Genomic DNA, 121,896 nt, shown 5'->3' with positions numbered 1-121,896 from the left:
TTTTAAGCCAATTTAGGGGTACCGCAATATAACCTGTCCTGTGGGGGTCGGTCAATCTCCTGGCACCGGGAAACCGTGGGACTCTCCCCCTAGGGGCCCTTCGGATTAAAACCCGAGGTGCCAGGCAACCCCCCGCCAGGACGCTACTACGTGGGTGCGCTGCGTGCGGGTTGTGTGTTCAGTGCGGGGGCCAGGAGGGGATCGCTGGCGTTTGCGGAGTTGCTCCGTGGTAGTGGCACCACTGACTGCGAGTCGGGTGGACGTTCCGTTGTGATGTGCACCCATGCCGACTTCATTGAGGGTGATATTGGCACACAGAGATTGAGTCGGGGTGTACGACACAGGTGCTACTTATGACCCGTACACACAATGAGGAATTTGGAGGCAAAGCTCTGGACCGGTTATGACACAGTGTCTCATCAGCAGTCAGTCATCAGCAGTCAGGCTCGCAATAATCGATACCAATACACATAATACAAGGTTTTTTTTTGCCAATTAGTAAGGTCTGTCACGCAAAGATAACAACCTCGACTCTGGATGGCATCGCTCGCGAAAGCCCCGAGCCACGTGCTCACCCTCCACTCACTCCACTTACCCAAGATGCCCGCCGCGTCTCCACACACACACACACCGACTGTGACGCAACTTCCGCCACGTGGTCTCGAGGGTCCGCCCCCCCCCCCTCCCACGTTGTTGCGTTGGGGGAGGGGTAGAGGGAGGGGAGGTCACAGGTCGCGGGGTCACAGGTCGCGGGCCCGCTGGCTGGCGAGGCGTTCCCTCCCGCTCCGTCTCCCCCCGCCCTCATCGTCGTCGTCTTCTCCTCCGCCGCCGCCGTCTCCTCTCTTCGGGCTTCGGTCGCGACCACCAAGCAACGCGCCGAGGAGGGATAAGCGATGCTGATTCACGCCGAGGTGGGTGGCAGGCGAATGAGGCAGGCGGCTGGGTTTGCGGCGTTGCCTGGGGCTCTTGTTGTTGTTGTTGTAGTAGCGGGGGAGAAGGTTGAGGTGGCGGAGTGGGAGGTTGCGGCCTAGTCGTCTCGGCCGCCTCCCCATGCCTCCTCCTCGGCCGAGGCCGCTAGTCGAGGGCGCCTCGGGCGTGCGGGGTGCCACGCCGCTTCCTGTTTTGCAATCCCTAGCGGGGATAGGCGCCGCGCGATTTGTTGGCGCTCCCCATTGGTCCGCGGCGCTCACGTGGTCGCGCGCGCGGCCAATGGGAAGGCGCGATAGGGTGCGCGTTGCCTATCCGCGCTAGGGTTTCCGAACGGCGTCTCGACAACGAGGCCCAAGCCGCTCGGCGCAACGAGGCCGCCGCCTTCGCCCCTCCACGATTCGTTTGTGAATTCAATTTGAACAAACATCGATAAAAACGTAACTTTGTAAACGGCCGCAGCTGGAGAGGGGTATCGTCGTCCGAGTGGGACGTCTACGCGGCGGCGGAAAGGTTGGTCGGGTGTGGAATGCGCCGTTTTATTCGAAGTGCGTGCCGAGGTGTGGGGGAGTGAACCGTGATGGTGGTGGTGGCGAGTTGGTGGTGGTGGGGAGAGTGACGAGCTGTGATGGAGGGTCTCTGCGGCGGCCTCCTCTCTCTCACGCCGCCCGTGTCTTTCGGGAAGGTTCTGGCCCGCGTCCTCGTGTGTCACCCAAGCCCCGGGCCAGGCCCCCTTCTCGGCGGGTCCCGCCCTCACTCAGGCCTCGCTCGCCTCCTCGCAGCTGTACAGAGTCACAGTGTCTATGTGTGTGTATGTGTGTGTGTGTCTATGTGTGTGCGCACTTTCGGCTGTAGTCTATCGACTTCGCCAGTTACAGTGTCGCCATTGTTGATGTGTTTTTATTAATCAATAACCGCGTTATTGTTCCCGGAATCGCGCCCTCTCGCAAACTCATCGTCGTCGACTTCATGTCCTTGATCGTCACGGGCTGCGTCGCATTCCGTCGTGGTGCCGTCTCGCACCGTGTTCGGTGTCGACTCTCGCATCTCTCCCCCCCCCTCCCCTCGTCGTCTTCGCCATCCTCGTCACCTCCTCCATCATCACCATCGTCGTCGTCTAACGCGGATCTGTGTCATTGTCGCAGCCGCCCGCTACCCACGGCGCCTCCATGGCCGTCGCGTGCAGCCGCCCCTTGGCGATTAGCCTCATCGCCATCTTCATTCACCGACAATCATTGCCGCCGTTCGCCGTCCACGCTGCCCGCGTTGAAGGCGAACTCTCTCAAGAAGGGGGGCCGCCTTCGGGTGGAGACTAATCGGTTTCAAAGGCAACTACACTGCGCGTATGATGGGACCGTGTGTTTGTGTGCGTGGTTCTTTTTGCCACAAGTATGTGTGGCTGGTGCAGACTTTTGATACCTTGCAATAGGTACTGTAGATTTGGCGTTTAAACATCTTAACACAGCTCGTGTTTTATTGCCACAAACGGTAAAGTCTCTTAGCCCCCTTCCCCTCCCCATAATTTTGATCGTGGCAAAGAAGGTCCCACAGATACAAACTCTTAAGTTGCACTTCACTTGAGCGTGGCGGCGGTGTTTCTGCTGGTGATTCGCGGATACGTGAGCGCGCATGTTGCAACGCGTGTGTTGCAAGCTCGGAGGTGTGGGGGAGGAGAAGACTTTTAAAGGTGGACGAGAGAAAAGATTCCGAACCCCCCGCTGGCTATCCTGCCCGCACTGCGCGCCCATCCCCCGCCCGCCCTTGCTTAAATAACAGCAACAACAATAGCACCACCAATAGCGGCACAAAAACACGTTACACGAAAGCTGAATCTGAATGTTTATTCATACTGGAGGAGGAATCCCATGAGCTCTAATGCTCTTTCGCCACAGATATCCAGTATCAGAATCTGTATTTATACTGCAGGAGGAATCCGATGAGCTATAAAGCTTTTTAACAGATGTCCAGGAGGGGCGGGTCAGAAAGTTACACAAACAAACAGTACACAAACACGATAGCAGTGCAAAGTATAGGAAAGGTAAGCAAATCACGAATATATATGTATCTGTTTATTTGACCAGGTGAAGCCCACTGAGATATTAGCTTTTTTTCATAAGCGACCTGGCCAGAAATGACAGCTGAGCAAAGTGGCTCGCCACGTGGAAATGTATAGCGGCCAAATCATTTTAACTGCATGCTTCTAAATGTGGAGGGAAAAACCGGGAGGACCCGGAGGAAAAAAAAAACCCCACGCGACCACGGGGAGAGAGAGACGCAAACTCAATATACAGCAGGCGTCACGGGTCGGGATCGAACCCACGAGCTCCCGTAGACCAGGCGAGGTAGTTAACATCTCCTAGCTACCGTAGTGATGAGAGAGTGACACGCAAACTCCAAATATACAGCGGCAGGCGTCACGGGTCGGGATCCAACGCTGTGGTGTGGGGTTCGCGGGTCGTCCAGTATTGGTGAGGACTTTAAATGCCTCGCCTGCCAGCACAGCCTGCGCCCCGCAGTCTGGTTTTGAGTGGGGGGTGGGTTGAAAGAAATAATAAAGGAGGCCAACCAAAGCCATCTTATTTTCCCTTCCACAGAGTCAACATTTCACTGGGAGCTTTTGGGGTTTAGCGTGGCCAGAGCACAGCATCAGCGTGCATGGCCGAGCCAATTCCGTGCGGCATTTTGATTCAACTTGCATTGCCCACCATACACAGACCCACATCACACGCACGCGTGTGCATATCCACACGCACACACATGCCTACATCCATAACCCACACAACGCTGCACATACCCCACCACACACACATACGTACAGTATAACAAGCCTTTACAGACGTTTTTGGCCAAGTTCTGTTAGTGAGTAGCACCTATGAAGGAGTGGGTGAAAGTGCTCGCTAACACTGGCACACAACACACACAGAGCGTGCAAACCACCACACCCCCGCTCCACACACTTGACACACAACAAAGACAAAGATCCCCCGTATAGCCTTTAACAGACTGTTGGAGCAAGTTCTGTTAGCGAGTACCGATGAAGGCTGGCACGCCCGGTCGCCTTTGTCTCCCTAGTAGCAATGTTTACACAACGCACCAGGTACGAATTTTAGGCTGAGTCGACTTAAGGTACTCCCAGGACCGGTTCAAATATTCGCGACTTATTGATCAGGAATCGATCTTTATTCCCATATAACATGCATAACCCATACAAATAAACACCCGACACGAAACGCAACCGCACCACAAGAAGAACATACTCGCCCCCCCCCTTACATCCACACATGTCACCACACCCTCCAACATACGTGTACCTTCACATACACCTCCACGTGCAACACGCCTACTCCACCACACACCACCCCCGTGCACACATCGCGCACCCCTTTCTCGTGTACACACCCCCGCACGCCCACACAGACGCCCCTCCACGCACTCCCAACACACAACCACACATACACCACACCTACACAGACGTCCCACCACAAACACAAATATCCACCGTATAGCCTTAATATACTTTTGGGGCAAGTGCTGTTAGCGAGCACCTATGAAGGCCAGCACTGCACACGAGGGGGTGGGTGGTTAGCACCACGCCCGACCGCCTCTGTCTCCCTCGTTCCCTCGTGGCTGATGTTTACACACCACACCAGGCCCTCATTTGAGGCTGAGTCGACCTAGGGGAGGCCCAGGACCAGTTCAGATAATTGTCACTGGTGTTGGCCGTGAGCGGGAATCGAACTTGGGTCGTTGAGTTTCATAGCGCAGCGTCGCGCTCACCGCTGCACCACCACTCTCCGCGCTGCAGCACACGCACACAACCCCCTCTCACGCATGAACTCCACCGCCACGACACACACACACTCTCCCCACTCCCGTCCCCGTCTGGCACACCATGCATCGCCTCTTTCTGGTGTCCCATGCCAAGCAGTCTGACAAGGCTCAAGTTGGCTGCGCTTGTGTACCCATCTTGGCATTCAACTGCAATGTTATCCCCTCTCAGTAGGATGCCACAGCAGGATTTTAGCAAACTGCTAAAAGTGGACGAATTTGACTGTTGTGCCGCAGGACAAATTGGGATTCTTTCAGAGGGTATCCCGGATTTAGGGAGGTGGAGGGGGGAGGAATTTTTTTCAATGTAGAAAGAGCGCAAGAAAGTTTGACTTTGTATAATCGACGATCTCGGGTTTTCTCGGATGTGCTCTACATCTCCGCTGCGTTTTCTGGTTCTACCCCGTGTCGCTTGGCATGATACAACAGCTTAACTTTAACTGGACGGTATTCACTTCTTGAATAAGCTACCAGCACGCGCACCGAAACGTCGGGCATCATGCCGAGCAACACCGCAGTGCAAACCCACACACAACCCATCGGAGAGATAATTAACCTGTAGAGCTATACGGCGGATAAACGTCGGTCGGAAAGCCCATCGTCTGATGGACCAAATACGTTTTCTCCTTCCGGTATTCGGAAGCTACTGGAGCTTTGCACTTCTTTAGAACAGAATTTTGTGTTTGTCGTCCGTCCCCTGCACCTCCGATTATCACGGTAGGTTACGTACGGTGCGAAAGATGTTCGACATATATAAGTTCGCTTTTGTGGAGCGAACTACCGTAGTCTATATTTTAAACATAAGCAATAATGAATGGGCATTTAAATTTCGATTTAAAGCTTTCGTGACTGCAGGGATTCATCTTCTTGGTTCTTTCTTTCCCTTCTACGTGACTTTACCGAATGGGCGTTTGTCAAAGCATTTCGAGATGATGGCCTCCCCAAGTAGGTTATTTCACCATACTTCACCATCGCTATGCTGATCAGTGCAGGTTCATGAAGTGGTTTGGGGGGGAGTGGCGGCGGGTGGGGGTCATAGGCCAGAACAGATTTAGAATTCACTCCCCACTGATGTTAACCGTGGTTGTCAATTAAACTCGGTTTGCCGGGTTCACAGCGCTGTGCCTCCGCTTCCTCCTAAGCGTGTATCGTAGCAGAGGGATTGTTGCAAGAAACTTTGTAGGAGTCTTTTTTGGTTCCTTTTCATGCATTTGTTGTGTTTCATGCTTTTGCACCACTGCCAGGGCAGTAGGACACAATTCTCATAAACGTCGATATTTTTAGTAGATTTCTGTCTGCCGTTTTTCTTTTTGTTTAAGGACGGGTCATGACTAAGAACCTGAGTCTGCATTCTTCATTTGTAAAGTGGTGTCAATGTCAATGCTTGTGAGGTTTTGTTTAATTTAAGCATTTGTGCGTCACCACCAACGCGGTCTGTTAATTGTGTTCTTTTTATTATTTTAATTTGAGCTGTTGTTGGTCGAGCTTACAAACCGTAACCCCTAACCCCTTGTACCAAATGCACATCAAAGAGAGATGAAGAATCTAGGTCAAGTGATATGTGAAATTTGCTAAACGCTTCAAGGGAGTTGATCCGTGCCGCTTTTCTGCCGATTACTGGATCCACACGTGACAAGCTCTCAATAGGGTCGGTCCCAACAGGTTGTTCCCTTTCAACCACAATTTGTGCTTTACAGAAGCTTACTGCTTGGAGAAAGGTGTGTTCTGTATGTCGATCTTTTTCTCCGGGTGCTCCGGTTTTTCCCTCCACGTTTAGAATCGACGTGCGTTTAAGAGTATTTGGCTGCGATACATTTCCGCTTCATGAACCACTTGGTTGAGTTATCGTTTGTGGCCAGGTTGCTTCTGAAAAATAGCTACAGAGCTCAGTGGGCCTTAGCTGGTAAAATAAAACTTATTTATTTTTGAACTCTTGTAACTTTCTGACCCGCCCGTCACTGGACGTGTGTGAAAAAGAGTTTCACAGCTCGTCGGATGTCTCCAGGTTAAACAAATATTCTGATGTTACCATTACGATGCTGATGTTTCCATCAGCATAATTATCCACGATCTGTCCACTGCGAGACAGAGGCCTCACCAATCTGTCGCCATCTCTCTCCGTCTTTTTAAAACCCTTTATATTAAGTTCGCTTGCTTGCTTGCGTGCTTGCTTGCTTACGACCGTGCAAATCTTTCGGTCGTTTTTTAACCCACTTCCCGTGATCCAATCGAGCTGACATTTTGCACACAGACTCGTTGTGCGAGACAATGAATGTTCGTGAAATTTTTTTTCCTAAATTTTACACTGTTTAGGGAAAACAAATTAAATATTTAATTACCAATTGCTTAATACTGGCAGACAATCATCTGACCCATGGGTGGCAGCCATCTCAAGCCAGAGGACGAGAGGACTCTAGCCGCCACGCATATAAAGGATTTATAGTGAAAAACTTTGTTTTTACGGGTTATACTTATATGCAACGATCCATCGAGAAGCCCCTTTGGTGACGAGCTGCTTTCATCATTCCGGGCATCCTCGTAGCAGCGGCTTTTAGTTAACCATCGGACAAAGACGGTCACCGCATTGAGCGCTTTCAGGTGCGCTTCTGCAGCCATCTGGAATGCTCTTCCTTCCGATATTAGGAAGCCACTGGAGCTATGCACATTTAAATCTATAATTGAAAGCTCATGTTTTTTTATCTTTTTGTGTTTGGTTTGTTGTCCTTCCCTCGTACCTCCGATTAGAATGGTTGGCAACTTACAGTGCGAAATAAGTTCTACATACATCCATACGGCATCGCATTGGATGATTCCTCTTGGGCGAGTTTGCTCTTTGGGGCTGCCGCTCCATCGTTGGGTTCGACAACTGCCGCCAACTCTCCCAGCGACGCCGTCCTCTGCCAGCCCACTCAGTGGTTGACGTGATGCCCCCAGTGTATGCTGTATGCGTGGCTCTAAGTGTGCGTTTGTTATGCAGCTCGTTGACAAAAGCATGCGTTCAGTGCAGTCCCGGTGAGTGTGCGTGATCTGCTTTGCGATGCTCTGTGAACCAGCTGTGAACCTCCCCTAGGTCTACTCAGCCTAAAATCAATCGTACCAAATGTGATACTAATTGACTCAGTTTTATAAAGCGCATTTCAAATGCCTGTAATCCAGCAGTTTGGGAGGCAAGGTTTGATAGATCGTACAAATGTTTTAATTCCACTGGGATGTGAGGTAGTCAAGATATTAAAGTACAGCAAGTGGATTCAATCAATCTTTGTGGACTTTGAATGTTATCCTCTCGTATGTGGGGGTGCTTTGAGTTCCTCCCACACAAAGCCAAGTGAAATTGGCCGAACATTCCAATTCAAAACGCGCCTGAAAATAAATCTCAATGCGCTGCGAGTCTTTCGTAGATTAAACAGATTCCATAATTACTCCCGTGAGCAGTTGGGACACGGACAGCCACCACCACCGCACCCAGTGTGCCCTGCCGCCCTTAATAGCCACTCGCTAACAGCCCTTGCCCCAAAGGTATAGCCCACGCTAAATCTGGAAAACGTCCCATGCGCGCGGTTCGTGCGCTGCTCTTCGAGTAATGTTTAGATGCCGTGCTTTGAACCCGGCGGCCGCTGCCGGGGTCACGCACCGCGACTTGTCGCAAAGGTCGCGGCGCATGCCGTACAGCTCGTGGGGGGTTGAGACTCGACCCCTGGCTGCCGCTGCCTGCCGGTGCCTGCCGGTGCCTGCCGGTGCCGTGTTACCTGCTGCCCGATAGGTGGCTCGCTGCGTTCCAGCGTCGAGTTCCGTCGTGTGGCCCCAGCGATTCAGGCACGCCGTGCCGGCGGTCATCCTAGCCGTCGCTGGCACACCTGCCGCGGTCAAGCTGTTTGACCACGACGCTCGTGTCACGCGACAGTCCGTTCTGGAGAATGACATCATCACCGGGTGTTTGGGAAGGTTGACCACGCTTTGCCGGGAATCCAACTGGCTTGCCCGGCCTTTGTAATGAACCATAGGCTGTCCAGTCGGCTGTTGTATGTGTTATTGTGCATCTATTACAGTGTTCTTCACTCATTTTCAGAGGGGAGGTCACTTTCGTCGATAAGACATCATCAGTGAGAGGGCCGCCACATGTTTGAAACCATTGTTGGGTTTGATAGCAGCACGATGATGGGGAGTGTTTTCACTTTTCTGTGTTGTCAGGGGCCGCACGTCAGGGGCCGCCAGTGGCCTTGCAATGAAAACACTGATCTGTTAGGTTTGGAGGTGGTAGAGGTTGTGCAGTGGTTAACACACTGCCATCAAACCCCGATCATCTGAAGTTTTATTCCCAACCAACGGAAACATCAGGAGTGACATGTGAATTGGATTAACCCTCCCCACGCCCCTTCACAAAACTGCACTAACCAATTTTGTGAAGTATGGTCAATGAACAGGACCGCTTAAAAATATGACTTGCTACTGATAACCAACATTGCATGGGGGGATTCTTTATCCAGCAGTGGATTGGCAAGGGGCTGTAGATAAAAAATGTTGGCTCCGTGATGTGGCAGAGAGAGACTACTCGTCATGAAGTTTGTGAGTTCAACTCCCAGTCAGGCTGTCGAATCGGCCCATCAACCCTCCCTGGTCGGTAAAATGAATACCACTTTCTGGGAAGTCAGAAACCCTTGTACAGTATACTCTTTGGTTCTTTCGGTAAAGTCACCTAGTAGGTCTACTTACGTGACTTTACCAAAAGAACCACAGAGTATGGATTCTTGCAGTCACGAAAGCTTCAAACCTTGTACAGTATTTTGGAATGACGTCTATCCATCGTCAGAATGTGGAATTTCCATCATTTGCAGCTCAGGGCAACAGCTACGGATGCGTGCACTGCCCCATGTGGGCGTGAGGCAGGACACGCTTTGTCTTCTTTTTGGATATCGCATGGCCCTTCTATTCGTGGAGTCTCTTTTGGGGCCACGCCTGATGGAAATTGTGCACACGCATGTAACCCGCAGAGACGACGGGACACTCTCCCATCGCACTGCCACTGCGGCTCTGGCGGCGGTGGGAGGGAGCCAGTTACTTCGCTTCTCGTTAGAGGCAGGCTTTCGTGATCGGGACTGATGTATGCTGGGCAAACAGACCTCTGCCGCACCATGGGCATGTTGCTGCTGCTGCTGCGCTAACATTAGAATGGAGGAGGCAAGTAGCAGGGGCGTGGGTGGACTGTTACCGCTGCTGCTACTGCTGCTTTGGGTGGTGGTTGTGGGCTGTCCGGCTGGCTGGGTGAGCATTGAGGCTCGGAGCAAAACTCCAGAGTCCCCGGGAGACAGATTGCAAGGTGGGGCGTGATGGGCTAATGCAAACGTTGCACTGTACCACGCTGGCAGGTGTTACGTTTTCTCTGAAGGAGAAACGATTTGTCACAGACGTTGCTAGTGTCTGCACGAGTGAGTGTGTGTGTGTGTTTGATTTGTGGGCAATGGTGGTAATAGCGGTTTACGCGTTATGCTATGAATCCAGTTGCTTTGATTTAGATTCGCACTCATGTGGTATCAGAAACCTGTGCTGGACCTCCCCTAAATCAGCTCAGCCTTAAATGAACACAGTTTCCTTCGGATTGTTAGATGCAAACCTGTGCCCGGTCTCAATTAAGGCGTACAAATCTGGTTAAACACAAAGATCCTCAGGAGAGCCTTCACAGACTTTTGGTAAGTGCTGTTCGCAGCTATGGAAGCTGGCACAACACATGAGGGGGGGGGGGGGGGGGGCTAGCTCCACCCCTGGCTGCCATTGTCTCCCTTGTGGTGCTGTTTACACATTACACAAGGTATTCATTTGAGGCTGAATTGACCTAGGGGAGGCCCATGACCAGTTTAGATAATCGTCACTGGTGTTGGCCACGAGTGGGAATCGAACTGGGGTCGCCGGCTAACCGCTGCACTCCCGCTCCCCCACACACGTACACACTGGATAATCAGATGCATCCCTCCAACTTTTGCTTTAATACACGGGGGCGGGGGGGGTCTTTTGATCTGGAGAATACGGTACTTGGTGTGGAGTGTTAAAACCAGCACTGGGGGAGAGCCAAGGCAGCAGGGCACAGTGCTGGCCCCATCACCCATTCGTGTGCCGCGCCGGCCTGCACGGTTGCTCATTAATGGGACTCGCGTCAACAGTCGCTTTGTCCTTAGTGACGGCGGAGCGGTGTTGAAGTGTTTTTATGTTCCGCGTTGCTACAATTACGTTCAAGCAGATTTCCTTTCCCCAATGTTGCATTGGAAATATGAACCAATCCTTAATGCTGCCCCAAGTCATCTCAGATTGACGCTGACAGACAGCTACTACTGCTGTGCATTGTCCCTGCCAGTTTGTGGTATAACGAAGTGCCTTAAGATTGGGAAGAGAAGGTTGCCATGGGTGGGATGTGCACAGCATGCAGATGCATCGGGTAAGCAACTTAGAAGTTGGGTACAGAATGTGGCAGGAGGGTTGTAGATGTGAGCAGAATGCAAAAGTTGTGATGATAGGATAATTATGATGGGGGGGGGGGGGAGATAGGGAAACAACTTGGAGTTTGGGACTAAAATATGGCAGAGAGCATTGTAGATGTAAGGAGGATTAAGGAGGAGGCTGTGATGGGGCACGTGTGCTGGTTGGAGAAGGGCAGGTGACCAAGGGGAAAACTTAAAGCCAGATGGTGGTGAAAAGTCTCTGTTAATAAGTTTGGCAGATGGAATTTCTAAATGCGACGGTATCGACGGCGTTATCCACGAATGACCTCTTGACCATGACTTCTCTCGGTTTCCCCGTTGTGTTGTCGTCATTGTGCCAACAGTGACGCTCGGTAACGGCGTTTGCGAGACGGTTTCCAGGATCGCGGTGCCACGTCCCGTTCGGCAAGTGCCTCTTTCTCCCCCCCCTGCTTGCCACTACCACGTGTCGCCTGGCCCAGCTGACATTTTCTTTCCCATGGGCGGGGCGAGTCCCCTGGAACCCCAGCCAGCCTGGCCCCAGCACCTCAATCCATCTGGCTCGTGTCCCATGGCAGGGGTCCACATGGGGACAGTCGTGAGGGTGTGGTGGTGGTGGCATGTGGCGTCCAGCGGTTGAGTGTTGGTGGTCATTAACTTAGCTTTATTTCTTCCTTTGCATGATCGATAATCGCGCGAAAGAAAGGATTATAAATATTCAACATATTCTTTGGTTCTTTCGGTAAAGTCACGTAGATATAAAATAATAAAATAATAGAATAACATTTTTATAAAACCCTAATTTTTATTTTACTTTTCTATCTATGTGACTTACCGAAAGAACAAAAGAATTTGAATTCCCGCAGTCACGAAAGCTTTAAATCAAAATATTCAAAATGTTACAGAAGCGCTGCAAATGAACTGTTAAAATGATACACAAATCAACAGGGCATTGAATGCCAAAACTAAATCAAATAACACGAGCATTGAAACTGCCCAAGTAATGAAAACGATCAATACCGTACATTGCAAAAGTAACTGATAAACTAGCCAGATGTTTGGAGAAACATAAAATACAGAAATTAATATCTGGTACAAAAGATGTATTACCGAAGCTATCAACAGAAGGTGTGTACTGGATTAACTGCACGTGTGGTAAATGTTATGTTGGCCAAACAGGACGAATGATCAGCACGAGACTAAAAGAACATCAGTGAAATATTAAATTCTCCCAAATACAATTGTCAGCAGTAGCAGAACATGCAGTGCCAACAAGGACACTCAATTGATTTTGATGTTGAAGTTCTGTGCAAAACTAGCTACTACTGGCCAAGACTAATTGAAAGAAATAAAAATAACTTTAACCGTTCGGATAGCTACCGCCTTAGTGCTGCTTGGAAGCGAATCCTCAATTAAAACATTATTTAAATGCGTGCCTAAAAAGGGCAGCTTACTTCAATAGGGATTACCGTTGGTAGGCTATTTTAAAACACACAATCGACAGGAAGGACAAGTTCAAAGGGCTCGCATAATGCTCATGCATAATGTACTTGACTCATTAATCCCCCCCCCCCCATGTGAAGCAAGGTCACAGAAGCGTGGTCACCACATCTACACCTCTATATAAGGAACGAAACAGTTAAGACTTCATAAATCTGGCTGTCGTCTGATGAAGCTAGTTGTAATTACTGGTGAAACGTCAGTAAACAGATTGTAAATGTTGTGGCTTGGCTCTCCAACACACCGGTTAGTGCTGTACTAGTGACGAATTGGCCACGTTCTGTTTACGTGACAACCCTTACTAGTTGGCTGTGTCGGGTGGTGGCTGGTTTTAACGACATATTTATATATTTACACGATCTCACCCAAAAATCCTCGATTATGGATGATATTGGTCGCGAAAGACTACGTGTTAAACAGGCTTGGACATTTTCAGGCTTTTGATGATGATTGTCGTCTACTCTGTCATTATTGACAAAAAATAAGCCCCCACTTTGTTTGTTTCTTCGTCCGCTTGTCCTGGTGAGGGTCGCGGTGGCAACATGTTGAGTACGGTGGTCCAGACCTCCCTTTCGCTGGCCACAGACTCTTAGTTGACAAATATTTTCACGCTGCCCAGCTCCTGCCTCGGCTGTCCCCGCTCTGTCTCAAGTCGGCTATATAGCTATGTTAATTAACTAACTGCCGTTACTCATGGCCGGGGATCGAACTCTTGTTGCCAGGCTCGTAGCGCGTTGTTCTGTTAGCCGGGCAGTGGTGGCGTACGCCTGTAATCTATCACCGGAGGCGAAGGTCGGTGGGTCATCGCACCAACATTGTGAAACTCCCTTTGGGCAGCCGTGAGAAGGCGGTACCGCACGTGCGTGTGTATGTTTAACTTCTTTCGCACCGTACGTAGCCAACCGTGCTAATCAGAAGTGCGGGATAATATGAACTTCACCTGCTCTGTCTGAATGAGATCGAGTGTTTCCCGCCTCACACCCCCCGCGGGTTTTCTCCGGTCGCTCCGGTAACACCTTGATATATACAGGACCGCAGAGCTTTGGAAATTGTTGGTGCCAGCTCTCTGCCTGGTTGCTGCCTACCCACTGGTTTGTAGTTGCTTTCTCGCGCCTATGAGTCAGTCTCTCTCTTTGGGAGTGAGCGAATACGTTATGGCGCATTACAACTTAAAATTATTATTATAATAATGAGATGCCGGTGCTTCCGCTCAGGACAGCAGTGGTCGTGCTATAGATGAACTGGCTCCTGCCATGGGATTGTGGATTTTCCACACACTGGCTCGGGCTCCTCAAAAAAGATGAAGACAGCGCCGGAGTTCACTTGGCAGCAAATTAATGATTCGGGCCCTATACGGATTTCCGTGAAACTTCACGATTACATTATAGTACCACCTAGTGGTTGCCACAGTCATTTGAATCAATTAACCCTTTCCCATTCCGATGACGTACGTGTACGTTGTCCGTTTTTCTTCCGATTCCGTTCCGATGGTAACTTTATAGCCTTGTGGAGGCTCCCACAAGGCCATGCGGCAGGACGGCGTGTGGCACATTTTGGCGCCATGTATGATAGAGTGTGGTTGTGTCGCTACAGTACTCTGCGATGAGTAAAATGTCTCTAAAAACAAGGGTACTATTATGCCTCTAAATAAAATTAACGCTCACCGCTCGCGCGTTCCGAGATTCGGCGGTGAACGAGACACCCACCCTGCAACTTGCAGACGTCTTGGAACGGGAACGGGTTAATCACAGCACATAGGAGTCGTCCTCCAGCCGTGGATTGCGCCGCTCCTGGTCTTTGCGGATGATGGGGGTGGGGGCGTGGTGCAGGCTGCGGCATGGATACAGTGCAGGACAAATGTCGAATGAGCACGGAGAATGTTGGCGCCACGTTGCGGTGACAAAACTAAATACACAACCCGAAGCGGACGCCTTGCAAAACACTGCAGTGACTCGGGGCGTTGATGGACATATGATCTCTCTGTGTATTGTAGCCTTGGTGACCTGGGAAGGGAAGGAGTGGGGGGGGACACTTGGACCAAATAGGTCGAGAACTCCTGGTGTATTCGAAACGAGAATAATCGAATCTGGTTCGCGGTGTACGGTACGCCGATCGACATTGGAGGGGAACAGAAACTCCGCGGAAATTCGAACTTGGCGCGATGGGACCGCCGTACGGAGAGGGGTGGTGGGTGCGGTTTGTAAGCATACATGTTAACTGGGGGAGAAACACATACACTTGAGTTTTAACAAAAGTTACGTTTGTCCAACAGTCGCAAAGAGAAGTGCCCCTGCGGTGTTGTCAAAATATTTTTGTGAACTGGAATTTGTTTTTTGTCGATTACCCTGTGGGGGGGGGGGCGGGGTCTGACTGCTGGAGCCAGTTCCATTTGTTAGTGGGCGCGAAAGAGAGTTAAGAAAAACCACGCTTGTGCGTGGATTACGTAACGCTTTCCAGTTGTCTTCCAGAGTATTTATTTAGGAAACCGACAGGCAGATGTACGTACGTTGAACTTCTTTTGAACCGTATGCAGCCGACCGTGCTAATCGGAGGTGCGAGATGTGGTGCAAATTGAATTTGCAAAGGAGCACATTTACTCCTTTTCTGCTATTTTATTTCCAACTTTTGGTCAGTTTGGCCAGCTTTCAACAGGACCCCTGTCTTAACAGACAGGTGGTCTGTGCCTTTAAACGCCTGGTAGGTCATTCAAATTGGGGTTCAAGAAGGCCTGACTGCTGATGTGACCCCGACTCTCCAATTCGGTCCATAGATTTGTTTGTGTTGAACCAACGCTTCTGAGACTATGCACTCCAGAAGGCTGTGCTGCTGATGGAATGTGTAATTTTTAAAACTTTTCTACGTGTGTATTTTTTGTGGAGGAACAGATACATATGAAGGAGGAGGTTTATAGCCTGCATAGTGACTGTCATTAACTTTTATTCATTTCAATTAGGGACAGATATGTAAAGGTGGGAAACTGTCCACTTCTTTTATGTTATAACATATATTCTCAGTAACGGTTCACTTCGTCTGCATTTTTAGGTGCATATTTTTTTTCCTGTATTAATAAAACCCAATGTGATGGCTGTAATGCGGAGAATGCAGCGGTGGCTCGCAGAAGACGTACCCCCATCTAGTTGCTCCAGAATCGCAGGCACGCCACCAGCCGCTAGAAACATCTTCCAGAATACGTCCTCTCTCCCCCGTTGTAAAGCGGCGCGTTCGTGGTCATTCCGTGGAATATGGTTGTCCGTGGCGATAACCGTATCCACGCCTCCAATCAGCACGGTTGGTTACTTACGCTGCAAAACAAGTTTGGCATGCATACATGCATTCTCTCCCGATTACAAAGCGCACTTTAAAGAAAATAAAAGCTTTGGGAGTTACGTCTTACTTTCTGGAGCTTCTTATAATCCGGTATCATTACGAGATTTACGGTGCCCGCTCCCTTCCTTCCCCCCCACCGATATAGCTAATGCATTGCCGTTTTCAACATTGGTGGGCAGTGGTTAATCTGCAACGTTGGAGGATGGCAGCACGCACGTCATGCTGTCGAGCGTTGTTTATCAGCTTCGTAGACCAAATCCCAAATTTGTAGCAAATAAATTCCTGGACTGTCGCAGTCAAAAAAATGTCATTCAGGTGAATTGTGGCAGGGGGGGGGGGGGACCCGTGGAGCTGTGGGTTCACACGCTTGGAACCCGGCAACCTGAGTTTGATTCCTGGCCACGGCTAACGTCGCTGGCGAATGATATCTGAACTGGTTCTCTTCACTGGCCCTCCTTCACTCACCCGTACTGATGAGCTTGGTGAGGTATGGTCAAACGATGAGTGGATGATAATCACGGGGAGGCCTTCATTCAGCAGTGGATTGACAAGAGCTGTGAATTATTCTAAATTTGTTGTGCTCATCTTGAAGTCTTGCTTAAACAAGTATTTCACAAAGGAAGTTACGTTTTAGAAAATGATTGAAACTAACGTATGTTTTTTTATTAGGCGAGTAAAGATTTACACTCGGGGTTGAAGTGCTGAAATTGTCGCTTTTCAGGATGCGTTTCTATTCGACAATCTTTTTAACATTGTGATTGATGGTAGCACCGCCAGTGGCTGTAGGGGATCACGTGAACCCATGACATGCGACACATGTGGATTTTACAACCCTTTTGGAAATCCCCTGCTGGATGACATGCAACAAAAACATGCCCACACAACGTAGCTGGAATTGTCTCAACATCCCGATGCTGAAAAATTACTCTGCAAAATTAACTCGATCGGGATAACACACAGCAACATCGCCCCCGACTGAAAAAACTTAACAGGACCATTCTGAGAGAGTTTTGCGATTCGGTAAGGCTTTCCTGGGTAAGCATACAGAATAATCAGATGTAATTCTATTGACACTGGAGCGTTGATTGGCTGAGTTGACGCTGCTACCCTCCCCCATAACTGGATTTGATCTCAACAATCTTTCGTTTGGAATTTGTTGTCAATCGAAGCGGTGGCAGTAGAGCAAGTGGATGCATGAATCCATCTGTGCTGCTCTTTGAGTATTGTCTGCGCGTACTCTCCCTGGGTAAAGAAGTATAATATTAATAATGAAAGGATTATGCCAAATATGGTTAAAATGCCTTCTCGGCCAATCCGATGACGTCCCATGGCACGTGCGTCCACGATGATGTCATCGTACAGGACATCCCGCAGCTTCTCACGTTGTGCGTGCACCTCTGCTGCCAATGACTTCATTGCTTGCGACTGTTACGGTCGCTAATTAAATACCTTCGAAGCCAAACGCACATTGTAAGCCATTTCAGAATTTCAGATTTTTCCTCGCTTTTGAGCGTGCGTGCGTACGTTGCTACTACAAGGTGCGTCGACGTAGCGGTTCGTTCGCACGCTGCACGACAAACCCGGTGACCTGAGTTTGATTTCCGCTCGCGATCAAATCACAGTGGCGAATATCTGAACCTGTCTTGGGTCTCCCCTCGGGCCGACTCGGCTTTAAATAGGTACCTGGTGCGGTGTGTCAACATCAGCACCGGAAAGACAAAGGCGGCCGGGCGTGACGCCGGCCACCCACTCCCTCGTCTGCTGTGCCGACCTTGTTTGGGTGCTCGCTAACAGCACTTGTCTCAACGGTCTGTTAAAGCAACACGGGGATCGATCTTTGTCTTTTCTTGCCACCTCAAGGTTCCCTCAAACGGAGCGGGCATGAACCCTGGTTCCGAGCCGTGGCAGAACCTCGCGCACAACGACGGCGCCTCCTCGCCCGGCACCTCCGTGGACGACTCCGCCTCCTGCAAGGACCCCAACATGGCCCCCACCTCCACTTCCGAAGGTGAGAGGTTTGGCGGCGAACCGACGCGCTGGGCCGCGGATTTTCGTGGTGGCGGCGGCGACGCGCGTCGATGGTCGTGGCGCCGGAGGACGGCAATGATAATTACGTTTGGGGGACTCGGCTGCTCGCCCGTGTACCCCCTGCAGCCAATTGATGCCTGGCGCCGGTGGGGCAAATAAATGTCCTGGCTGCGGGCGTGTGGCCGGCGCTTCACATAGAGTTGCAATGTGCGTTGTGCTGGTTGTGCCCCCACCCCTCACTGCAGCCGCATGCCGACACATCAATGGGGAGGCTGAGATGAGGCAGCCCTCACCGCCGGCGCTTGGCGATGCCACCACCCACGCCGCTCACACAGCCCACACCGGTACCCATCCCACACACGCACCTATACCCACACACTGCACTGCACGCACACACTGAACAAAAACAGCCGCCATTCGCCACTAAGTGGCGGTGACGTCACAACGACGCTTGTACCAGGCTAGGTGCATGTTGAGACCACGTGAAGTGTTGAACGCCTTCTGACAGGAGGTCACGGGGCAAACCCAGGTGCCACGGCTGATGCACCACCTGTGCCCCCTACTGTGCCAACTCGCTGTGGTTTAGCCTACCCGGCGCTCCGCTCATTGTTGTGAACGTCGCTCCTCCCCCCTCCGTTGCTGCTGGAGAGCGATTGCCTCCAACTGCCCAGTAGCGTCCTTCACGAGCCTCCTCCACAGAGGCCGATCTTGACACTGCTGGTACCAGTAATCGGCAAGTCCACTCAGCTCCACATCCTCCTGTACCACATCACTCCATCTCTTCTCCAGCCCGTGCCGCGCCCGTTTCGCCCCCTCTATTCGGCCGAACAAAAGTTGTTTAGGCATGCGGTGACTGGGCATGCGGGCTACATGACCCAGCCAACGCAGCCTTGCCTGCCGGAGGAGCTCACCGATGGGACTTTGCCCAGATCTTTCAAGGATTTGTGAACTCCTCACACAATCCAGCCTGGTTATACCCAGGATGGATCGTAGGCAGGCCAGCCTAAATGTTTCCAATCGGCGAAGATGCTCCATTAGGGGGGTCCACGTTTCGCAAGCGTAGAGAAGGGAGGGAATAACTGGCCGAGAAGACCCGAAGCTTCGTGCGGAGCGACAGACCAGGAAGCTTCCACACAGCGTTACGCAACCGATGAAAAGATAATGACGCTCGACTGATTCGGAGTGAGACCTCTGCTGTCAAACCAGAGCCGGTCATGAGCACACTGCCCAGGTATGGGGAAACTCTCCACTCTCTCCACAACTGCCCCAATTGGGAGTTGTGGGGGTGGAGTGCCCGATGGTACAAAATACCCAGGTAGATGCTTAGTTTTGGTGGGGCTGATGGTAAGGCCCCACCTCATAGTGGCAAGCTCCAGGTTCAGCAGCAGCGCCTCAAACGCCTCCTCTCAGTGAGCAGCAATTACCAGATCATCGTCATACATTACGTGGTTAACCTCCTGAACACCACAGAGATCCACTGCATGCACGCACACACACACGCACGCACTACAAGCACGTACACACTAGACACATGCAGTGCACGCACACACTGCACCCACACACTGCACAAACGCACGGACTGCACACACTGCACGCACGCACTACACGCATGCACTGCACACTTACGACGTACACATACCGCATACACCGGTACCCATCCCACATGCCACACTCGTACACTACACATATACTGCACACTTACACCACACATACACCACATACACTGGCACCCCAATAAACAATTTGGTTTCCATGACACTACGCACATCGCGCACATTGGCACCCATGCAATACACACAAATAATTTGGCGTTAGGCCAGGAGTTGAACCCATCATCTCGTCTGGAACGGTTAATTTTCTCTGACACAGCTATCACTCCCCCGTGCCATTTGGCCACCGCCACCTCTGTGTTTTGAGCCGTTGTTGATTGGCCTTCATCACTGGCAAGGGGTCTTAGTCGGTCACAGTGACCTGGTGGGAGCCTCGTGCCCCTCACGGCGGTGATGGCTCATGGGGGAACAATCAACAGGCCTGGTTTTAGCTCGACATCCAGCGTGTATGTATGTTGAACTTTTTTCGCACCGCACGTAGCCAACCGTGATTATTAGAGGCACTGCCCACGTCCAGGGTTAATTCGGGCGATAAAATGTATTATGTCAACAAAGCACATTATTTATTTAATTGATTAAATCATCGAGCCTGTGACTTATTACGGCCGCCCCACTGCAGACCAGAGCGAGACCAACTCGGACCTGACGAGGCTAATTAGCCTGAAAGTAGACGCAAATTTTAGATGATTAAAAAATATATGTGAGTAATTTCAACTCGTAATGTGGCGCGGCACAGTACTCGCGCTCACTCGCGCTCACTCGTGCTCACTCTTGGGAGCGAGCGAGGGAGAGAGAGCGAGAGAGTTACTCGGGAGGTGCGATGAGGAGGAGCCACACACGTGCGACAAAGGCAGCAACGGTAGCCATGCTGCGGCGAGGAGCCGGCGCTACCAACGATTATCCCAGCTCAATTTAGTGAGGTTATTGACCCTCTCCCGTTCCGAGACGACTTCAAATTGCAGGGTGGGTTGTCACGTTCACTGCTGAATCTCGGAACGCGCAAGCGGTTCGGCGTTAATTTTTTTTGAAGAGGCGTAACGCCGTCGTGTTTAAAGAGATTCTTACTATAGAGAACTAGCGGCACGACTGCACTCTACGATGGCTGATGCCAAACTGTGCCACGCCCTCCCGCCTGGCCTTGTGGGAGCCTCGGTACAGAAAAAAAAATATTTTTTTTTTTTACGGTTGCGTTCTGATGGCGTACATCTCTGGTTCCGGGTCATCGGAAGGAACGGGAAAGGGTTAGAAGACTGAGAGCCCTGAGAAAGAACATGCGTGGTAGTAATTGTACTGCTGCGTTTGTCTATGAACAGACTACCAAGTTCACTAATTGGCTGACAGTGATACTCAGGGCGGGGAATTTTCTTGCTGCCCACACCAACAATCACTGGGAAGCGTGACCGCGGGTCGTTTTCATGTCGGATATCCTGAAGCTTGATATCATGATGTGTGCACGAGTTGACGCGTGTAAGAGTCTGTGGTTTGTTTTGTTTCCTTGGGGGGGTGTTTGGGGGGGGGCAGCCAAGCCGTGGCTCACGTGCCACGCGTGGTTCTCGGGCGATAGAGAGAGGGAGAATAAATAATAATAATAAACTGCAGCTAAAACAGTGAAATCAAATCATCGTGATTACTATTCTATCATATTTAGTTGTCGTGTTAATCTGTTATGTCATACATAATCAGTGATAATCTATTCTATGATATCTAAGCATATTGATATATTCTAGCCTATTAGTCTCTCATGTCCAATTGTATCATGAATATTTGTCTGAAAATCAGAATCTTTGGTATCCAATTATTCGTTATATCCAATAATAGCGGTTAAAATCGTGGTGTCCAATCATAGTAATAATACATTGCATGATATCCAATCATAGTGTTAATATGGAGTGTAATATCCAATCGGTGATAATCTAGGCTATAATATCCAATCGTAGTGATGATCTGTTCTTTACTAATAGTCTGTGATGTCCAATCAGAGCAGTGATATATAATGGATTTTTATAATGACTTTACGTGACCCATTACAGTCGCTGGAGGAGCTACCATTCGAAGCGGCATTATTGATTGAAACTGCCACCCTGAGTCTATCGCGACGACATGCTGCACCCCTGGGGCAGTCGCTTCGCCGTGGCAAAGTTTGCCCGCTGCGTTTGGGAAAAGTTTAGCCGCGAGCGTGCCGCGCGGGTAAAGTTTCTTGGTCCGTGTGACCTCTCTGTTGTGCTCGCTGTTACTGGTCGGGGGGGGCATGGGGTCGGGGGGGGGCATGAGGGTGTTGGGGGTGCTAAAAATTGAGTGCTTGCTCTGCGGGATGGTCCGTGTTTGATCTGCGTTTACAGTGTGTACTGGCGTAATGGAATGCTAAGGGGCCCCGTTGCCCAGTCAGCAATTCCTCTACCTAACCGCAAACAATGTTCTGTTTTTTTATGTTTGTTTCGCAACACTGATGACAACTGGGGAAGAGGGGGAGGGCATGGGTGGGGAAGGGGCGTGGTGTGGGGTTGATAGGCAACTCAAAGCAGAACTGTTCAAACAATAAAATATATTTAAAAAATCTTAAAAAAAAACGCTTTTATGAAATTTACTAAATAAGCCCAGCTTGTGCCTGGCTCATGTCGTTTACACCACCGTGCCCAATGATTGCATCTCTCCCTGTTGTTTTTAGTTGTAGTAAAGTGTTTTGTGGGGATGAAACTATCTTCCATTTGGGAGATCCACTGAACTGATTTTTGTGTCGAGTGTAAGTTCTTCCCCCGCACCTCCGATTAGCACTTTTGTCTACGTACGGCACGTAAGAAGTTCAATGTACTTGCGTCCAGTGGCTGGGACACGCCGTTGCTGCCGGCATCCTTTAGAGCATCGGCGCTTCTCCATTCCACGGAGCACCAGCGAGCTCTCGCGATCTGTGCGGCACGCCTCGGAAACAAACAAAAGAAGTCAAGCGCTGTGGGCCCGGGTGTGAGTTTAGTGGGCCGGGGTTGGCGGCTGACGGCTGTACTGCGGAACTGCGCCACGACCAATGGAGAAGGGGAAGGGCGGGTGCCACGGTGGCGAGGTTGTCAACTGCCTCGCCTGGTATACATGAGGTCGTGGGTTCAATCCCAACCCTGGCACCTTTCGTACATTTGGAGTTTGCATGTCTCTCCCCGTGGTCGCGTGGATATTTCTGCGAGTCTTCCGGTTTTCTCTCCACATTTAGAAACGTGCGTTTAAAGTATTTGACTGCGATAAATTTCCACGTGGCAAGCCACCTCGTTGAGCTATCATTTGTGGCCAGGTCGCTTCTGAAAAAAGAGCTCTATAGCTCAATGGGCCCTTGGTAAAATAAAAATAGCTTAGTATTGTAGTGCGGATGAAGAGGCCACTCGACAGCATCAGCTCCGTTGATATTCCGTTTATCCTGTCGAAGCGCTTATATTCTAGAATCACTTAGCCCTCGCAATTACGTCTAAACTCAATCCGGAACCAAAGCTGCGATTAAATAAACATCGACGACTTGGCTTCACTGGAAACCTTTGTAGATGCTTTTGTTTAGGCCCTGTTTGTTCGAATGTATCTCAGTGGCTGACTGTTGTGGTGTGTGATGACCATCGCTTGGGAGACAGAGGGCATCCTGGTCTAGCCACACCACCACCCCATCGTGCCTCGCGAGGTGCTCGATAACGGCACTTGGCCCCAGCGGTCCGTATAACCACGGGGGGTTGGTGCGTCTTTGTGTCTGCAGCTGAGGCCGCGGACTCGGAGGGCCTCCCTGAGGGCGGCTCCGCGCTGAGAGAGGCGCTGAAGAAACAACTCGAGTACTACTTCTCCAGGTACTGCCGCTCGCAACGCCACTGAAGGCTGCCCTCTGTCGCCGGCGATCGCGGCAGTCCGACGCCGCCCCGGCTGCCATGGTGTTTGCATGACGCCGGGGGGCAGCAGTGTTGGTGATGAGCGGTCCGGGTCAGTTGAGCGTGGGGAGCGGTGGTGCAGCGGGTTAGCGCTACGCTGCACAGTGAACCGAGTTGCTATCCCAGCTTCCCACTCGGCAGCAGCAATCACATTTGCCTCCGTGGTACAGCAACTATTGTCACTGATTGCCGTAAAATTGTCTTGGCGGTGGTGAATGTGGTGATGTTAATTAGGGTGACGATGTGGATGAGGATGATGGCGAAGGTGGTGTTAATTTTGGCAATAAAGAATGATGTGGAGGGGATGTTAACTGCGTTGACGGTGGTGGTGGTCGTTGCGGTGTTAACGACGGCGGTGATGAATCGTAAAAGCACGTCGATGGTAAGCGGCCGTTGTTGTTGTTGTGTCTGGGAACCCAGAGAGAACCTGGCTGGAGACGCTTACCTGCTCTCCCAGATGGACAGCGAGCAGTTTGTTGCCGTGGAGACCATCGCCAACTTCAACCTCGTCAAGAGGCTGACATCCGACATCAACCTCGTCACGGACGTGCTGCGATGTGAGCTCAGCCCCGTACATCGGTCGCACTAGCGTCGTTTCTTGTGCGCACACAAAGACTAAGATCCCTCCGCGTGTTCTTTCACAAACTGTTTGGGCAAGTGCTGTTGGTGCAGCCTACGTGGTGCAGCCTACGTGGTGCAGAAAAGAAGAGAGGGGGGGGGCATGACGGGTAGGCGACAAGGTGGAAGGGACGTGAGGCGTGCGTTACGCCTCGCACCCAAAGGCGCTCTTTGCATCCTATCGGGCCCCTTGAGAATACTTTAATACCAGAGTCCAGTGGGCGGCAACACCGACCATCAAAAAACTGTTTAAAACAGGTACAAAACCTGCTGTTGAGGTCGTACGCAAATTTTAAATGTCGTGGATTCACTCTTCAAACACACCGGTGGGCTGAAGAAGTAACTAATTGGTGTTTTGTTATTGTGAGACATTTTTTACTGATTGGTCATGTCGGGTGGTGGAGGATTGCGACACATAATAGCGCGATCTAACCCAAAAAGCTTTATTATGAGTTATACTTGTCGCGGAAGCCTTAAACTTACCGCTCATTGTATGCTAACGTCGCTCTTTAAGTGCTCGTTCTCTATCTATGTACTGTTTGTTGTGGAGATGGTGGTGTGTTAGACGGGAGGCGGTATGTATGTATGTTGACATTTTTTCGCACTATACGTAGCCAAACGTGCTAATCGGAGGTGCGGGGGAAGGAAACAAGCTAAACACAAAAAGCAGTTATGAAGAACTGAGTTTTCAATCTAGACGATGATTTAAAAGTGCATAACTCGAGTTCCTTCCTAATATTGGAAGGAAGATCGTTCCAGACAGCCGCAGAAGCGCATCTGAAAGCGCGCGATGCGGTGACCACCGCCTTTGCTCGACGGTCAGCCGAAAGCCGCCACTGCTGCGAGGATGACCGTAGTTTGCGTGACGGTGGATCATGCTGCTCGACGAGATCATCGGCGAAGGTGTCGTGTTTCTATGTCGCTCTGTTCAAGCGTTTGCGCCGTGACGCTAAACTCTCACGTCGCCCGCCGTGCCCTGCAGCATCGGCGCTGGTGCAGGTGGACGAGGCCGGCAGGAGGGTGCGACCCGTGCTGCCCAAGCGCTGCATCGTGATCCTCCGCGAGGTTCCCCAGAGCACACCACCCGAGGTGGGCACCGAGGCTGTCCCCGCTGCCACCGCACCACCGCACCTTCAAACCGCCACGCTGCACTACCGCGCCACCACACCGCACCACCGTGGCGCGGTACCGCACCTCCACACCGCACTACCGCACCGCATTCTACACAAACACAGGCCCCTTGACGTCGTGCCGAAACAATGCGTTTGTCATAAAACCTGTCGGCGTTTCTGGAGAGTTACAGAAACCTCTTTTAACTGACGATGCGTGACACGGAAGTGTGTCGGGCTCGTGCGAGCGGTGGTGCCCTGGGTATGAGCTTTAGGGCCAGCGCCGGTGTGCCGGAACTCTAGGAAAAGAAAGCGCCTCGCTTTGTTCGCAAGCTCGGACAGGCGACCTCCTCCGTGCCGTTCAGTGGCCGATGCGGCACCGCCCCCCCACCCACCCGCAAGCCCGCCTCTCGCGGAGCGGCACGGCAGCAGGACAGCCTTCAGCCCCCACCTCCGGCCTTCTCAGTTCCCACAGCGATATTTGGTCGCGCATGCGCGAGTTGAGCGAACGGCGTGCCGCAAAGATGAAGCAAGCTGGAATGTAGCGTGCCGTGGAATGGACAAAAGGTAGAGAACACTGCCCGAGACCCCCTCCGCTGGGCCCCCCGGGGGTTTCGTTTTCTTATCCAGTTGTTTGTCGCCCGGCAGGAGATCGAGGCGCTGTTCAACGGCGAGCACTGCCCAGGCTACGTGGGCTACGAGTTCGCGCACAACGACAGCTGGTACATCACCTTCGACTCGGAGGCGGACGCTCAGCGGGTCAGTTTCACGAGCCCCCCCTCCCACCCCGCTCGTCCTCTTATCTTCCAATGGGCCTCTCGTTCCCCCCTACCCCCCCCGCATGTCTCCCCATGACCCAAACTCGTCCTTTCACGGCCTATAGCCGCGTCACGGTCGGATCTACACAGTATAAAGTATTGCTTGATATGGAATCTCTGGCACGTGTAGAACTAGTTCCTGATGCAACGGAAAATAATAGCACGACTGATCACCGCACAACGGTAGCACAAGATGATTTTCAAATCAGCAAAATGTGTTCAAGATGACCGGTAGCATTCCTGTATTCCTGAGGTGGGCGTGGAACATGCGGCCCCGCTAATTAATTTAATTCCACTTTTGGCAACATCGGGCCTACCTACGACTTGAATATGGCCTATAAAGAGCAGACTGTATGTTTGTGTGTGTCGGCTAGGCCTACAAGTACCTGCGGGAGGAGGTGAAGGTGTTCCTCGGAAAACCAATCATGGTGGGTCGACATGCATTACCCACAATGCACTGCACCTGTGTAATTAATACACTGAAGTCGTCAGCGGGGATTCTTGTCTATAATGATTTGCCCCGCCCTCAGAATCTGATGAATTGCCACAATCCAGGGGTTGTAATTTGATTGAAGAGTAAATTAGGGTTGTTAAAATTTTCGATTTTTACATTACCTCTAGCCGCATGAAAAACAACAGGTTTGCCGCAAACATGGAGTTGTCTGGAGCATTAAACAATCACGGTTTTACCTTTCCTCCTGAGAAACTAACGGAACTGCCACAGTGCTGTAATGGCTAATCACACCTCTGGCCGGATTGATTCCATCTCCCGACAACGGCAGTTGAAAGAACGGCGTGTTACTAAACTATGCACATTTTTATTTTACCCGGGTAAGGCCTACCGAGCCATGTAGCTCTTTATCAGAAGTAACAAATGGTCGCTCAACGCAGTGGCAGTTCTGCGTCGGTTTCCTCCAGGTTCTCTGTTTTCCTCCCATAGTTAAACTAAGACAAATATCCTCTATATAATCTTTACATACTTTTAAGGCAAGTGCTGTTAGCGAGCACAAATGACGGCCAGCACGACACCGACCACCTTTCCCGGTGTCCCCGGTGCTGATGATGTTCACACATCGCAGCCAGGTACTCATTTGAGGCTGAGTCGACTTAGGGGAAGCCCAGGACTGGTTTAGATAATCGCCATTTGGTGTTGGCCATGAGCAAGAATTGAACTCGGGTCGCGAGGAGCGTAACCCAGTGCGCTAATCGTTATGCCACAGCTCTCAAAACACAAACGCAACATTTCCGGTATTGGTCAAACATCGCAATGCTGTGGCGGGAAAAATTGGAGGACCCGGAGAAAAATCCACGCGACCACGGGGAGAGAGAGAGACACGCAAACCCCAAATATACAGCAGCAGGCGTCCGGGTAGGGATCAAACCCACGACCTGCTGTAGACCAGGCGAGAGAGTTAACATCTCCTAGCCACCGGCCGCGCGTCTCGTAACCGCTGCTGTGCCTCCCCTGGCGTTCGCCGTCACGCGCGCAGGCGCGCATCAAGACCAAGCCGTTGGCCGTCAACCCCTTCATGGCGAAGCCTCTGCCGGCGCTGCCCGAGGCCGGGCTGGTGCCCGCCCAGGCGGCGCCGCCGCCGCCTCCCCCGCCCTGCCCCTGCCAGCGTGACGCCGCTGTTCGCGCAGCAGATGTACGGCTCGGCGCCGCACCACCAGTACCCCGTGTACGGCACCGCCGTCGGCCCGCCGCCGCCGCCGCACCCACACATCTGGCCGCCCTCCGCGCACTTCCAGCCGCCCGTGGTGAGTGGTGGCGCCCCACCTGGAACCACCTCTTCCCCCTGCCCCCCCCTCCACCACGATCTCCCCCCCCCCCCCGCACCCCCCCTGGTCCCATGTGGCAGGAGATGAGAATCAGAATCGGCAGAATCTTTGTTTTATTTAGACTGGAGGAATCCGATGAGCTTCACGAAGCTCTTTTTTCACGCCTATCCAGTGTGTCCAGGCATCGTATTCAGCTGTGAAGGAAGCGTGGATTCCGTAGAGAAATTTTTACTAAAACCAAACAGAATAGAAAATGAATGTTTTCAGTGGGGTCTTGAAAAGCAAATAATTTGTTTATGGCCGGGTGGACTTCAGTTGGCCGACTGTTCCAGCCCACCGGTGCTGCAGATGAAGAGCTCCATTCTGCTGTCCAGAGCTGCGTGGATGTCGCACACAGCGCACAGTGTTCCACAGAGTGACGCGCACAGTTACGCACACAGTGTTATGCACAGTGTTACGCACAGTGACACACACAGTGACACGCACAGTGACACGCACAGTGACACGCACAGTGACACGCACAGTGACACACACAGTGTTACGCACAGTGACACACACAGTGACACACACAGTGTTACGCACAGTGACACACACAGTGACACGCACAGTGTTACGCACAGTGACACACAGTGACACACACAGTGTTACGCACAGTGACACACACAGTGACACGCACAGTGTTACGCACAGTGACACACACAGTGACACGCACAGTGACACGCACAGTGACACGCACAGTGACACGCACAGTGACACGCACAGTGTTACGGTCCACCAGGTGTTTTCAGCTAACACACCGGTAACAATGGCCTGCGGCGGGTTATCCTAAAACTTCTCTCGTGTGTTACGGCTTGAAGAAGGCTGAATGGGGGATCTGTGCTTGTTTGTGTTTTTAGTGTAGTGGTTTGCACGCTGCGTTACTAACCCAGGCATCTGAGATCGGTCGCCACTCACACCAACCTGGACCGGTCCTAGGCCTCCCCTCGGTCGACTTGGCCTCAAATAAGCAGCTGTGCCATATGTAAACATAACTACTGGGGAAACAAGGTGGCCTGGCACGGTGCTGCTCACCCACCCCCTTGTGTGCGAATATCGCGTCGGTGCTTACTAACAGCACTTGTCCCAACAGTCTACTAAAGGCCACACGGGGGATCTTTGTGTGTGTGTGTGTGCGTGCAGGCTTCCTTCGCCAGCTCGGGGTTCCTCAACGGCTTCACCGGTCCCATCCTCATCAAGCCGCGTGGCGGCATGAACCAGCCAAACGTGCGCAACTATGCGCCGAGACAGAGGTGGGCGGTCGCACGCACGAGCACCCACTTACGCACGCACCTCCTGTTAGCGCGGTTGGCTACTACGTACGTATTTACGTTGAACTTCTTACTTCCCGTACGTAGCCCACCGCGCTAATCGCAGATGCGGGAGCGCCAACGTAAGGCTGCCCGCCCTACGTTGGCGCTGCCATCTCTGGCCATCCTCCTACATACATGGGGTTAACCGCTGTGAAGTGGTGCTGGTTTTATCATCCCCAAGGAAATGATGGGCTTGGCCGGCTTAATCGTCGATTGCCATCCCCACGGTGTGCCACTGGACCCGGCTTAAGATGCCGCCCCTCCGATTAGCATGGTTGGTTACGTACAGTGCGAAAGAAGTTCAACTTACATACAATGCCCCACAAACTCACTCGATGCTTGTGTTGACCCTTGCTCATTGCCCTCTGTGTCACAGCGGGACGTTAAGAGATCCCGTAGAATTGTTTGCTAATGAGTTGGCTCCGTGTGTCTGCCGCTGGCGTCACGGTCCCATATTTTCCAAATTCGAAAATATACTCCAGGCAGTCCTTAACTTACGGATGGCCCGTACTTACGTACCAGCTTCCATGAAATATAGAAAAATAACATGGACTTAAAACGCGAACTCGCACTTGAAAACGGAACAGTGGAACGATTTCCTTCAGAGGAGAAAACCTCCGCGAGATTTAACCAGTTTAACTATGCTTCCCTTTTTGAACCGTCACACATTTCACATCACTGACCGTATGGGCATTTAAATGCACTGCATCGTTGTGTTCCGACTTTCAAACCGTTCGACTTACGAACGGGAACGAATTAGCCTCAGAAGCCAAGGACTGCTTAATTGGATAGGAGGAAGTAAGTCGCGTGGCGACGCCGCTGCCCGCTGTGACGCTGTGCGGGGCTGTCGTCTGTGAAACACGGCATCGGCGGCACCTCCTTCGTGACAGCCCTTCGCTGTTAGAATTGCCGCAATACCAAAATGTGTGCTCGTGTACAAAATGTGCCGGCGGAGGCTCAGCCCTGCAATTGCGCGTCGTTGCCACTGCTAGTGGGAAGGGCCCTCCACGTGAGGCAGCTCTAGAAGCTCCCGCGCACGTGACGTACTAATCGTCGCCGCCCACGACGCAATCCCACAGGAGCCACAACAACCACAACAAACCGCCGAGCCGCCCTTACGTGAAAGCCGACGGCGGCACGGTGGTGCCGCTGTCGCTCGTGCAGACCGCGCCCCCGGACCGCCGCCCGCCCTACGTCGGCGCTTCCATCGCCGGCCCCCCGCCTCCTCCTCCGCCTCCTCCTCCTCCCTCCGCCGCCGTCTCCGGGCCGATGGGCGCCCCCCGCATCGCTTCGCTGCCGCAGCCGCAGCCACCGCCGCAGTCCGTCTCGGCGTCGGCCGCGCCGTCGCTGCACCGCCCCGCGATGGCCCGGGACGCCGCGGACGGCGAGAGGCGACCGCCGGCGGAGGCGCCGTTCGAACGGCCGCTGCTGGGCCGGCGCGCCGAGCCCTGGGACGCCACAGCCTACGCCAGGCCTGGGTGAGGCCGCGTGGGCTGGGGGGACGACGGAAAAAACCGGCGCCGAGGTCGTCGTTCCGCAGCGGTGACACTTGAGGCTCACAGGGCGCAAAGATCCTGGGTTCCATTCCTGACTCGGGCGCCTTTATTGTGCGCCACTTTTTTTTATTTTGTTGCTGAGGTTTTTACACCTGATGTTGATTGCTTGTGTTGCAATCGAAACGTTGTGATAATTTAATAGTTTATTTATTATTTTATTAATTCCCTTCTACGTGACTTTACCGAAAGAGCCAAGAATATAAGACAAAGATCCTCCATATAATCTTCACATACTTGTGGGGCAAGTGCTTTTAGCGAGCACCAATGAGGGAGCGGGTGGCCAGCACCACACCAACCGCCTTTGCTGATGTCCGCAGTACTCATTTGAGGCTGAGTTGAATTAGGGAAGGCCAAGGACTGATTTAGGTGATCGTCATTGTTGGCCATGAGCATCAATTGAACTCTCGTAGCGGGGTGCGTAACGCAGCGCGCAAATCGTTATGCCACCGCTCCCAAAACACAAACGCAACATTACCGGTATTGGTCAAACATCGCAATGCTCATTTACCTCCAAATGTTCTAAATTGGGATAACACACAGCAATGTCAACCCCTGCTGCGAAAACTTGTCAGGACCCTCTTGATGCTCATTGAGGCTTTCTTGGGTAAGCGTGAAGACTAATAAGAACAAATTGTGTTGACACTGGAGAGAGACGATTGGCTGAGTTGACCCTTCTACCCTCCCCCATAACTGGATTTGATCTCAAGAACCTTTAGTTTAGAATTTGCTGTGTCAATCCAGGCGATGGCATTAGAGCCAAGTGGATTCATGATTCTAATCTGCGCTGGTTTTTGAGCATTATCCACACGTACACGTGTGCTGGGTGTTCCTCTGTTGACCAGGTTCCTCCCGTATGTACGAACACTGCTGCAACAGATTCACGATTCCCTGTTGGGGTCCAATCACACGCAGCCAGTTAATAAAGGTGGCTGAGACTGTGAAAGATAAATAAATGACGTGATTTCTTCGACGATGATTAATTTAACGTTGTTTTGTTTCCCGAATCTCAGGCGAGGGAACTACTTGGAGAGGAGAAAGGACGAGACTGTGATGGTGAGTGTTCTCAAAGCGGTGCTCTGCTCCGCCACGCTGCCGCACGGTCACAAAGACGACGACCGCCAGAGGCTCGTAGCTCCCGCGAGGACCCGTTGGGACTCGTTCATTCGTCATCATCATCATCATCACGATCCATGGGCAGATAGCACGTGCAAGCGCACCTCCGATTTAGCGTGGTTGGCTGCGTACGGTGCGAAAGAAGTTCAGCATACATAGGCATACATCATTCACAATGGTTAGCACACTGGGCTTCCAGGGGTCAGTGGTTCGATCTCCCGGCACGGCAGTTAAACATTTTTCGAATCTTCCTCGTCGCCGCTGCTGTTGCCTCTGTCCATCCAGCAGTGTGAACGGGGCACGTCGCAGTCGGTCGGCAGGTCGCGTGTGGCGGGTGCAGCGTGTGGGTACTTCTCTACCTCTCCCAAGACGTCTGGCCGGCGTGGAAGAGTAGACCAAAATTCACTCGGGGCTGTATAGAGCACCTTCTAGTGGTGCCCCTTTCATCCAGCAGGGGATAGCCCCTGGAGGTTCATTCATAAACTCTATAACCGGGTGAGAGCCCGTTGAGACTCTTGATATGGCAAAGCGCTACCAGTGTCACGGCGGTAACGGCGCGGCTGAACTGTCCGCCTAGGCTCCCCGTCCTCACGCCACAGCCGCCCCTGTGGAGGCCTTGCCGGAACCTCGGGGCCCAGCGGAGGAGGCGACCGAGCGGAAAGACCGGGCGGACGCCCTGGGACCGCCGGCATCCATCGCTACCGCCGCCATCACCGCCACCGCGGCCGTCACCGCGACGCCGACACCTGCCCTCCCGCCAGCCAGGGTGAGTGCCGCATCGCGATCGCTTGTCTATATGCGTGTCTTTGTGGGGAGTGGTTTTGCAACGGTTAGCGTCCCGCGCTACGAACCTGACGACCCCGAGTTAGATTCCCGCTCACGGCCAACACCAGTGCCGAATATCTCAACTGGTCCTGGGCCTACCCTAGGTCGACTTTACATAGTGGCGATGTAAACATCGCACTATCTAAACATCGCTACTAGGGAGACAAAGGCTGTCGGGCGTGGTGCTGGCCATCCACCCCCTCGTGTACCATGCCAGCCTTCATAGGTGCTCGCTAACAGCACTTGCCCCAAAAGTATATAAAGGCTAAACGGGGGATCTTTGTCTTCTTGTACTTTGTGTATACTGTGTGTGTATACACTGTGTACTTTGTGTGTGTACCCTGTGTGTGTGTACCCTGTGTGTGTGTGTACCCTGTGTGTGTGTGTACCCTGTGTGTGTGTACGCTTCACGTGTGTCCGTGCTGTTGTGGCGGAGTGCAGGGCCCGCCCGTGGAGGAGAAGGCCGCGGCGGCCTCGCCGCTGTCCGTGCCCACCGTGACCACGACCCCGCCGCGCCTGCCCTTCTCCCTGCCCTCGGGGCGACTCGACCAGCCAGCGCGCACCACCCCACACGCCGCCGGGTACAGCCCGCCACCCTCGCCACCCGCACCACCCTCACCAACCTCGCCACCCGCGCCACCCGCATCTGCAGGGCTGGCAGCAGCTGCTGCTTCACCCTTGCTGTACCTTGATTCACCCTGCTAAACCCTGGTTCACTGCTAAACCCTGGTTCACTCTGCTACACCCTGGTTCACCCTGCTTCACTCTGGTTCATTGTTTAAACTCCGATGCTCCCTGGGGAACCCATCGTGTAACAGCGTGTTTACGCCGCGTGTTATGGTTCTGTCCGTTATTCTCCGGCACCGCGTCGCGTGTTTGCCGTCGTGCGCCGCTACCGCATCTCACGGGAACAACGTTCACCCCCTCCCCGCAGAGACGCCAAGATCACGGTGGCGGCGGTGCCACCGCAGCCGGCGCCAGCCAAGCCGGACGAGACCCCCGTCTCCCGGCCCGGCGACACGGGGGCCGCGCCGCCGCCTCCGCCGCCTCCTCCTCCTGCGCCGCTGCTGCTGCTGGCGCCCACGCCGGCCTCGCCGGCGCCCGCCCACCCCCCGCCGGCGCCAGGCCCCCAGTGGGGGGCACGCGAGATCCCGTCGGCGATTGCGCCCAGGGAGGAGCCCCGGGGCGGCGCCGGCACGGCCGCTCCTGCGCCGGCCGGGCCGGCTCCGACGGCGTCTCCGCCGGCGCCCGCCCTCGTCGCTCTGAGCAAGCAGCCGGCGCCCGCCGCCTCTGTAAGTCCACCTGACGGCACATGCCTCGGCGCTCGAGGGTTTTGATGTCGGTCGTCGTTTGTGGCCGGGTCGCTTCGTAGCTCTGTGGGTCTTAGCTGGTTCAATAAAAATGGTTTAGTTTTATGGTTTTGCTCTCGCCTTCCTGTTCCCGTCTTGCTCTCCTTCACTAGAACCAACTCACACTGCACGTAAACCAGTCCTGTTCACTAACCAGCTTCCTCTCTTCTCTAAAACAACCACCGACTCTTATCCCTTGCCTATCCTACTGCTACTCCCTGCCCCGACCCCCCAACTACGACCAGGCCTACCCCAACCCCTACCACTATCCCAACCCCTATCACTATCCCAATCCCTATCACTACCACTCACTACCCCTATCACTCTCACTACCCCTGTCACTATCCCAACCCCATCCCCTCCCTATCACGACCCCAACCCCTCCTTAACCACTCCCACCTTTCCTCACTGTCGCCACAGCTATACCAACACTCCTCATCACCGCCGTCATCTCACGCACAACTTTACAGTTATCGTGAAGCGCCTTGTACAAAGGCGCTGCTCTATGAATCTCCGTGAGATGAGATCAAACGAGCTCGGTCGGGCTTAACCGCAATATCGCGCCGCCCGTTTCGCTCCGCAGGAGGGGAAGAAGCTGAGCTACGCCGACGTGTGCAAGCGGCCGCCCAAGGAGGCCCCGTCAGGCGCGCCGCCGGTGCCGCCGGAGGCCGCCGCCGCCCCTGCTCCGACCCCTTCGGCCACGGCGACGGCAACCGCCGCCGACAAGGGCCCGCACGGCACCCGCGACGACGGCAACGCCGAGAACGGCCCCGCAGCGGCGGCGGCGGCCTCGGGAGCGCACGACTCGGACGGCGTGAGTGAAACCGCGAGCGTCTGGGGTCGGGGGAGGGAATGGCGGCAGTGGTGGGCGCGTCGAGTAGACGTAGAGAGAGGTTTCGCCCATTGGTCTCTTGTATCACGCACCTTACGTAGCCAATTGTGGTAATCGGAGGTGCGGGGGAAAGGACGACAAACTGAACACAAAAAGCATTTAGAAAGAAATGAGTTTTCGATCTAGATTTCAGGTGCTTACGCATAACCTTTGCCCGTGTGTACGGTGCACTTCTTTCGCACTGTACGTAGTCAACTGTGCCAGTCTGGGGTTAGCGCGGGAGCTCGCCGTGTGCTCGTCCCCGTGACGTCCGTCTCCCGTTCCCTGTCGCTCAGCTTCCCGTCGATTCTCCTGGAGGAGGCGAGGGCAGAGCGAGGCAGAGCGGCGGCGCCGGGATGGACGGCGACCGCGGCGGCGGAAGCCCAACTCAAGGGCGCTACCACCGCGAACCGCGCGGCCGCAATCCCGGCTGGGGCCGCCGCTACCCGTTCCACCCGCCCGCCCGCTACCCCACGGCCCGCCGCAACTACCCGCGCTACAACGAGCGCTTCGGCGGGCAGCAGCTGCCGGCCGCCGGCGGGGGCGGCAGCGCCGCCACCTCGGGTTCGACCGCGGGCGGCTTCGCCGATTGACGGGCGCGCAAGCGGCAGAGCGAGAGAGCGGCGGGTGCCGCCACCGGGGGGGGCGAGCGGGGCGGACGTCGCCCGACACCCCCCCCCCCCACCCTCGGCTCGGATGGTCGACCATGGGCCGCCCGCCACCACGCGCCTCTCTTCGAACCCGGCAGCCGATTCCTGCCTCCGTGTGGGGGTGGGCGGGGGTGAGGAGAACTGTAGCCACCCAGGCCTAAGCGGGGTCAGCACTGCCTGGCGCTTTCCTGTTTCCTGCGCCGCCATCACCTTCTTACGCGTCTTCTTTGCCGAAGCGACAACTTGCCGGCGGCAGCGGCTGCTCTCCGCCCCACCTCCCTGCTGCTGCTGCTGATGATGATGAATTTCGGGTGGATTCGAGGAGAAGCTAGGGTTGGAAAAATACACTTTTGTTGCATTTTTTTAAATTTGTATTCCTTGTTTCCGATTCAGCTGTAGTATGGTTGGTGCATTTCGCACGCTGCGAGGTTGACAAGGGACGATTGTTTTTGTTGCGCCGCCTCCCAGGATAGTGTTCGTTTGATTTGTCTCTTGCGCGTGCAAGGATCGGATGACGTTCGTTTTCTTTTCGTTTTTACTCGCGAAGATCAATTTGCTCTTGCTTCCTTTTAGCGGTCCCTTTAAGTTTTTAATGTTCACGTAGAATCGCTAGGGTGCGCCGAAGTACGGAGAGCAGCAACCTGCGACGAAAACAACAAAACCAACAAAAAACGCTTTGAAAAAAAATATAAAAGTAAAAAAATGTGTACATAGGACAGCGCTACTGCGGGCCTGTGGAGAAGAAAAAGTGTTTGCCCGAGCAATGGGAACGGCGATCGGCACCGCAGAGGTGCATCGGCTAGCGGAGCGAATCGCAGCACGTTTTAATTCTCGTAAATGTTCTTAGTTGCTTGGGCTAATGTTCAACACTTTGTTATAACTTAAAGGAAAATGTTATTTTTTTACATGCGATGTCGATTGCAAAAAGAGAGATGATTTTATCGTTTGATTCAGGATACTCTTTAAATTTCTTCGGTTCGATCGTCCTTTCATTGCGTGCGTACTTTTATTTTAGTTTTTTTTGCATTTCCTTAAGTGCCTTGACCCTTTGTGCGATCCGTAAGCCGGGGCGGGCGAGGCCGCGACCTTGCCTTCACGTGCAGATGCCCCGCGGGAAGTTAAAACAAAACAACAAAAATATATATTGTTATTATCATCATCATCTACTTTTCACATTTTTATTTTTTAATGATTTTTGTTCCTTTCGGCTTGTTAGTTGAAAACAAAATCAAGTTTTATTTTTTAAATCGCTTCCGAACGCGCTAATTAATCCGCCTCTCTTCGCGCCTCGCCCAATCAGTGTGGCCTGTAATTATTTTGCTTGTTTTAATGTTTAAAACGTTAGGCCTGGACGCGACAGCAGAGCCACCTCCTCCGCTTGAGCAGCGTGCCGCCCCTCCCCCCCCCCCCCCCCCCCACAACCTTAACCCCAGCAGCTCGCTCGAGTTTTATGTGCAATAACGTGGTGGACAATCACGCCTGGGGGCGACGCAGCAGCGGGAGAGACGCAAACACGCGCTGGAGACGGGAGGGGCGGGACGCGGGGCAGCCGAACAGCACGGAGCGGAAGATCTGGTTGCTCGGGTAACTAAGCCATAACTGGACGTTCTTACTACTTGAAAACCGAAGCAGAGCTGTTGAACCGATTGGACTCTCGAACAGACCCTCGATGTAAATAGGCGAGCGGGCGGGCGTTGTTGGCGATGTACACGGAGCGCGCGGTGTGATGCGGTGTTGAGCAGGCTGCTGCAACTTGCCTTAGATTGCTTCGGCTTTGGCTCCCCAACAGAGTTTGGGGGGGGGTGGCCAGGATTTATCGACCGGCCTGGATGTCGCGGTGGAAGCGTTAAACAAATCCACCTCTGTCCTTGACGCGTGGCAGCGGCCGTAGCTCTAACCCTCGCGCTGGCGTTGACGCGAACGCTCGTAGGCCCCACCGCCACCTTACACCGGATGCTCTCCAGGACCCTCCAGTGTATGCCTGGCTGTAATATCCTGACCCTGCCATGACTTTAACCGCAAACCCGAACACTAACAGCGTCACGCGCGAGTGTGGGCCAGCGACCCGGTGCACTCTGACCTCCCCCTCCCACCCCTGAGAGCGGTGATCCTCGTCACGGCCACAAGACGGGCGTCGGCGTTCCGCTGTAACGACGTGGCGCTGTAACGACATTGTGTGCGCGCTGTCTTGCCGGTGTTGTCGTTGCTGTTGTGCGCGGTGTGGAGAGAGAGCACGAATGAGCGTGCAAGTAAGAGTGACGTTGGGTTTAAGGATTGCCTGAGAGGAGGGTGTCCTGGAAGCGCGTATGGCAGAGCTTTAGCGTCGGGGAAACGGTCGTGTGTGTCATTTAAATTTCTTAGCTACTCGAAACTTTCTAATCAATTATCCGGCAAAAGCACCTGGCGGGGACCTCGCCTTGCATGTCGATCGTCGCCGGTTGATCCTAGCCCCTCGGCAAGTGCCGCTTGACGTGCTGGCGTACCGCCGCCGGGCTCGCCGTGACCCACCAGGCCGAACAAGGATCCCCTTGCGAGTCGCCCCGTCGTCTCGCTTCTCTGCCCCCCCCCCCCCCCGCTGACCGTCGGCGGCTCTGCAACCGACGCGAAGAGCCGCCGACGCCGCTGTGGCTTCCGAGGTTTCGACGCGATCTCTCTCGGCCGTTTGTGCCGGGAACGCCGCTGCGACGGCGCAGTTTAGGTTGGTGGAGTGGGAAGCGGGGGGGGGGGGGGGGGGAGCAGGAGGGGGGGGCGCAGGGGGGCAGGGGGGATTCCCAGGGAAGAGGTCGGGGGGGGGGGGTCTCCCCCCCGCACCGCACTGCCAACCGCTACCTCACGCGCGGCCCCAGCCGCTCTGCTCACGCAGCTCTTGCCGGAATTGGTGGCCCCCCCCCCCCCCGTTTCACGCCGTGCCACAGCGGGGCGCGTCCCGGTCCTGCTCGGTCGTGTCGCTTGCTCAGGCTGACCCTTGCCGCCGGTGACGAGAGGGGCCTGCAGTCGCCGATGCGACGAAGCGTTCTCTGGCCTGGGGCTAAAATCATTTTCATTTCGAGCAAATGAACCCCCCCACCTCCTCCCCCGAGCAGTCGCCAGCGCAAAGGCCAGGGGCCTTCTTCCTGGCGAATTCTCCAACCCCCCCCCCCCTGCTCGGATTCTGAATTTTAAGATTTTGACCGAATGTGTCGTCGACGGCTACGTCCCGTTCTCAGTTGGCACCGCGACTCCTGGCGGCGCACGGGGGCAGTCGCCGCGAGCGCGGGAGGGGAGGGCTGACGTCCAGAGGGTTTTTGCCCGATGGCTCTCGTGCGGTTCCGCTCGTTCTCGCTCGACGACCTCCGCCAATGATGGAGAAGGACACAACTTGCACGCCGATGGCGATGGTCGACTGGCGCGTGGGGTGAGGCGCTGGCGACGTAGGCGATGGCGGTGGTGGCGGCGGCAACTTGTAGAAATTGAAGAGGTTTTGTGGAGCCTTTTATCTGTGAGGGGCTGTGAGAGGAGGGGGGGGCCCGTGTGTTTTCGTGGGGGGCTGGTTAATGACGGGGGGCTGTTGTGTCGCCTCTTGCGGTGACACGTGGCTGAGATGAAGTGTCGCGGTCAGAGGCGGGGCGGGGGTCTCTTTTTATAAAAGTAGAAAATAAAACTACGTGTCGCTTGCTTATCGCCGCAGATGCTTGGAATAAAAAAAAACATGAAAAACATTTATAAAAAAAAAATCTGGGCTGAAACAACGTGAGGACCTGACGGCGACCCACAGCCCCCCAGACGCATTGGCGGCACTCCGATGGGGGTCTCCGGGGCAGCTTCGTAGCCGCAGACATTCGTGGGAATTGCCACCCACCCTCGCCGCCGCCACCACCACCTCCGTCGGTCCCAACCCCCCCCCCACCCCCCCGCGCCTTTCCTCGCGTGCGCGTCGTGCCAGCTCGCTCGGATGAACCGAAAGAGGCCGTCGTACGCGGGACTTTTAAACGCGAACACGGGGGGCACGTTCGGTTACGTACGGAGATTTTGTTTGGCCGAATCGTTGGCATGAGGCTTGGGCCGTTTCGGCACAAAGTACGTGCGCGGTTGCCGGAGATCCCTGGAGCGTCGTCGTTTTACGTTGACACTATCGCAGAGGCTTGGTGCGTGCGTACGAAGCCGCGCGTTTTGATTTAGTGTTTTTTTTTCCTCTCATCTGTGCGGCGAGACCATGGGCGCGGTCTTTAGGTGCCTTCTATTCTGGATGGCGCTGCTCCCCGACCAGTCGGTAAAAGCGAGCGCGGTTTTTAGTTTGTTTGACGACGCGTGTTGTTGCGTGCTCCGCGGCACGGTTCACGCTGAGCGGGTGCTGCCCCCCCTCCCTCGCCCAGCTGGGTTGGGGGGGGGGGGTCGTTCTCCCGCCTCCCGCTTGTAAGTCGAGCGAGAACGCCTACGGGCGCCCGTCGGGTCGGCCGTTGCGTGGCTGGGGCAGTCCGTGGGACTTGCGGCATGGCCCAAGCGGTCTGGAGTTCGTTCTCTTCCTAGGGAGGCCTTGCAACAACGCCCCGGATGCACGCAGTTTGCATTTGCAGGAGGACTTGTGTTTCCCCGATTTTGAGCCATGATCTGACATTTTCTTTGTTTAGGGATTTTGTGTTGGGTTTTTTGTTGTTGTTGAGCACGGTTGTTGAGTACGTTCGTTTGCATTGTGTGTGACGTAGCAGCCCCTGTCGCGTACTCTCCAAATTAATCGCACGCATGCAGCCAATGGTTTCACCTCTCCCCTACTCTAAGTACCCCTCTATTCTCGTGGCACTGCCCCTGCCATCTAAATGATTTTGTTGCGTGAGTGGTGTCGAGCCGCATCTCGTTTGCATCTCACGCGGTTATCCAGAGGCATTGCCCGTGTCTTCCCAAACACCGTCCAGGCTCAACCCCGACGTGACTTGGGCGAGCCGTCCCGGCCGCTGTGGCGTCGATGCGCGCTCTCTTCATCGGCAGCGCTGGAATCCGCTCGGCTCGTGCAACCCGTTGCAGTCCCTGCTACTCGCTGCAGCTCCCACGTTGGGGAAACACATTTCCGCCCTCAAATGCGTGGCCGGTGTCAGCACTCGCGGTGTTCGCCGGCCTGCCGCGGTCAATCGGAGTTGGGTGTGTCCGGGAGGGTGGGGGGGTGGGTGTTCATTGGAGTCGATTTGTTTGACTTTGTTTTAAACCAGAGATGGGGTACCCGAGTAGGCTTGATGAAGGTAGATCGGGGTATCGTTAACTTTTTGTCAAGGAAAAGCAAAGATGGGTTTACGGGGAGACTTGTGGATTAGGGTAGGGGTGCGCAATAGGGGTCGGGTTGGAGTTGAGGAATAAGGGTTGGTGGTGAGGAACCAGGGGTTAGCGGTTGGGGTTAGGGATCGGGTTCGGACCCACCGATTGGCTGCGGCGGCGTTCCCCACCGCACGTCGCCGCCGCCCTGCCGCCAGCGAACGCCGGGTTCTGCCCAAGCCACCCGAGGCGCTTCCGCGGATTTCTCGCGCGTTTCGTGCTCGCCCAGCGACCTTTCGACCTTGTGCATCATGCAGTGTTTGGAGGTCGCTTTAGGGATGCCGGTGTCGTATATTATGCAAGGTCCTCCGTGCGTGACGTGCGTGCGTGTTCATGATGAACGTGTAAAAAAATGCTCCTATAGTTCGGTGCGTTTTTTCTGAAATGCTCGTAGAGCCAAACTAAGGCAACTTGCCACATAGGTAGTGCAGAGATTGCAGGTATTATAATTGTTGCCGTCGCCGTGGTAGTTCTAAGGGTTGTACGATTGTTTTATTATTCGCGGCTTTTGATTTTATAACGGCTCGTGAGTCGATGCGTAACAAACAAAACACTGCATTTAACTACCAAAGAGAGAGCGAATGAGAGGGTGGGAGAGAGAGCGAATGAGAAAGGAAGAGGAGTCGAGCGAGAGGGGGGCATGCGGAGGGTGGGGGGTTAGGGGCGATGCTCCTGCCCCATTCTAAGTCAGGGTACCCTCCCCCCGCTAGGCGGGGCAGGTGATGTAGCGATGAGTGGGCGCACGTCAGTAGCGGGTGCCCCAACCTCGAAGTTCCCGTCGTCGTAAAGTATCCGACTCGTCTGTGCGACAATGTCGTGCCCCCAGGGTAGGAATGTTGTTTCAATGTCACCGGTCCCGTCTGTGACATTGCGGGCCGTGGAAGGAGAATACCCCAAGTGTAGCGGGATATTGGAGGTCCCTTGGGGAAGGAATGTTTTCGGTGCTGGCAGGAATGTTATGGATTGGTATTAACAGTGGTGTCGATTTCAGCAGGAACGTCACGTGCTCTGGTGGGAATGTTCTTGTCCCGCTGCTGAATGTCGTCGGCCGCTGAGGCCAACCCGGCTCCTCGCTTTGTCGAGGAGCGGCGCCACCGTCGACGGCTTTCCTCGCGATGACGTCTCCTGTTCCCGGTCTTTTGAAATGTGGGGGGTGGGGGGGAAGTATAATAGAGTATGTTGTGTATATATATATATAAAATCTATCTTAAGGTGTTACATAGATGCCGTTTAAAAGTACTGTTAATAATGTTAACTTTAATTTAAGAAAGATAAGCAAAAATACAGTACTAATAATATGCATTTGTAAAAAAAATTATGTAAATCGATAATGCAAAAAAAATAGAAGGAAAAGTTCAAATATTGGGGCGGAGTCGAGTTTGTCCACGTGCTGCGCTGCCCTCTCCGTGCGGCGTGGCCAGCGGCGTGGGTGTGCTGCCTCCTGACCTGTGGGTAGCGGCGTGGGTGTGCTGCCTCCTCACCTGTGGGTAGCGGCGTGGGTGTGCTGCCTCCTCACCTGTGGGTAGCGGCGTGGGTGTGCTGCCACCTCACCTGTGGGTAGCGGCGTGGGTGTGCTGCCTCCTCACCTGTGGCACAGGCCGCCGCCGCCGCTACCCACAGGCGGCCGTGGCCCACGGTCTGTGTGCGTGGTCGCGCCTGTGGCTCGCACGCTGCGGTCCACGCGCTCCCCGCTCCCCCGCTCGCGAAACGAGACGCGCGCCGCTGCTCGCTCCCAACGTCGGGGAGCGGCAGAGGCCGTCGAGTGTTGCGTGCGCGCGGAGTGTAGCGGCCACCAACACCGGTGACTTATCTGAATCGGTCATTGTCCCTTCCCGAGGTTGACTCAGCCTCAAATGGAGTACCTGGTGTGGTGTGTAGACATCATCACAGGGGAGACAAAGGCGGCTGGGCCTGGTACCCGCCACATCACCCGCTCGACTGTACCGTGCCGGCCTTAATAGGCGCTTGCTAACGGCGCATCTCGGGCTACGCTCGGGGATCTGCGTGTGTGTGCGCGAGTGTGTGCGAATGTGTGTGCGAGTGTGCTAATGTAGAACGAGTGTTGGTGAGCGGTCGTGCAGCTGTTCGTGAGCTGCGCTGCTTACTCGGCGGTGACCCGAGATTCTTGCTCACGGCCAACACCACCAGTGACGATTAACCGAACCGGTTCTGGGCTCCCCATGGATCGACTCGGCCTCATTCAAATGAGTAGCTGGTACGGTGCGTAGTAAACATCGCCACCAGGGAGACAAAGGCGGCCAGCCACCCCACCCGCTCGTGTGCCGTGCCGGCCTTCACTGGTGCTTGCTTAACAGCACTTGCCCCAACAGTCTGTTCGAGCTACCTGGGGGATCTTTGTCTTTGCGCGTGCGAGTGCAGACCTAGTGTCTCGGCAGACTTGGGGGCGGCGACATTTGCCGCCCCCACCCCCGCGTGAGCGTTGAGCGATTCTTTTCAATTGAGCAGTGGGCAGGTTTTGTGTTTACAAGATGGGCCTGGACTCGGCTCAGCTGTGATTAAGTTAATTTTAGATTCTTACTCCCGTCGTCTTCGTGAATATTATTTTATTTTCGTCCTTGGCAAGTTGTGTGGAACGAGATTTTTGTGTTGACGTTGCTGGGCCCCAGCGTGTGCGGTCGGCGGGCCCCCAAACCGCGTGCGGCGTGGAACCTAACCGGAGAAACTTCCCCGCGAGTTGAGGTGCCGTTGGGCGCGCCGTGCGGGAGTCCGAAAATAACGAAACGGGGGAAGACGAAGCCCGGCGATGGGTTGGCTGTGACCGCCTCTTATTCACCCGGGAAGGCCTCGCCAGCTCTCAGCCTCACGATCAAAGACTCTTGAGACTCGGAGAGGAAAGCCGGGGCTGGGGGCTGGGGGCCGTGACGCCGTGCGCCAGCGTCTGTTTTGGGGCCCTCTTTTGCACGAGGCCCCGTGGCAAAATGTCCGCATTTTGCGTCCCCCTGTCTGTCTGTCAGTGGGCCGCGTGCGTCCCGTGTGACCGCTCGGTCTCCCGCGACCAGGCGGGGGGGAGCATCTTCCGGCTGTTTCTCCGTCTCTGCTTCTGTGCGCGTCGCTGTCACAACTGCCAAAGTGGCGTGGGATGTCCCGTTCAGCACGCCGCTTAAACCTCTCATGCGTCATGTTCACAGGTGGTGGGCCACTGTTATTTACACGTAAGGGAAAAAAAAGTCTAAAGTAATTTCCTGCTCTGATGAGCATCGATGCAGTGTTCATCATCTGTTTACAGCCCTGCAGAAGCCAGTGTTGGAAATTCTTAATTCCTATGGCAGGTGTGAATCTATCCATCGGACAAAACCCACTGTTGGCTTTCCCACAGTGGTACTTGTTTTATCGACCTCGGGAGGAATGATGGGCCGAGTCACTGAGTCACCCACCCCCTCCCAACCTGGATTTACACTTGAAATTGTGAGCTGCTCGCTATACCACTGACCCACCCAGCTGGATTATTTATAGAACTAAACGAGAAATGATTTTTCAACACGTTCCTTGAACTCCTCAAATGACATTTATCCCCCTACTTCCCATCCCCCCCCCCCCCCCCACCAAAAAGAAAACAAATGGTGTATAACTCTGTGCATGAGAGGGTTAAGTGCAGGTGAGAACCCCTGTTGAGATTCGAGATTCACGACAAACCGGGTCGTGAACTGGTGCACCTACGCCCCAGGGGCTTGCTCGTTGGTGTCTCGGGAGGGACCCTACTCCACCCGGCCATCGATCAATCACCGATTATTCGAATGCCGACCAGACACGCATCGTCGGATCCTTGTTGAGTGTAAACATCGACGATTTTAAAACGTGGACTTGAAAAACTAGAGAACCCACTCGGTTTTATTTTTACCCAAACCCACCACGGATTCATCGATTCTCCTCTTGCTGTTGATAGATTGTATTACTGTATTATTGTTTCATATGCCACGTAATCATGTGCCGCTCCATGAGATAATTCGTTTACTTGGTTTGCCTACTCGGCAGAATCCTACTTTATTGACGCTGAACCTTTGCGAGTTATCAAGTTGGTATTATTTTAATATAATTTTTGACCTTTGCCAACGTTTAATTCGGGGTTAGCGGAGCAAACGTGGTTGAGATCTATAAACCGCACAGCCCGGACGGCACAAACTACCAATATAATCAACTCCCTCGCCTGGTCTACAGGAGGTCGTGGGCTCGATCCCAGGCCCTGACGCCTGCTGCTGTTGCTGTAGATTTGGAGTTTGCGTGTCTCTCTCTGTGGTCACGTGGATTTTTCTTCGGGTCCTCCGGTTTTTCCCTCCACATTTAGAATCGACATCACGCCTGTTAGAGTATTTAGCTGCTATAAATTGTCCACGTGATGAGGATGATGAGCCACTTCGGTGATCTATCATTTGTGACCAGGTTGCTTCTGAAAAAGAGCTACGTAGCTCAGTGGGCCTCACCTGGTAAAGTTTGTAGTTTATCTCGGTGGGAATGGCTTGGGATTCATTCACTCCCGAGATCCTGCGGGGACTGAGGCTTATTATGCCCCAAGCTGCGAGCGCCGGGTAAAACGGCGTCCCCGAGGCTGTGACGGTGGCTCGCAAATTCTAAGTTCGCGGATAGCCACGGCTGGGGATGAAACGGAGGTCGTGGATTTGTGTCGTGTTTTGGATTCTTTTTGCTGCGTGCTTTTTTCTTATTTTGCTGCTGCTCGCGCCTCGATAGTAAAAAAAAAAATCCCCTTGTGAAAAAAACTAATTTGGACGTAAAGCACTTAGTATGTCCCGACGCTGCTGTCCATTTCAAAAGCAGTTGCGGCGAGAGACGGCGATGCTCGTGTGTGAGTGTGTGTGAGTGCGCGCGTGCTGCGCGGTGCGAGGTTTTGAAAATGCCAGCCCCTTGCGCTGCCGCGTGCGGTGGGTCCAGCGCCGTCTTGCGCTGCTTCGCACGACCGAGTGCCGGCGTTGGTGCCGCCGAACGGAGCGTGGACGCGCGAGCGCTCGCTTCTCCCGGTACGTCTTCTCCGCCGGCGCGGCCGCTGCCTCGCCCGCGACCCTGCCGTGCGTCGACCCACTGTGCTGGAAGAGGGGCGGTGGAGGGGGGGGGGTTCTCCTGTGCCGGCTCGGTTGGGATGTGCCGCTGGAGAAATGGTTGCTACGTTGGGGGGTACGCGCGTGCGCGCACAGAATCTGAGCGCCGCACTTTTGATCGTTGGAAACGCGCAACGCCGTCGCCGGGGGAGCCGTGGGCGTGAGTGGCGCCCGCACGGCGGCTTTTGAAGTCGACCCCCCCCCACTCGTGTCTCACAAAAATGATTCGAACAAATTTCACCAGGGGGGACTCGCTTTCGTGGAGTGGGTGATGTGGTGGTGGAGGGGGCAGGGGAATATGCGGACTGTCACGGTTTTGCACGGTAAACGCTCGCGCGTGGAACCGCCGCTCCGTGGGGATGCAGTCGCACCTCGGCAGAGCTCTCGCACAGAGCGCGGATTGGGGCGGTGCGGGCGGCGGTGCGATCGGTGTCCGTCGCCTTCGTGCGGCCTTTCGCCGTTGAGTCGTCTGTCGTGCGCCGTGTGCGTTTTACCGACCGCGTTGTGCGCAGTTCCCCCTCCCTCCCCTGCACCCTCTCCCATCCCCGCTGTCGTTTTGGGTTCTGGCGTGCGTCGTTTGGTGCGTAATGTCCGACGTTTCGGTTGCCTTCCCGGGGAAGCACGCGGAGCTAAATGTTTGGGATGTCGTGCCCCAACAACGGCCACGGTGGGGTGGGGGGGGGGGGGAACGCTCCGGAGAGATTCTGGTGAGGCGGGTGGATCCTCTGGTCTCTGAACCGGCCGTTCCGGAAGGGACGAAGAAAAAACCCGCGGGGTTGATCATTTCAGCTGGAGTCTGGACAGCGATCGCGTTGCTCTACTTGAAGAGTCGGCCGAGGAAGCACGTGGATTGCGTGTTGTCGCCTTGGCGACACAACGACAGTAACTGTAATTTATGTGTATACCGTGTATGTAATATTTTGTTTTGAGCCGCCGAGGTTTAAATGTCGCGTTGGCTGTAGCGTTTGCTTGCTCCCGCGCGAGTGACTTTGGGAGAACGTTCGGGGGGGGGGGGGGGGGTTGGGCTCCTTTGTGGGGTCGACCTTCCGCGAGCCCCAGCGGAGGTCGCGAGTGCTCGACGACGGTGGTGGCACGTTGACATTTTGAGGGTCGGGCCGTTGCCCCCACGATTGCGCGCGGTACGAGTGGGCGGTGGGACCCGACCCACGATTTGTCGACCAATCGCACGTGGGCGATCCGTACGATCGACCAATCGAGTGCAAGCGCCGCTTTCTCCGATCAACCAATTTGCGAGCAAGCGGTCTACCAACAGGCAATTTCTTTCTACTGCCGGCTACGAGCAATGCCGTCTTCAACATGAACAAATCGTGTGTGTAGTCTTGGCCACAATCAATCACAAGCAAGTGGAACTTCACTCGTGGCCATTCATCGACGGACAGCTTCCACCGGTAGCCAGCAGACTCGCGTTTCTTGACCTCTGACCTCCACGCCGAACTTCTTGACGTGCCGTCGCCTCTTCCGCCTCCCCGTGCCGAACCGCAGGAACCGGCATTGGGAGAAAGGGGCGGGGGGGGGGGGCGGTGGCCTCATTCTGCCGCCCCCAGCCAAGAGCCTCTGCAGCGGGGGCCACCACCTGCACTACCCGGCGGCTCCCCTCGGCGCCACCTCCGAACTGCGTCAATGCTGAGCGAGCCGCGGCCGAGTTGGGCCCCGTCAACTACGTTGTAAGTGTTGCGAGGACGTAGCGGCCGTGAAGCCTGGACCCCTCCCCCCTCAACTCGCTGTCCCAAGCGAGGGCGTGGCCGCCGCCCGAGAAGGCCCGACGAACGCGAGGTCACGCGTGTCTCTCTCGTTTCCCCTCCGACGGATTTCGTGTGCCGTGGCGTGCCGCCCCCCGTGGCAGCAGCAACGAGATCGGGGGGGACGGCTGCAAGGGCGCAAGAATGTGCCTCTTGAACACCGGAACTGACGAGCGATCAAAACGTGACCGGGGTGTGGCAGGACACTGGGGTGGTGTGTGGGGCTGGGATACGGCCATCGCTGGGGCTCGTACCAGTGGCCGGTTGCCCAGTTGGTTGCGGTCAGAGCGCCCGAACGAGTGGCCGGTTGGCGAGTCGGTTCAGTCTTCGCCGTAGGTTTACCGCGAGTCACGAGCTGTGCGAGAGCACTTGTGGGCCCGTTGGCGAGTTATGGTTACGGAGGTCTACCGTGGGTGGCTCGTGTTGACTCATTGGCTCGGCTTAAGCGTAGGTCTACCGCTCGCCATTGGTTGGTTCGCGTCGGCGAGAGCACTGGGCGGCACGTCGTGGCCGTGCTGGGCAGGGCTGAGGCGGAGGAGATCTTTGCCGTTTGGCCAGTTTGCACCACCCTCGAGCCCGTGCCCCGGCCGTGTTTGACCGCTTTTCTTTCATTTCCGGTGTTCACTTTTTGGCCCCTGGCAAATCCGTTGGGCGAGCCGGTGCCCGTTACGGGGGGGGGGGGGCAGCCGTGGTGCAGTCCGCGACGTTTGCGAGTTTGCCTTGTCCACCGCAGCCAGCGCGCAGCAGCAGCAGCAGGCGAAGTGAACGTGCTGCCGGATGCAAATTCAGGGGGGGGGGGGGGGGGCTCCCCGTGCATCCATGTGTTCCCAGGATGCACGATGGGGAATTAGCGCTGGGGATGAGGGCAGAAGAGCATTGCCTTTGTAATATATACACTGTACATACGAGCGTCACGCGTAGTTTGCGGAAATCGTTTTGGCACGGCGTAAATGCTTGGAATGTTTTATTAATTTCTTTATCCTGATTTTCTTCTTTTTTGTTGTGTTAATTTCACCTTTCCCCCCCCCCCCCATGCCCATCCTGTTAATGCAATGTTCACACACATGACGTGCGTTTGCCGATACGTATGTATGTGCGTGTGTACTTATTGCGTACGTCCTAGAATTGTGCGCGCGCGCGCGTTGTAGCGTTTGTGTGCGAGAGGTGGTGAACGCGTTTTGTCGGTGTCGATGAGGGTTCACTCAAAGCGGTGCGCTCTCCGCGTTTTCCCATTCAAATTCTACTCATCGGCGCGTTGCTGCCTGGCAAATAAATTCCAATACGGAACTCTCGCGGTGAGCAGTGCACCACGCCCGCGTGAGAAAATGCCCTGTGGACGCCGGATATCGGACGGAGGCCCCTTCAATTCCCAAACCACACCTGGGCTCCCCACTCTCTCTCCCGTGAGAAATGCATTGTTCACGTGGAAGTCGAACCAAAAGCAAGCGTTCATTCACGGACAGAATGCCTTTCACCCACTCTGTGCGGGAATTAGAAACGTTTCAAATGTGGGGGGTTCTGGGTTTCTGTACTTCGTCAACTCGCTGCTCGTTTTGCGAACCCGCTTTAAACCCACGGGCGATGTCGGAAACCCGGTTTCGAACCCTGGATCATCGGCAAGTGCTCGCTCTGTCGCTGGCCCCTAGCAACAAACTCGGACGCCTCCCTGGGCGTCTCGCTGTGCAGTCCTCCTCATCTCACATGCAGCACAAGGTGGTATCCCTTTGAGAGATGTTAACAGTGCTCATCCTGTGGATGGACGTCTCTGCCATGGGAATGTGGAATTTCCACGACTGGTTATCAACCGGTACTGCCCAATGCTCGCTGGGACGTGACGGTTGCTCCGGCCAGGAATCAAACTCTGGCATGTTGCCACTGCACCACAGCGGTTGCAAATAGTTGTAGAGAAAACAGCCTCCGCCGCCTCTCGTGCACACGATTGTATATTTATACTCAAGCACGCCGACGCGTGATGTGCATATGCGTGTATGCGTAGTGTGGCTGTACAAGCACGTACACGCGTGTGTACGCTCTGTAACTCGCACCTTTCTGTATGGCTCTCGTGTATCCGCTATGATTATTTTGCTCGAAGCCAATGAATGTGGGGCTGTGTGTGTGAGTGGCTGTGTGTGTGTGTGCTGTTAGTGGCTGATTGTGTGTTTGTGTGCGCGCGGCCCACCTATATGGGGCGTCTGACTTCTCCGAGGGTTAAAGTTCACCTCGCCTCAGTGACCTTTCAACCACCGCCACGCGCCCGCTTGACCGGCCGCGGTGTCGCAACGGTTGCGTGGGATTTGGCGGTCGCGGCACGGTGCCCCGCCGTGTGTTTGGGTTGCTGCAACTGGGTGTTGCTCTGCATGCTGTCGTGACGTTTCGCTCCACGGTTTGGTCAAAGCGTAGCCGATAAACCGATTTGCTTACAAATGAGGCTTTAATGTTCGATAAGATTTGTGACGTAACCAATTTGCAACAGTCAGCGGGTGCAGACTGAACGTCTGCCCTGCCAAGTGCCACTCGAGTTGGCTAAACTTTAGTGGTTTATGATCTCTTTACACAGCCGATACAAATACTTGATAAGCTCTTCAACTTAGGAGTGGTCGCGCAGAGATTATCTCTACGAACCCGGCTCCCTGCGGTCAATTTCCATCACCAGCGTGGTGAAGTTCGGTCAAACGACCCTCGTGACCAGCACACACCGCAAGGCGGCTTTTCGTCTGTAAATCACCGTTATACACGTCTACGTGTTATCACAAACTCAGTGTTGTCGGCTGTTTTGATCAATTGTGACCTGCTGAATTTTCGCCACTTTGCGGCGAACCGAATCGTAGTTTGGCCCGTGGCCCGTTGCTTTGTGGCTGCGAATCAAACGAACGAACCAAGTTTGCCTTCTCAACCACCTCGCGCCCCCCCCGCTCCACAGTTCCCCATTCACTTGAACTCCACAATGCATTGTGCGCTTGTGATTGTGGGCACAGCGAGTTCAGCAAATTGAAAGCGGGCAGTCACCGGTCTGTCCGGCACCATGTAAAGATAAAATAAAACGCATGCGTACCGGCATCACCATCCCTTGTTTTCTGGCAGCATCTGCGTTAGCAGGCGAAGTTATCAAGCGGTTTAAACCGCCCCCACCCCCAGTCAAATCAACAAGATGTTCAGTCTGCAAAGGCAAAATGGTAAAAATTTTATTTAACTTTCGTGACTGTAGGAATTCATATTCTTGGTTCTTTCGGTAAAGTCACGGAGATAGAATTTTTTTTTCAAATTAAAGCAAAAAACCACGTTTCGATCGCCTCCAAATGCAACTGCTTATAAGCTTTGCTCACTTTGATATGCTTATAAGGGCTTTCAAAGTGAGCAAAGCTGTGCGGCGGTTTTTTGCTTTTATTTTTATTTTCTATCTCCGTGACTTTACCGAAAGAACCAAGAATAGAAAATGGTCAAATCAAGGCTTTACATTGCTCTCCGACGTGTTGTCGCTTTGTCTTGGGGAACTGAAGTTCAGTTCCTGAGGAAGCTCCCAGCATGTAAAGCGAAACGTCGGACTTGGTGCAGAACTTTCACGTAGCGTGTAAAGCCGCACGGCGCAACATTGAAGACCTGCCGTGCGCCGGCGCAGAAGGCCCATAGGCTGGTGCACTGAAGTCTCATTGATCTTGCATGGTGTAACGGATTATTGTATTAATTGCTCTCAGCGGAGCCCTGTGGGAGCCAGTTTGCATGATAAAGGTGACCTCTAGCGCATGGTTCCACCACACCTGTGGCCCGTGGACCCGTAGTGGTCAGTGATGCCGTGAGAAGTGGTCCGCCAAACGATTTCAGATGCACAGTAATGTTTTCCTGCCAATTGCACAACTATTTAAATGATACATGAGCCAATAAAGAGTAAGTTAACCCATTCTCATGACGTACGTGTACGTTCCGATGTGCACGTACGTCGTCGGAAGAAATACTGACAGGTACCGAGGCTCCCACAAGGCCATGCGGGAGGGCGCGGCACAATTTGGCGCCAGATATCAAGAGCGGTCGTGTCGCTACAGTTCTGTGTGGTGAGTACAATGTCTTTAAAAACGCTGCTCAATAAAATTAACGCTAACTGCTTGCGCGTTCTGAGATTTGGCGGTGAGCGGGACACCCACCCTGCAACTTGCAACCATTTTGGAACAGGAAAGAGTTAAGTTTATCTGGCTTTTGCCATTTACATTGTACAGCCCTCAGAGTACCGTCGTTGGATTGTTGAAATATTATTGGTGCATGACAGGCCGCAGTCGAATGTTTGGGAGTTGGCTGTGGTCCTGCAGGTCCAGACAGGCTGTAACCACTGCTCTCTTGTGGCAAGACCCATTGCATGCGGCTGCGCACGCAGAGCCAGTGCACACGACCTGTCCAGCCTGGCTCGCCCTGAGCCCAACGCTGCGCGTTGCGTCAGAGCACGAGCTTCCGTCTGGTCGTTACTTTGTAAATGTGCTGGACTTGTTTGCGAGTGGCATGGCGAGCATGCGGGCCCCATTGTTCTTGAGCTGACCTTGGGCTCCATGTGCCTGGTGGCCTCTGTTTGGGTGCAGCTGCACAGCCTCGGCTACTCAAACGGCGTGGGGGGGGGGGGGGCTTTTGTTAGTTCATGAGCCCAAATCAGATCTCACCTGCACGGTTACCCACCTGAGGTGGCATTACTCGACTGGGTTCCAATAATTTTTCGTGGCCATCCAAAAGTGCAAAATGTGATAACCATTTTAAAAGAAATGGTGTTTATCAATAGTCGTCTCAATACTCATAAATCGGTACCACGAAATTGTGGCTCTTTCAGGTTGTAACCCAGTTCTGCTCTGACCCGTGGACTACATTGGAGTGTGCTGCAGGCTGGGCGAGCTCGACTTGAGGGCTGAGCGAGGGTTGTTGCTTGTGTGTCCTGCTTGACTTGCATAACTTCACACTTTTGAGTTTCGGTTTTATTCCCCCCCCTCCCTCCCTCTTCGAGTGTGTGCGTGTAAATAATTGGAAGGCTGTATTAGTGCTGCCTGTCTCTCTTTCAGGTCTTGAATAGGGCAGTTGGTAATGACGGAAAACGTACAAAAACATTAACGCAAAATAACAATAACATTATCAAAGTTATAAACAAGTACGTGATTGTATTCAGGATCAGTTTCCTGCCCCTTTGCCCTGTGTATAACAGCGATGGTCAGAAGTGCTGCTGGATGCGGTGGGCAACAAGAGGACGAAACTGAAGCAGATGACGCAAAATACAAACCCAATGAAATATGACAAATGTGTTTGTGTGACCGTGCCTCGGAGTGGTGCGTGATTGTATCGCTCCGCTGACAATTAAAAAAACATGTATATACGTGTGCTCCTTACTGCGTTTCCTTACGCTACCTTCACACCTTTATCTGATGGGGGGGGCATTTTCAACCCCGTGGGTTTGCGGTGATGGAGGGGGGTGGCATGGATCCTGTGCAGGATACATTGTGTGCGGGCAATGTCAGCGACCGATACATTAATACATAACGTGACACGCCAAACAGAACACAACATGAAAGGCATTGCTTCACACTGACTTGAGGCGTAAACGTGATCTGTGTAGTGTGGCCTTGGCAACGTTAGTTGTTTTTGGGAGCGGAGACCAGCGAGTGGTCTTGATGGTGGTGGGCGGCAGGCTGATGACCGCTGTTGGGTAACGCCAATAAGGGCTTGTTGCAACTTCTCAAATTATAAAACTTAGCGGTGTCGAGCTGCAGTTTGTCTGTTCCAATGTCAAGTTGTAAAATGAGCACTCAATGTCTTTGAGTCTGGCTCAAACCCAGCGACCTGTACACCAGGTGAGGCATTCACATCTCACCAGCACCAGGGACATGACAGGTTTGTTAGTTCGTGTCTAAACCACACTTAACATGAACCCTCGCATGTTCAATCCCGTTCGTGGAGGCTCGGAAGCAGGACCGTGTTGAAAGATTTATTCTTTACATTCTATTTTAAGCATTATGCATTGGAGAGGAGGCAAGCCCTATTCCACACGTTTCCCCTACACAATTCCCCAATAGGGAACAGCCGGGGGGCAAGAGGCTCATCGCTCCGTATCACCTCTCACGGCTGCCTGCAACAGCCACACAAGCCGCCGTATGTTGAAACCTCATTTTCAGCCACTTGGAAATCGGCTCCGGGCAGTGCAGGCCATTACTGCCATTACTGCCACCGCTGTTGTAGGTGATTGCAGCCAAGCTGTTGACACCCAACTCTGACAAGACTGCAACGTCTTACGGATAAAGTACACGAGCCTCTTACACGTTTCACACTCGGTGCATACCTCTTCTGCAGCTACCACCATGGTGACTTCCCATGAACGGCTATCGATCCCTACCACCCCCATGCCTAACAGCGGGGGGGGGGGGGGGGGGAGAGAAGATCTACTTGGACCGACCGCTTTGCCTCTTCCACACCATGTTCAGCCACCCAACTCCACTCGGGTTCCGCTGCTTTCCAAGCTCCACTCCAGTTTAAAACTCTCCCGTCGTCTCCTCTTTCCCAAGCTTCCAAAGACAAACAAAGCAAGCTCCCGGAGCAATCTGAGAAACGCAAACTCGAATCCATGACGCCTTCACGAGCGCCGCTGGTTGCCGGCCATGCTCAGCAACCGCGAAACAAAAAAAACCACCTGCAACTTGACAAGAGGCACAATCATGCGCAGAGGTGAGGCACCTCGAAGAATCTGATGATCATCCTCTCGTGAGATGGACTGGCCATTGCCATAAGAATGTTGAATTTCTTGACCATGAACGGTCAAGAGCATCGTCTCCAAGCTCCCACGAGCTTGGAGACCCTTTAATCGACATTGTGCGGAGTGTTCCGCAGACTTCTCCACTGCAGTTTACGCGTCGCCTCAACAGAAACCGTAGGCGTTCGTACACAAATGCCAAGGCGCAAGCCTCGTGTTCAGTCTAAACGTCTCGGTTAATGTTATTAGGATTACGCTCAAAGTCTTACCGAGTCTCAGACTCTCTCAGGAGGGTCCTGCCAAGCTTTCGCAGTGGCAGGGCGATGAATGCTCCGTAGAATGAGTAATTTACGGGTAACTTTTCTTCAAATTACTCGAGCAGCGAGTTTAGTAGTTTCAAGAAATCGGCCGAGACAAATCAGTTTCATCCGCGATTAAAACATCCGCACACAAAGTTAAATCTACGTAAACCGACAACGACAAGACCAGCTTCGGGGCTTGGGGTAAAACTGCCGACTCATTCCACAGCAGCTGTTGATTCAGAAAACAGTGGTGGACAGGGGAGGCACTCGCCTATACACCCAATCCTCAATGTAAAACTTCATTGGACCAAATAAGCATTTGTGTTTGTGGCCAATAAGATGCATTGTGCATATTACAACTATGAAGAGGGCGCAAAGGAGCACGGAAGAGCTGCGCACGCTCGAAGTTACAGAGTAGGAAGAGGAACACGTGGATTAGAGGACACACCCAAGACAAAAGACATCATGTAGACCAGTAAGCAGTGGGCTTTGGCAGAAGGCATGATGGGCTTAGACGACGGAAAGAGAGGCAGCTTAAGAAGGGAAACGCGTTCGAGAAGACGTCCACAGGAGATTGCATTCGCATAAGCGGAGATGCTGGATTTCATTATACCATCGCGAGGCCGTGACATGGCAATGGTATGGGGAGGCCTTCATTTAGCAGTGGATAGTGCCGCGATGATGATGATGATGATGGTGTCTACATAAACAATGTGGAGGATGCCAGCAAATTCATCATAGGACAGATTAAGCGACTTGAAAGTTCGAACAGAACGCGATATAAAAAAAGGTTGTGGGTGTACTCGGGAAAGAGGTGAGACACGTACACGCAGGATGGAGGAGAGGGTACGTAACTTTGAGGTTGGGAATAGAACACGAAGTGATCAGGAAGAGGACGTCATGATGGTGAGGTGCATGTGCAGGACGGAGAAGTGCAGGTGACCGAGATGGGCATTTGGGTGGCTTCCAGGAAGTCGGCAAGCAAGGGGAAGAGATGACCAAAAACCAGGTGCTGTTGGTGATGGGAGTAAAAGCGGCCTTTCAACATGAAGATAATGACGATGGAAATGTACAGCTGTCAATGAAGGACGTGCCAACCACGTGACGAGTGGAAAACCTAAATCCAGAAAGTGTTGATGGTACTACAAGGAGACTCTGATGTCTCGTGTCTAATTTGTCACTCTGTGGCAGAGTAGAGGAAACAACAATGAGGTGTGGTGACATCAGCAGCAGCATCGACCGGGATCACTTCTTAGCGCACGTGCTTACCCGGTTGCTCTTCAGAATCTACCTCTGAATAAAGAGGCACTTTGGGGGGGGGGGGGGGGGCACTGCTGCTCATTGGTGAGGGTTGGTGAGGGGGTGGACCCATGCCCCCCCTCTCAGACCCTTTCGCACAATCGCCACTGCTTCGTAATCGCCAGACACGGGCCTATCGGGCGGGCCTTTCCGTTTGCCCCGGGGCTCTCCTCGCCCCCACGCCTTCCGCATCACATGCGGTGGATGGTGGCGTGGTCCTTAAAGGACTCCAGGTCGTGCAGGTTGTCCCACCAGCGGAAGAGGAAGGACTCGGCGATGAGACGGAACCAGGGCGTGACAAGGGCGGAGCCGTCGCGCGCGCGTGCCAGCAGCTCGCGCAGGCCGTCCGGCGTCACGTAGCGCACGCTCTGCACCTCGTTGGGGTCGGGCGTCACCTCCACGTCCTTGCGCGCAAAGAGAATGTAGTCCACCTCGTGCTCGCCCCACACCCCGTCGGACGCAGCCTCGTAGTGGATGCGCGTCAGGTACGTGAGCTCCTCCGGGGTCACCTGCCGATTCACGACGAAGACATTGGTCAAACGTCCAAATATCGGACCACGGAGCTCGGGCAGCTGTTTGTGGCGGCTCTGGTTGCATGCTCGCTTGCCCGTGGGTTATCCCGCACCGCCGTGCGCGTTGCAAATTCTGCAACGTTTTGGAAATGCCCCGTGGCACACAATCGGGAGAAGACCACCGCTGCCGGCACACAGGGCACCTGGCTGTGGGAGTCAAGAGTGGTGGTGGGTCGGTGACTGCTGCTCCTGCTGTGAAGGCTGCAGGCTGTGGAGAATGGCTCATACATGGCTGGCTGCAGGTTAGAGGCTCGTAGCAGCAAGGCGAGGAAGCGTTTGGTGTCTACTGCTGCTGCTGTTAACAGCGCATGCTCAGCCCAGCTCGTTGAACAAAGGCAAAATAAAATTTGGACGATTGGTCCAACTTTACTCCATGCCCAGTCTAACATTGGCTAAACACCACCACCAGCGTTCTCCTCCACTAAATTATATACTAAACACGTTTTTAATTTACCAGTTAAGGCCCACTGAGATATAGAGCTCTTCTTTAGAAGCGACCTGGCCACAAATGATAGCTCAATGAAGTGGCTTTTGTGGAAATTTATAGCAACCAAATACTCTAAACGCGTGTTGATTCTAAACGTGGAGAGAAAAACTAGAAAACCCAGAGAAAAATCCACATGACTACGGGGGGAGAGCGAGGCATGGAAACTCCAGATATACAGGCGTCAGTGTCTGGATTGAACCCACGACCTCCTGTATACAAGGCAAGGTAGTGAACATCTCGCCACCGTGGCACCCGGGAACAAGAGTGCCTCATCAGCCCGTGTCCCCACCTGCTCCATGGGGATGCCGAGCTCCTGGTGCAGCCGGCGCTGAGCCGCATTCCGCACTCCCAGCGCCGCCTCCTCCCTCATCTCCGAGTCGACGTGCAGCGGGTGGCTGCAGCACGTATTTGTGAAGCAGCCTGCAGGGACATGCCAGCAACAACACGCAGCAGTGTGCACAGAGACACAGAGAGAATGTACCCCTGGCCTGAACAAACTCGCCAACCAGCCACAAGTATTAGACACACTAACCAACTAGCCAACACCAGTCACTCGTACTAGACATACCTCTACCCCTAACCAACTTGTAAACCAGCCACCAATACTAGTTCACTCACAATCCTTATACCAACCCCTAACCCCACCTCCTGCACATGTCCAGGGACAGCCAATGGTGTAATAATAATGACAGTCATTGCATTAATTTTTCCAAGACAGTCGCACCGATACCCACATCTTAGGAGAAAACCGAGGAAACGAGGGGACAGCACTCAAAGATCCCCTGTGATGAACGGAGCGCCGTGTCGACAGCGCACGTAGGGTGCACGCACCTGGGAAGGTGATCTTGGCGTCTGAGCGCTGCTGCAGCAGCAGCTCATTCTTGCTGTTGAACAGGAAGACGCTGAAGGCTCGGTGCAGCATGCCTGCACAGCGGACGCACGCACACGCCACTCAAGTCAGCACCGTTCGGTCCCCGCCCGCACGCCCTCCGCTGTGTGCCAAAAGCAGCGCCACCACTCGACCCCAATCGACCACGGCGTACTCCGAACTAGACGCCAACCTCCGAAACTTGTGCCCGGTGCCAATGAAGTTATTTGAAAAAAAATCTAATTTTTATTTATGTTACCAAGTAAGGCCCACTGAGCTATGTAGCTCTTTTCAGAAGTGACCTGGCCACAAATGATAGCCCAACGAAGTGGTTTATCATCACGTTGAAATTTATAGCAGCATTTATCGCAGCCAAATATGATATGTGGAGGAAAAAACCAGAGGACCCGGAGAAAAATCCACACGGCCACGGGGAGAGAGACACGCCAAATATACAGCAGGCGTCAGGGTGAGGATCGAACCCACTGCCTCCTGCATACCAGGCGAGGTAGATAACATCTCGCCACCGTGGCAGGACGTCCACACACCTACCAGATTACAAGCACCACCCCCAAATTTGCCATCAAAACACACGGGGGAGAAAGGCGAGTCTCATAACACGGAGAATACGGAAAGTTGTGAAATGGAAATGCTCGCGGGGGGTGGCGCGCATGCGCCGCTGGACCTTTGCGGATGTTCTCGTTGAGGTGGCAGTTCTTCTTGGTGTCGGCACCCACGGGAACGTCGTCCCGATCCACCAGGATGCACATCTCGGCCAGCAGTTCCACCTGGCGCCCGTCCAGCCCCGCCGTGTCTCCCGCCGGCATCGTGCCGCCAAAGAAGCTGCTCAGCCTAGCGGTGGTGGTGTGGGGGGGTAGGGACACGGGTTATTGGTGTGACACTGGCTGAATGTTCGGGAGCGATCGCTGGTGGAACACGTGGTGCGGCAAAGCCCGTGGGTTCTAACCTGGCTTCCTCGCTCGAAAATCTTCCCTCAAAAAACTACTCTGAAGCAGAGTAGTGCTGGATACGGCAGTCACATTTGCTCATGCGATTTGTAACTCTGATCCGTACTTGTGTAGTATCAATGTTGATGTGTAGTTCTATTGAGGGACTGTGTGGTGTGACCTTGGTGTGGTCTGGAACTGTTTTCTTGTTTTTGCTTGATAAATCGAACTTATATTATCCATTTATTTTGTATTTATTCATATTTAGTGGCTTCCTTACCTTTTAATCTATTTTGCACTCTTATCGTTACGTTTTTGTATCATCCATGAGAGTTTTTTTTGGGTTAGATCGCGTAAATATATAAATGTGTCATTAAACCCACCACCACCCGACACAGCCAACTAGCAAGGGTTGTCACGTGAGCAGAACGTGCCAATTCGTTACTAGTTGGAGAGCCAAGCCACAACATTTACAATTGTGGCTTGGCTCTCCAACACACCGGTGTGCTGTACGAGTGACGAATTGGCACGTTTTGTTTACGTGACAACCCTTACTAGTTGGCTATGTCGGGTGGTGGCGGGTTTTAACGACACATTTATATATTTCCACGATCTAACCCAAAAAACCTGTATTATGCATATTGTTCGTGAAAGCCTACGTGTTTAAGCAAGTTCTTGTATCGTTTGTTGTTCTAACTCGCTGACCCCGTGCCCATGCTGGACATCTGTGAAATAAGTGCTTCACAGCTCATCGGATTCCTCCTCCTGCAGTCGAAATAAAGCATTCCGATTAGAGCGCTCTTGCTTCCGACATTAGGAAGCCACTGGAATAGTCCGCTTTTAAATCATCACCGCCAGGATTGAAAAACTCGTTTCTTTACAACTGGGTCAGTGTTTAGTGGTGGTGTCCTTCCCCCCCCCCCACACACCTCCGATTAGTGTGGTTGGCTACGTACGGTGCGAAAGAAGTTCAACATACACACATACTGCACTATACACTACTATACAGTACACATACTACACAGCACCAGTGACGGGCCGTGTATTTTACACCACCTAGGCCTTCAGTGCTATCCTCCCACAATTAAACCGCCTTCGAATAACCTCACCATGACACCAAGGCTCTAGTCATTCGACGTAACCACCCCCCATGTTCACAGTGACAGTAACCTTTATCGAGTGTAATAAAGTGATTTAACACGAGGCTCAACACCTATGAGAGTTACAATACACTAATTGCAGAGACATTAATACTGGTAGGATGCTCCTGGTTACACCAGCCCACAGGGGATTATTGTGTCCGTCGTGCAGAGAGGGGCTGGGTGGGGAGGGAGGGGCTGGGTGGGGAAGGAAGGATGGGGAAGGGAGGATGGGGAGGGGCTGGGTGGGGAGGGTGGGGAGGGGCTGGGTGGGGAGGGGCTGGGTTGGGCTGGGGGGGAGTGGGAGCGGTGGGGCTGGGTGGGGAGGGGCTGGGTCGGGAGGGTGGGGCTGGGTGGGGGGTGTGAGGGCTGGGTGTGGAGGGGCTGGTCACCCCGTGGTGCCCTTATAAAACTCAACGTTTAACCTACTCACGCCGGCTTGTGCCCGCCCTCACAGTCGGGCATATTTGCGGAATACACCACGCCGCCGTTGACCCTGGCCACACTGTACACTACACATACTACACTATACACTACTATACTACACTATATACTACACTACTATACACTACACATACTACACTATACATACTACACTACGTACGGTGCGAAAGAAGTTCTACATACAAGGGTTCGACCATTACAGTACTTGGAACTCAAGTCAACAATGTAATTAATTGGAGTAAAATAATTAGGGAAATTAACTATTTCACTTTTTAAAGGTGACATTTAACGTAAACAAAACGATTAACGCGGGACTTTTATTGATTTTAAATGGGAACCTACGCTGGCTTCACTCAATCCTCGACGTTGCGTTAATGAGCAATGTTTTCCCACGGCACTCGCTCACCCAATGTTCTTCTACACAACGCTACAATAGCGACTCTTCTAACATTCACTTTCTTAAATGTTCCCCTCAGCAACTCTCGAACATAAACAGACATTTTCTACGCTTAGATACATTTTCTACCCCCGATTTCCCCCTGGCAATGCAATGCACAAGGCTGCATGCACAAGTCGACTGCATTGTATCTACAAGCGCGTCATGCTATCACTGTGCTTAATCAACGTTTAGTTCATTTAGTAAATTGTTGTTAAAATGTATTTATATTATTTTTATGCCGCGTGTCTGGCTGCTGCATCCCGTACGGCGCTCACAGCTCCTTGATGACAAGAGATACAGAAATATAACCACGAATTATTTAATATTACGTGGTGCACAGATAACAAAAATATATATTTATAAGCGACGTTTCAAGTAATAGCCATTTTTTTCGTAGTATCGGCACGTAAAGCACGCTTACCTCGGAATCGCCTTGCGATAAACACTAAAATCGCTGCACTGTGCGTGCTAAAGGCCTTTCCCCACACGAATGTGTCGGGAACTACTTTAGCTCCACCGGCCGCTTCACACCCTCCCCCTGGCCCCCCCCATGGCCCCCCCCATGGCCCCTCCCCCTGGTCCCGCGCCCTCTGGGACTGTTCACCTCCTCTGCGCGGATGAAGCGAGGAGCGCGCGACACAGGCCCCGCCCCGCGACGACCCCGTTGGCCACCGCGATCACGTGACGGAGCGCGCGCGTCATGGCGCGAGGCGGCCTCGACCAATTGGAGTGGGAGGACGGGCGGGCGAGGTGTAGGGGGGGGGGTCGCGCTGCTAAGTGACGTCACGTAAGAGCGGAGCGGGGAAGTGGAAATTGACGTCACGACGCTCCCGCGACGTCACCGGCGCGTGGCCCTAGACACATGACGTCAACAACAAAAAAAAACCACAGACGAGTCACGTGACTGTCACTTAACAGACCCACATTGTATAACGAGTATGGAAACATAGACAATTTTTTTACATAAATTATACAAACGCAGAATGTTGATGAATGCAAACTGTGACATTTCACCGAAAACAACAACTTCAGATTTACAGCTTACAAGTTTGACGGGAAGCTCATGGCTGAGGTGACGAGCGGGCGATCGCGGCTCCACGGCTCCTGGATCCGCAATCTGCGACTCCACTCCTGGACTTGGATTGTGTCGCGTGATCCCATTGGGCCAATCAGACGCGGGTAGCGCTCGTGGGTCGTGACAGCCTGGAAGAAGCGGGGTGGATGTCCCGTATCAGGATTCTGGATTATCGCTGGGTGCGACACCCACGTGGTTTTCCTTTAAAACTTAACCCCTTTCAGACGTTGGGGGTCTAAGTCATCAGCCATAGGCGTGCGTCCCTCACTAAACTAGCGTGCTGCTTTTCAACGTGGCACGACGCAGGGACAGGGCTGGAAAGTCCACATTACCGTGGCGAGTGCCAGGTCGACCAGAGTACAGTGCAACCATGTTTGACCCTGACCGCCGCTCTGAGCAGCCCCATGCAGCTCTGTGCCGGTGCTCTCCATCGGAAGGCTCGCGGGCCTCTGGTGGCCTTTAGCGCGGCCCTCGACAATACACACAGAGTGAAAAAACCCCTCCACCACCATCATCCTCACTACCATCATCATCGTGCCCACCAGAGCCGGCCCAGCCACTAAGCGACCCTTGCAATTGCAAAGGGCCCCGTGGCCAGCAGAGGGCCCCCTAGAGTCACTGCTAGCGAGTGGGTGAAAGAAATCCTACATCAAAGGGGCCTCCAACCAAATTTTGCTTAGGGCCCCCAAAGGTCTAGGGCCGGTTCTGGTGCCTACAATGGTTTCAAGTGGTGTGGCGTCCCTCCTGACACCGGAGTTGTCTTCTCGGCGAGAGGGCTGCCCCACCCGCCTCCTCAAGTCTTACATTATCGCAAACTTTGGTCGCGCTGTTTGTTGCGGGCCGCTTGACGTTCGTGCCATTGGTCTCCTGTGCTCGGCAGGCTGTGGTTGTAAACAACAGCATTGGCGCCTCCTCTCACGGGCCACGGACCTGGGAGTCGGCTTCTTGTAACACAGCAAGCGTCTTCTGTGCAGCGCCAAACTAGACAATCAGCCTCGGGTATTGCATCGGTACAATTATTGGGTCACGAATCTCCAATCGTTGGTTCGCAGAGGGCGGGACCTCGTGAAGAATGAGCTTTGAATGAGGATCATTGCCCGAAACGTCGCCGATTATATATTTCGCCTTGTAAGGCGATAGTGTTGTTGATAAATGTGTTGAGTTTCGTGTGTGTTGTATAATCACCGTGATCACGGACGGTAAAGTATGTTGACACTGGCCAAGCCGACACGACATTAAATATGAATCCGCCGCATCGAAAGTTCAACGTTTATTGTGTGTGTGATGCAGGCGAGAACTCGATATTAGCAGGACAAATCTTTATATTGACACAAGAGTTGCCTGGGTGGGTGGTTGGAGGGGGTGTGTGTAAGCTAAAGGTCGTTGCCACATCACCTGGCGTCATAAATGTACCCAGCATCTCGCCTCGTCACCAGTACACCAGTCAACTTCCCTCTTCTCACAACAGCTCGCTTCGTGCCTCTGCAACCCGCAGCCCGCGTCCTCCGCCGACCATGGCAGACATCGACCTCGACTTGAGATGCCCCATCTGCCTGAGCACTTTCACCTGCCCCTCGACGCTCAGCTGCGGCCACTCCTTCTGCCTCGCGTGCCTGGAGGACGCGTGGCGGGTCGCGGGGAACCCGACCAGCTGCCCGCAGTGCCGAGCGGTCTTCCCCGTGCGCCCGCAGCTGAAGATGAGCGTGGCGCTCGCCAGCGTGGTGGAGCGACGGCGGCTGCTGCGGCGAGCCGGGCGTGCGGCGAACACCCCTGGCCGCCCCGTGCCACGCGCGCCCCACCTCGGTGGCCACGTGCTCGGTGGCCACGTGCCGGGCGTGGACGCCGCGGAGGAGCGAAGTTGCGGGAGGTCACCCGGCGGCGGTGGGCGCAGAGGTCACGGAGTCGGCACCGTGGAGGAAGAGGGCGAGGACGAGGCGCGCGAGGTGTGGGCTGAGTTCACAATCGGGGTGTTTAAGATGTTCATACTGCGGGAGGAATCCGATGATATGCGAAGCTCTCTCTCTCACAGGTGTCCAGTAGGGGCACGGAGTAAGAACGTTAACAGCAACAAACAGTTATGAAAAACATGGTAGTCGCGCAAATTACATTTTTTTTTTAACATCACCCAAACACATACAAATTAAACGAAACCATCCCCATCCTACCATGCAAAGTCCACTGAGGTATTAACTTATATTGTCAGAAGCGACTTGGCTATCACAAATGATAGCTCAACAAAGTGGCCCATTATTTGAACATTTATAGCAGCAAAATAATCAAAATATCTCGATGCATGCCTCTAAATGTGGAGGGAAAAAAATTAACCCGTAAAAACAAAGTTTTTCACTATATGTAAATCTTTTATATGCGTGGTGGCTAGAGTCCTCTCGTCCTCTGGCTTGAGATGGCTGCCACCTATGGGTCAGATGATTGCCTGCCACCATTAAGCAATTGGTAATTAAATATAATTTATTTTTTCCTAAAATGTTGAAAATTTTGGAAAAAAATTTTCACGAAAATAAATTGTCACGCACAACGAGTCTGTGTGCAAAATGTCAGCTCAATTGGATCACGGGAAGTGGGTTAAAAAACGACCGAAAGATTTGCACGGTCGTAAGCGCGCAAGCAAGCAAGCAAAGTGAAGTTAATATAAAGGATTTAAAAACCGGAGGACCCGGAGCAAAATCCACGCGGCCCTGGGGCGACCACGGCGTCTTTTTCAGAAACGAGTGGTCGGAGAGGAGACGCGAGCGGTGGAGGAGCAGAGGGATGAGGCGGTGGCCACCGTGAGACGGATGGAGGCCACACGCGAGGACTTGCAGGTACCCGGTCTGGGCCAGCCTCCGTGGCCCCGTGACTATTTGGCCGCTATAAATGTCCAAATGACGGGCCGCTTTGTTCAGCTATCACTTGTGGCCAGTTTGCTTCTGAAAAATAAGTTAACAACTCAGTGGGCTTTGCCTGGTAGGGCGGGGATGGTTTAGTTTTATTTGTATGCGTTTGGGTGATTTTTTACCTTTCTTGTCCTTTGCACGACTATCGTGTGTTTTGTTTGTTGTTGTAAAGTTCTTACCCCGTGCCCCCACTGGACATCTGTGAAAAAGAGCTTTATAGCTCATCGGATTCCTACAATATAAATAAAGATTCTGATTCTATGAGGAGTTGTTGACTCTCCTTGCAAGGTCTAATCCATCAATTCTAGTGAACCTTGCGAGTCTTAAAATTAGTGTGTGGCAACTACACAGGATATTGCACTGGGGTGGATATTGCTGCTTGAGTCGTAAAAGTTGCGATGTGGTAACTCAACTGGAGACCCACCTCAAAGCACGTGACTACCCCAGCCACGAGTCTCCGCTTGAGTTAATTATTCTGCTCGTTTTATTGCTTTGTCTGGAATCCCGCACCTCCAATTAGCACGGTTGGCTACGTACGGTGTCATCACCAGGGGAAACATCAACAAAAAGTATATTTGTGTTTCTTCCTTGTGGTGATGGGACTTTGTAGGATGAACGTTGAGATGTGTAAGGGCACGGGGTGACCAATAAGGTCTGAATTGGTCTGTAAAAAGGTAGAGCACTGATAAGCGGTTGACAGGTTTGTGATATACACGGTTTACAGGGGCAGCATTGAACAGCTGATACGAGGTAGCGAGCAAGTTACATGGCATGGGAAGGTTGACATGAGCTGCAGAGAATGACATTTTACAAACATGACTATTAAACAACCAGAACTTTATACAATGGAAATCTAGTGAGCAATCCAAAATAACATAATGCATGACACTAACGAGAGTAACCCACACGTGGCATTTATAACAGCACGAACTACAGTCACACTCGCAGCACACATCCGTGAACATATAGGGTCCCAAATGTGAATTTGGAATAAAATCCACCGCTCGTCTCTGCAGGATTCCATCGTCAGGTCCAAGGCTCGCATCTCGGGCAAGTTCGCCCGCATGAGGGCGAGGCTGCACGAGGACGAGGAGGCGTTGTTGCGTCGTGCGCACTTGGCGGGGCACAAGCTGCTGGTCCGCGTCGATGAGAGCATCGCTCGTTACACGCGGGAGGTCGGCGAGCTCCAGGCGGCGGCCAATCGCCTGCGGGATCTCGGGCAGGAGAGCGGCTCGCTCACGGCGCTGCGGGTGAGGACATGCCCGCAGGTGTTGCTCTGGTCACTTCCTGGATATCTGTGAAAAAGAGCTTCATAGCTCATCGGATTCTTCCAGTATGAATGAAGGTTTTGATTCTGAAATATTGCGGGGCTAACCCATTGATTGACTTGTGGGTCAGCAGCAATATTTTATAGTCCACTCGACACATGACTGGTAAAACTAAACTATTTTTATTTGACCAGGTAAGGCCCGCTGAGCTGCCTCGCCACAAATGATAGCTCAACAAAGTGGCTTATTACGTGAAAATCTATAGCAGCCAAATACTCAAAAGGGATTTTTCAGGGTAAAGACAAGAGAGCAGCTGGATTCTGAACGAGTTTGAGTCTACATGGCATCTTACTGGACTCCTCTGTCTGTATTGACGATGTGATTTTATTAACCATTTTCCCATGACGTACTAACATGTATGTCATCGGAACGAAACCGATAAAGATAATAAAATAACGCTATCGGTACCGAGGCTCCCAAAAGGCCATGCGGGAGGGCGTGTGACAGTTTGGCGCCAGGTATCTCAGAGTGTGGTCGTGTCGCTACAGTTCTCTGCGGTGAGTACAATGTCATAAAAATTAACCCGGAAAAACAAAGTTTTTCACTCTAAATCCTTTATATGCGTGGTGGCTAGAGTCCTCTCGTCCTCTGGCTTGAGATGGGTTCCACCTATGGGTCAGATGAGTGTCTGCCAGCATTAAGCAATTGGTAATTAAATATTTTACAAAAAAATTCCCTAAACAGTGTAAAATTTTGGAAATGTTTTTTTCACGAAAATTAATTGTCACGCAGCAACGAGTCTGTGTGGAAAATGTCAGCTCGATTGGATCACGGGAAGTGGGTTAAAAAACGACCGAAAGATTTGCACGGTCGTAAGCAAGCAAGCAAGCACGCAAGCAAGCAAGCGAACTTAATATAAAGGATTTAAAAAAACAACGGTGCTATGCCTCCAAATAAAATTAATGCTCACCTGCTTGCACTTTCTGAGATTCAGCGGTGAACTAAACCCATCGGAATTGGAAAGGGTTAACAATGCTCAACCTCTCTCCCCGCAGGGCCATATGAAGATGATGCCCAGGTATGGCACTGAGCTCGTTGCACGCAGCCGCCAGGCTGGGACCGCGTTTGCTCACGGTGTGAATGCTCGAGCGACGTGAGGAGATTTCATGAGTCAGGAACCCAGTTCATCCAATCGTTTGCCGGGTTGGTCTCGCAATGAGTCGCGCCATCCGCCGAAGCCACTCTTGGCCTGCGACACGGCCCAGCTGACAAACGACGTAGCAGAACTCGCGACGCATTTGACGAACAGCGGGCGCCGGTGGTTGGCAGGTTCGAGCCCCAGCCGCCGCCCCTGGTCAACACGACGCACCGTGAACGCTGCACGCCCTCGGCTGTGCGCTACACGTCGTGAGATCCCGTGGTGGTGGTGGTGGTGGCGGCAGCGTCACACTGTCAAACTTGACCACATTTCAGAAGTGACTCGCAAATTTACTTAACACCTCTCCATACCAGCAGACTGGTTGCCCGTGTTCAACCCGGTGCTGCATACGCATTGTGCCGCACAGGGTCAGCTGCTTCTGGGGTCCCCTTGGCTAGACTGCAGCAGGCCAACGGAACAACGATGTGAGATGCGAGGTGCTTTGAGTTGTCGACAAGTGCCCTGTCAATGCAAATACTTAAAATTCTTCTCTCTGCGTAAAAACAAATCCAGTTCATCAGCCGATTGACCATCCCAGCCAGTGCTTCCTAAGAGCAAGTGAGCCATGAGAGATTCTCTCTGTGTATCAAAGAGTTGTGTGCATTACATAGAGGGTTGCTCCACACCGCTTAGGTGAACCCGGCTCACGACTCTGCATTAAATACTGGTACGCAGGAGGTCGTGGGTTCGACCCCGCACCCTGACCATGCCTGTTGTTGTATATTGGGAGTCCGCGTGTTCTTTCTCTGCTCTCAGCATGGATCGTTCTCCAGGTTTCTCCTCCGGTTTTGCTCCCGTCCTCCACATTGAGAATCAACATGCGCTTACATTATTTGGCCGCTACTCTACATTCCCACGTATGATATGAGCTATTATGTGTGGCCAGGTTGCCTCTAAAAAAGAGTGATTAGCTCAGTGGGCTTTACCCAAAGCAGTCGTCCCTTGGTTAACAGTGACATCGGTTAACGTTTTTTCGGTTAACGTTTTTTCGGTTAACGTTCCACCTCCCATAGTGCTCCACGGTTTCGACTGACGTTAACATTTTGATTGACGGTAGCGTGTTTACGTCATGCACGCGGGGCGCCAACTTCGGCCAATCCAAGCGCTCCTAAGTGGGGCTGTGCAGTGCCCTCAGCCAATCAGCGACGCCCATTTATGAGCGTTTAGACCTCGACTGGCTTTGTTTACATTACGTTTTATGTTTTGGGCAGTGGAAACAGCTCTCTCTTCGATTAACAGCTATTTCGGTAAACCGTAGTTTTAGTGTAACGGATTAAAAAACGTGAACCGAGGGACTGCTTTACGTCAACTGGTTGAGTTTATATCATCCTATATTCCTATGAGCCCCTCCCTTCACCTGCCGCAAGTGGAATAGGAGCGCACCTGGCTAAAGGGGCTCACGTGGAGTCCTCGCTGCTCTCTCGTCCTCAGGTCCCCCCCGCCCACACCCCCACCCAGCGACTTGTCAGCGCTTGATGACATGAGCTGGCTGAGTGGAGTTGTGGAGAAGTTCAGGCTCTCCACTCTGTGTGAGTTCACATTCACACGGGCTCTGTGCGAGTCTATGGCTCTCTGTGTGAGTCTGTGAGTCTCTGTGAGTCTATGGGTCTCTGAGTCTATTGGTTTCTGTGTAAGTCTATGGGTCTCTGTGTGAGTCTATGGCTCTCTGTGTGAGTCTATGGCTCTCTGTGTGAGTCTGTTAGTCTCTGTGAGTCTATGGGTTTCTGAGTCTATTGGTTTCTGTGTAAGTCGATGGGTCTCTGTGTGAGTCTATGGCTCTCTGTGCGAGTCCAGTCTCTGTGTGAGTCTATGGCTCTCTGTGTGCGTCTATGGGTCTCTGAGTCTATGGGTCTCTGTGTGAGTATATGGATCTCTGTGTAAGTCAATGGATCTCTGTGTGAGTCTGTGGGTTTCTGTGTGAGTCCGGTCTCTGTGTAAGTCTATGGATCTTTGTGTGAGTATATGGGTCTCTGTGTAAGTCAGTGGGTCTCTGTGTGAGTCTATGGGTCTCTGTGTTAGTCTATGGGTCTCTGCGTGAGTCTATGGGTCTCTGTGTGAGTCTGGGTCTCTGTGTGAGTCTATGGGTCTCTGTGTGAGTCTATGGGTCTCCGTGTGAGTCTGGGTCTCTGTGTGAGTCTATGGGTCTCTGTGTAAGTCAATGGGTCTCTGTGTGAGTCTATGGGTCTCTGTGTGAGTCTGTGGGTCTCTGCGTGAGTCTATGGGTCTCTGTGTTAGTCTGTGGGTCTCTGCGTGAGTATATGGGTCTCTGTGTGAGTCTTTTTGAATTGATGGAATTCCGAGTGGTTGAGTCACAGAATGAGTGAGATCTCTGGGCATTGTTGTTTCTTTGGTGCAAAGCTCTTGGGTGCTGTCGGACATCAGAGAGTCTGTGTTGTTGGGTATCGTCTTTGCCTTTAGTTTGGTGTCCTTCCCCACACATCTGATTAGCAAGGTTTGCTATGTACAGTGCAAGAGAAATTCAACATAATACATCTTGACATTTAAAGGATGTTTGCTTTGACTTACGCGACTGCTAAATAATATTGGTCTAGAAAGCCAATATGTAATTGGTCGATGGGATAAAAAAAATACATTTAATTTATATGTGGAGACAGAATAAGTTCTGCGTATATTTGCTCTCACACCAGATTCGTGTTATTATTATTATCATCTGTAATGTAATATATGTATTAATATTGTTCATTCAGATGGTTGCTCACCAACTCTGGACCCAAACTTAGCCGATAACAAACTTCAGATATCTTTGGACCTCCACACGATGACGCGGAATGGTGGCAGCCAGGCTCATCCTCATGGTCACCCACAGAGGATCGACTGGTACTACGAAGCCCTCTGCTCCGAGAGCTTCTCGTCGGGTCGGCACTACTGGGAGGTGGACGTGGGAGGCCCAGGGTGGTGCCAAGTCGGAGTCGCCTATCAGATGTTCCCACGGAAAGGGAGAGGCACTTCGAGCCTCGGCTCCAATCGCACGTCCTGGATTTTATGGAAAAATGATGACGGCTGCTCAGCATGCCATGGCGGGGTGAAGACCTCGCTGTCCGTGGAGCGGCCTCCCCGCAGAGTCGGGGTCTACCTGGACTGGGACGCGGGGCTGCTGTCATTCTACCGCACGGACACCGTGGAGACGTTGCACTCGTTCCGGGACGCGTTCGCTCGCCCTCTGCATCCCGTGCTGTGTTTAGGTGACGACAAGGAATCGTTGACGATTCTGGATCTGAGTCCCGCGTCCGCTCCCCGGGAGTGAGACTGACCTGCCTGCCGTGGTGCGTTGCCGGGGTGGAGGGGTTGACGCGGCGTTTCTCCACTCGGCATCGCAGGGGGCCGACTGAGCGGACTGCCAAAACGACACGTCTCCATTGCATCACGAGCCCTTCCCGTCATACTGTAGGGGCCGTGCGGGGGACACGGCCAGGATTGAGTGTAGGGGTCACACAAGGGGTCAAGGGGCCATGCCTACAGAAATAATTAATTAAAGAAAGGCGTTGGATGTGGGGAAAAAAACCCAAAAGATACAGATTGGGGGGAGGGGGGGTTGAAGGCTCGGGGCTCTGGGAATAAGAGGCATCAAGTCAAACAACACTTGTCCCTGTCCTCCCTGGGGATGGAGGGGAGCTAATCACTGCTCTGCGGCACTTTGTCACAGCGATAGGTTCACTTGGCCCGTGTAAGTTATTCTGTTTCGTAGATTTGTTGTTGATTTTGCCACCACGGTGGCAAGATGGTCGCGTGGAATTTTCTCCGGGTCCTCCGTTATTTCTCTCCACATTTAGAATCAAAGTGTGTTTAGAGTATTTGGCTGCTATACATTGACCACGTGGTAAGCCACTTCGTTGGGCTATCATTTGTGACAGCCAGGACGCTTCTGAAATAGAGCTACGTAGCTCAGTGGGGTCTTACGTGGTAAAATATAAAATAGTTTTTCTAATAGTTATGTGCCCCCCCCCCTTCCCTCTACCCTCCCCACTACCCCTGCTACCCCTGCTACCCCTGCTACCCCTCCCTTTGTGTTTCTCTCCCCCCCCCCTGCCTCCCCCCACATCAAAAACCACGCTCCCACTCGTAGTCCCTACCTGGGGGGCAATTTTTTTCCACCCTCCCCTAAACCCAGGAGCACCGAGTTCAGGATTTTCTGTGCCCCCTCCGCCCTTGTGACGTTCTGTGCTTTGTACCGAGCTCTTGTTGAATACAAAACAACAACAGCTCGTGCCCTGCAAGTGCCCTGCAAGTGTGTCTGTCCTAGGAGCGTCGGTGTTTGTAGTTGAATGCAACAATAAAGTTCCCTTACCCGGACGGACTCGTGTGGACTCCCTTGTCGCGCGGAATGAGAAGCAGAGGTCGGAGGCCGCACGGCAGGAGCACGCTTGCTGCTATCTGACATGAATGTTGCCGACAGCGCGTTCCACTTTGGGGGGGCTGGGTGGGTGGGGGTGCACTCGGTGTGACGGACGACTCGCGGGCCTGGAAGGAAGATGCCTGGATCAGGGCGTTCACGAGAAGGCGCTTTGCGACACAGTTTGACCTGGGCCTTGGAAGAAGCAATTTTCGAGACCGTTTCCCGCGGGTGAAATCGACGAATCCGGAAGGTGATGAGGTCTTACGTGTAGCAACAATCATAAGAATAGTTCCCCTGACAACCTCAATTGATGTTTATCGGAACCACCCGATCCTTTTCGTCGCTGTGCATTCAATGAAATGATGATTGCCCAATCTCCGTTGACCGGCGTGTCGAGGTGCTTCCTCCGCTAAACGTCGAGCAGCCCGATCCTCGAGTGGTCAGATTGTCCCACGACCCGGCCACTCGCGCCACTCCGTAGGGGACGTCTCTCTCACCCATCCACCCACTGAATCTCTCACCCACCCACCCAATCAACCACCCACCCACTCAACCACCCATCCATCCACTCATTCACCCACTCAACCACCCACTCATTCACCCACTCAACCACCAATCTACTCATTCACCCACTCAACCACCCACTCATTCACCCACTCAATTATTTATTCACTTACCCACCCACTCAAACATCTACCCACCCACTCAACCACCTCACTTATTGATCCACTCAACCACCCACTTATTGACCCACTCACCCACCCACTCAGTGGCGCCACGCCTCTCCACACCAGCACCAACTCGCGCTGGCCAGCTTGGTGAAGTATGACCAAGAGCGAAACGACAACAACTGGCACACGGGGTGGACAACCCTTCATCAAGCAGCAGTGGACAGGGAATAGCTCCATCATGATGACTGTACAGTCTATGCCTGTTTTACTGAAGATGGTTCTAATGTGGAACTACAACCCAGGCCACGCACACAGTGTAAACCAACGATGCCGAGTATATCAGCAGCCTACTTGCTGTGCTGCCACATGCTGACCACCTCGCAGCGCCGTTGCAATGTGCACGATGTGGGCGTGATCCACTAACCCCCTGGCCGACAACTCACATACTGTCACGATGGGCGGGAAGTCCCTATACCCCAATCCCAAAGGAAACCGCTGCTAATAGAACTTGGACGGGTATAGGAACTTTCCGTCCACCCACCACTCTGCCGACCGTTGGCAGTCGTCAGTTTAGTGGAGTTGTCGTTGTTGTTGTCGTTGTTGGGGCTGCTGGATGAGGAGGCCCCCCACCACCACCACCACCGCACCTATGCGGACGGTGACGGTTGTTCGACCATACTTCACCACGCTGGTCAGTACGCGGGTTGGTGAAGGCCGGGCAGCATAGACGATTGGCGTGAGTACAGCACAACAGCCGCCCCGCACCGCGGCTGACGGCCACAGCCTATAGCACCTGTTGCTGCTGCTGTTGTTGTTGCTGCTGTTGTTGTTGTTGCTGTTGTTGTTGCTGTTGTTGCTTGGCTTGAGACTCTCACACGAGATGAGCTCAGTCGGCGTGTTGGGCTGCGGCGGTGACGAGCCCCCGTGGGAGCGGTGGCGCAGTGGTTAGCGCACTGCGCTACAAACCACAGCCACCCGAGTTCGATTCAGGCTCACGGCCACCATCAACGGTGACGATTGTCTGAACCGTTTCTGGGCCTCCCCTAGGTCGACTCGGCCTCAAGTGAGCACCCGGTGCGGTGTGTGGTAAACATCGCCACTGGGGAGACAAAGGCGGCCGGGCGTGGTGCTGGCCACCCACCCCCTCGTGTGCCATGCCGGCCTTCATACGTGCTACTCGCTAACAGCACTTGCCCCTACAGTCTCTTTCGGATATGCCGGGGACCTTTGTCGTTATATATACATATTGCAATAGGAGAAGTAGGCCAAATACCCTCTAACTAGAGCTCTCCTTTAGTGGAGGCCCCTTCTGTATACAGAAGCTTGAGGCAGCTCTTGCAGGGCTGCGCCTCTGCCTTCACCTACCTAATGCAGCGCTAATTAACAACTGTAATAGATTAAAGGTGTTCCACAATGAGTGTCTATGTCTCTACTGGCCTCTCTACGTGCTGGTAATAAGGACTGTTGCCCGAAACGTCGCCTGTTAAATATCTCCGTTTAAGTTCCACACACAGAGCTCCGCGTGATATTTGAATGTCTCGATTGAAAACGATCAGCGTCATATTTTGAAAGTTCAATTCACGGCAATGTAACTTTGTATACAGCCCCGTTCTCTATCCACTGCTGGATGAAGGCCTCCTGCAACCCGCCCTGCCGTGCGGATTGTGGCAGCGGTGGGGGCATTATTTGACCATACTTCACCTCGCTGGTCAGTGCGGTCTGGGGAAGGACTCGGTACCTCTGGTGAAGTGTGCACGTACATTCAGTGCGTATTTAAGGATTCGTTTTTGTACAGAACACAGTTGATTGTCCTACACCAGAGCCAGCGGCCTTCTTCATGGCCTAGTGTCACCACCACCAGTGCCAGACCAGAGAAAAACGCCTAAAGGCGACCAGCACAGAGACAATGCCCCACGTAGCAGAGCATGTATAGGCCGGGGTGAGCAGCTACATCATGGGATACCTTTCATTTTTATCAAAGCACGTTGTGTTTTCATGTTCACCACAAGTACTGTGGGTGGTTAATGCAGACACGATTCCTTGCAAACGGCTTCTGTTTGGTGTTTGAACATCTAAAACCAGCAGTTTTATTGCCAGAAAGGGTAAAACCTATTGTTTTTGATGATTTTATTCTGGCCAAAACGGTCCCATGATATAATACAGTTACAAAATAGTTATGTATATAAAAAAAAAGTGTAATTAAAACACAATACAGTACTGAAATTCGTAGCCAACGGTGCTAATCGCACCTCCAGTGAGCGCGGTTGGCTTCCGTGCGCAAGGAGTTCAACATCCGCACTGCGTACCTGCATCGTCTTGAAAGACACCGATTCTCAATTCTCAGGCCGCGTTTCCCCAGCGTGGGAAACTTCCTGTGCCCCTTCACCGAGGCCATACGTCGCCCTGGAGGAACAGCGGGGGACCAGTGGGTTGCGCCCCGTGCTCTCTCACTCTCTATCTGTCTGTCTCCGCTCCCTCAGTGGCACCATGGGGGGAGTTTGGAGGACAGCCGCTCCGCTTTTCCTCCTCGCCACCGTCTTCTTCTCCCCCGGTGGCGGAGCCCCCACGGCGATGTCGCCGGGGGTGACACCACCATTTGAGAGGGACACTATTAATTGAGGTGGCACCACCAGGGGAGGTGTCACCAGGGAAGGGGGCACCACTAGCGGAGTTGGCACCAGAGGCGGTGGTGAGACGAGAGGTGACACCAGTGTATGTGACACCGATGGATGTGGGACCAGTGGAGGCACCAGTGGAATTGGTGCTGGCAGAGGAGGCACCAGTGGAATTGGTGCTGGCAGAGGAGGCACCAGTGGAATTGGTGCTGGCAGAGGAGGCACCAGTGGAATTGGTGCTGGCAGAGGAGGCACCAGTGGAATTGGTGCTGGCAGAGGTGGAATCAGTGGAGGAAGTGATGCCAAAGTCGGTGGTACCAGCGGTGACGATTACAGTGACAACCACAACATCAACCAAAGCACCAACCAAGTCACAAACCACGGTAAGAACGTCACCAACTACAGTGCTAACCACCACGAGACTGGAATTGATTTCGTCCAAAAAATACTCCACAGACTTGGAATTCAAGAGATCACTGGACCTACCGTGCGGTCACCCACACAACCATCGCGCGTTGCCGTCACCACCATCGTCACCACTGTCATCGTTATCGCTACCATCATCAACATCACAATCGCCACCATCATCATCACCACCGTTATCGTTATCGCTACCACCATCATCATCATCACCATCACAATCGCCATCATCATCACCACCGTTATTGTTATCACTACCACCATCATCATCACAATCGCCAGCATCATCATCACCACCGTTATCGTTATCATCACAATTATCACCATCACAATCGCCATCATCATCATCACCACCGTCACCATCATTGCCGCCATCGTTATCATCACACTCGCAACGTCATCACCGCCATCACCACCGTCATCGGAATTGCCATCGTTATCACCACTACCGTCACATTCGCCACCATCTCTATAACCATCATCATAATATTATCACCATTAAATTTGCCACCACCTCTACAATCGTCTTCATCACCGTCACCAACTGAGGTTTGACTCTTAATTTTAGAACTTTCGTGACTGCAGGAATTATTATGAGGTTTGACTGTCAAGCAGAGCGAATGGGAAGTGCTGCCCCCTACAGGCGTGGGCCAGAGGTCACTTGAAGAAGGGATCTGGAGGAAGGGGAGCTCACAGAGCTACCTCCGAGATCCTTTCTGTGAGCCTTACATGGTCAAAAAAAAAGTTTCTAGTTTTATTTCAGAAACTCCGGGACGTTGACTGTGACGGTGCGTGCAGGACCCCCGCTCGCACGACCAGGAGATCGCGCACGCCAATCAGAAGATACTGTTCGTCGGCATTGGCGTCGTAGTCGGCGCCATCGTCATCATCTTCTTCATCTGCGTCGTCGAGGTCGGTAATGGGGGTGGGCGTTGAAAAGGTAAAGGCGCAGACCTGCAATTGCTTACGAGCGACACTGCTGGCGGAAAGAGGCGTTCCGTCGAGCGCCACACTCGGGCGGTGGCGTTTGGGTTGACTTCTCCCACGCTGGAAGAGGTGGGAGTAGGCCCACGCCTCTCAACCACCAAAGGCGCTCCCTGCCGTTCGACCAACTGCAGTGGACGCGCGTTTATTCCGCTGGGTGGCCATTGTTGAAAATGCTGCGCCGGGCGGTGTAACGTGGAGAGGGATCCTTGTTTGTGGAGGCGTTGGCGGCTGTGGCTGAGAATGGAATTTAAATTCACTTGGCACGAGGAACCGAGTTGTGTTTTGGAGTGAGAATAGGTTTTCCCATTTTTTCTGGCAACAAAACAGGTCAGAAGCTTTCGTGGCCGCAGGATTTCATACTCTTAGGTTCTTTCGGTAAAGTCACGTAGATAGGAAAATAAATAAAGAATAGGTCACGACGTTTCGATCGCAACAACAAGCGGTCGTCCTCAGGTGAAAGAGAGAAAGAGAGAAACATGCCTCTGTGACGAGGCAAGGGAAGTGATGGCTCACCCTCGCGTCCTCTGGTCTAACACCGTTTGAGACTAAAGAAAGCTGTCTCTGGTGTGGACCAATCAGTTTCAAAGTCAATGCATTTATTATCAGAGTACGTTTTTTGTTTGCATTCTGACCACAAGTTATGTGGTCAATGCAGACATGATCCCTTGTAAAAGGTTTCAGTTTGGTGTTTTAACATCTTAACACCTTTGGAACCTCATTTGCCAGTAGAAAAATATGATAATTGTTTTTTTACCCTTTTATCTGGCAACAAAAAAGGTGTCAGTTTTGTTGCCAGATAAAAGGGTAAAAACCAATTATCATCTTAACACATGTTTTGTTGCCAGAAAAAAGGGGTACTGGCAAAGGAGGTCCCATGATGTATTTTGGAGTCTAGGAACCACAGCAGCAGTGTCTGTTCAGTGGCTCTGGCCTGGCCATCACGAGCCCCTGAGAGAGGGTGAGTGAGACGGAGACACCCAGCCCCAGGTCTTGGACTTGTGCTCTCGGCGGTACTGGCAGAGTGATTATCACATGGGCAGTGCGGACCGATACGACGGTAGTGAGCACGTCGGGCGGGAAAGGTTCGTCCACAGAGGCCGCATAGAACAAAAGCGGTGACGAGCAATAGATGATGCTCGTTGTTGTAATTACTGGTGAAGCGTCGTACTCGAATTGTAAATGTTATGGGTTTACTCTCCAACACACCGGTGTGCTGTACTAGTAACGAATTGGCACGTTTTATTTACGTGGCAAACCTTACTAATTGGCTGTGTCGGGTGGTGGCGGGTTTAACGACACATTTATATTTACGCGATCTAACCCAAGAAACCTCCATTATGGAAAATATTGGTCGCGAAAGTCTGCTACTACGCGTTAAACTGGCATCTCGCGAGTATCCAAACTATCCACGTTACGCACAACACGAGTGGGGTGACCTGACTTGTGGCATTTGCGATGGTATTCGTAACAGCACGAATTACAATTGCATTTTCTTCTTGATGTGCAGCAGAGCGCAGGCATTTTAACAGCACAAACATAACAATGACAGCGCCACGGCAACACGATATCTGAATACAGGCAGACCTCGCTTAGCGCTCGAGAAGCGTTCCAGGGGAAGTGGGCAGCGCTGAAAGCAGCGTCGCTGGAGATGCATTCCCGACGGTTTCATTGACTCCATACGAGCCATACACGAGGGCTTCATTGGGGCCTCGGCAATAGCGCTCAGAATAATAATAATAATACAGATGGTTAACATGATTTCATGAATAAAAATGATAAAAAAAAATTATCGTAACATAAGTATTGTACTAACACCCTCCTCTCACCCCCCTCCCCTCCCGCCCCCTCTGCCCCCCCCCCCCAGCTGTCCACCCACAACAAGCGAGGCGAGGGAGGCTCCCGGCGCGGGTGAGCCATCACCTCCCTGCGTCTGTCCCAGTGGTCACAATGACGGTGACAACGACGACAACAACAACGACGACGACGATGACAACAACGACGATGACTACAACAACAATGACGACAACAACGACGACGATAACGACGACGACGACGATGACAACAACAACGACGACAACGACGACGACGATGACAACAACGACGATGACAACAACAACAATGACGACAACAACGACGACAACGACGACGATGACAACAACGACGATGACAACAACAACAATGACGACAACAACGACGACGACAACAACGACGACAACGACGACGACGACGATGACAACAACAACGACGACAACGACGACAACAACGACGACGACGATGACAACAACGACGATGACAACAACAACAATGACAACAACAACAACGACGACGACAACAACGACGACAACGACGACGATGACAACAACGACGATGACAACAACAACAATGACGACAACAACGACGACGACAACAACAACGACAACGACGACGATGACAACAACGACGATGACAACAACAACAATGACGACAACAACGACGACGACAACAACGACGACAACGACGACGACGACAACGACGACGATGACAACAACGACGACAACGACGACGACGAACACACAAAGATTTGTGTGTCCGGTAGAGGCCACCCGCTCTCCTCTATGGCTGGTGGCATCTCCGAACCACGGCACCTCGCTGCTGATGTCGTCAACGAGTAACACACCCCCATCATGCAAACTCCGCTCATCCTCGCAGCAGCGGCGGTCACCGCATCGCGCGGCGCTCTCAGGCGCGCTTCCGCGGCCGTCTGGAACGCTCTTCCCTTCCGATATCAGGAACCCACTGGGAGCTGTGATGCCCCTTTTAAATCATTATCGAGATTGACGAACTCGTTTCTATAGAACTGCTCTGTGTGCTTAGTTTGTTGTCCCTTCCCCCGCACCTCCGATTAGCGCGGTTGGCTACGTACGGTGCGAAAGAAGTTCAACGTGCACACGCAAAGAGCGCATCGCACGAGACAAGCGACTCGCATTATCGCATCTCATCGTCTCATTTCTGAAAGGTTCACACCCCCACCCCCCAGCGGCAGCGGTCCTTGTGCGGCACAAAGCGACTTGGAGCCTGGCCCGCAAGGAGGGGCCCGGGTTCAATTCCCGACTCGCGACGCCCTTTCAGCGTGGAGTTTGTGGTTCTCCGCCTGTTCTGCGGATTGTGAGCGCAGGAGCCACGGCGCCTTGTTTCCACAGAGGGCCGCGGGGAGAGGGACTCGGAGTGGGGGCTGGCCACACACTGAAGTCACGTGTCTTACGGGAGGCTCGAGACGATTGAGTAGATGGAGAGATGTCGATGGGAGGCACGGCGTTCAGAGTGTGGGTTGGGTGGACACATCACAGGAGACACGTGGCTTACGGGAGGCTTGAGCCGATTGAGTAGATAGATGTCGATGGGAGGCACGGCGTTCAGAGTGTGGGGGGTGGCCACACACTGAAGACACGTGGCTTACGGGAGGCTTGAGCCGATTGAGTAGATAGATGTCGATGGGAGGCACCGCGTTCAGAGTGTGGGGGGTGGACACATCACAAGAGACACGTGGCTTACGGGAGGCTTGAGCCGATTGAGTAGATAGAGAGGTGTAGATGGGAGGCATCGCGTTCAGAGTGTGGGGGTGGCCACACACTGAAGACACGTGGCTTACGGGAGGCTTGAGATGATTGAGTAGATAGATGTCGATGGGAGGCACCGCGTTCAGAGTGTGGGGGCTGGCCACACACTGAAGACACGTGTCTTACGGGAGGCTCGAGATGATTGAGTAGATGGAGAGATGTCGATGGGAGGCACGGCGTTCAGAGTGTGGGGGGTGGACACATCACAGGAGACACGTGGCTTACGGGAGGCTGGAGCCGATTTAAGATCGCGAGGGTGACAAATGTCGACGTGCAACGGCCACTCGACGTTGGGCGCGGACGAGGAATGAAACGGCGCCGTGGTGAGTGGCTGCCTGTTGCCCCCAGGTCGACTACGCAAGGCTACAGCCAGCTGCCCACCGAGCCCAGGGGGGTGAGTTGCCGTGCGCATGATGATGATGATGATAATGCGTCTGCCCCGAACCGCACTTGTTGAGGTATATATATATTTTTAGTAATTTAGAGTCTGGAACGCGCGCAGTTTTTTTTGTTCACTCTGAAAGAAAGACGGACAGAGAGGGAGAGAGATCCGGAGGCGCGGGAAATCGTAGCCTTTATTCAGCTGTGGATATATCTTGTCTGACGACGACGACGATGATAATTATATCTGCAGGTCGCGTTCCCGTGGGGTTACCAGGTTAAGCCCACTGAGGTGTGTAGCTCCTTTTCAGAAGCGACCTGCGCATTGTGTGTGTGCGTGTGTGTGCGTGTGTGTGCGCATTGTGTGTGCGTGTGTGTGCGCATTGTGTGTGTGCGTGTGTGTGTGTGCATGTGTGCGCATTGTGTGTGTGTATGCGTGTGTGTGTGTGCGTGTGTGCGCATGATATGTGCGAGTGTGTGTGCGAGTGTGTGTGCGTGTGTGTGTGCGCATTGTATGTGCAAGTGTGCGTGTGTGTGCATGTGTGCGAGTGTGCGTGTGCGCGTGTGCGTGTGTGTGCGTGTGTGCGCATTGTGTGTGTGTATGCGTGTGTGCGCATTGTGTGTGTGTATGCGTGTGTGTGTGTGCGTGTGTGCGCATGGTATGTGCGAGTGTGTGTGCATGTGTGCGAGTATGCGTGTGTGTGTGCGCGTGTGTGTGTGCGTGTGTGTGTGCGTGTGTGTGCGCATTGTGTGTGCGCATTGTGTGTGTGTATGCGCGTGTGTGTGTGTGCGCATTGTATGTGCGAGTGTGTGTGCGTGAGTTTGCGTGCGTGTGTGCGCATTGTATGTGCGAGTGTGCGTGTGTGCGCATGGTATGTGCGAGTGTATGTGCGTGTGTGCGAGTGTGTGTGCGTGTGTGCGCATTGTATGTGCGAGTGTGCGTGTGTGCGCATGGTATGTGCGAGTGTGTGTGCGTGTGTGCGAATGTGTGTGCGTGTGTGCGCATTGTATGTGCGTGTGTGCGAGTGTGTGTGCGTGTGTGCGCATTGTATGTGCGAGTGTGCGTGTGTGCGCATGGTATGTGCGAGTGTGTGTGCGTGTGTGCCAGTGTGTGTGCGTGTGTGCGCATTGTATGTGCGAGTGTGCGTGTGTGCGCATGGTATGTGCGAGTGTGTGTGCGTGTGTGCGAGTGTGTGTGCGTGTGTGCGCATTGTATATGCGAGTGTGCGTGTGTGCGCATGGTATGTGCGAGTGTGTGTGCGTGTGTGCGAGTGTGTGTGCGTGTGTGCGCATTGTATGTGCGAGTGTGCGTGTGTGCGCATGGTATGTGCGAGTGTGTGTGCGTGTGTGCGAGTGTGTGTGCGTGTGTGCGCATTGTATGTGCGAGTGTGCGTGTGTGCGCATGGTATGTGCGAGTGTGTGTGCGTGTGTGCGAGTGTGTGTGCGTGTGTGCGCATTGTATGTGCGAGTGTGCGTGTGTGCGCATGGTATGTGCGAGTGTGTGTGCGTGTGTGCGAGTGTGCGTGTGTGCGCATTGTATGTGCGAGTGTGCGTGTGTGCGTGTGCGCTGCGTCCCTTCGAGGGCCAGGAGCGCGGCAAGGCGGTGGCCTCCCCCCAGACGTGGAAGCCGCTGTGGCTCAAGGAGCTGAAACTCAAGGAGCTGAAACTCAAGGAGCTGAAGCCGCTCGCGTCCGCGAAGCTGGGAAACCCCCCGTTGTCGTCGGACGAAGAGAACGAGCTGTTTAGCCGGACGACGCAAAAGTAGGGTACGTGCGCGCACCGTCGGACAAATGGCTAGAAGTTTATCGTTGAACAGGGGGGCGGGCAACCCAAATAACTAGAAGAGCCTTTTTGTTGTTCAAGGTGGTCCTTAATTAATGATTTCACGAAGCGGCTTCTTGAAGAGCCGCATGATGAGTATTGTTTCGATTTAAAGCTTTCGTGACTGCAGGGATTCATCTTCTTGGTTCTTTCGGTAAAGTCACGTAGAAGGGAAGTAATAAAATAATAAAAATAAAACATAATAAAATAAATAATTCTCACAACGTTTCGGCCACAACGCAAGCAGCCGTCTTCAGGTGAAGGACGGCTGCTTGCGTTGTGGCCGAAACGTCGTAAGAATTATTTTATTTTATTATGTTTTATTTTTATTATTTTATTACTTCCCTTCTACGTGACTTTACCGAAAGAACCAAGAAGATGAGTATTGTTGTTGCTGTGCGGATTTACCTAGGGAAGCCCCTCACCGAGGGTCAGGTGAAGGAGGGTGCACGACACATATTTTACTCGCGCGATCTGACCCGAAAATGAATCGTGAATCTGTTCCAGCGGTGTTTGTCCACGTGGGAGGAACCTGGGAAACAAAGACAAAGATCCCCTGTATAGCCTGTAACAGACTGTTGCGGCAAGTGCTGTTAGCAAACACCTACGAAGGCTGGCACGGCGCACGAGGGGGTGGGTGGCCAGCACCACGCCCGGCCGCCTTTGTCTCCCCAGTGGCGATGTTTACCACACACGGCACCAGGTACTCATTTGAGGCTGAGTTGACCTAGGGGAGGCGCAGGACCGATTCAGATAATCGTCACTGGGTGTTGGCCGCGAGCGGGAATTGAACTCGGCTCGCCGGATTCGTCGCGCAGCGTAGCGCTAACCGCTGCGCCACCGCTCTCCACGCGGGCAACACAGAGAAACATGCAGCGCAGATGGATTCGCAGATCCATCTGTTTCTATTGCCGTCGCTCAGATCGACAAACCAAATTAATTTGTTTTTAATCTTAGGCTTTCTTTTTAGATCCAGGAGAGCCACACTGAACGATTGCACTCTCTTTCAGGATGGTATTGGATTTGTATTCATATTTATTCAGCCAATGAACGAGTGAGTTTATACACGTGGGAGGAAACCGGAGCACCCCGAGAAAACTCCACACGCACGAGAGTGGAGCAGCACTCCACGGTCCAAGGGATTGGGGTGGAGTTCACACCCGAGTGTGGGGTTATAAGTGACTCACAGAATTGTGCGCAGTTGCGTATACAGTCCACGACTTCCCTGAAGGCATCAACACCTTCAGCGAGCGCGATGCCGATCACACACGGCTCCAATTCGACCCTCGATCGATGGCTGCACCATCGCCGCACACGCGTCGAATAAAAAGCAAGGGACAAGTCCTCACTTACTAACAAGTCCTCACTTACTAACAACTCCTCTATCATGTTTCATTGCTGGAGGGGTTTCCCCCCCTACCTGAAAATTCTGGCTCGGCCATTGCTTGCAGCTATTAACAGGATGGGGTGCCATGTCGCTGCTGCTGCTGCTGATGATGCTACTGATGCTACTCATGCTACTGATGCTACTCATGCTCTGTGCGTGATCTCAATTGAGTAGATTTGCAGTGTCATTTTTTCAGCATTGAGATGTTTTGGTCCAATACCACTTGCTTTGTTTGTGTGTGTGGGAGGGAGCGGTAGTGTAGTGGTCAGCACGCTGCACTATGAACCAGGCGACCCGAGTTCGATTCCCGCTCACGGGCACCACCGGTGACGATTATCTGAACCGGTCCTGGGCCTCCTCTAGGTCGACTCGGCTTCAAACGCGTACCTGGTGCGGTGTGTAGTAAACATCGCCACTGGGGATACAAAGGCGGCCGGCGTGGTGCGGCCTCTGTAGGTGCTCGCTAACAGCACTTGCCCCAACAGTCTGTTAAGGCTACACGGCACAACTTTGTCTTTCTGTTTTTTGTAGCTATGGGAGGAAGCCAGAGGGGACCCGGAGGGAAACTGCAGCCCCGGGGGACAACACGCGGACGTCACCGCTGCGTGTTTCATCTCCCCGCCTGCTCATCCGTCGTTCTGCGTGGCTGTTGTTTGGATCTCCGTCTGAGTTGTCTATCTATACGTGGGTCTATCTGTTGTCTGCCCGTGCCTTCAGTGATCTCCATCTGTCCATCTGTTTTCCGTGCGGCTGTCTGTCAGCATGCCTGTCCACGTGTCTTTGTCTCTGTGGAGACACACCATCCTGTTACATCTTCAAAAACATCTTCATGTTTTTTTATACGCAACACAACAAAGTCTGCTGTATGTCGCCACCACGTTGCAAAGAGTCCAGAGTTTATTTCAATGTTGGACAACGTCGTAATCATCTTGGGTAGTGGAAAACAACGCGAAAAACGAAACACTGAAGTAATTAAAGTCGAATGATTTAAATCTGTTTCTGGAATTTTGCCACTGCGAGGGTTTGTGACCGGCACGTGACGCGTCGTGCGCCGATAAAGCTGAGCGGGTGAACCTGGCGCCATGATCCGGTGAACCTGGCGCCACAAATCCGGTGAACCTGGTGCCACGATCCGGTGAACCTGGCGCCACGATCCAGTGAACCTGGCGCCACGATCCGGTGAACCTGGCGCAACGATCCGGTGAACCTGGCGCAACGATCCGGTGAACCTGGCGCCACAATCTCGTGAACCTTGCACCATGATCCGGTGAACCTGGCGCAACGATCCGGTGAACCTGGCGCAACGATCCGGTGAACCTGGCGCCACGATCCGGTGAACCTGGCGCCACAATCTCGTGAACCTTGCACCATGATCCGGTGAACCTGGCGCCACGATCCGGTGAACCTGGCGCCACAATCTGGTGAACCTGGCGCCACAATCTGGTGAACCTGGCACCATGATCGAGTGAACCTGGCGCCACGATCAGGTGAACCTGGCGCCACGATCCGGTGAACCTGGCGCCACAATCTGGTGAACCTGGAACCATCATCCAGTGAACCTGGTGCCACGATCCGGTGAACTTGGTGCCACGATCCGGTGAACCTGCCGCCACGATCCGGTGAACCTGGCGCCACGATCCAGTGAACCTGGCGCCACGATCCGGTGAACCTGGCGCCACAATCTGGTGAACCTGGCGCCACAATCTGGTGAACCTGGCGCCACAATCTGGTGAACCTGGCGCCACTATCCGGTGAACCTGGCACCACAATCCGGTGAACCTGGCACCACGATCCGGTGAACCTGGCGCCACGATCCGGTGAACCTGCCGCCACGATCAGGTGAACCTGCCGCCACGATCCGGTGAACCTGCCGCCACGATCCGGTGAACCTGGCACCATGATCCGGTGAACTTGGTGCCACGTTCCAGTGAACCTGGCGTACACGCCCGGCCACCTTTGTCTCTCGAGTGCTGATGTTTACACACTGCACAGGGTACGGTTGAAGGCCAGCACCAGTTCACATATTCGTCACTGATGATGGCCGTTAGCGGGAATCGAATTCAGGTGGCCGGGAATATAGTGCGGCGCGATAAGCAGTGCACTCCCGCTGCCGTAGTGCACACTTACACATAAAGACAAAGGTCCCCCATGTAGCCTTTAAAAGGCTGTTAAGGCAAGTGCTGTTAGCGAATAGCTCCTATGAAGGGAGTCGGTGGCCAGCACCACGCCCGACCGCCTTTGTCTCCCCAGTGCTAATCTTTACACACAGTATCGTGTACTAATTTAAGGCTGAGTTGACCTCGGGGAGGCCCTGGATCAGTTCAAATAATCATCACTGCACTCCTGCGGTAGTGTAGCGGTTAGCGCGCTGCGCTACGAACCAACACGAGTGATAATTATCTGAACCGGTCCTGGGCCTCCCCTAAGTCAACTCAGCGGCAAATGAGTACCTGGTGCGGTGTGTAAACATCGCCACTCGGGAGACGAATGCATCTGCGCGTGGCGCTGCCCACCCACGCCTCGTGTGCTGTGCCCTCCTTCTAAGGCGCTGCTCCTCGCTAACAGCACTTGCCCCCAGCACTCTGTAACGGGCTACACGGGGTATCTTTGCCTTGTGTGTCCCTGAGCAGTGAGGGAGCCGGGGCAGGGGCGGGGGACGGTGTCAAGTGGCCGCGGCGTCTAATTTTGTCACTCGCGCCGGGAGTTGTGGGGCGAGACGCAACTGGGACGTGCCGCGGGCACCATGGCGCTCGCCTGCCTGCGCTTCTGGGTCGAGACGCCGCTCCGCTACGGCGACCTGCTGGAGGCCAGCGGACTCCTCGACGAGCCCGAGCGCTTCCGCCTCCGCCACGACCTTTTCGCCCTGCCCGGTCCGCGCGTCGCTGCTGCCGGGGCCGTGGCGCTGGACGAGGACCGCCGGGACGTGGACGCGGCGAGGCCCCCGGGTGAGCCGGAGCCGAGCCAGTCTGGGCCCAGGAAGGCGGAATCCCAAGAATTTGGGCTGCACGAATCCGGATCCCAGATTTCTGGATCCCCGACAGGCCGAGAGTCCGCCGCCGCCGGCGAGGAGTCGCGCTCCCGACAGCGGACGTCTCGCCAACCTGGGCCACGCGAGCTCCAGATTCACGACTGTGAATCACAGGAGTCCCACGCTGGATCACGAGGGCCAGAACCTCCAGGACCTCGCGGCTCGGGATCTGGGACTCCAAGTTCCGGCGCGTCCGCACCTCCGAGGCCCAACTCTCCCGAGTCCGAGTCTCGCGAATCCGGGCCCCGCCCGCCGGGCCCTCCGCGCTTCCGCCTGCTGCTGGACCTGCTGCAGTTCCGCCCCGAGGACGTCCTGCTGCAGGTGTGCGAGGGCTGGCTGTTGCTGCGCGCCGAGCACGCGCCGCGCTTCGACGCGCAGGGGCTGTGCGCCCGCCGCGTGACGCGCGCGCACGCCCTGCCCGCCGGGGTGGGCGCGTGCCACCTGCGGGCCCTGCTGTGCCACGACGGCATCCTCGTGGTGGAGGCCACGGAGGCGGCCTGACCCTCGTTGCCCCACAACCCCCAACCCCGACTCGGACCTGCCCGACCCCAACCGCCACGGTGACGTCTGCCGTCGGGATCGTTCGCTCGCATCGCGCGCGCGTTCGTGGGTGCCGCTCGCTGACAGCGCCCGGCTCAGCAGGCTGTTGAGGCTATACGGGGGATCTTTGGTTGGCGTCTAGCGTGTTGAAAAATACTTAAGATGTTAGTATTGCCTCTTCTCTGTTGCGCAATCTCTTCCGCTTCTCGTCCCTCCCCCCACGACCCCTGTCACGATCCCCATGCACCCCTCCATCGCGGTGTCACTCATTCCTCGGCCCTTGCAGCGCGCCCCTGCCATCTCAATCACGATTCTATTATCCTGTCAACGTTTTGCAAACTATGCGAAGCGCCTTGAGTGACTGCGCTCTAAAAATATAAAATGACCTTGGATGCGGGACAGATGTGACGGCGCATGTCATTGCCTGCGTGTTTATGGTGTCATCACTTTGCTCCGTTGCTGTAACTTTTGTTGTTTTGGTGACCTCCCAGGTCGATCTTGCAAATGAGAGCACGGAATCCCTGGCCTCTCACCTCGGGTTACACAAAATATCAACTTGGACGTGTTGCCTGTGCTACACAAATACACCACAAGACGGCGCTGTGAGCCAGCACTGTGCCCGCTATCATATTCCATTGAAATAAAGGTGGCAATATTGAACAGGCCCGGTAATTTGATTTTCTATTGCGTGCAAATGTGAACAACAGCCACATCAGACACGAGTACATCTCTAGTCGGCATGCTCATTGGTTCACTGCAGCGGTGAAGTTAGGAGATGCCTCGTGTGTGTGTGTGCGTGTGTGCGTGCGTGTGTGTGCGTGTGTGTGAGTGTATGTGTGTGTGCGTGTGTGCGTGCGCGTGTGTGCGGCACCTGGGTCTGCCCCGTGACCTGCCAGCGGGCGTTCGACACTTCACATGGCCTCAAGGTGCACATGGCCTGGCACAAGCGTCGTGGTGACGCCACTGCCACTTAGTGGCGATTGGCGGTTGTTGTGTGCGTGTGTGCGCATGTGTGTGTGTGCGCGTGCGTGTGTGTGTGCGCGTGTGCGTGTGTGCGCATGCGTGTGTGTGCGTGCGCGTGTGTGCGTGTGCGTGCGTGTGTGTTAGGCCTGAAGACCAGAGACGGTGATCTGGCCAGCAATGTGCTCATGAGGGAGGCAGTTCCATATGCGGGCAGCAGAGTTCAGAGAAGGGAGCCTTGTCCGGGCAGCATGTCTGACTTGTGGTTTTGTGTTCAAGTTAAACACGGAGTCATCTGTTGCACCATCATATTAGTCCATCATGCACTTTTGTAAAAACCCGACTGCTGCGATGCTAAAATAAAACAAACAGTTTAAAGAGTTTCTAGTTCACTTACCCCGCCATCGCTCATCGGAATCCTCCAGGATATATAAAGATTCTGATAGAATCAATAAAATACAGATCCTGATTCTGACTGTAGCCACGCGGTGGTAGCTTTGCACGTGGCCTCTGATCCTGCACTGGAGGCAGCGAGGGTTGGTGGATACCGCACGGATCTTGTGGGTGTCGACGAGGAGCCGTATTCTGGCTACAGCAGAAGATGCGGACCCCCATCTGTGCCGTCTCTATGGGATAGAGCGCTCCCCCTCGCACGAGTGGGTTTCCACCCGCGTGTAAACACTCAATCATTGGCTGAAAATATATTTAGCACAGAGCTCCGTTGTCTGGTTCCTCGCGCCTCGAGGTTGTTCTCAGTCTTTGAGAGTGTGCAAATACTTTGCTGCGTGTTACAAGCTGCATATATTCGAACTGTCCACCAGACAACAGCACACTCAGCACAATGCAAGTCACAACATACACTTATCCACTCACCCTACCACTCACTAACCCACTTACCCACACACTCTACCACTCACTCACTTTACCCATTCACCCTACCACTTACCCACTCACCCTACCACTCACCCACTCACTCACTCACCCTACCACTCACCCACCCACCCACTCACTAACCCACCCACCCACACACCCTACCACTCACTAACCCACTTACCCACACACTCTACCACTCCCACACTTTACCCACTCACCCGACCACTCACCCACCCACCCACACACCCTACCACCCACACACCCTACCACTCACTCACACACTTTACCCACTCACCCGACCACTCACTCTACCACTCACTAACCCACTTAACCACTCACCCTACCACTCACTCACCCACTCACCCACTCACCCACACACACACCCTACCACTAACTAACCCACTTACCCACACACTCTACCACTCACTCACACACTTTACCCACTCACCCGACAACTCACCCATCCACTCACCCACTCACTCTACCACTCACTAACCCACTTACCCACTCACCCTACCACTCACTAATCCACTTAGACACACACTCTACCACTCACCCACTCACCCTACCACTCACTCACACACTTTACCCACTCACCCTACCACTCACCCACCCACCCACTCACCACACTGCAGGTCACCCAACGTCTCTCTCTGCTCCACTTTGGAATTCTCTCTTCCCGTCACCATCATCACCATCGTCGTCTTTCCCCCCCAGGTCCTGACAACAATAACTTTGGTCATTTCCAGGAACGTGTGACCGCTTATCGAGTTAACACCTTCAACAGAGCCGGGTTGTTTCTGTCTGGCCGCTTGGCGTGTTTCGCCTTTGCTTAGCAACCGTGATATTGTTCAGAATACAGATTTTTTTTTGGGATTAGATCGCGTAAATATATAACTGTGTCGTTAAACCCGCCACTACCCGGCACAGCCAATTAGTAAGGTTCATTAATGTGTGTCGGCTGGTGGCGGGTTGAACGACACATCTATTTCTTTACGCGATCTCACCCTAACCCCCCCCCCCCACCCTGTATTATGGATGACATTGGTCTCGAAAGCCTACGTGCTAAACGTGGTCTTGTTTACGTGCTAAACGTGATCTTGTTTACGTGCTAAACGTGGTCTTGTTTACGTGCTAAACGTGGTCTTGTTTACGTGCTAAACGTGATCTTGTTTACGTGCTAAACGTGATCTTGTTTACGTGCTAAACGTGATCTTGTTTACGTGCTAAACGTGATCTTGTTTACGTGCTAAACGTGATCTTGTTTACGTGCTAAACGTGGTCTTGTTTACGTGCTAAACGTGATCTTGTTTACGTGCTAAACGTGATCTTGTTTACGTGCTAAACGTGATCTTGTTTACGTGCTAAACGTGGTCTTGTTTACGTGCTAAACGTGATCTTGTTTACGTGCTAAACGTGATCTTGTTTACGTGCTAAACGTGATCTTGTTTACGTGCTAAACGTGATCTTGTTTACGTGCTAAACGTGGTCTTGTTTACGTGCTAAACGTGATCTTGTTTACGTGCTAAACGTGGTCTTGTTTACGTGCTAAACGTGATCTTGTTTACGTGCTAAACGTGGTCTTGTTTACGTGCTTAACGTGATCTTGTTTACGTGCTAAACGTGATCTTGTTTACGTGTTAAACGTGGTCTTGTTTACGTGCTAAACGTGATCTTGTTTACGTGCTAAACGTGATCTTGTTTACGTGCTAAACGTGATCTTGTTTACGTGCTAAACGTGATCTTGTTTACGTGTTAAACGTGATCTTGTTTACGTGTTAAACGTGATCTTGTTTACGTGTTAAACGTGATCTTGTTTACGTGTTAAACGTGATCTTGTTTACGTGCTAAACGTGATCTTGTTTACGTGCTAAACGTGATCTTGTTTACGTGCTAAACGTGATCTTGTTTACGTGCTAAACGTGGTCTTGTTTACGTGCTAAACGTGATCTTGTTTACGTGCTAAACGTGGTCTTGTTTACGTGCTAAACGTGATCTTGTTTACGTGCTAAACGTGGTCTTGTTTACGTGCTAAACGTGATCTTGTTTACGTGCTAAACGTGATCTTGTTTACGTGCTAAACGTGATCTTGTTTACGTGCTAAACGTGGTCTTGTTTACGTGCTAAACGTGGTCTTGTTTACGTGCTAAACGTGGTCTTGTTGTTTACTCCCTCTTTGGCGATGGCAGGGAACCTGACGAACAGGTCGAGAAGATAAACACAAACACGGTTGGGTCGCAATCTCGATGAAGGAGCGTTAACTGCACAGATAACTGGACAGATTTTTTTTAAAAATGATAAGTCATCTCCCATATGAATGAAGCTAAGAAATATCTTTGGGTCCACTGCACCGATTGCTCCAACAGATGGCTGCTTTTTATTTCAATCTAGATTTGAAGTTTTCGTGACTGCAGGGATCCATACTCTTTGGTATGCTTTTAATTTCCTTTGCACAGAGCCCTGAGCTGGTAAAATAAAAATAATTGTTGTGAGTTAGAGTTGGGTATAAATGGCCAGGCCCGATACGATGGTGTCTTTTGCAGCTGTTTGACCGACACAGCCTGCAAGTTGCCTGTCCCACGGGCAACGTTGCGGCTGCTGCATCGAGGAGGAGAGATGTAATCTCCAGCCTGGTGATTTAGAAATTTCAATGACTCAGGAAATGTAAAAAAAAATCGGCCGCTCAGTGGATGTGCATGCAAAGACTTCATTAGCTAAATCCCGCTGGGAGCCTTGCTTGTGTTAACCTCATCATCAGCAGCAGTCATTAACTATCCGCTGCTGGATTAAATAAATGTTATCTTCACATGTCCGTGTCTCCATCTAAAATGCACAATACAAAGTCGTTTCTACGCATCGTATCAGTCGCACGCACGCCCTTCTGGGAGTGTAGCATTTATATTTCGATTTAAAGCTTTCGTGACTGCAGGGATCCATCTTCTTGGTTCTTTCGGTAAAGTCACGTAGAAGGGAAGCAATAAAACAATAAAAATAAAACATAATAAGATAAAATATTAAAATAAAAGAAGATGTATCATTTATGTCAGCAGAATTTATAATAAAAAATCAAGCAGAACTCGGCAGCGGTTTCGACATTGCGTGTCTCATCAGCAGGGTATTGTATTCACATATCTGGCTACCCCTCGTGGTCCTGCGACGCATCAGCGAACTTCAGCATGAGTCACGTGGTTCACGGGAGGATGGAGCTGACTTTTAAACGTGGCAGACGGGAAATCGCAGCCTTCCCAACCCACTAATGCATCTGTCTGGGAGGGGGGGGGGGCATACTTCACCACGCTGGTCAGTGCGACATCAGAGGGTGTCGCGGTGGCTATGAGATGTTCACTCCCTCCTCTGGTACGCAGGAGGTCGTGTGTCTTTGGGGTTTGCGTGGCCCTCTCCCCGAGGTCGGGTGGATTTTTCTCCGGGTCCTCTGGTTGCCCTCCTGTACATTTAGAATCAACGTCACCACGCGTTCAGAGTATTTAGCTGCTGCGAGACATTTCCACGTGATAAGCCACTTCTTCGTTGAGCTACCCTTGTGTGATAACCAGGTCGCTTCTGAAAAGGAGCGACACACCTCAGTGTGGGCCTGAGCTGGTAAAGTAAAACTAGTTTAGAGTTTAGTTTAGAAAGGATGGAAAGGCGGTGAGTTTATTTCCCGTGATGACAGCACATTGTACTCTTGTTGTGTGTCTGGAGTTGAGAGAGAATGAATACAAATGCCTCCTAGCCTGCAGCCATCCGGCTCAAGACCATCAGCTGAGGTGACCGCAGCTCGGGACGTCCGCCCCGAGGCAACATCATGCAGCTCTCGTTTGATGAACACGTCCTGATCATGGTGGTGGTGGTGGTGAAGATGAGGATGGTAATGATGGGGATGATGCTGGCGGTGGTGATGATGATTCTTCCTGTAATTATGCTGCTGCTTGTGGTGGTGGTGGTGGTGATGATGATGGTAGTGATGATGGTCATGATGATGACTGTGGTGATAATACTGCTTGTGTTGATGATAGTGGTGATGATGGTAGTGATGATGGTCATGATGGGATACGATGATGGCGGTTGTGGTGATGATGGTAAAGATGATCATGCTGGTGAAGATGACGGCGGTGATCTCCAGCAACAACGGAGGGCAGAGGAGCGACGCTCACAACAACGAGCGTAGCGCCGGGTGGATAAAATACAGCAAGTTGTCACAGTAGGGGGTACAGCTGGTGGTTCATCTACCGGTCATCTCAGTCAGCCAACCCATGGCACCTGCTGGGTCTGTTCCGAGACCTCCTGCCAGCAGCGAGCCTTCGACACTTCACGTGGCCTCAAAGTGCACCTAGCCTGGCACAGGCGCCGTGGTGACGTCACCGTCACTTCGTGGCGATTGGCGGCTGTTGGTATTGATGGTCGTGATGATGGAGATCGTCATCACGACGATTGTCGTGTCTACGGGGTTTGCAACGACTGCCAGCACTGTACGTGCTGTGGAGACTTTGCAGGATGTTTACACGGCCCTGCAGTTATAGCTGAGGTTTCCTTTGTGTGTGTGTGGTAGGGTGTGTGGGGTGTGTGTGGCAGAGTGTGTGTGGTGGGGTGTGTGGGGTGTGTGTGTGTGGGGTGTGAGTGGTGGGGTGTGTGTGTGACAGAGTGTGTGTGGTGGGGTGTGTGTGTGGTGTGTGGTGGGGGGTGTGTGTGTGTGTGTGGCAGTGTGTGGTGGGGTGTGTGGGGTGTGTGTGTGTGTGGGGTTTGAGTGGTGGGGTGTGTGTGTGGCAGAGTGTGTGTGGTGGGGTGTGTGTGTGTGTGTGGGGTGTGTGGTGGGGTGGGGTGTGTGTGTGTGTGGTAGAGTGTGTGTGGTGTGTGTGTGTGGGGGGGGGTGTGTGTGGTGTGTGGGGTGTGTGTGGTGGGGTGTGTTATGGCGGGACACTTGCAAGCGAAAAGCAGAGTGCGACGTGATATATTAATTGCATCAGTGGGTGTGCAATTAGTAAGGGCGCGGTGACACGGACCTATTTCACGTAAATGTTGTAATCCCTTGTTCATCACGATGTCCTTTTTACTTTGATGTCTCAGCAGCAGCGTGACGGAGACCACGTGACGTGAGGGTCTTTGTCCTGAGGGTTGTGAGTTGACGCCGAGGAGGGGGGAGGGGGCGCCTCGCCCCCCCCTCCATGTGGAGTGACGTCACCCGCTAATTATTATGAATGGAGGGGGGGGGGTCCATTTGGGGGACGTCACCAGCTCATGAATATTAATGAGGGGGGCTGGTCGATGTGGAGTGACGTCACGAGCGTTAAGGACATGGGTGATTGTAGTCGGTGTCTGGGTGAATATGGTGGGAGCGGTGGCGCAGTGGTTAGCGCGCTACCCGAGTTCAATTCTCGCTCACGGCCAACACCAATGACGATGCTCTTAACCAATCGGGGGCCTCCCCTAGGTCGACTTAGTCTAAAATGAGTGCCTGGTGCGATGTGTAGACGTTGCCAATAGGGAGACAAAGGCGGGCGGGAGTGTATTACTGTAGATGTGTCACAGCAGGGCATGCGGTGTGTGTGTGTGTGTGTGCTCCCTGCTGATTTTGCCAGCTAAAGTAGAACTTAGAACGCCGAACTTAGAAGCCCTGACTCTTGTTGTGCCCTGCTGAAGTCTCCACACGTAAGCAGCAATGGGTGTCTGAGTTCCATCAGCCGGTTGGCAATGCCTGGGTGTGGTTTAAGGATCAGGGTTAATCATTGACAAACTCGACAAGAATGTGGATTCTGACTGTTGACACTTTGGCGAATGAGAAGACAGCCAGCCAGCATTCTACACTATCAGAACCTTTATTCATACTGGAGGAATCCGATGAGCTATAAAGCTCCCTTTCCCACAGATGAATCAAGTAGGGTCACAGATGTATCAAGTAGGGTCACAGATGTATCCAGTAGGGTCACAGATGTATCAAGTAGGGTCACGGATGTATCAAGTAGGGTCACAGATGTATCCAGTAGGGTCACATATGTATCAAGTAGGGTCACAGATGTATCAAGTAGGGTCACGGATGTATCAAGTAGGGTCACAGATGTATCAAGTAGGGTCACTGATGTATCAAGTAGGGTCACAGATGAATCAAGTAGGGTCACAGATGTATCAAGTAGGGTCACGGATGTATCAAGTAGGGTCACGGATGAATCAAGTAGGGTCACGGATGTATCAAGTAGGGTCACAGATGAATCAAGTAGGGTCACAGATGTATCAAGTAGGGTCACAGATGAATCAAGTAGGGTCACGGATGTATCAAGTAGGGTCACAGATGAATCAAGTAGGGTCACAGATGTATCAAGTAGGGTCACAGATGTATCAAGTAGGGTCACAGATGTATCAAGTAGGGTCACAGATGTATCACGCCACGTGAGTGCACATTGGTAACACGGCGTCTCTTGCACGCTCAATAAGCAGCAGCTGCTGTGTGCCTATAAACAGACACGAGCCATGGTCGATCCACTGTTGGATTAAGTGATGGTTGTGAGTGGTGGCTGTAGTGGTAGTGAGTGGTGGTTGTGAGTGGTGGCTGTAGTTGTAGTGAGTGGTGGTTGTGAGTGGTGGCTGTAGTGGTAGTGAGTGATGGTTGTAGTGGTAGTGAGTGGTGACTGTAGTGGTCGTGAGTGGTGGTTGTTAGTGGTGGCTGTAGTGGTAGTGAGTGGTGGCTGTAGTGGTAGTGAGTGGTGGTTGTGGTTGTGAGTGGTGGGTGTAGTGGTAGTGAGTGGTGGTTGTGAGTGGTGGCTGTAGTGGTTGTGAGTGGTGGTTGTGGTTGTGAGTGGTGGCTGTAGTGGTAGTGAGTGATGGTTGTAGTGGTAGTGAGTGGTGGTTGTTAGTGGTGGCTGTAGTGGTAGTGAGTGATGGTTGTAGTGGTAGTGAGTGGTGACTGTAGTGGTCGTGAGTGGTGGTTGTTAGTGGTGGCTGTAGTGGTAGTGAGTGGTGGCTGTAGTGGTAGTGAGTGGTGGTTGTAGTGGTAGTGAGTGAAGGTTGTAGTGGTAGTGAGTGGTGGTAGTGGTGGTAGTGGTTGTGAGTGGTGGTTGTGAGTGGTGGTTGTAGTGGTGGTGGTAGTGGTGGTAGTGGTGAGTGTAGTGGTGGTAATGAGTGGTTGTAGTGGTGGTGGTGAGTGTAGTGGTGGTAATGAGTGGTTGTAGTTGTGGTTATGAGTAGTGGTGGTGCATGAGTGTGGTGGTGGTGGTGAGTAGTAAGTGGTGGTTGTGAGTAGTGGTGGTGAGTGGTTGTAGTGGTTGTGAGTGGTGGTGGTAGTGGTGAGTGTAGTGGTGGTAATGAGTGGTGGTAGTGAGTGTAGTGGTAGTGGTGGTGGTAGTGGTGGTTGTGAGTGGTGGTGGTAGTGGTGGTGGTAGTGAGTGTAGTGGTTGTGAGTGGTGGTGGTAGTGGTGGTGGTTGTGAGTGGGTGTAGTGGTTGTAGTGGTAGTGGTGGTGGTTGTGAGTGGTTGTAGTGGTGGTTGTAGTGGTGAGTGTAGTGGTGGTAATGAGTGGTGGTTGTAGTGGTGGTGGTGAGTGTAGTGGTGGTGGTAGTGGTGGTAGTGATTGTGAGTGGTGGTTGTAGTGGTGGTGGTAGTGGCAATGAGTGGTTGTAGTGGTGGTGGTTGTGAGTGGTGGTAGTGGTTGTGAGTGGTTGTGAGTGGTGGTTGTAGTGGTGGTAGTGAGTGTAGTGGTAGCGGTTGTGAGTGGTGGTAGTGGTTGTGAGTGGTGGTTGTAGTTGTGAGTGATGGTAGTGGTGGTAGTGATTGTGAGTGGTGGTTGTAGTGGTGGTGGTTGTGAGTGGGTGTAGTGGTTGTCGTGGTGGTGAGTGGTTGTAGTGGTGGTAGTGGTTGTGAGTGGTGGTTGTAGTGGTGGTGGTAGTGAGTGGGTGTAGTGGTTGTAGTGGTAGTGAGTGGTTGTAGTGGTGGTTGTGAGTGGGTGTAGTGGTTGTAGTGGTAGTGGATGTAGTGGTTGTAGTGGTGGTGGTAGTGGATGTAGTGGTTGTGAGTGGGTGTAGTGGTTGTAGTGGTAGTGAGTGGTTGTAGTGGTAGTGGGTGTAGTGGTTGTAGTGGTAGTGAGTGGTTGTAGTGGTGGTTGTGAGTGGGTGTAGTAGTTGTAGTGGTAGTGGATGTAGTGGTTGTGAGTGGGTGTAGTGGTTGTAGTGGTGGTTGTGAGTGGGTGTAGTGGTTGTAGTGGTAGTGGATGTAGTGGTTGTAGTGGTGGTGGTAGTGGTTGTAGTGGTAGTGAGTGGTTGTAGTGGTTGTAGTGGTGGTGAGTGGGTGTAGTGGTTGTAGTGGTAGTGAGTGGTTGTAGTGGTAGTGGGTGGTTGTAGTGGTGGTGAGTGGGTGTAGTGGTTGTAGTGGTAGTGAGTGGTTGTAGTGGTAGTGGGTGTAGTGGTTGTAGTGGTAGTGAGTGGTTGTAGTGGTGGTTGTGAGTGGGTGTAGTGGTTGTAGTGGTAGTGGATGTAGTGGTTGTGAGTGGGTGTAGTGGTTGTAGTGGTGGTTGTGAGTGGGTGTAGTGGTTGTAGTGGTAGTGGATGTAGTGGTTGTAGTGGTGGTGGTAGTGGTTGTAGTGGTAGTGAGTGGTTGTAGTGGTGGTGAGTGGGTGTAGTGGTTGTAGTGGTAGTGAGTGGTTGTAGTGGTAGTGGGTGTAGTGGTTGTAGTGGTAGTGAGTGGTTGTAGTGGTGGTTGTGAGTGGGTGTAGTGGTTGTAGTGGTAGTGGATGTAGTGGTTGTGAGTGGGTGTAGTGGTTGTAGTGGTGGTTGTGAGTGGGTGTAGTGGTTGTAGTGGTAGTGGATGTAGTGGTTGTAGTAGTGGTGGTAGTGGTTGTAGTGGTAGTGAGTGGTTGTAGTGGTTGTAGTGGTGGTGAGTGGGTGTAGTGGTTGTAGTGGTAGTGAGTGGTTGTAGTGGTAGTGGGTGTAGTGGTTGTAGTGGTAGTGAGTGGTTGTAGTGGTGGTTGTGAGTGGGTGTAGTGGTTGTAGTGGTAGTGGATGTAGTGGTTGTGAGTGGTTGTAGTGGTTGTAGTGGTGGTTGTGAGTGGGTGTAGTGGTTGTAGTGGTAGTGAGTGGTTTTAGTGGTTGTCGTGGTGGTGGTAGTGGATGTAGTGGTTGTGAGTGGGTGTAGTGGTTGTAGTGGTAGTGAGTGGGTGTAGTGGTGGTGGTTGTAGTGGTTGTAGTGGTGGTGGTAGTGGATGTAGTGGTTGTGAGTGGTTGTAGTGGTGGTGGTTGTGAGTGGGTGTAGTGGTTGTCGTGGTGGTGAGTCAGGGTCACGCCCCTCCTGTCGTCCCCACCCCCCGCCTCTCGCCCGGGCAGTAGCAGCAAGCAGCCACATCGCTCTCCAGCCAGGCAGGAGGAGGAGGTGAAGGTGCTGGAGGGAGTCTAGCGAACAGAAGAAGCCACTCGACGAGACAGCGAAGAGCCACGAGGTACGTGTCGGCTACAACTACACTCGCAACAACAACCACCACAACAACCACCACCACACAACCTTAACGCCAGCCGGAGCAAGGAGCAGCAGCAGCAGCGAAGTGAAGGGTGTTGAACAATGGGGCTGGCAGGCCACGCCTGCTGCCGGCGGCAGGACGAGATCAGTCGATTCCGTTGCAAAGAAAAGGGGGCACAACTAGACAACAACCACCACCACAGACAACAACAACAACCACCACCACAGACAACAACAACAACCACCACCACCACAGACAACCACCACCACAGACAACAACCACCACAGACAACCACCACCACCACAGACAACAACCACCACAGACAACCACCACCACCACAGACACCCACCACCACAGACAACAACCACCACCACCACAGACACCCACCACAATCACCACAGACACCCACCACAATCACCACAGACACCCACCACCACCACCACAGACAACAACCACCACCACCACAGACAACAACCACCACCACCACAGACACCCACCACCACAGACGACCACCACCACAGACAACAACCACCACAGACAACAACCACCACAGACAACCACCACAGACAACCACCACAGACAATCACCACAGACACCCACCACCACAGACAAGAACCACCACCACCACCACAGACAACCACCACAGACAACAACCAAATACTGTACAACAACCGGCAAGCGACAGGCATGCCAATTGCGGAGTGAGTGTACTGTTAGTAAGAGTTAGTAAGTTAGTAAGAGCTAGAAAGAGTTAGTAAGAGCTAACGGTGGGAATAGTGAGCGGTGATCCAAAGGGGCTCTACTACTACAACACTGTCACGCCTCTAAGAGTTGATATAACTTCAAACCAACCCACACGCCACAACCACCACAACCACCACCACCACTCCCACCACTCACAACCACCACTCACCACCACAACCACCACTCACCACCACAACCTCTCACCACACTACAACCACCACTCCCACCACCACTCACAACCACCACTCACAACCACCACTCACAACCACCACTCACAACCACCACTCACCACCACAACTACCACTCACAACCACCACTCACCACCCCAACCACCACTCACAACCACCACTCACAACCACCACTCACCACCACCACTCACCACCCCAACCACCACTCACAACCACCCCAACCACCACTCACCACCACAACTACCACTCACAACCACTCACCACCACCACTCACAACCACCACTCACAACCACCACTCACAACCACCACTCACCACCCCAACCACCACTCACCACCACAACTACCACTCACCACCACCACTCACCACCACAACCACCACTCACAACCACCACTCACCACCCCAACCACCACTCACCACCACAACTACCACTCACCACCACCACTCACCACCACTCACAACCACCACTCACAACCACCACTCACCACCCCAACCACCACTCACCACCACAACTACCACTCACCACCACAACCACCACACACCACCACAACCACCACTCACAATCACCACTCACCACCACAACTACCACTCACAACCACCACTCACAACCACTCACCACCACCACTCACCACCACTCACAACCACCACTCACAACCACCACTCACAACCACCACTCACCACCCCAACCACCACTCACCACCACAACTACCACTCACCACCACAACCACCACTCACCACCACAACCACCACTCACCACCACAACTACCACTCACAACCACTCACCACCACCACTCACAACCACCACTCACAACCACCACTCACAACCACCACTCACCACCCCAACCACCACTCACCACCACAACTACCACTCACCACCACCACTCACCACCACTCACAACCACCACTCACAACCACCACTCACCACCCCAACCACCACTCACCACCACAACTACCACTCACCACCACCACTCACCACCACTCACAACCACCACTCACAACCACCACTCACCACCCCAACCACCACTCACCACCACAACTACCACTCACCACCACAACCACCACTCACCACCACAACCACCACTCACAATCACCACTCACCACCACAACTACCACTCACAACCACCACTCACAACCACTCACCACCACCACTCACCACCACTCACAACCACCACTCACAACCACCACTCGCAACCACCACTCACCACCCCAACCACCACTCACCACCACAACTACCACTCACCACCACAACCACCACTCACCACCACAACCACCACTCACCACCACAACTACCACTCACCACCACAACCACCACTCCACCACAATCTCTCACCGCCAAAGTAATAAACGTGGACTAAAGGGAAACACGACGACAACAACCGCACAACCACAGCAACAACCACAGCCACAACTCTCTCACACACACAGGGCAAAGACAAAGGTCCACCGTGTAGCCTGTGACAGACTGTAGGGGCAAGTGCTGTTAGCGAGCAGGACCTATGAAGGCCGGCACTGTGGCACACGAGGGGGTGGGTGGCCAGCACCACACCCGGCCGCCTTTGTCTCCCCAGTGGCGATGTTCACCACGTTAGGTGAGGTACTCGTTTGAGGCTGAGTGGACACACACACACAGGGTACCACCACCACCACCGTGAAACGCTGATGGTAAACTTTGAACCAGCACCACCACTCACCACGACCACCACTACAGCAACAACACCACAACAACAACACGATAACACGTGCACCACAACAACAACACCGACTACATGCAGTAACAACACACAACACCACAACAACAACAACTACATGCAGTAACACACACCACAACAACAACGACTACATGCAGTAACACACACACCACCACCACAACAACAACACAACACGTGCACCACAACAACAACTACATGCAGTAACACACACCACCACAACAACAACAACTACATGCAGTAACACACACCACAACAACTACATGCAGTAACACACACACCACCACAATAACAACAACTACATGCAGTAACAACACACCACCACAACAACAACAACTACATGCAGTAACACACACACCACCACAACAACACCACAACACGTGCACCACAACAACAACCAACAACAATAGCAAACATCGGTGTGTGAATGAATGAACTGCAACTAATAACGGGAGTATTTACAATGAGCGCAAGCCTTGGCACCATCAGACAATGTGTTTATATTACAGCCAGTTAACAACCTCGTGGGTACCAACACCACCTGGCTGGGCTTCTTATCTTGGCGTCTTAAGATAATTATAAAAGCACAACAGGCAACCGCAACTATCAACGCCATCATCATCATCAGCAACAACAATCGTATCGCATTCAACATCGACTAAAGTTGATTGGCGAGTCTTGAGACGTCTTCAAACATTCGCCTCGAATGCAACGGGGAGAGGCCCTTTTGTACTTTGAGGCCGTGTCAGATTTGTGGCTTGCGTGGTAAGTTTGTATGGGTTTTAAATCGTTATTGTTTCCTTTGCGGCTGTCTAGCCCGGTTAAATGTTGCATCAATGGTGCAGACCCTTTCACTCTGTAAATACATCGACAATCCCTGCTTGTGATCACCGATTATATTCGTTCAGACGTGCCAAGGTCTCGCCCACGGGCCCCCCCGGTTTTCCTAGCTCCGCTGCCGGGTGGCTGCAGCTCTGGCCGGCAGACTGAGCCACACCCTGCCCCCCCCCTGCTCCCGTGCTGCTGCTGCTGTGTTGATCAAATGCCCTGCAAGGCTCCCACGTTGTGTCTCCCTGCCCCAGCAGCGAGCAGGCGGAGGCGTTGCAGAAGTCTGCCTTGTCCAGCCCTGGCCACGTCCATGGAATCACCGCGTTCACCACCCCCGCCGTTGACTTAACCACAAAGCGGTACCGATTTTATCGGACCCCGGTCGGCGGAATGATTGGCTGAGTTAACCCACTCTGACCTCTTCTCGCCCTGGCCGCGATTTGAATGGGCAGGTTTGAATGGAAGACAATGCGACAATCGCACTCTGTAGCCTGCGGCAATGTACAGAATGTCAATTCGTGTGCAGACTATTCAACTATACATATGTTTTTATTTAACCAGGTAAGGCCCACTGAGCTATGTAGCTCTTATTCAGAAGCGACCTGGCCATCAAACGATAGTTCACGTGGAATGTTATAGCAGCCAAATACTCTTAAAGGCAGGCGTGACGTTGATTATAAATGTGGTTGGAAAATCCGGAGGAGCTGGAGAATAATTCACGGGGAGAGACAGAGACACGCAAACTCCAAATATACAGCGGGTGTCAGTTTTATGGATCGAACCCACGACCTCATTGGTATACCAGGCGAGGTCGTAAACATCTCGCCGCCGTATATAATACGGTAACGCTGTGAAATCGCACGGTCATTTATTCTACCCCGTCAATCCACATCTGGATGCGGGCTTCCATCATCACGCTGTGGTCGGTCTTGTTGCCGACCACAATATTTAAACGCACTCCTTTGTTCAATATCCTTTTGGAGATCCTAGCCCCCGCAATGGGGTGTCTCTACATGGATGTCCCTGCACATGTTTTATAGTGAGGGGGGGGGGGGGCAGTGTTTCTAAAGGATGTGCTGAGAATTTAATTTGATGCGTATGTGGAGCAATGGTGCCAACTTCCCAATTGTGTGGCCATGGGTCAAGAAAGGGCACGGTTTGTAAAAGATCAGCGTGGTGATTAAGCATCAAGCGTTGTGTTTTGCGATAACTTACGGAGGTGCGTCTTATGTTGGCGCAGTTATCGGCACGGTTTCCTGCATTGTGGTTCCGGTGAGTCATTCACCTGCGTTGTTACCCGCAGAGCCGCCGCTACGTGGAACCAAGGCGTGGAAAACTTTCGCGAGCTTGCCACTTTGTAGTGTTAGTTTATTACTCCGCTTGTGAACGCAAGATAGACTCGGCGAGTCTCAACACTGATTCTTTTTTTCTTCTTTTATGGACCTGCTAATTTTTCGCAGGAGTGGGTGATGTTGCTGCGTGTTATCCCGATTGAGTAAATTGCAGGCGATTCATCTTCTTGGTTCTTTCGGTAAAGTCACGTAGAAGGGAAATAATAAAAATAAAACATAATAAAATACAATTCTCACGACGTTTTGGCCACAACGCAAGCAGCCGTCCTCAGGTGAAGAACAGGGCTGTTGGAAAGACAGTGTCAGACGCTGTCTTTCCGACAGCCCTGTTCTTTACCGAAAGAACCAAGAAGATGAATCCCTGCAGTCACGAAAGCTTTAAATGGTAAAAAAAAATTGCAGGCGATTCGTCCGTATTTGGGATGTTTGGCCAATGCCAGTTCCATTCTTTGTTTTTTTTTACCATGGGAGGAAACCAGAGAACGTGGAGGGGAACCTCCTCATTCAGAGCAGGATAATGTACCAATTCCAGTAGAGAATCAAACTCATGCTCCTCTAGCTGGGAGGCTACAAGTATTAACAATGCACCAGCACCATCCTGTTAAGTTCGTTTATGAAATTACTGAGAAAAATATCCGTCGACCACGCGTTTATTGTGTTCGTCAACAATACTTAAGTGAACGGAAATCATCAACATGATGACCACGACTGACCCACCAAAGCGCAGCTGATGATGACAAGACTAAACTAACGAGTCTGAATGAAGGTGCAGACTTAAGATGAGTCAGGTTCGTTGTTAGAGACTGCGGGTTCGTGTGCAGTGCTGGGTGGATTATGAGATGGCAGGATTGCGAGATGTGGTGACAGCTTGGGGCAATGCCTTAAACCAGCAGTGGATTAACTTTTAACTAATGATGATGATTGGAAACTGCAGCCCACTGAAAGACCAAAAATGGTAAATAGCTATACGCAGTCTGTATATAATACGATTACTGAGCTCACCAATGATGAATAACTAAGGGCGTACCACATTTTTTTACCCTTTGAGATGACAATACTTATCTAAACGACTGATGGATAATAATTTACAGACGAAGACTCCACTGAAATTCAACAGGCTGTCTTCGACTAGACTATGAGGAACATGTATTTTCTTAAGTTAACACTGCTGCTTGCGAAACATCATGTTGTTATGACACCACTATGTCTATGCCAAGTAAAAGGAGGTAACGGGGTGGGGGGGGTTGGCATAGGTTGGGGCAGTTTCCGTGGCCTTCCAGGCACCTTTTTACACAGGAAGTTGTGACATTCTGACGTGGGTGAGAGCGTTTGCAAGAAAGCCTGGCATAATAAAACAATAAAAGTCAGTTGAGAGTTTGGAGTGTTTAAGGCAGGTCGTGTGCAGGTGCTGATTGGATTGTTCGTTACATGTTAGGACCATCAGAGATGGCTTCATACGGCAATGGATACATCATGGCTGATGACGAAACCTAAAGCTAAGGAACAGATACAATTGCAACGTCAATACAGACAAAGAGCTTCCCTGATCAAACAGGCATGGAGGGATGGATGCTCATTTGTGGTGGAAATTCCACATTCCTTTGGCAGGAGCCAGGTGATTAAGAGAACAGTATGCGTGTATCGACCTCAGATAGATGATGGAATTCAGACTCCCGCTACAGCCCGACAGAGAGTGCCACATACTATACTGTACGTAACAATGCCTTTCGTTTCTTCAGGAAAGGCTGGCTGAGCATGTAGGCCTTCTTGTCATAATGGGATGTTTTGGCCAGTATGAAATCAATTCATTATTTGGTGGTACTGCATTGTCAATGGTGTACAAACGCAAATAACAGAAAACTCAAACCATTTGTCAATGACACTCACTGTTGTGAGGGAGAATATGAATTCATACCGTTATATACTTGTTCTTTTCGGACGGTGTTTTTCACGGACGTGAGCCCTTTAATGTTTTGCTTCGTGCGTACGAAGGAAATTTGATTTCTGGGAGGGGCCCGTGCACAGTAGGGGGATATCGCTCAGATAAATCTCACGCGAGAGTTTACAAACCTACTTGCTGTACTCCCATTTCCTTAGCCACGTGGCAGCGCCAGCAGTGACCTTGAAGTTTGATCCGCGAAAACCCATGCCTCCTGGTCCGGCAAACCCATCATTGTAGCGAACAAACATCTGTGCGGTGACCTTGAGATCTCTGGAGGCCGGACCACTTTACAGAGTGTAAGCCATTTCCTCAGTGTTGCACATGCGGCACGTTGAGTTTGTCTTAATGCTTGATGCGTTGAGCAGGGCCCCCCACCCCGCCAGACCCCTTTGGGTTGGATGCGGAGAGGTCTTGCCAGCGAACGATTCGGCCAAAGTGCTCTCCCCTCGTCAGGTCACCGAGGCTAAGCAGACTTTTGAAACTGGATAGTGCTCGGATGGGCGACTGCGACTGTGAACAATACAGATGTACGCACAGGGTACTTCGCAAGCTCTTCTGTGAGGACAACAACTTCAGTTGTTGTACTGTGCTTCTATGCTCTCACATCCGCCAGGCCCAGCAACATTTGTTGAAACAAGCCCAACTCGGCTGACGAGAACCAGAAGGTCGAAACTGGTTCATGGTTTCCTTGCAAAAGCAAATGTTGCTGGATAATGTTGGCCTGGGAAGCCAGTGGGCCGATGGAGGGAGAATACGGAAATGGAGGTCTTGATTATCCTGCACATGTTATTGCTCACAATGCTCCCCCACGCAGTGTGGGTCGTGGAGGTTGTTTGACCATACTTCACTACGCTGGTCAGTGAGGGTTGGTCAAGGCGGGGAACCCTGATGCGAGAGCATGCCCTCTGCTTGCTTCAGTAGTGCCCCCTGCATCACCATACACACACACACACCTCTTTTATGTACATTCGTGGTCCACCCATCCAAGCACTATCCGGTTTCGACTCTACTTAGCCTCAGTGACATAACGAAGGGCGGCACGGGTTGGCTGATTTGTACGTATGTGTACAGAACGTATTGTATATTTCTAAAAAAGCGTCTTTCAGTGTGGTGGCGCGTGGTTTTATGAGTAACGGCTTTTACATTTCTGCGGGGCGGTTTTTAATTGCTGTGATGCGGATGCTTCCACAAGGCCCGCCTCAGGAGCTGGTACCCCCTGGGATCAAACGTTTAGCCACCGCCTGGAACTAGCCACCGCCTGGAACTAGCCACTGCGGATATTAACCAAATTAATATGATGCCTCCCCTTCCCATTACCTCCCCCATCTTTAAACACGGCACAAAAAAAAAATGAACGCATTTATCAATAACACCGTGGCCTTAAAAGGAATAGATTGAATAGATGTCGTTTTGGCCAATGGCCCCCCTTCATGGAATGACGACACCGATTAAATATTTTTCCTTTTAATGACCACTGTTATTGACGAATGTGTTGATTTTGTTACTTGTGCATGTGCACCACCGCCAAATAAGTTGCTTAAAATATGTTTTTCTTTTCCTTTATACAACCCATCAGTCGCATGACCTTCTGTGATATCGTCTTATCAGCAGCGTTGGTTCAATGCAAGCGAAAACGCTGGGCCCGATTCGACATTCAACTCCTCGTCAGCCGAGTCTGGCTTGCTCTATCTAACCAACGGGGTCGGATGTGGAGACCCCTCCCTACCGGGAACGTGAGATCTGTAATCCGGGCACAGCTAGTTGCGTGCGTGCGCGTGCCATTGGCGTCGCTGACATGTAACTCTTTTCGGGATAAAACTAAAAATGCGGGCCCGAGGAGCTCCGGTTGAGTTTACATGCGTGCAGCTTTTGCGGAATACAGCCTGCCCCGTAGATTTCCGCGGGTGTGCCCGATAGCTCCGCGATTGTTGGGTTACGTGGAAAAAACATGTCAGGCTTTGCTCGCCCGTAGGAGGTTGTCACGTCGGAGCGATGTGTTGTGGAATTGTCCGTTTCGGTGACGATTGGGAAGGCGTCCGTGCGTTCCCGAGCGGACGGGATATCCGGCGCTGGGAGCACTCGCTGCCCGTACGTGCCGAGCAGAGTATGTTGATGTGTGCGTGTGTGCACGCTCACGCCGTATAAGGTGCTTGCTGACAGCAGTTTCCCCAACCATGGCAGCGACGTGGGGGGTTATTGTCTTTTGCTTGTCGCACGCCAAAAGGATACTGCTCTGTGAAGCCGAACTCTGCCTTGATAAGTGGAGTCTTTCCATGAGTCACATCGTCATATTTACTTTACAAGACACTCACTGTGTCTGTCTGCGAGTCAGTCCGTTAGTCACAGCTCCTACTTGAGTCATTTTTATTTAGCACGATCACGTAAGGGCTCATCCGTGCCCCAAGAAAGCAGGGACCTTTTCGGCTTGTTTACCCGTGACAGTCTCGCCGAGTCTCACGACTCCTTTTCAGGAGGGGCCTGCCAAGTGCTCACAGTCGGAGGTGATGGTTGTGTAATCCTAACCGAGTAATCTGCGGTGTAATTTGTTTTACGTATTTGGCAATTGGACTGACACCGACACGCGATGGCCTCCTCTTGCGAATTGATACCACGAGCTCTTTAACAACCTCTAACACTGCAGTTATCTACTGGACTTCTGTGAAAAAGTTACTGCACTTCTGTGAAAAAGAGCCCTATGGCTCATCAGATTCCTCCAATACGAATACATATTCTGATTCTGATTTAATCGGAGTGCACTTTCTTGTGGTCATGTCACCACCCCTATACGGTACTGCCCCTTATTGATAATGCATTCAAGACTCATCATCTTAGACTAAGGTCAACGAGTGACACAATGTTAACCGCGCAGCATTGGGTTTTTTTTCTTTCCTTGAGCGAAAATGTCGAAGCTCTCTTTTTCCATTGCTAAATGTTGTTATATCTTCAGTTCAAAGTTGGGAGAAGTCTTTGTAAAATGAAGAGAACAATTAATCCAACTTTACTCCTGTTGATTCCAAACATGCTGTACGATGTGTACACTAAACACGTGGAGTGGTTTTACAAGTTGTATAATCTCCTGTAGATGCCTCTGTTTCTTCACGTTCTTTCGATGTAGATGCCACTGGTGTTTCACGTTCTGTAGATGTAGATGCCATTGGTTCTTAACGTTCTGCAGATGTAGATGCCACTGGTTCTTCACGTTCTGCAGCTGTAGATGCCACTGGTTCTTCATGATCTGCAGATGTTGATGCCACCACCGCCATCCATTGCGCGGCGGTTGAATTTATGACTGTCGGTCCGAACAGGCAACTGGACATACGGACCAGGTTTGTTCGTATCTCTGAAAGTTCGTAAGTCGAATCTTCGTAAGTGGAGGAGTCTCTGTATCAGGATTGTAGCACAGTAGACACGTGATGTAAGGACACCAACTTCCGGGGTGCAAGTCCACGTGTGCGTACATCCTGATGAGAAGTTGCTGCCTGTGTCGGAGAAGCTGCCCTCTGCTACCCACCGCCCTCCTCTCGTCCCCCCTCCCCCCCACCAGTGTAAACTGTGTTGTTTACATGCGAACTGTGCGGTCATATAGAGTGCGCCTACGTGCAGTTTCTGCAGTTACGTATGTTGAAATTACTCGGCACAGTGCGTGGCCAACCGTGCTCATTGGAGGTGCGAAAGGTAGACAAAGATTCACCCCCTAGGTCGGCGATGGTCAACGCGGACGAGTTACCGGGGCCACGGATGCCCCCGGCGCCCCACAGGTTTCCCACCACTGTCCTCGTCTGTAAGCGGTGGGCCGGTACCAGACTTGATTCACCGCGGGACGGGATTCATTGACAGGAAAGCACTGAATCGTTTGCGTCACTCCGGTGAGAATGTTAGGTGCCAAAATATATAAGTTGACAAATATGCGCCTGCTTTCCCACGTTTAGCTCTCCACGTGAAAAAATGAAACTAATATTTTTGAGAAGAACGTTCATCCACCGAGGAGACGGAATGACGGAATCGGTTCGTGTCCTCCATGGATTGTCGCACCGTGAGAAGCGGCAGTGGTGGGCGGCCGCTGGGGAAGGCCTCCATCCAGGCTGATGCTGACATTAATGGGGTATCTATAAACCGATCACCCTCTGTAATGTTTGTTCTTCGACGGAACACTGCCTTGCTTAGACGAAGTATCGTGAGTGCCGTGCAGACCCGGCTAGCTGGACTGGATAGCGGCACCCATGCCAGCTAGGTACTTGTCTTGCCTCGAGACAACGTGTGCTCCCTTCGCCAACCCGCACTGACCGGCGTGGTGAAGTATGGTCAAATCCCCCCCTCCCCCCCCCCCAATGCACCTCAACCATGGCCCCCGATCGCCAGCAGCTCCGGATCCACCCACCGACGATGTCGGTCGAGATGGTGAAGGGGAGCAGGTGGGTGCTACGAATCGCTGGGTACGGCGAAAGGTGGCGGCGGCGGCTTGGGGGAGGCATTGATCCAGCAGCGGATTGACCATGTCTGCCGATGATGATGCGCGTATGATGTCTGCAGTGGGCCAGGGAGAGTTTTGTTATCTGGGAGGTTTGTACTGCGGTGGCGATGACGCGTTGGGCTTGGCGCGGCGTCTCTCCGTGTTCATGGCAGCCAAGGTCCAATTCACTTGCGGTGCACTCACCTTCCCTGTCGCTCTGCCTGCAGTCACCTACGTGGGGCTGGGCCCCATCTCGCCACGTCCCGTCACCTGTACCCGGCTGTGTCACAACGTTGACCGTGGGACAGGCAACTTGCAGGCTGTGTCGGTCAAACAGCTGCAAAAACCACCGTTGTATGGGCCTGGTCATTTATACCAACTATAGCTCACAACTCTTTTTTATTTCACCAGACAAGTCCCACTGAGCTGTGTAGCTCTTTTCCAGAAGCGACCTGGCCACTAATGATAGCTCAGCAAAGTGGCTTATCACGTGGAAACGTATTGCAGCCAAATACTCTAAACGTACGTTGATGCTAATGTGGAGGGAAAACCGGAGGACCCGGAGAAAAATCCACACGATCATGGGGAGAGAGACACGCAAACGTCAGGGTCAGAATTGAACCCACGACCTGCATACCAGGCGAGATAGTTAACATCTCGCCACCGTGGCGAATTACTCGGCGGAATCTCGCCGAGTCTCGGGAGGCTCAAGAGATGCCGCTGAGTTTCGGGGCATTGCCTGAATGGGCTCCACGCGTGCCGTACACTGTCGTCATGAGAGTCTCACCGAGTCTCCGGGAGTCGTTTTCAGGAGTTTCCTGCCTTCATTGGGATGGTGTGGCCCATTGAATTCCATCAGCGAGTGTTCAGCTCTGTGTGGGAGGAAACCAGAGATACCCGCCCGTTCAAGGGCGTGTAACAACTCCCTTGAAGAAATGTTACGGTGATAGGCACATGTTAGTTTTAAGGCTATCGGAAGCGCACAAAACTGTACAAACGAGACAGACACCAGCGAGAAACGCTTCAAAGCGAGACGGTGAAAAGGACACACAAATAATCCATTCTTGATCCGTTAAGCATATTCATCATCACAGTTCCATCGATTCGCCTAGTTCATAGGTCCTCTCTTTTTTTACATTTATGCAGCTAAACCCAAAAACCTCTGTTGTGGATAATATTGGTCACGAAAGCCGACGTGTTAAACTGAGCTGCTTTCTTATGGCAAATGACCCTAAGCGGCCCAACACTTCTGGACCGAGAAAAAGAATATGTCTGTGGCTGTGTGCGTGCTGTCAGCCGACCTGCCGACACTGCCGGCGATTGTGCGAGCGGCGAGTTCACAGCAGCAGCGGCGACTAGGGCCTGCTGTGCGCAGATGCTGGGCTGTGTGCCGGGTGCTTTGTTGTGCCGGGGAGCCACGTGCTGCTGGGTGGAGGGGCACGGTGACGCTGGGAGCCGAATTCTCATCCGGTTCCCGGTGCAGTGTGTGGTGCGTCGTCCCTTGTGTTCCTTGTGAGGTGGTGGGGGTGTTTGATTCTTTTCTCACTCCAAATCAATGTTGCTTTGTATGTATGTTGAAAGTTCATGTGAACTCAACCAGAGCCGCCCCTACCTTTCGCTCATATTTTGTCCAGTTCAATGTACAGAACAGGTATGAAACCAGGCCAACATATTTAGGCCCAGTGATGAATATTTACTGAGATATGTGTATCCTTTAGAACAGGAACGGGGTGGGGGGGGGGGGTACACTCTACTTGTGTTACAGATGGGCAGTTAAGGCTTCTGTAATATTTTAGTGAAATGATTAGCAATCAGAGCTTTGGTATTCTTGTGATGCTGGGTGCCTCAAAATGTATTTTTTCAAATCAGCATTCCCCACCTTCATTTTAAAGAAACAAAAACGCTTTTCCCTTCGAACTTTCCCTGCGAGAAAAATGAATTGAAGAAGACGCTTCGATTCGGAAGCCGAGGCACTTTTCGCACGATTCAACGTTTAATATTTTCAACGCAAGGAACGAGAAGTCGAATTGGATTGACACACGACATTCGATGCTGAACACACGTAGGAGGTGTCGCTACCAGTGTCATCCGTAGCAGAGGTTGGGTTTTTTGTTGTTGAGTTGGAACGCGTGAAAATAATCGCGTCGTTAAACCCGCCACCCTCTGACACAGCAAGGTTTTTGTCACGTAAATAAAACGTGGCAATTCGTTATTAGTTGAGCACACCGGCGTGTTGGATAGTAAAACCACGACATTTACAATTTCTAATTGGCCGTGTCGGATGGTGGCGGGTTTAATGGCACATTTATATTTACGCGATCTAACACCAAAGAGAAAAAAAACTCTGTTATGGATGAATTCGTTGTGTGGTGGAGTTTTTATTTATGTTTTGTGGCCTTGTGTAGTGTTCGCACCTTACACCACCGTCATCTACCCGTGGCAATGTAAGAAGCCGGTTTCATCACAAAACGTATAAATCGGATGCAATTCGCGCCTACTTCATGTTAACAAAAACTAAATGCCTCTTGACTCCATAGCTGCTACTACGGTATTGTTAGGTAATTACTCGCGCGCCAATTTAAAATATAAAAAAATTGCCAGTTTAAAACGTTTAACAATTTCATTCTACCAGGCCCCACGGTGTAAGCAAGCACAGTTTTATAGTCCGATCTGTCTCTCTACTCGCCTCTCTTTTGTGCTGAAGAAGGACCATTGCCAGAAACGTTGCTTGTTATATGTATTTTTAAGGCCGCATGCAGCGTTATTGCCGAATGTTTTGAGTATTTTTATGTCACGCTTTGTTCACATTCCTCTTCTCATCGGACAAGAATTTAGCTTTTCGATGTGGGGGTTGGGTGGCGTTCGCATGCCAAGCGATAGTTAAAAAAAAAAACACTTCATTTTAGACATCCCGAGGCCAATATCTGCTCAGTGCGTTTTCGGGCTGAACTTTGGGCCCCTTAAGCCGAACATCCAAAGGGGGATTTTCCCGCGTAGGATTTTGCCATTGGTTCTGCTACTGCTGTGTAACTCCCCGGCGTGTGTTTTCGGGTTCGTTGCCGCGCGTTGTCAGCGTCGTATTTCCCTGTGTTTGCTACCCGCGCGTAGCAAGCAAGATGTTTCCATCGCTAGGGATGGACCGAAGCGAAATGTTAATCAGAAACTGACGGCCACGTGGAGCGAAACGTCGGACGTCGTGCCGAACGACAATGTCGCGCGGCACGACCCGGAAGCTCCATCGCAGAACCGCCGCGGCAGAGCAACTGTGGAAATTGACGCAGTCAAATCCTGCAAAACCGATTAAGATTAATTTTAAAACATTGCTCGACTTTTGCGACCCAAAGTGAAGCAACCGCCGAAACAGCTGCTTCTGCATATTAGTGCAAGATTGTAATGCCTGGAGCATTTTGCAATTCTTAAACAACAACAACAACTTTTTATTTTTGTTATATCCCCGATAAAAAATGTGCGCACCTGTACGGCACAACCACGGAAAACTGTCTTGAGAAGACGAAGAAGGCTGTTAGTGCACGGTGGCTAGGAGATGTTAACTACCTCGCCTGGTATACAGGAGGTCGTGGGTTCGATCCCGACCCTGACGCCTGCTGCTGCTGTATTTGGAGTTTGTGCGTCTCTCTCTCTCATCATCATCATGGTGGCTAGGAGATGTTAACTACCTCGCCTGGTATACAGGAGGTCGTGGGTTCGATCCCGACCCTGACGCCTGCTGCTGCTGTATTTGGAGTTTGTGCATCTCTCTCTCTCATCATCATCATGGTGGCTAGGAGATGTTAACTACCTCGCCTGGTGTACAGGAGGTCGTGGGTTTGAGCCCGACCCTGACACCTGCTGCATATATGGAGTCAGCATGTCTCTCTTCCCGTGGTCCCGTGGATTTTTCTAAAGTATTTGGCTGCTATAAATTTCGACATGATGAGCCACTTCGTTGAGCTATCATTTAGTGAGGGCCAGGTCGCTTCTGAAAAAGAGCTACAGAGCTCGGTGGACCCTTACCTGGTTAAGAAAACGTTTTATAACACGTGGGGGGGGGGGGGGGGCGGTAGCGTGACCATCTAGGACATCGCGAATGCGATCTGAAATTCCTGACATTTTGCTGCCGCTAATCCGAGGATCTGGTTTACACGGTGCCCTCTTTTATTATTCTCTGCAAAGTAAATCGGTGCAAACGATCACGCCTCTGGGAAACACAACAAAAAACTGAACGTTTGTTTTCTCTTACTGTGATTATGTTGTCCCGTCAAGTTAAGAACTTGGGTTTTTAGGCGTAGTTTTTCGTTGCCGAGACTATGATTAATGTTTGTTTTGGGCTCTGGGCAAGTGCAGGGTACTGTAGTACTATGTGGCCTAACCAAAACACAAATATGGATCACAATCAATTTGTTTCAGACCCTACACTTTTAAAACTTGTCTCCAATGTAATTTGCAGTTGCCTCTAGTATCAAATAATTACAAAACGCACCCAGTCCCATATGATCTCTGAAGCTAAACAGGCTTGAGCCTGGTTGGTGCTTGGATGGGTGGCTGCCAGGGCTTGCCAGGTCGGCGTTGGGGCGGGAGGCTGATGGCTGTGTTGTGTCAGCCACCCCCTTGGTGTGCCGTGTGGGCCTTCCTTCATAGGTGCTCGCTAACAGCACTTGCCCCAACAGTTTGTGAAGGCTATACGGGGGATCTTTGTCTTTGTCTGCTTACAGCACACGTGGAAGCCCTCCTGTCAATCCACTGCTGGGTTAGAAGCCATCCGCGCGCTCCGCTGGGTTTGCGTTATTGTCAGCAAGATGCAGTGCAGAGACCTGCAGTGCAGACACTTGCAGTGCAGAGACTTGCAGTGCAGAGACTTGCAGTGCAGAGACTTGCAGTGCAGACACGTGCAGTGCCGTGGTGAGCACTCGTCTGTAGTGCAGCTCCACTCTGTTGGTGCAGCGTGGCGACACTGTGGTTTGTGTAGCGGAGTTTTTTATACACTTGCTGACGATCATGGGGGCGGGGGGGGGGTGGTGTTAGGGGTGTTTGACCATACTTCACCGCCCGCTTGCTTGAAGCAGCAGTGATGTTCCCAGCTGCGTGACCCCTGTTGAGCGGTTCGCTGTTCCGGCAGTACATGCGTGGGAGGTGACCCGCCCCCCCACTCCTCTCCCCACCACCACTCCACCCCACCCGCCCCCCCATTCTTTACCCCCCCATCCTCTCCCCCACCACCACCACACTGCATGCCTCGCATTCCAACTCCCACCGCCATCTCCCGCCTGCAGCTCCATGCTCCCTGCATGGGGACAAGCGCAGCAGCAGCAGCGTCACGGGCTGCTGCTGCTGCTGCTGCAGCAGAGAGAGTGGGGCCGTGTAGAGCGCGCTCTGTCTCTTCACACACAGGGTACACTCTGTTGTGTTGTGTACAAGGGCCTGGTGGCTGCTGCTGCTGCAGTAGATATGTATTTCGTGCCATGGTGTAGCGGGGCGGGTTTGCAATGGGAGACTGCGGAAGAGGTGGCTGCTGGAAATGTTAACAACAAGTTTTGCTGGCTGAAGGGAGGGAGGGAGCGATGAACGGTCACAGCCTTTGGACTTGCAGGTTGCTCGTGTTAATGTTACTAAAAAAAACATTCAATATGTTTCGATTGGTAAATATCAGTACATTTTCAATATTTGTGGTCTAAAGGGTGGGGGGGTGGGGGAGAAGCGCGATGGGGGGGGGGCGGAGGTCATAGCCCCCCCCCCCCCCCCGTATCTGCCACTACACAATGCTGCACTATCTAACCACACCATCTACACCACTATAGGCAGTGCTGAGCATGCGCAACTCCAAGTCTGGGTTGTACAGCAGCATTGCGAACTACCCGCTGCACCACCGTAGTGCCTGGGGCAGTGTGGAGGGTAACACACTCGGGGCAGTGCAGTGGCTTCCCCTGCGTTTGGGCTGGTGGAGTGGCCCACGCTGCACTTGGCGCGGTGTAACAGTTTGATGCTGCGAGTTATACGACCGCATTGATTCATACTGCACTTGTTGTGATCAGCGGAGTGTACTCAGTAAACTCGCAGACACAGGCGTACTTCGGTGTAGTTGTAGTGCACTTGGCTTGGTGACTCATTCTAGATTTGAAGCTTTCCTGACTGCAAGGATTCATACTCTTAGGTTTTTCGGTAAAGTCACGTAGGTAAAAAAATAAAAAGAATAGAAATAAAATAAAAAATCACGACGTTTCGGAGGCAACACAAGTCTCCGTCATCAGGTGGGACCTTCAAAGCTAGATTTACTGCCTCACTTGAGACAGTAAATCTGGCTGTGACGGTCCCACCTGATGACGGAGACTTGTGTTGCCTCCGAAACGTCGTGATTTTTTATTTTATTTCTATTATTATTTATATTTTTTTGGTGACTCATGTTGTTGTCTACCCGTTTTGGGGGACTTAAGAACGCATTTTGTCATATTTAGGCACCGTGCAGTTGCGTAGGGGAAAGTGATCACAATGACCCCCGCCAAGTCTGTGTGGGAGACAAAGGCGGCCGGGCGTGGTGCCGGCCACCCACCCCCTCCGTGTGCCGTGCCGGCCTTCATAGGTGCTGCTCGCTAACGGCACTTGCCCGAACATTCTCTTGAGGCTATGCGGGGGATCTTTGTTGTTGTGGGTGTCTGTTCTACTCTGCTTGGCCGGGTTTTCAGTCATCATAGTTTAAATAAAAGAAAACCCATCGTAACGGAAAACGAAAATGCAATACTTTTGTCGATGATACCGTGTGGCCTTAAAGGAGAAAAAACTTTCTAGCTGATGTTTCAGGCAATGGCTCTTCTTCATAGCACAGAGAGAGGCTGGTAGAGAGACAAAGAGGCGATCACAAGCCAAGCCCCTCACCATTCTGGCAAATTGTCCGATGACGCTGGATGCAATTACCAGCGAAACGTCGTACTACTCAAAAATTTTAAATGTTGTGGTTTCACTCTTCAACACACCGGTGGGCTAAAGCAGTGAACTATTTGTCTTTTGTCAACGTGACACTTTTTTGCTGATTGGCCGTGTCGGGTGGTGGAGGGTTACTACACATTAATAAATAACGCGATGGAACCCAAAAACGTTTATTATGAATAATATTGGTCGCAAAAGCCTACGTGTTCAACGGGATCACAAGAGTTGGAGACTGTGCTTGTTTACACCATGGAACCTGATGGCAATGACATTTTTCAAAATATGTTCTGGTGAAGGACCATTTGCTGAACCTTCGCTCATGATTTTTTTCCTTTCAAGGCCATGCTCAGTATTGTTATTGACGCATGTGTTGAGTGTTTGTTCCTGTTGTTAATTGTGCTTTGTGCACCCACCGCTAATGCATTGCCAAATCATTCAGTGGGGGTGGGGAGGGGGGTAATGTACAGGCCGGATATTCATTTTTGTTCCACGCTCCTGCGTGTTGCTTGAAACTTTTGGCCCGGTCTTTGTGCTCGCTGCTAGTGATGCTGGCGGGCGGCTTGGTGGGCGGGTGGGTGGGTGGTTAGGCGGGGCAGGGCAGGGCTTGACTCACCGTTGTCTGGAACCGCACCACGCCACTGTCTGCGTTTGCTGTGCCAAGCATCAGGTTTTTTTTTCACCCAGCCCGCAGCATGACCGCGTCAGCTGGCGTCACTGCCCAGCCAGCACTGATCGATCGGGCGGCAGGCGAGATGTCCATACATGGGCGTAGGCGAGGCTCGCTCCGCCGTGGTGCGTGGGGGGTGAGAGGAGGCTTGCCTTGCTCGCGCGCTGCGCAGCACGTTCTTTTATTCCCAAGCGATTATGTCATTTTGTCCCATTTTTGTCGCCCGTCGTACCGGTCGGCGTCGCGTCTCGAGACGGAGCGTTCGTGGCGCAAGCCCTTCGTGTTGGAAAACGGCTCGCGGAAGCGGATATCACGGAGCTTTGGTCTCCCGTGTCTGCCTTGTCTGGCATCAGAGCATGCACGCCTCCGTGTCCCCGTGTCCCCGTGTCTCCGTGTCCAAGTGTCTCCGTGTCTCATCCTCTGTCTTTCTAATCCAGGGCAAAAATGGTTCAGTACGTTCCACGGTTCAGCATAGCTCCCATATCCCCTGTGTGCCAAGTGTCTCAGTTTCTCAGGTGTCCCGTTTTCCCGTGCCTCCGTGTCCCCACGTGTCTCCTTGTCCCCCATGTCTTGGGCGTTTCCCTTGTCCAAAGTGCGACCGCGGTTCGGCAGAGCCCATCGCAAGTCGATACCTGGCTGACGAGCGGAGGTCGTGGTGGGGTCATTGGTGAGAAAATTATTCGTTCGAGTTGACGAGGCCCATTGGGTCCATCACCAAAGCGATGTTGACGAGAAGCCGTGGGGTGGAAACTGAGACCGCAGTGGGGTGGTCGTGATGCACGTTGACCCATGTTGTGAGTTTGGGAAGGTCGTGGCGGAAGTAGGTGGAACATGGTTGTGGGGGTGGTATGTGTGTTCGTGTGGTTGTAGCTAGTGTAGCGGTCAGCATGTTGCATCGCGAACCCCGGCTACCCGGGTTCAAATCCCACTCACGGTCGACACCAGTGTCGATTACCTGAACCGGTCCTGGGCACCCCCTATGTTGTGTACGTAGCCAACCGTGCTAATCGGGTGAACTCAGCCTCCAATTAGTACCTGGTGCAGTGTGTAAAGATCACTACTGGGGAGACAAAGGCGGTCGGGCGTGGTGCTGGGCACACACTTCCTCGCGTGCCGTGCCGGCCTTCATAGGTGCTCGCTAACAGCACTTGCCCCAACAGTGTTACATGCTTTCCAGGGCATCTTTGTCTTTGTTTGGTTGTAAGTATCCGTGGGGACTGGTGGCGATGCAGTGGCTAGCACCCTGCCGAATGATATCAGAACGATTCCTGGGTCCTCTCCTAGGTTGACTCGGCCTTAAACGAATACCCGGTGCGGTTTGTATAAACATCAGAACTGGGGGGTGGGGACAAAAGTTCCAGGGCGTGGTGCTGTCCACACCGCTGCCTCGTGCGCCGTGCCGGTCTTAATAGGTGCTCACTAACAGCACCTTTCCCCAACAGCGTGCGTGTTAAAGGCTGCACGGGGGGGGAGATCTTATTCTTTGTAGGGGTGTGTGCGGATGAGCTGGCATGTCAGTTGTTATTACAGTCATGTTTGCACTCTGCTACGACCCTATGTCCCACCTTCCTCTCTCCCGCATTCCGCTACCCACTCATCCTGCCGCCCCCAATTCTCAAAACCCCAATATAATGTGTCACCTTTGTAAAGCATTTTGAGTTGCGCTTGCATTCAGACAAAAATGATCACGTGTCGGCAACATCATTATTATTGAGGGCCAAATAGGACATTGGTGTTCATTCGGTGAGCTATAAGTGACTGGTCGCCAGGCTGAAAATATATCCCCCTCGAATCAGAATCTTCATTTCTACTGGAGAAATCCTGTGGGCTCTTCTTCACAGGTGTCCAGTAGGAGTGCGTCCGAGCGTTACAACAACAAACAATACAAAAACACAATAGGAGTGCAAAGTATAAGAAAGGTAAATAAATCACTTAAAAAAATGTATTTTACCAGGTAAGGCCCACTGAACTCTTAGCTTCCTTTTCAGAATTCACCTGGCCACAAATGATAGCTCAACAATGTGGCTCATCACGTGAACGAAGTGGCTTATCACGTGAAAAAACAAACGAGAAAGACACTCCTCATACCCGACTCGTGCTGCTCGTAGTGATGCATAGTTGCGGTTTGCGGGACGTATATCGAAGTCGGCTGCCTCGTGTGGCCGAGGGCCGCATGAAGTCGCGGGCACGATGTTCCCAACCTCCGCCGCCACACCTTCACTGACGGTCGCTCGCTGGCCGCGTTCGCCGGGCTGACAGGACGTCGGGGCTGTGCGTGTGTTGTTGTTGTTGGTGCAGATGGAGGTGCGATTGCTGCTGAGGACGGCGCTGGCTGTCACGCTGCTCGCCAGCCTCTCCCTCGCTCAGCAAGGTGAGGAGGGAGGCCACGGCGGGGATTCAGAATGGCCTTGGTGGAGACGCCGCCCAGGTCCTGGGTACCAACTCGGGTTTCGTTCGCTCGCGGTCATCAGAATATTGACTTATACCGGAGGAATCTGATGAGTTATAAAGCTCTTGTTCCGCAGAGGCCGGGTTCCCAAGTGCGTCGAGTTGCTGGTTCGGTCACCAATGACTGCACACACACAAAGACGGTGGTCACCGCATCGCACAATTTCAGATGTGCTTCTGCGGCCGTCTGGAACGCTCTTCCTTCGGATATTTGAAATCCACTCTTTAAATCATCTAGATTGAAAAGCCATTTCTTCAGAACTGCTTTCTGTGTTTAGTTTGTTGCCCTTCCCCCGCACCTCTGATTAGCACGGTTGGCTACGTACGGTGAGAAGGAAGTTGAACACACGTACATTCGAGTGCCGCGATGAGGGATCTTGAAGACGGCGAGGAGAGACGGAGACACGCTATAACCATGCCCTGTTCCCACTACCCCCACAATCTCTCCTCTCCCCCCCCAACCCCTCTCTACCGCCCCCCCCATCCGGCCCCAAAACCCCTGTCCCCCCGCAACTCCGCGTGTGCAGAATCCCACAACGAGTGTCTGTCGCGTAACGCCAAGTCGTGCGGGGAGTGCATCCAGGTCGGCAGCCGCTGCGCCTGGTGCACGATGTCCGTGAGTCGCGCGACGCTTGACACAACCGCAGGGCCGCGGGGCCGCGGGGCCGCAGGGCTGATTGTGAATAACCTAACCTCCCAATTCCAGCAGCGACGAGCTCTTTTATGTAGTGGCGTCATTCACGCAGGCTGCATCCGCAGCACACGGAGGGGCGCAAACAAAACGATGTTTCCAGTCAACTAGCGATGGGCGTTCATCCCGCCTGGGAGGCGAGCGGAGCACCCAGAGAAAACCCTTGCATGCGAGGGGGGTGTGGGTTGGTGGGGGGCAACGCTGTATCTCCGATCGTCGCATAGACGAGACGAATTATATTAGTCCTCAGATTGCTGTCCCGCCTTCCCCTGGCGATCCAGAATATGGATCGACCTGGACCCCCACAGGAAGGGAGTTCTTAGATATTTGCGAGGTCGTCCACCAACCCTCGCTGCCTCCACAGTGCTGGGCCACAGGCCACGTGCATCGCCACCACCGCCCGGCCGCATATTGTTAACTCTGCTCAACATCCGGGCCGGCACGACGCAGCACACCGAGCAGGCCGCTGAGCCGTTGGTGCGTGTGCCGCTGAGCGTTGGCCTCTGGGACTGGGTGGAGCTGACCACGGGAACTCCGGTCTTGACCCTTAATATTCCAAACATTTTTTGACTTTCCCGTGCTGGCGTAGAAGCATTGCCATGCTGCCTTCTCCTTGCAAGCCCAAGCCTAGGGCACCTGGCAAGCTCTGTGGGTCCTGGTGTTCGCCCATCCAAGTGGAAACTGGACTCAATTCTTTCGTAGCTTCCGAGATGTACCGAGATCGGGCAGATTTAAGCGTGGTTTTTTTCCTAGCCAAAAGTGTTACTTTCGAACATGAGTCAATCAATCTTGTGAATGAGAACAATTTCATTTACATTATTAGGTGTAGCCCTGTGAGCCATTCGGTTCTTGAATCGGGTGCAACCGCAACAAACAAAAAACAAAAACATGAACAAGAAAACATATGAAAGTGACTATGTAACTATGTGCAAACAGAAAATCCAGGAAAAAACAGCTAAAAATCTTCCAGATAAAGCACCGTACACCAACGCTGTGTGCAAAAATCCCAGTGGGATGCAAGTCAAACAACAACAACAACCACAAGACAACTTAGATTAAAGCCATCAGTCTAACTCCGTACTACAACAAACAAACATGGCCAAACCAAAAAACTTTCGAAATCTGACCTACCACAAAGAGAGAGAGAGGGGTCTACAAAGAGGAAGGCGACATTGTGGGGGTTAGAGGGGCTGGCTGGCGGTGGAAACTAGGCCCCATTAATTCCCAGAACCGGTGGTGGAAGGTGAGGAGGGGTGGGGGGTGCGGGGGGCGCTGCCGCGTCGCCCCAGCTGATCGTCCGCTCCCGTCTCCGTGTCCCGTCTGTCCCTCCCCGCTCGCTCGCCCGCAGAACTTCACGGGCGTCGGGGAGTCGAACTCGGCACGCTGCGATTACGCGGAGAACCTAAAGGAGCGCAAGTGCGACGAGCGGCACGTGGAGAGCCCCAGGGGCCAGGTGCGCGTGCTGCGCAACACGCCCGTCAGCGACCAGGGCACGAAGCTGCCGCCCGAGAACATCACCCAGCTCGCGCCGCAGCACGTCCGGCTCACGCTCCGAGCAG

At 52.7% G+C, this 121,896-nt stretch overlaps 5 protein-coding genes and 1 long non-coding RNA gene across 13 annotated transcripts in view; 4 read left to right on the top strand and 2 right to left on the bottom strand.

Moving 5' to 3' along the window:
- The first annotated feature begins 727 nt into the window (after positions 1-727).
- Positions 728-38,315, top strand: LOC133358340 (basic proline-rich protein-like). Of its 3 annotated transcripts, none has more exons than XM_061576614.1 (16): positions 728-911; positions 17,889-18,036; positions 18,302-18,400; positions 23,391-23,478; positions 23,977-24,113; positions 25,157-25,263; positions 25,932-26,042; positions 26,476-26,529; positions 27,592-27,859; positions 29,060-29,169; positions 30,309-30,707; positions 31,796-31,838; positions 32,476-32,664; positions 33,165-33,304; positions 33,658-34,015; positions 34,656-34,795. In XM_061576614.1, coding segments are annotated over exons 1-16 (2,271 nt in total). In that variant the 5' UTR covers positions 728-893; the 3' UTR covers positions 34,658-34,795. The 3 variants fall into 3 exon arrangements, with proteins under 3 accessions (XP_061432598.1, XP_061432599.1, XP_061432600.1); XM_061576615.1 differs by lacking the exon at positions 728-911 and adding an exon at positions 1,249-1,440; XM_061576616.1 differs by lacking the exons at positions 728-911; positions 17,889-18,036; positions 18,302-18,400; ... (2 more) ...; positions 25,157-25,263; positions 25,932-26,042 and adding an exon at positions 35,240-38,315 and having other exon boundaries at positions 34,656-34,886.
- Positions 38,316-52,657: 14,342 nt separating this feature from the next.
- IDI1 (isopentenyl-diphosphate delta isomerase 1) lies at positions 52,658-62,030 on the bottom strand. 2 transcript variants are annotated; one of them, XM_061576694.1, is made up of 6 exons: positions 61,951-62,030; positions 61,510-61,759; positions 58,622-58,788; positions 57,900-57,992; positions 57,358-57,488; positions 52,658-56,518 (listed from the first exon to the last, which is right to left on the bottom strand). In XM_061576694.1, the coding sequence occupies exons 2-6, from the start codon at positions 61,605-61,607 to the stop codon at positions 56,201-56,203; spliced, it is 807 nt and encodes a 268-aa protein (XP_061432678.1). In that variant the 5' UTR covers positions 61,608-61,759; positions 61,951-62,030; the 3' UTR covers positions 52,658-56,200. The 2 variants fall into 2 exon arrangements, with proteins under 2 accessions (XP_061432678.1, XP_061432679.1); XM_061576695.1 differs by lacking the exons at positions 61,510-61,759; positions 61,951-62,030 and adding an exon at positions 61,327-61,455.
- A 1,212-nt stretch (positions 62,031-63,242) lies between these two features.
- On the top strand, positions 63,243-70,623 carry LOC133358349 (E3 ubiquitin/ISG15 ligase TRIM25-like). 2 transcript variants are annotated; one of them, XM_061576630.1, is made up of 6 exons: positions 63,243-63,923; positions 64,704-64,802; positions 65,891-66,124; positions 67,198-67,220; positions 68,772-68,869; positions 70,049-70,623. In XM_061576630.1, exons 1-6 carry the CDS (start codon positions 63,495-63,497, stop codon positions 70,603-70,605), a joined length of 1,440 nt encoding a protein of 479 aa, XP_061432614.1. In that variant the 5' UTR covers positions 63,243-63,494; the 3' UTR covers positions 70,606-70,623. The 2 variants fall into 2 exon arrangements, with proteins under 2 accessions (XP_061432614.1, XP_061432615.1); XM_061576631.1 differs by lacking the exon at positions 64,704-64,802.
- LOC133358410 (uncharacterized) lies at positions 65,974-74,061 on the bottom strand. Of its 2 annotated transcripts, none has more exons than XR_009757052.1 (4): positions 72,453-74,061; positions 71,647-71,819; positions 70,613-70,743; positions 65,974-66,169 (listed from the first exon to the last, which is right to left on the bottom strand). It is a non-coding gene; the product is annotated as an uncharacterized LOC133358410 (long non-coding RNA). The 2 variants fall into 2 exon arrangements; XR_009757053.1 differs by having other exon boundaries at positions 72,717-74,060.
- A 4,190-nt stretch (positions 74,062-78,251) lies between these two features.
- On the top strand, positions 78,252-88,268 carry LOC133358384 (heat shock protein beta-3-like). 3 transcript variants are annotated; one of them, XM_061576698.1, is made up of 5 exons: positions 78,252-78,295; positions 80,332-80,377; positions 81,912-82,130; positions 86,203-86,921; positions 88,248-88,268. In XM_061576698.1, the coding sequence occupies exons 4-5, from the start codon at positions 86,316-86,318 to the stop codon at positions 88,251-88,253; spliced, it is 612 nt and encodes a 203-aa protein (XP_061432682.1). In that variant the 5' UTR covers positions 78,252-78,295; positions 80,332-80,377; positions 81,912-82,130; positions 86,203-86,315; the 3' UTR covers positions 88,254-88,268. The 3 variants fall into 3 exon arrangements, with proteins under 3 accessions (XP_061432682.1, XP_061432680.1, XP_061432681.1); XM_061576696.1 differs by lacking the exon at positions 88,248-88,268 and having other exon boundaries at positions 86,203-87,800; XM_061576697.1 differs by lacking the exons at positions 78,252-78,295; positions 88,248-88,268 and having other exon boundaries at positions 80,332-80,441; positions 81,947-82,130; positions 86,203-87,800.
- Positions 88,269-98,254: 9,986 nt separating this feature from the next.
- LOC133358337 (integrin beta-1-B-like) overlaps positions 98,255-121,896 on the top strand; it is a 42,291-nt gene continuing 18,649 nt past the window's right edge. Inside the window, exons 1-4 of the mRNA XM_061576607.1 lie at positions 98,255-98,387; positions 119,497-119,569; positions 120,174-120,262; positions 121,686-121,896. Of these exons, the coding sequence (XP_061432591.1) occupies positions 119,497-119,569; positions 120,174-120,262; positions 121,686-121,896 (373 nt within the window). The 5' untranslated portion in view covers positions 98,255-98,387. The remainder of the gene's footprint in view (positions 98,388-119,496; positions 119,570-120,173; positions 120,263-121,685) is intronic.

Source organism: Lethenteron reissneri, chromosome 61 (genome assembly GCF_015708825.2).
Source record: "Lethenteron reissneri isolate LAM-NWPU_2019-01 chromosome 61, ASM1570882v1, whole genome shotgun sequence".
NCBI lineage: Eukaryota > Metazoa > Chordata > Hyperoartia > Petromyzontiformes > Petromyzontidae > Lethenteron > Lethenteron reissneri.
Note: the sequence above shows the minus strand (reverse complement) of the source record. Positions and strands in the feature narration are given on the sequence as shown.

What these genes read in the sequence shown, in the direction of transcription:
- LOC133358340 (XM_061576614.1), top strand. An exon ending in CGGAGGCGGACGCTCAGCGG is followed by an intron (nt 26,043 to 26,475) that starts GTCAGTTTCACG and finishes TGTGTCGGCTAG; the next exon opens with GCCTACAAGTACCTGCGGGA. An exon ending in CTGCCCTCCCGCCAGCCAGG is followed by an intron (nt 32,665 to 33,164) that starts GTGAGTGCCGCA and finishes GGCGGAGTGCAG; the next exon opens with GGCCCGCCCGTGGAGGAGAA.
- IDI1 (XM_061576694.1), bottom strand. Translation starts at nt 61,607, where the DNA reads ATGACGCGCGCGCTCCGTCACGTGATCGCGGTGGCCAACGGGGTCGTC. An exon ending in GCTTCATCCGCGCAGAGGAG is followed by an intron (nt 58,789 to 61,509) that starts GTGAACAGTCCC and finishes CACCACCGCTAG; the next exon opens with GCTGAGCAGCTTCTTTGGCG. An exon ending in CGCCAAGATCACCTTCCCAG is followed by an intron (nt 57,489 to 57,899) that starts GTGCGTGCACCC and finishes ATGTCCCTGCAG; the next exon opens with GCTGCTTCACAAATACGTGC.
- LOC133358384 (XM_061576696.1), top strand. Translation starts at nt 86,316, where the DNA reads ATGGCGCTCGCCTGCCTGCGCTTCTGGGTCGAGACGCCGCTCCGCTAC.
- LOC133358349 (XM_061576630.1), top strand. Translation starts at nt 63,495, where the DNA reads ATGGCAGACATCGACCTCGACTTGAGATGCCCCATCTGCCTGAGCACT. An exon ending in CCACACGCGAGGACTTGCAG is followed by an intron (nt 64,803 to 65,890) that starts GTACCCGGTCTG and finishes TCGTCTCTGCAG; the next exon opens with GATTCCATCGTCAGGTCCAA. An exon ending in GCTCGCTCACGGCGCTGCGG is followed by an intron (nt 66,125 to 67,197) that starts GTGAGGACATGC and finishes CTCTCCCCGCAG; the next exon opens with GGCCATATGAAGATGATGCC.